General features: G+C 39.7%; 1 protein-coding gene and 1 pseudogene across 3 annotated transcripts; both read right to left on the reverse strand.

Moving 5' to 3' along the window:
* Positions 1-5660: 5660 nt before the first annotated feature.
* IDO2 (indoleamine 2,3-dioxygenase 2) lies at positions 5661-119147 on the reverse strand. Of its 3 annotated transcripts, none has more exons than XM_010592549.3 (10): positions 117430-119147; positions 76262-76357; positions 48743-48862; positions 38789-38907; positions 36576-36590; positions 35095-35194; positions 33576-33693; positions 23187-23238; positions 16148-16296; positions 5661-14285 (listed from the first exon to the last, which is right to left on the reverse strand). In XM_010592549.3, exons 1-10 carry the CDS (start codon positions 117526-117528, stop codon positions 13930-13932), a joined length of 1224 nt encoding a protein of 407 aa, XP_010590851.1. In that variant the 5' UTR covers positions 117529-119147; the 3' UTR covers positions 5661-13929. The 3 variants fall into 3 exon arrangements, with proteins under 3 accessions (XP_010590851.1, XP_064128861.1, XP_064128860.1); XM_064272791.1 differs by lacking the exon at positions 117430-119147 and adding an exon at positions 108781-112714; XM_064272790.1 differs by lacking the exon at positions 117430-119147 and adding an exon at positions 107999-112714.
* A 10580-nt stretch (positions 119148-129727) lies between these two features.
* LOC100671662 (serine/threonine-protein kinase PLK4-like) lies at positions 129728-132910 on the reverse strand (annotated as a pseudogene).
* Positions 132911-144179: the final 11269 nt, after the last annotated feature.

A 144179-nucleotide genomic window follows, 5' to 3' on the forward strand; every position in this document is an offset into this window, starting at 1 on the left:
TATATATAGTACTTTAAGTGAAAGTTTATAATTGAAGTCAGTTTCTCATACAAAAATTTATACACACATTGTTATGTGACCCTACTTGTTCTCCCTATAATGTGACAGCACACTCCTCCTCTCCACCCTGTATTTCCCGTGTCCATTCAACCAGCTCCTCTTCCCCTCTGCCTTCTCATCTTGCCTCTGGACAGGAGCTGCCCACATAGCCTCATGTGTCAACTTGAGCTGAGAAGAACACTCCTTATCCCAGTATCATTTTATGTCTTATAGTCTAGTCTAATCTTTGTCTGAAGAGTTGGCTTCGGGAATGTGTCTATGCATCTTGATTACATGTTTGATCAATTTCACATGGCAGAAGTTGGTAAATACATTCAATTTCTTCATCTTTGGCATGGTGGGTAAATTTAAATAATAGTCTGGTGGGTAAATTTGAATAATATAGTCTATTAACTGGTCTTTCTTTTAGGCATATGAATATTGTCCTATTACTGACAGTGTTATACTTCAGGATAGATCTTGAAAGGTTCTTTTCGACAATAAATGTGATACCACTCCGTTTCAATTTGTCATTCCCAGCATAGTAGACCATGTGATTGTCCAATTCAAAAAGACCAATACCACTCCATTTCAGCTCACTAATGCCTATGATATCGGTCTTTATGCAGTCCATTTCATTTTTGAAAACTTTCAATTTTCCTAGAATGGTACTTTGTACCTTCCATATTCTGATTATTAATGGATGTTTGAAGCTTTTTCTTCTCATTTTGAGTCATGCCACATCAACAAAAGAAGGTCCTGAAAGCTTTACTCCATTCATGTCCTTAAGGTTGACTCTACTTTGATGAGGCGGCTCTTCTTCAGTCATATTTTGAGTGGCTTCCAACCACAGGGGCTCATCTTCTGGCACCAGAACACCAGACAGTGTTCTGCTGCTATTTCTAAAGTTTTCACTGGCCAATTTTTTTCCTAGTCTGGAAACTCCATTGAAAACTACCTACCATGGGTGACCTGGCTGATATTTGGTATACTAGTGGCATAACTTCCAGCATCACGGCAACACACAAGTTACAGGTTTCAGTGAAAAAAAAAAAAATTGGCCAGTGAATACCTTGTGAACAGCAGCAGAACATCCCCACATGCCTGTCAGTTTGTCATACAGTACTGTAAATATTATAGCCTTGGCATCCCTCTGGGACATTTCTACTCTGTCCTGTAGGGTCACTATGAGTCGGAGTTGACTCAACAACAGCAAGTTTTGGTTGCTATCATGTCCTGGAAGGCAGATGTGAACGGCTGGAACTCTAGAAGCCGTCTCACATCACAAAGTAGAAGAAACCTCCTGAGGATGTCAGAGCAGAGAAAGAGAAACTTGAATCATTGATGCCACTATGGAGTCCCCATTCTAGCCCTGGATATTTTAAGACATCAGAAGGAAACAAACTTCTATCCTAGGTATGTTTTGATTACTATATGAAGTTCAACCTTGTCCTAACTGCTAGAAGAGATATCACTATATTGGAGAGTGGGCAGCACGTAAAGGAGAGGTTAAAATCGGAAAGCTCAACTTCCCATACTTTACAGATAGCCAATCCTGTCATGCAGTAGGATGTTATATTTTTTTATCCAGAAAATTAGCTTCCCCAGCCTGCCCCCATCCAATATGCTACTATGAGTCTTTAGCTTTGGGGATCCCAATTCTGGTTTTTCCATACTCTGTAGTAGCTTCATTTCTCTGAAAGAGTATTTTTAGGTCCCACAACAAAACTGATACTGTTTTAGTTTGATTTTAAAAATAGATATTTTACATAATTTAGAACTTTGGAGTAGGGTTGGAAAAGTTCTTGTAGAGTATATTGAACATGACAGTAATCAAATAGTGTTTAAAAAGCATCTCTCTAAAATGACCAGGATGCAATACGTTGGAAATGATTTCATTTTTTCCAAAGGTCTTCCCCTGGGGTTCTCCGGTCATAAATCCCCCCTTTCACATGAGGCCTGGGAGAAGAGAAATGTGTGGAACTCTTCTATGACTCCATGACTTGGGTTTCACAGAGCAACCTTTCTTTCCACTGTTCAACAGTGTGTCTAACAGTTGCTGGCTATTACTAATAGCAATAACAAGTGTAGCAAATAGTTATGTAATATTTACTCTAAATAGGTAGTGTTTTAAATGCTTTACATATATTAACTCATACAATCATCCTAACCCTATAATGTAAGTACTGTTACTACCCTAAAATTGACGTACAGAGATATTACAAACATATTAAATGGAAAAACTGCAATTTGTACTCAGGCAAATGACACAGAAAGGATGTTGTAAGCTGCAGAGTTCTGTGGGCTTCATTCTCTGTCTTGAAATCACTAATCCCAAATGTATGTTTATTATGTGGTTATGAGGGATTGAAATTCCCGTGGGTAGTACAAACAGTGAGTGGTCGATTACTCTCCTAAAGATTGGCTGTTCAAACCCACTCAGGGGCATTAAAAAAGAAAGGCCTGGTGATCTCTTTCCATTAAGACTATAGCCAAGAAAAACCTATGAAGCAACACAGCTATGTAACCCATGGGGTGCCTTGAATCGGAATAGACTGGAAGGCAGTGGGTTTGTTTTTTTTTTGTTTGTTTGTTTGTTTTTTTTTTGGTTTTATGGGGGATTAAGCAGTTTTTAAGCAGTGTAGAGTCTAGGTTTGATGTTTTCATTAGTTTCATAAGAGAACTTTTCATTCTCTGGCCAACATTCTTGTTAATCATTACATGTGAATGGCTAGGAGATCAGAAGGGATGATAAAATGAGGAGTCTTCAGGTTTGTTTTTTCTTATGCTTGTTTTGCATTTCAAAAGAAGGTTGGACTTGGTAACAAACGAGGAGATGAGCTAGATATCATGTTGCCTTCGTCCGCCCAGTGTCTTAGTCCCAGGCGTACTTTTCCTTGAGGTTAAGTTTCATTTCACCGATTGCCATATCGTGACATTTTTAGTGGACTGGCTATTTGCATGTGCGGACTGTACATCACTGGGCTCTTACGATGGTACAAATCCCACAGGAGCCACACGAGGCCACGTGCAACATGATTGGGGCGGGAGAGCCCTATTTCATTTCAGTAATGACATCTATCTCTTCTTGTAGGCAAAACCTCAACTAATCTCTTTCAAAGCCCGAGGCAGTGATTTGACTTTTCCTACTCATACTGTTTATGTGATCTTTATTTTCAAAGCTTAGTCCTAATACTAATCTTTTCCCAATTTGGATCCTTTTAAGCTTCCCTGACAGTAAAGGTTCTCAGATAACACTGATCACTGAGGTAGAGTGAAGAATTTCTCTCTATTTTTTTTTAATATTAAGTTTTTATTTTTTTAAAGAGTATCAAAAGAGGAATAAAAATTATCCAAACACCTGCTACCCAGAATGCCCCAATGAACTTTTACAAATAAATAAAAATATCATTTGTTTTTCAACCCAGAGAAACTTTTATCTGTGTGGATTGATTTAGCATGGTTCTGATGAGTCGGAATTTGACTAGACAGACATGGGTTGTTTTTTCATTTTTTTCCTGGTTGGCAACAGGGTCTTGGGTGTAATATCTTCACAAGGTGACTCCCAGCCCTACTATGACTATGGAGAAACAGGTATTTCTAACAAACTGGGGGAAAAAAACCCAAAATTTTGGCCCATGAGATCAGTTGGAAATCCACACCTTGCTTGGAGCTTGGTGCTGAGTAGTGTAGGTCGCTATTGCCCTCTGGCGGTAATTAATCAGACCTACAGGCAAAGTTTAAACTTTATTAAAAAAAAAATTTTTTTTTTTTTTTTTTAAAGCAAGGTTTAAACTTTTTATATGTGGCCATCCATCTGTGCTCGGTTAGAGTACAAAATGATGTCTGCACACCATACCTACCCATATTTAAAAGTTATAAATCAATATATAAAACTATTCAATAAAATATCCTCCTACCTTGAAAAATACACCCTCATAATGACCTAGAAGTCCAGGTTCAAATTAAAATTCTTAGATTTCTAGAATTTCTTGCCAAACATGGAGACATGGAGAGAGTCGGTCTCTGGCTCATCTGCAGTCTTCCCAGCCCCACTCTGGTGCATACCTCCACAGACTTCTCCAGCATGCATATGGACACCCCAGCCCACCTGGCTAAGCTCCATCCACATATCCACAAAGAGTCCCCTCCATCCCACACGCTCACTTTGGACCTAGAGAATGCATACTGTCCAAAGGCAGAGTCAGGAGTAAACCCAGGGAAGAAGACTATGCAGGTTCAGAAGCAGGCCTGGGATCATTTGGGCAAAGAATTCAGGGCTCTGGGTATATAAAGCGTCATCTACACGTTGGTGGGGAGTGACGTGGACTCTGGAAGGACCATTAGGGTGACCAACCCAGTTTGCCTAGCACTATCCTAGTTTTAAGACTGAAATTTCCACATCCTGACAAAGGCCTCATCAGGATGCTACAAGTCCCAGTTTTTGGCAATAAGTGCAAAAGTTTGGAGGAAAACGCAACACTCAAGTTATTGTCCAAAAAAACCATACCAAACCCGTGATTCCGACTCATAGCAACCTGATAGAACAGAGTAGCGTTGTCCCATAGGGTGTCTAAGGAGCACCTGGTGGATTTGAACTGCCAGCCTTTTGGTTAGCATCCGCAGCTCTTAACCACTGCCCCACCAGGTTTTCCCAAGTCATTGTAGCCTCCCAAAATAAGGGCTGGAAGTAACACTGTTTTTAGTGCCAAATGATATGGAATAGATTATCCGCCTCCCAGAGGCACTGTTACTGATTTTCTCTCTGAGCACTGATTTGTGTTTCACCATAACAGACCATCCATTCACTGTTACTCACTCGAGTGTTATGACTAAAGCGTGCAACTTAAGTGGTTGTAGCCTTGAGTATTAACAGTCTGTTATTCCACAGCTTTGCCTGTAGATTAACTCTTGTGCTTTTTTACTGAGATCTTCAGACCAGTTGCCAGTTATTGTGGGCTTGACTCTGGCTCATGGCGACCCCATGCCTGTCAGAGTAGAAATGTGCTCCATAGGGTTTTCAAAAAAAAAACCCATTGCTGTTGAGTCGACTCGAACTCATAGTGGCGCCATAGGACAGGGTAGAACTGCCCCAGAAAGTTTCCAAGGAGCAGCTGGTGAATTTGAACTGCCGACCTTTGGTTAACAGCTGACCCCTTAAACACCGAGCCACCGGGACCAATCATCTAAAAGTTTAAATAATTAAAAAGAGGACAACTGCATATTGTTTAATTTTTCCTTTTAATTAGTACTGATTGCCACTGGTAACTAGCTTACTGTTGTTTTGATTAAATAGCAGTTAAAAACCAAAAGGCCAAACCCAGTGCCGTCGAGTCGATCCCGACTCATAGCGACCCTATAGGACAGAGTAGCACTGCCCCATAGAGTTTCCAAGGAGTGCCTGGTGGATTTGAACTGCCGACCTTTTGGTTAGCAGCTGTAGCTCTTAGCCACTATGCCACCAGCATTTCCAAATAGCAGTTATGTAGCAAAAAAAAAAAAAAAAAAATACAGAATAGTATATAGTTTCAAATAAACATTTATTTTTTTAAATTTCTATATCATTATTATAACTATTATTATTGTTGTTGTTGTTTGTCCGGTGTGGTTGTGCCCCCAGTTAGCTGTCTAAAAATTTGGTTATCCTGACAGCGAATCCCTTTGGCCCCAAGACTCCTTGCTTTGTAAGGAGGGATATGGCCTGAGAAGGGCCAGAGTCGAAGAGCCTACTGCAAATTGGTTCCCACCGTAGACTGTAAGCAAATTCTCTGCATGATACCTTTAAGAAAGAACCAATTAAAAAAAGAAAGAAAGAAACTGTTCATGGACAATTAAAGGAAAACGCATAATAGAGTTTGGTTTGAAATCTATATAGTTGCCACAGAAGCATGTGGTCCAATAGATTTTGTTTACAAAGGAAATTACTTTGCAAAAAAAAAAAATCATTTATTTTTGATGATGCTTACACTCAAGAACTCATCTTTTAATGTTACTTGGAAGCAGATGTTACACTGCAAAAATTAACTAGAGATTGTATTTCAGAAAGCAGTGATATCCGACTTCTTTATTAAGTTTACTGTTAAGTGAACATGGAGAAAGAAGAGCGTTTCTTTCATTAGCAAAGCAAATAGGACATCTGTGCTCAAGAAAATGCAAGACAAAATTCGGTAAGGGAAATTCACTGTGTGGAAGGAAGAATTGGCTTACAGGTACAGAAGTTCGATATCCTGGATCTTAAATTAGGCAGGATCTCACAGGCTTTAAGAATTTCATGTGTTTCATGGTTTTTTGTTTGTTTTTGGTTAATTTTATTTTAATCTTAACCCTGTTTTGGAGCCAACAGAAAATGAGTATCAGGCTAACAACCAAGGAAGGAGAGCCTGTCTGAGCGTCAGTCTTGAGGTTCTACACTGAAAGTTGAGAGATCTCTGAGACCAGGTGTGAGGTGCCTTGCCCTTCCAGCCCTGGAGTCAGGATAGAATAGAGCCTGTGAGCACCGCAAGCATTACGTGTTAGCCACATTATCTAGCTGTTACTCCCTTTATGTTTTTTGTTTGTATTTAAAGTCATCCCTGAGCCCTTACTAAAGACTCAAACTAATCCTTGCTGGATGCAGGCACAATGTTAAAGAGGATTGAGCACCCGTTGTTATCAGCAATGGTCAGCAGTGAAGGGCAGCCAAGGGGAAGATGGACCTTACAGAAAAGGTTCAAGGCATTAAGGGCTTGTTAACCCTTCCCAGGTGAAGACTCTGCCTACATCCTCAACCTCAAAGCACTGAGCATTTTGCTTTTTTAAAAAATTATTACTAAGAGAGATTATGGTTCCATTAAGGAGCCCTCGTGGTGCAGTGGTTACAGCGTACAGTGGTTTGAACCCATCATCTCCTCCGGGGGAGAAAGATGTAGCAGTCTGCTTCTGTAAAGATTTACAGCCTTGGAAACCCTATGGAGCAGTTCTACTCTGTCCTATAGGGTCGCTATGAGTTGGAATCAACTCCACAGCAGTGTGGGTTTTGGTTTATGGCTCCACTCCACATGAATCACCTAACATAGAGAGCCTTTAGCTGTAAACTAAGCCAGGTTTGTCTGGGGCTGCATTCCTAGTTTCTCTCAGAGGCTCCTATCCAGTCCACTCCCACACCCCTTCCTGGCATCTCTTAGAGAATAGCTACACCCTACACATTTTTGACCTCTTCTCCATCATTAAAAAGGACTCTTCTTCAAGTCGAGAATGTAAGGAATTTACTCTTGTCAGGTATCATGATAACTTACTCTAACTCCAGGTTCTCCTCAACCAGACGCCAGTAAAGGAATCTCAAATGAAGGAAACATCTATGTGTGGGCATAAATTTGATGAACTTTCAAAATAATCACCTAAGTGATACTTACCCCATCTATTTGTAGGACTGGCCCTATACTGTAATCAAAGATGAAACTCCTTGAGATGTGGGAAGAAAACTTGCGTTTTCCTCTACCTCCCCTTGGCTCCTGGCAATAAGGTTGAGTGTCCCGAAGGAAACCATTTTCTGAAGGCAAGAATTTGTATGCCTCTTTCTGTTTTTCCTGATCCAATCTGGGTGTTTATTTATTCTGCAATTATTAAGAAACTACTATGTGCTAGACACTGCAACTGGTTTTGACTGTATCTGGAGAATTTAAAATACATGATTATGGCAATATTCTTCTTGGTTCTTACCATTGTCTTTAAGTGTCATCAAGTAGATTCTGACTCATAGCAACCCCACGTTACACAGTGGAGCATCCCATAGGGTTTTCTAAGCTGTAATCTTCATGGGAACAGGTCACTAGGTCTTTCTCCTGTGGAGTTGCTGGGTGGGTTTGAACCGCCAACTTTGCAGTTGCCAGCCAAGCACTTAACTGTTGCACCACGAGGGCTTCTTATCATTACCTGTTGCCCTGGAGTCAGTTCCGACTCATAGCAACCCTACATTGTTGTTGTTAGGTGCCTTGTAGTAGATTCTGACTTTACAGTGTCCCTATAAAAAAAACAAGAACCCATTGCCATCAAGTCAATTCTGACTCATAGAGACCCTGTAGAACAGAGTAGAACAGCCCCATAGGGCTTCCAAGGAGCGCCTGGTAGATTTGAACTGTTGACCTTTTGGTTAGCAGCCAATATCATTAGGAAACAAAAACTACAAATCCTGGAGATGAGTGTGTCTGTCCTGAAGTCTGACCCTGGGCTGACGAGGCTGCTTCTTTCTGCTTATTATACCTACATATATACACCTGATTAAAAAAAAAAAGGTTTCTGCAGAGTTTCCTGACTTCATGCGTTTCGGGCTTCCTTAGCATTCTCCTCAGAACTTAAAGGTGGGAAAGCACAAGATTCCTACTCCCCTTACTGTTTCATTTCCCTAGACTTGTTTTATTATCCAGATCAAGGAGCTCTTCAGGGAGCATACAGCATTATCACAGTACTGTCATTTACTCAGGAGCTGCTATACGACAATAGTAGCTTTACTTTGCACAAATGAATTGCAAGGTAGATATTACTATTCTCATTTACAAGTCTGATTACAGCGCAACTTGACCAAGGGAAGGTCATGGAAGCTCCGTAGACACATCCAAATTCCCTGAGGGACTGAATTACTGGGATGAGGGCTGTGGACCATGGTCTCAGGGGACATCTATCTAGGTCAATTGGAGTAGCATAGTTTATAAAGGAAACGTTCCACATCCTACTTTGGTGAGCAGCATCTAGGGTCTTAAAAGCTTGTGAGTGGCCTTCTAAGATCTACACTGGTCCCACCTCACCTGGAGCAAGGTTAGAACAAAGAAAACCAAAGACATAAGGGAAAGATTAGTCCAAAGGACAAACAGACCACAACTACCACAGCTCCACCAGACTGAGTCCAGCACAACTAGATCGTGCCCTGCTACCACAACTGACTGCTCTGACAGGGATCACAATAGAGAATCTCAGACAGAGTGGGAGGAAAAATGTAGAAAAAAATTCTAACTCGCAAAGGAAAAAAAAAAAAACAGACTTATTGGTCTGACAGAAACTGGAGAAACCCTAAGAGTATGGCTCAGACACCCTTTTAACTCAGTAGTGAAGTCACTCCTGAGATTCACCCTCCAGCCAAAGATTAGACAGGCCCATGAAACAAAGCAAGACAAAATGGGCACATCAGCTCGAGGGTAAGGACTAGAAGGCAGGAGGGGACAGGGGAGCTGGTAACAGGGAACACAAGTTCAAGAAAGGGAGACTGTTGACATATCATGGGGGCAATCAATGTCACAAAACAATATGTGTATTAATTGTTTAATAAAAAATTAATTTGCTCTATAAACCTTCGTCTAAAATACAGTGAAAAATAAATAAAAATCTGATTACTTTGACTTAGAAATAGTAAGCAAGTCAAATAAGCTTATATTATGAATAAATGGCAGAGAGGGGATTCCAACTTAAGTTTGTCCACTTTCTAAACCCACACTTTTGCCATTTCTTCAAGCTTAAAGTAATATTGCTATATCATCATAATCATAAAAATAATAATAATTATTTCTACCATTAAAAAACAAAAAACAGTTGCTGCCTGTTCCAGTTCACCATGACCCTACGTGTGTCAGAGTAGAACGACTCCATAGGGTTTTCAAGACTGTGACCTTTTGGAAAAAGATCATCAAACTTTTCTCCTGAGGTGCTTCTGGGTAGGTTCAAACTGCCAACCTTTTGGTTAGGAGTTGAATGTTTAACATTTGTGCCACCCGCGACTTCCATTTCTATCACTGATGTGAATATCATTTTTCCCTAGAAATCTCTAGAAAAATGTGTTCTCTTCTATACTGGGAGCTTTATTTTCACCACTGTTCCATAAAGCTAAAAATGGATCCCTCTCTTCCAAGGGGGCATGCCTTGGCACATGAGCTAGGATTTGATTCATCAACAACGAAAACAAAAGCTTTTGTTTGCATTTTCTTCATCCTGTGTATAAGACTTGATGATAACAAAGAGATACGCAAAACATACTCTAAAACTTTGAAAGGCGTAAGTTTGTAAACTTCGCTTCCTACCCCATTTACTATTTATTCCACTTGGTTTATTTGGTTTTACATTTAAAAAAAGACCATTGCCGTGGAGTCGATTCTGACTCATAGTAACTCTATAGGACAGAGTAGAACTGCCCCATAAGGTTTCCCAGAAGCGGCTGGTGGATTTGAACTGCTGACCTTTTGTTTAGCACCCAAATGCTTAACCACTACACCACTAGGACCCAGTTTTGCATTTATTCATCATTTATTGAAAGCTGGCTCTATGTTAGGCTCTGCAGAATTGGATCAGTTGAAAGTAAGCAACGTGAACTGATTCTGTGTTTGCTGTCACTCTAAGGGATGAATCAGGGCCCCATTTAGTCCAGGCCTAGATTCAAAACCTGAAGTGACTATAGCACCCTTTGTTCTAGGTCAAGGGCAGTTGACATTTCATAAGAAATCCAGGTTCTGTCTCACTTTGTGTGCTTCTTCTGGGGTCTTGTAATCCATTCTCTTCACCAAGTACAGGGAGAGAGATACCCAGTTCTGACTTCCCTTTCAGTTCCTAACCCTTAGACATGGTTCTCTCTCCAGTTCAAGGACACACACAGATGGAAGTCACAGTATAATAGCAAATATTTAGTTACCAGCTCCATATACTAGTTCCACATAGTAATTGTGAAGTTCCTTCTATGACGGGTAAACTGTGACTCTGAAAGATTAAACAACTTACTTGTCATAAAATAACTGGCAAAGCTGAAATTCAAACATAGGTTTTACTGATCTTTAAGGCCAGACGTTTATCACTTTCCACCCACTAGCATCCTCAAATGATAATGGTTCATTTTATCGCTATGCAGATGGCGTGGGCCCAGGAAGTTTAAGAAATACAGTATTCTCCCTCCAACTGATTTCTGCACTATGCTCTGGGCCTCACCTCACAACCAAATAACACTTTTATTGAACTTCTCTAGGTGTCAGGCACTATGTCGTCTGTTACTTATATCCACCGTAGGAAACGGATCTTATCATTGACCTTTTACAAGAAATAGGAAGTTAAGGATTAGTCATATTCAGAAATTGATCAAAGCTGCAGTGTTTAAAAAGTGACATAGTCTGAATTCAAACACAGGTAGGCCTTATTCTAAAGTTCACACTCTTACCACCTGAGAATGCAAGTGAGGCGGGATAATATTTTGAGCTACTATCTACTGTTTTTTATCCTTTTTTCCCCACCCAGTCCACTTCCTTGGATCGTGCACACACCCAGCCAGGCGGTTAAGATGGTCTGAGCTTATTGATCCCAAGGCAGGGAAGTTAGAAAGACAAAGCAAAGGGAAATAAATATATCCTTCCTCACTTTGTGAGTTTCAAAATAGATTTTTTAAATTCAGGACAAGGAGAGCAAGGGAAGAAAAAGGGATTTTGAGTAATGAGAGCCAAGGTCTTTTTTTTTTTAAATAATTTTTATTGTGCTTTAAGTGAAAGTTTACAAATCAAGTCAGTCTCTCACACAAAAACCCATATACACCTTGCCACACACTCCCAATTACTCTCCCCCTAATGAGACAGCCTGCTCTCTCCCTCCACTCTCTCTTTTCTGTCCTTTTCGCCAGCTTCTAACACCCTCCACCATCTCATCTCCCCTCCAGGCAGGAGATCCCAACATAGTCTCAAGTGTCCACCTGATCCAAGAAGCTCACTCCTCACCAGCATCCCTCCGCAACCCATTGTCCAGTCCAATCCCTGTCTGAAGAGTTGGCTTCGGGAATGGTTCCTGTCCTGGGGCAACAGAATGTCTGGGGGCCATGACCACCGGGGTCCTTCCAGTCTCAGTCCGACCATTAAGTCTGGTCTTATGAGAATTTGGGGTCTGCATCCCACTGCTCTCCTGCTCCCTCAGGGGTCCTCTGTTGTGTTCCCTGTCAGGGCAGTCATCGGCTGTAGCCGGCACCATCTAGTCCTTCTGCTCTCAGGATGATGTAGTCTCTGGTTCATGTGGCCCTTTCTGTCTCTTGGAGAGCCAAGGTCTTTTGAGTTGAGGCTTTGGCTTAAACCATAGAGAGAAAACTTGGTCCACCCAGACTAGAAAAAGATTTCCTCTCTTATGGTTAGAAGAAGAGGAACACAAACACAGAGAAGTGCACTGGTGAGAGTCTCTGAGAAGAAGCTCTTGGCCCTGTCATGCCCCACCTCCCCATCCTTCCCAGGCCAGGCCAAGCCCTAGGGAACATGGGGCAGTAGGAGTCTTCTACCACACTCCAAAGTAGTTTAAGGATTTGCAACAGGAGGAAGCTGGTTCAGGACTTCTTACCTGGAGCCCTGGGAGCTGACAAGAGTCCGGAATTCTCCTTCTCACCATGGCACTGGATATTGGCTGTCGTGGGGGCTGAACAGATGGCCCCCAGCCAGACTTGCAGTCCTCTAATTCCCCTAGGGGGATGCAGGAACTAGTCAAGTGTTTTTCCAAGTGACATTATAGGACCTCAGGGGCCGAAAAACTTGGAAGGTCTTTTAGACAAGATGAAAGATCCTGCAAGGTCCATTTGACCAGTATCCATATGGGGATGGGGGCTTCTTAGCAGATGCTAGAGCAGAGGCTGATCAATGGTCAGGTTCCACTCCCTAAAGCCATGACACTAGATAGGCCCTCTGGAATTCATGACTGTCTCAGATATGTGTGTGTGCATGGTGGGGGGAAGCCTTAAATTCATGGAGTTTTTTCTAAACTGGCAAGCTTCAGTGTTTTAGTTTTCTACTGGCAGGTGGAATAAGACCTTAAGATAGAAACTACGACAATAAAAACAGTTACATTTATTTGCGCACTGAGCATGTGGGTTTAAAATTTATTCCCACTACGCTTTTCTAGTGCAGTTATTTTGCTCATTTCCATCCAAAGCGTCAATTAATTCATTTTATAGATAGAAACTTCTAGTGTGAGGAGAATCATTCTTCTAAAAATAATGGATGAAAACAAAATAGAATTTTCAAATTATGCACTGTGTGGAAAAGTCTCATTCACCCCCATATCGTTAACTATTCCTTTTTGTACTGGTGACTTCCCAACCCTATTGTCAGTCTCCTCCTCCCTCCACTCGTCTATTTAATCATTTCAACCTCCTGCCAATGATCAACACACATGGAGGGAAAAGAGGTTTGGACTGAGTTCACAAAATCTCTGTTCTCACCCCTAAGCTAGTAAACCAAACCAAACCAAGCCAGCTGCCAATGAGTCACTTTTGACTCATGGCCACTTGATGTGTGTCAGAGCAGAACTTGGCTCCAAAGGGTTTTCAGTGGCTGAATTTTGGGAAGTAAATTGCCAGGCCTTTCTTCTGAGGTGCCTTTGGGTAGAACCTCCAACCTTTTGGTTAGCAGCCAAGTGCATTACCACTTGTGCCACCCAAAAGTCGTATGAAAGGCAAGCCAGAACTCAACAGGAACTTAATGAATTTTTAAATGAATGAATGAATGCACAAATATTTAATTCATTTTTTTAAAGAAATCTACAAGCCAATGCGTCCAAAGGCAATTTTATTTCCTACTTTTGAAAATTCAGTGGAGTTGATATTACTTTTGTAAACAGAACAAGGTACGCTCATTCCTTGGTGGGGTCCTGAATGAGGACGTGTCTAAAGCTTTTTGCTAATAAGTAGTGATCGGTCAGGGAAGGCAAGTTTTGGCACTGTAAATTCTCTTTGAAGACTAACAGGTCTCAACAAAGGAGAATACAATGCTCTAGAGACCAGAAACACAAATAGTGTTGAGATCACTTTTAGATTATTTCGAACAGAATCCTGACCCTCATTCGCCAGGACAACTGCCCTCCAATGGGGAAGAGGATGAGGGAAACCCCCTGTTCTGCATTGCCAGGGGAAAGGGCAGTCCCTTAAAGAGCTGGGTGGAGAATTGACTCTGAAGTCTTATCCCTAACAGTCTTCAGGAAGCTCAGTACTGTAGTTCCTCCTGTGCCTATTTTTTCTAAAGCCTGAGGTGGCCCCGGGAGATGGCTCGGCCTCCTGACCTTTGCTTTGGCTGCAGCTGTGTTGAGGTATTTGGTCACCACAGTGATGTGATAGGTGCGCAGCTCTGCCAGGGCCTCCGTACACTGGTTATAGGCTGTAAGAAGTTGGCAATTTCCTGAGGACAGGGTGTATTCTCTCAGCGAAGGAGCAGAGTGGATTTCTTCTATGAAGGCCTTGTGGGAAGGAGGCATGTAGTCCCTCATTCTGTGCAGAAAGTCACCTGAAAGAAGCAATTCAGAACAGCATCAGAGATCCAAATGGAAGTATAGGAAAGCCCTACTTGCATATCCAGACACTAATGCAGTCGAAACTGTAGCTGCTGTCCTAATGGACACTCCACCTTGCTGGCTTTTTACTCACAGGGTTCAAATACTCAAATGCATATTCTTGATTGTTGCTAGGAGCTGGGGAAGACAAAAAGAAGCGAGCACATCTCGAATAACTGAGTTGCAGCTAGATCTATGAACTAACCTATCCGTGTATATCACACACCTAATGTGAACATTTTTTTTTTAATGTGAACAAAGTCTCTTGCTAGCCTCTATAAAGAATATTCACAAACATAAGGCATAATCAATAAGATGATCTGTTCAAAGGCAATCTTGTTTCCTTTTGAAATCTCCATTGATTTGGGCAAAACTGCTGCAAAAGACTTCTTTGAAGTGTTAAAAAGCAAAGATGTCACCTTGAGGACTAAGGTGGGCCTGCCCCAAGCCATGGTATTTTCAATCATTTCATAAGCATGCAAAAGCTGGGCATGAATAAGGAAGACCAAAGAAGAATTGATGTGTTTGAATTATGGTGTTGGGTGGCATATTGAATAAACCATGGACTGCCAGAAGAATGAACAAATCTGTGTTGGAAGAAGTACAGCCAGAATGCTCCTTAGAAGCGAGGATGTTGAGCCTTCATCTCACTTACATTGGACATGTTATCAGGAGAGACCAGTTCCTGGGGAAGGACATCATGCTTGGTAAAGCAGAAGGCTAGTGAAAAAGAGGAAGACACTCAACGAGATGGATTGATACAGTGGTTGCAACGATGGGATCAAACATGGCAACGATTGTGAGAATGGTGTGGGACCGGGCTGTGTTTCATTCTGTCATGTATGGGGTCACTGTGAGTCGGCGCTGACTTGATAGAACTTAACAACAACAACAAACAGGATGGGGTACACTCATTTGTCTATGGGGTTCTGAATGAGAACCACTTAAGCTGATTAGCTAAATACTCTGGTAAATTCTGTTTCCTAAGTACTTAGATTTGGAAGGAGTGGTTAGAAAGAGGGAAGTTACAGAGTTTGTAAGGGCAAATAAGATAAAGACTAAGCAACTATTTTAGTAATGACCTCTAGAAGTCAAGTTTTTTTTAAAGTTCTATCAATAGATCCTAATAGGAAATCCATTATGTGTTAACATTATGCATGGTAAATCAGCTACTAACATTACCAAATGCAAAATTCCATGAAGAATCATATTCTGGAGAACTGCCTTTTATGGGTGAGACTGGCCTCTACGAGGCCAAGTTCTAGTCATTTTTAAAATTCTAATTCAGCTTGAAAACCCTAGCACGAAGTGTCTTTCTGCAGTTGTCAAATACTTGACTTGATGCTGGCAGGTAAGGAAATGAGCAATTTCAAGTTTCCAATAAGATAGATCTCCCTTCTGGTCTAACTTGATTTGGCTGAAAGTTGCACCATGTTTATGGGGAAGGACTTTAGTGGAGGAACTCATAGGCAGCACCAGCTGGCTACAGACTCATCAACATAATGCCATAGCCTTCGAACTCCAAAGATCTCCCCCTTTTAGAGAAAGGAAGCTACTGCCTCGGGATCCAAATCAAAATCATAGTGAACAGTTGGAAATAACACAAGGGGGTAAGATTTGAAAATGAAAACACAGCTCCTGCTGGGATCTGATATTAACTGACTTGACATGATAACCTATGACAGGTACACAGTTTATTGGTTGACTTGGGGAAATACAGACTTTGCAACGTTTCAATTTACACTTGGTTTTATTAATTCGTAGATATGTCTCTGCTTCAATCTCCCTATTAAAAAAGAAAAATAGCCAGGCTTACCGCTTTCCTTGCTATGGCGAATACCTAAGAATGCATCAAAAGCATGAAGCACTGTGCTCTGAGCAGCACTCCCTCCAGAGTACTTCAGGGGATCTTTTGAGACTCCTTCATATATCAGCCCCACTGGCATTGCTGGATTATCTTTCCATCTAAGGAAAAGTCAGGGAGAAGAAGGGGGTGCTAGGAATTAGTACATTTTCTGATAAGAAAATGGAGAGTGAGCAGAAATGTAAACATGATTTTGGTGGTAATTTTAGGACAGGAGACTGGATATCTTTGCAGGTTGTGTATGTATGTATTATGTTGATGCCAACGTCATGACTGGCCATATAACAAAAGACTACTCTTCCTCATTTAAAGGATTCTTCCAGAGAAGTAATGTTATGTGGAAGGGAATGCTTGGCAGTGGTCTCATGACATACTCTTTGGAGAAATTTAATTTTAAAGATGGTCTCAGCGCTGATGAACAGGAACAATGCAGGGGCTCTGGAACACTCTACTTGCTTCACTAATTTCAACTTTGATGACCTGATGCCTCCAACTCCACAAAAAGCCTCACATATACAACCATGCGAGTACGGGAGTGTGCACACATACACACACTCACGCACACATCCTTGCCTCTCTCCAAAACATTGATAACTATAATAGCTGTCACATTAAGACTTATACTTTCTAAATATTTGACTTTGTAGAAATGACTACCAAATCTTTTGATGAGACCAAAAGTTGCCATCGAGTTGATTCTGACTGACAGCAGCCGTACAGGACAGAGTAGAACTGCCCACAGGGTTTCCAAGGAGCAGCCAGAGGATTTGAACTGCCAACCTTTTGGTTAGCAGCCAAGCACTTAACCACTACACCACCAGGGCTCCTTGTTAATAGTAGGTATTAATAGTAAGAGTGGATAATAAGGGTGGCAACGAAGAGAACAGACTACAACCCTGCAGGTTGACAAAGGCTCATGTGGAAAGACCGAAACTGGGGTTGTTAGTCATGCTCACCTTGAGTAAGCTCTTCCCCTCCCCTCTCCTCTTGTCTCCTTTTTCCCTTCCCTCTCTTGTCTCCTGTCTCTCTGATTCCCTCCCTTCAGCCTTTCGTCTCTGTCTTCCTCTTTCTGCTTGCATTTACTTTACTCTTTTCCTAGTGTCTGACTTTTTACAGAGTCTTGAGCAGTCACGGAGTGTACGTGAGGGACACTATAATATGATAGTAACAATGGCAACAAGAAGAACAGGTTACATTTGTACTTACAATGCTTTATATTTTATATAGCACCTTCACATTTATTTTGCATTTGACCTCTTGTGAGTGGATCAGGGCAGGTCTTTTTCACCCCATTTTACAGATAAAGAAATGAAGACTCAGTGCAGTTAAGTCTCTAATGTCACGTAGCTAGAGAACGAGGAAACCAGAACATGAATCCCAAACTTGTCACTTCCTGTTTTCATTTTCTCAAGAAGCCCACATGTGAATTTCTACTATTACGAAGGAAAGGAATCTTTTCCTCTCATTGCTAGGGACAAGCTACTTTCTCTGTTATATAATTTAAATAATGGGCTTACATTGACGTTTCACCTTCTTCTTGTAATTCTGAAAGTCAGTTTGCTCCAGAGAAGGAAACCACACCACCACACACACACTTCTCTGCTTGCTACACATGCCCTTTTTCTGAGGTAGGAAATGCAACTGACTTGTCTTCGTTTTGAGTTCTTTCCCTCTGGTTTTCACTGGCTAAACAGCAGAGTGGCCTTTGTGGGGAAATAGCGCTCTGGAAAGACAGGAGGACAGAAAGCACAGCTGAGGAAACAAAGACGAAATGTAAAGAGAAGATCCCAATTGTTAAATCGCAGCAGGCCGCACTAGGTAGCTGTGAGGAGTGAGAGCTCTATTTCAGGCAGATAGGGAATTTAATCTCAGCTTCGCTCTTTGATAACTGTGGGCCTTGGATTAGTTCATTAGCCTCTCTGAGCTGCTAGCAGAATGAAAGGGGCTCCGGATATTATAGGACAGATTTTGTGACTTGTCAAAGTCAGGACACTGGTCCAATAAAATCGCTGAATGAATGTTACAGGGAAGAAACAATGAAGACGTGACTGCTATTGGGAAGTAAAGGGACCAAACACACACAGACATACTTGTTCATAGTTTTCTTGGTAATCTGGTTGATGATCTTATGAAGTCATTTCAGTCTCTTGCACCCGTTCCTTCCCATCTTGAGGACTTTAGAAGTTGGATGTTCGCAGAGGTCAACCTTTGGCCTTCTCTAACTACTTTCACTCCCTGAATGATCGTATCTAGTCTCATGGATTTAAAAGAACTAAATTCTGACCATTCGCAAGTTTATACCTATATTGTTGTTAGTTGGAAACCCTGGTGAAGTAGTGGTTAAGAGCTATGGCAGCTAACCAAAAGGTTGGCAGTTCGAATCTACCAGGTGCTCCTTGGAAACTCTATGGGGCAGTTCTACTCTGTCCTATAGGGTCGCTATGAGTCGGCATGGACTCAATGGCAATGGGTGGGTTTTGTTGTCAGTTGCCTTCTAGTTGATTCTGACTCAAGGCAGCCCCATGTGTGCAGAGGAGAGCTGCTCCATGAGGTTTTCAAGGTTGTGACCTTTTGAAAGCAGATCATCAGGCCTTTCTTCCAAGGTGCCTCTGGGTGGGTTCAAATTGGCAACGTTTCGGCTAGTAGTTGAGCACTTAACCATTTGTGTCGCTCGGGGATTCCTGTTTACACCTCCTGTTGAACCTTTCCCAATACTCCAGAGTCATATATCCAACTGTCTCTTTGATATCTCGACAGGAACCAAGGTGTTTCAAATTGATTTCCAGATATCTCCTACCCTTTGCCAAACTCATTTCTCCTTTAGGCTTCCCTGTCAGAGTCAACGGGAGCACCATTCTTCCAGGGAATTCGGCCAAAAGCCTTAGGATCACCTTTGACTGATCTTCTTCTTTTTCTTTCCACAGCTAATCAAATAGCAAGCCCTAGTCAAGTTTTCTTCAAAATATACCCCAGATCTGACCATCTCCTAACACCTCCACTCCTCCCACTCTAGTCTGAGCCCACCACTCTGGATTGTTATAACAACTCCTTAAATACTTTCCCTGCTTCCAACTCTGCTCTCAAATAATTTATTTTCCACATAGCAGATAGAGTGATGGTTTGGAACTGAAGGCAGATCACATCATACCTCTTCTCAAAACTTGTCAACTTTGTTTATCTCACTTAGAAAAGAAACCAGGAAGTTCTACATGATCTCATCCTCTACTATCACTCTGATCTCATCTTGTATCACTTACCCCATGCCAGCCTTGCTGGCCTCAGTGTGGCTGTCCTGCCATAACAAACTTGCTCCCACTGAGGGTCATTGCAATCGTTGTTTCTTTTGCTTGGAACAAGTATCTAGGTGGCTCACTCTCTTACATGTCTGCTCAAAACTCACCTTAATGGTATGCCATTCCTGGATCACACTAAATAAATTAGAAACCCCTAACATTCCCTAATACCCTGTATTCTACCTTACATTTCCCTATATTGCTTATTGGTGTACCGTGCATTGTGTGATATTCGATTTTATTGTATTAACTTGTTCATTTTATTCATTGTCTCCCATTATTAAGATGTAAACTCCACAAGGAATGAGTTGTTTAGTTTCACTATTCTCAACAACTACAACTGTGTCTGCCCTGTGGTAAACAGTCACTAAATATCTGATGAATGAATGACAGTCTAAAAATCTGTATTATATATTCATAATATGTAGACCCAAGTGTCATTTCTTGAAAGAATTTGGTCAGCTGAAAAAAACCACCAGACGTCTCAAATGGCCTAAGCAACACCAATCAATCTCCAGTCAGTTCCCCAACCTAAGCTATGTTGAAACTACATAGAAGTTGCTGGACAGAACACCAGGTTGTAAGTAAAACAAAACCAAAGAAGGGCATTATTTTCAAAACCTATATTCTCCAGCTATCATAAGATTAGTCTGAGGAAGGAAATCAGGTTTCTCTGAGCAGCCTGTGGATTGCTCCCATCCACTCTCAGGCCCAGACCACTGTGTGCTAAGGAAAGAAACTAGTTACTTTCAAATATTGTTAGGCAAGGTTATTTTTAGCTTTTTATGTAGTATATTTCAAGCAAGCCCAAGAAAAGGGGAAGTTTTAACAGAAAAAAAATACGACATGAGGTATTTTTCCACAGGGGTCAATAACTTCCTTGAATTGGTCAAGAAAATTTAATGTGAGTCAGAAATGAAGGGAATATGTTTCATCTACATAGTCTCTCAATTCTCCTAAGCAAAATGTTTTAAAAATATATAAACAAAATTACAGACCAAACATAGGGCAACCTTATTGAGAATTCTAAACAATGCTGATATTTTTGGCAAGCTATTTTTTTTTTTTTTTTTTATACTTATCAAGGAAACCCTGGTGGCGTCATGGTTAAGTGCTATGGCTGCTAACTGAAAGGTTGGCAGTTTGAATCCACCAGGCACTCCTTGGAAACTCTGTGAAGCAGTTCTACTCTGTCCTATAGGGTCGCTATGAGTCGGAATCAATACACTTTGGATTTAGTGCTGACAATTTAGTTTAGCTACATGGGGGATGTTTTTGAAGATCAGAAACAGAGAGGGGTCATTTATTCAGATTCCAGATAAAATATATCACTGATCTAGAACTTATTTTAATATAACAGTCACTATCTTGTGCCCTCCTGTTTTTGCTGCTGTTATTGGATACTGTTGAGTTGATTTGGACTCAGCAACCTCATGCAATAGAGTAGAACTGCCTCACAGGGTGTTCTAAGCTATAATCTTTATGGGAGCAGATCGCCAAGTCTTTCTCCTGTGGAGCCAGAGCCAATAGGTAGGTTGGAACCACCAACCTTTTAGTTAGTAGTTGAGTGCTTAACTATTATATTACCAGGGCTCCTTCTAGTTCTGAAAATTTCAGAATATGTAGTAGTAGGTCTTTATCAGTTGCCTCTGGTTTAAGGAAGAAGTAGAACTTATTTATTCCCTAGAGGCTATTGTGGGGTAGAATTCTAAAACTGCTCCCCATCCCCCATCCAAGATATCCCACTCGAATCCCCGGGATGTTAATATAAATGAGTTGTGATGTCCATGAATATGATATTTTCTAGGTAAAAGGAGCTTTTCAGATGTAATTAAGGTTACTAATCAGTTGACCTGAAGAGGGGACGTTATCTTGGATTATACAGGTGATTATAGTTTTTTTTGGGGGGGGGTATATCTAATTATACAGGTGGATTATATCTAATCACACGAGACCTTTAAAAACAGAGAGCTTTTCTTGGAGAGAGACAGAAGAAGTTGGAGAAATTTACTAGAAGCATTTGAAGCACCATTGCTGAGATGGAGAGAACACATAACAAGGAGTACAGGTGGACTCTAGAAGCTGACAGCAGCTCCTGACTAATAGCCGAAGAGGAAATAGAGATCTTCGTTCGACAACCTCAAGGAACAGGATTATGCCAGCAACATGAATGAGTTTGCAAGTAAATTCTTCCCTAGATTCTTCAGATAAGAGCCCAGCCCAGCAGACACTTTGGCTTAACTCTTGTGAGGCCCTAAGCAAAGTAACCAGCTGAGTTTGCCTGGGCTTCTGATCTACTGAACTGTAAGGTAATAAATGTGTGTTGTCTTAAGCTGCTAAATTTGTGATAATTTGTTATGCAAAAACAGAAAACTAATATAGATTTAAATATCAAAATAAAGCACAAAGAGATTTTTCTAGATTTGTGCTTCCTAAATCCCAGCCTATTTCTGCAGCTACTCTAAACATGGTATATGATAGCATGAACTTTAAAAAAAGAACAGCCTTGTTTTTCCCTCTTGTCTAACCCTACCAAAGTATATCTGCATGTCTTGCTTAATATTTGTTTCTAGATACTCTATTTTAGAATCAGATCTTCATCTTGAGCCTCACTACATGCAAAGAATACGGAGAACATGACATGGTCTATGGCACACATAACCTCTTTGGGAAAGGCTTCCAAAAGGAAGGGGTGCTGGTTTACATGGAAAGCCTAAATTTTGAGGCACACTCCCAACTCCATTTCTCCAATTTATTCTTTCTTACCTATCACTCTCAAAGAACTTTCTTGCTACTTTCTCCCTACAATAAAGATTTCCACCCAGGTTGGCCTCCCCTTACAGTATCACGCACTCCAAACCTACCCAACCTACAGAACATACTTAGTATATGTTTTTACTTCCTTTTTGCACCAATGGGATATGTCACTAATAGATTCTAGCATTTGGCATGCCCTTTGCTATTTCCAGAACAGCTTTAGAATCTTTCTCTTGATAGCATTTCAGGCATCTCCTAATTATCAAAATGGCACACTAGATGTTATCTATTTTTTGCAATTTTCACCTAACATATACACCATCTCCATATTTTACTTATCACCATTAAAACAAACAAACAAACATAGTTCTCTCAGTTAATGAATACGAAAGCAATCTGATTAAAACATGTCAAGGTAGGAATGTAGGAATGACTACTATATTTAAAAGAAGAAATGTATCTGAAAGAAGGGTTTTCTGTCTGGAGAAATGTCAGGCCTGTGACAAAAGAACATCTGCAAATATGAAAAACTGGTTTGGGGCAATTCTTCCAGGAGTATTAGCTAATGCTTTCATGCTATTGTCTATTCCTCCAATTCAACCCTCTAGATCAAAAGGGGAGAGAGAATGGGTACAAGCAATAACGCTATGTGGATGGCGTCTTGGGCTTTCTTTCCTTCTTTTGTTTTTTGCTGTCACCAAGTTGAGGTTCTAGAAAAGTGAATATAAATGGATCTAATATGATGGCCTAAAGAACAATCATTCAGAACAAAAATATTAACCTCCAATGTCATTCATCATCCAGAGGATATCCCACTTCTTTCATCCAAGAGTGGACGCAAGTAATTACTCTGCTAGCAAGGGTTACGTGGTGTGTTTCTTACTCCAGGAAGCTTCTGTCTGCTCTTTCCCCATGCAGAAAAACAGTTGAACTATACTTACCCAGAGAGAAAGATCCGGATGACTGCATAAAATATGTCTGGATCTACATAATCTGGAGAAGCAATCAAAATATGAACTTTACTACAAGCACAAAAAGGAATTGGTTCCACATGCAGGCCCTGCTGCTTTCCTGAGGCTGCCTCCTCTATCTGATCTGCACTCAGACCTTGGAATGAAAGCAGAAGCAAGAGGGGGCTGGAATGTTCCCTTCTGTAGTCCCCCTCACCGGTGCTTTCAGAACTTTTAAACTCTTCCATATGCTGCCCTTTTCTATTTGTAGAACTTCCCTTTTCTGTGCTTAACATCAACAAAAACAAAAAGATCAAGGCCATCTTTAAAAATGTAATATTTTAAACAGACATGATGTCTGAGAGAATGTGGGAAAGGAAGAGGAGAAAAGCAGTGAGAAAGCATCACGTCTTCCAAGGCTTTCCCAGGAGAGGGAAACTAAAGTCATCCATGCTCAAGTGAAGCTCTGTTTAGTCAACAAAGGAAGAAGGAATGAGTGTCCCTTGTCCCTTGTCCCGGGACGGCCACACCAGGTCAGGTATAGGCTCATTTAGCTCTATTCTTAGCTGCATTCATTAATCTGTGTGGCTTTTTTTCTTTTTTTGAATCTATGCCAATTCCTGGGTATAACTGATTCTACTAGATATTAGCTTGTTTATAAGGAAACATTCCTGTTCTTTTGTGCTAAACTTCTTAGTGACAAATTTGAAGGTTGTTCTCTCTTCTTCATATAATGAGAACCCTAAATATTCTGTGATCTGGTATATATTTATCTTACCTATATTCCTGCCTGTGTCCCTTTGCTTCTGATGGAAAAAGAAACGTCTTTTTATTGAGGCTTATAAATGCCATCTCCATACAATCATTTCCTTTTTCTCTACCACCACAACTAGCCTCCGGACCCCCATCTCTTCCTCCTGCTCCTCATTTTCTCTGAAGCCCTCTAGGCCCACTTGAATCATGTCTTCATTCAGCACCAGAACCAAAAAAAAAAAAAAAAACAAATCCATTGCCATCCAGTCGATTCCGACTCATAGCAGCCCTATAGTGACCTTATAGGACAGAGTAGAACCACCCCACAGAGCTCTCAGGAAGCAACTGGTGGATTCAAACTGCTGACCTTTTGGTTAGCAGCCAAACTCTTAACTGCTGTGTCACCAGAGCTCCTTGTTTAGCACCAGGGCTCCTTACTGACCCCACGTGGTACTCCAATCTCTCTGGTCTTCTGTGACAATGTCCCATGTGCTAGAGTTTTCTCTGGGCTCTACTTCTGGGCCCTTCCCATTTGGTGGTTTGTTCGTACAGAAACCGCTAAACATTCTTTACAAGTTTTGGCTGAAGCAGGAATGATTGGCAACACTTTAATAGTTTATCCAACTTAACAGTTTTAAGGAGAAAAAAATTAAATGATAATTTCAAGATATAAAACTAAAATTATAAAATTCAACACCCATTCATGATCAAAATAAACAAAATTTTAGCAAATTAAGAGTAAGATGAAACAGTCTTAAACTAATAAAGGGAATCTATAGAAATTCTATAGTACATATTGTACTTAAAAAAATTTTTTTTTTAATTGTACTTAGCAGTGAAATATTAAAACATTTCCTTTAAAACGTGGAACAAAATGAAGCAATAGCACTTCCATTCAGCATTGTGTTGGAGATCCCAGCCAAAAGGAAGAAGAAAGAAAGAAAAATTAAGACTATTGTAAATGAAGAAACAAAACAACATTATTTCCAAATTCTATCATTTCTATATAGAAAACCTAGGTAACTTACATATAATTATTAGACTTAATAACAGCATTTAGTAAGGTGTGGGATTCAAGATTAATACTCAAATATCAATTTCATTTCTATAAACCAGCATCAAACAACTAAAAAAAAAAAAAAAGAGGTAGTTAAATCGAAAGATACCATATACAACAGGAAGAAAACCATAAAGTAACTGCAAAAAAAACAAATGTGTGAGCCCCTTACGTATGTATGAAATTATAAAATAACCCTTGAAAGAAATTAAAGATGAGCTAATAAATGAAAAGGTATGTTCTCGTATACAATGCTCATGGACAAGGAAACTTATATCCAAATCTAAAACAAGAAATATACCTAAGAGAATGGTTCTCCATCTGGATAAATTTTAGCCCATGTGACAAAAGAATGCCTGGCAATATGAAGAAATAGTTTGGAGTAGTTTATCTCTTCCAAAAACCTTAGACTGATATTTTTATGCTGCTGTCTACCTCTTCACCTGCCTGATCATAAGAGGAAAAAATTAGCCATAATATCAAAATCATGTAATTTTTCTCCAAATGAATATACAGATTTAATGCAATTCAAGTAATATTCCCAAATGAGATATATTTCTTTTTGTTTTGTCTTGTTTTTCTGATGGAACTATCTGACAGCACTGTACTTCAGGATAGACATTGAAATTTTCTTTTTGACAATGAACATGATACCATTCCTCTTCAATTTATCCTTCCCAGAATACCATATGATTGTCTGATTCAAAATGGTCGATACCAGTCCATTTCAGCTCACTAATGTCTAGGTTATTGATCTTCAAGCCTTCCATTTCATTTCTTACAACTTCCAATTTTCCCAGATTCATGCCTTGTACATTCCACATTCCAAGTATTAATGGATATTTGCAAGTGTTTCTTCTCATTTTGAGTCATGCCACATCAGCAAATGAAGGTCCTGAAACTTTACTCCATCTACATCATTAAGGTTGACTCTACCCTAAAGAGGCAATTCTTCCCCAGTCATATTTTGAGTGCCTTCCAACCTGAGAGACACATCTTCCAGCACTATACCAGACAGTATTCTGCCACTATCATAAGGTTTTCACCGGCCAATTTTTTTTTCGGTAGTAGACTACCAGGTCATCTTTCCCAGTCTGTCTCAGTCTGGGAGCTCTGCTGAAACCTGTCTGCCATGGGTGACCCTGGTAGCATTTGAAATGCTAGTGGCACAGCTTTCAGCATCATGGTAATATGCAAGTCACCACAGTACAACAAACTGACAGACTAGTAGTGGAAATAAAAGCTAATGCCAAAAAAAAAAAAAAAAAAAAAAACCAAGTAAAGGAAAACATGGTATCAAATAAAATTAAATTAAAAATAAAATAGTCTGTGGTCAGATCATAATGGATCTTATAGAACAGGTTAAGTATTTTAGCCTTATCATTAGAATAATGAACAAATCAAATTCCTATTGGTCCAATAGGAATACCATGTGATCTACACATTTAGTATCAAATTTCTACTAGTGGAATTTCAAAAAGTAGGAAAAAACATAGATGCAATTAATAGCAATAATATATTTTATGTAACCCCAGATATCCAAATATTATCATTAGAGGTTTTTTTTTTTTTTTTTTGTAATACATCCTTGAAATTCTGTGTACACATTTAAACACTTAAAAATTTTATTTGACTAAGATACAACTATTGGTCTTTACTCGTCTCGAGCAAATAAGAAAGAAGGAAACCAAAGACTCAAAGAAGAAACTAGTTTATAGAACTAATAGTCTGTATAGTCTGTAATAAAGGGAATCTAGAGAAATCCTATAGTACATCTGGTACTTAGCTGTGAAAAACTAGATGGTACCCAGCTACCACTATCAACTGTTCTGATCAGGGCCACAATAATAGATGGATCCTGATAGAAGGGGAGAAAAATGTGGAACAGAACCTCAAATTCTTAAAAAGTTCTAGACTTACTGGACTGGCTGAGACTGGAGGACTCCCTGAGACTATTGCCCTGACATACTCTTTAAGCCTTTAACCGAAACCATCCCTTGAGATCACCTTTTAGCTAAATAATAGATTGGCTCACAAAATAAAGAATATTACCCATGAGTACAGTCCTCCTTAAAAAAACAAAAAACTGTATGAGACCAAATGTGAACAATTACTTTAAAACAAAGATGGGAAGGCAAGGGGGCAAGGAAACCAGATTAATGGAAACAGAACAATCAGGATAGAAATAATGAGAATGTTCACACATTGTGAAGAATGTCAACAATGTCACTGAACAATTTGTGTAGAAATTGTTGAATGGGAGCCTAAACTTCTGTGTAAACCTTTTCTGAAAACACACCAAAATATATATATTTTTAATTCTATTTTACACTTACAGCCTATTTCATTTAGGTGCTAAATTTTCAATAATTACATGAAATATACGCTTTTACTAAAACGATAAAGTTATATTTAGCAGAAAATTATTTTACTTACACTGATTCCATTTTTAAGTTTCAATTAATTAAAAATAACAGAAACTAAAAATTCAGTTCCTTAGTTGCAGCAGCCAAATTTCAAGTGTTCAACAGCCAGCCACATGTGACTAGAGGCTACTGTATTCGGCTGTGCCGGGAATAGTTGAAAAGCTTTAGGAGCGAAAGTGATGCAATATGATCTGCACATTTAAAAGTTTACCCCAGCTGCTGTGTAGAGAATGAATTAGACTAGGTTAAGAGCAGACAAAGCAGAGGATTTAGAAGACTACTGCAGAAGTTCAGGCAAGAGATGATGATACCAGGTCTAGATCAAGTGATGATGGAAACAGAGAGAGCAGAGACGCAAATAAAATTAACATTAAGGAAAGAGACTAGTTTGTGATAATGGAGTATTAACTGGAGCCCTGGTGGCACAGTGGCTAGAGAGCTTAGGCTGCTAGCCAAAAGGTCAGCAGTTTGAATCTACCAGCAGCTCCTTGGAAACCCTTAGGGTAGTTCTACTGTGCCCTGCCATTAACCATCACCATGGAGTCAATTCTAACTCATAGCGACCCTACAGGACAGAGTAGGACTGCCCCACTAGAGGGTCGCTATGAGTTGGAATCGACTCAACAGCAACGGGTATGCCTTTTTTTATACTCCCTTTGAAAAAAATTTTTTTAAAAAAACTGAATAAATTATGAAGATGTCTTCATAAAGACATCAAAAAGCAGAAACGGCAATAAGGAGCCACCAGGTAAAAACCTAAGGGAAAGCAAGAACCAGAAAAGAAGGCAGAAACTGGAGTGGCAAAGCTACTTTTTCCCTGAAGGCATTTTCCAATCCGGGGACACTCGGGTTCTGGCTTTATGGGTTTCTCCATATAATAAGAGCCAGAAATAAGGCACTGGACCCAGCTATGCCGAGGAATTTTACATGACACCATTCTCATATTAAGCTGGGAGCCCCAAAAGCGTATAATCTGATGGTCAGTGTGAATTAGAGATCCTCCCCTCCACGCCTGCCAGTCACCTCCAGAACAAATGAAGGTTACCTTAGTGCTGAGTGGAGCAGGGTTAAAAAAAAAATCTGTCCCTGAGAAGTTATGACCATTTTTGCACATTTCCTTCCAGGTTCCATTGCCTGATTGGCATATGGGTCCTCAGTTGCCTGATTAGTACACAGGATTTCACTTGGTGACTTAATTTAAGGTGGTTGAGGAAGGCCCTCAACAAGGTAGATTGACACAGTGGCTTCAACAATGGGCTCAAGCATAACAACGATTGTAAGGATGGCGCAGGACCGAGCAGTGTTTCATTCTGTTGTGCATAGGGTCGCTATGAGTCAGAACCGACTTGACGGCACCTAACAACATAACAACAATGTCCTCCAGAACCAGGAAGATTCAAATACAAATATTTCTTTTCCCTAATCCCTGAAGATTGCTTACAAATGATTTTTCAAGGGCAATAGGCATCAAGCAGTAAAAAATAAGACAAAAATAAAAAATAAATAAAGGAGAACAAGCAGTGAGAATCAGCAGGAAAAAAAAAAAAGGAAAGAACAGAAATAGAATTTTCAAAAATTTTAAAGAAGCATAATGAAGCCTAAGCAGAACTAACTGAACAATATGACAGAAAAAGAGGAAATCTTAAAAAGAGTCAAAGGGAAAAGATAGATTACCTTCAAAGACTGATAGATGGACAGATAACTTTTCAGTAGTGACGATGGGAAATGGAAGATATTCAACAGATGTCTTCAATATCTAAAGAATATGATTGCTGGCAAAGACATTCTTTAGGAATTAGAGTGAAATAAGGCAAGTTTTAGATGGAAGTATTCACTACCAGTAGACTCTCACTAGAGTAAATCCTAAAGGCAGCATAAATGAGTGAAAAGGAGTGAAGAACAAAGCAAGTTGATAATATACAGGTAAATTGAAGTCAACCTTAACTATGTAAAACAATAAGAATCACATCTTGTGGAACTTGAGATAGTTTTGATGCATGATATACAATTGATGGTCTTCTTTACATCTCTGAGGAATCTTCTGTAAGTGTTTATATTACTCTTCAGTGCTTCGAGTGTTGGTTTTATGTATGTATGTCTGTCTATGTGTTTCCATATTTGGTGTTTTGACATTATAAAAGTGGATTTAAAGTATGAGATGATAGCTCGAATGGTTTAGGTATATTCAGGCCAGGACCCTGGGTGGCACAAATAGTGTGTGCTCAACTACTAATGTAAATGTTGGCGGTTCAGACCCATCCACCAGTGCCACAGAAGAATGGCCTGGCAACCTGCTTCTATAAAGATTACAGCCAAGAAGACCCTATGGAGCGGTCCTACTTGTAACACACAGGGTCACCAGGAGCCATAATTGACTTGACAATAACCAGTGCCTGATTATAATTACAGATTACTGTGTGTAATAAATCCACAAGTGAAGACAACTTTAGAAATGTGAATGTGATTAATTATTGTCTGGAATTTAGTCGAGGAGAATTCCAGCATTAATTATTTTCCATTTGGGTTTAGACATAAGTTTCCAACCTAAGAAAGGAAAGTCCTCAGATAAAATTAAGTGAATTAATCAGAAGGAAATTGTAGCAAAATTCACACTTGTTTTAGCATCAATTTACTGATTAAGAAATACAATTTAAACACATACACCAAATTATTAGAAGAAAATATTTAGACTCCTCGTGACCATTAAAAGAAAAATTCTCATAACTACCAGTGGGTCAAGGAGAAAGTAGAAATTCTGTTGATTCAGGAAAAAAAAAAAAAAACACAAGGCAAAAATTTCCTTGTTTTTTCAGAGAAGAAAATCTCTCCACTTTTCTGGGGAGAAAATGAATTCTCAGATAACAGGGGCTATCAAGAAACATGCCAAAAAACATATCTGACAATTATTTAGATACTTGAAAATCTGAAAATAGTTTAGCCTCGCAACTGACCACAAAGCTCAGAACTGGCTAGGCTCTATGTAGACCATCAATTTAAAAGAAATGGTAGACCTGTACCCTGCAGGTACTCAGTGCTGACAAGCAAAAAAGCAATGGCAAGTTGAGATGGGGTATAGCTGGTGTTTTTAGTACTTCTACGGAGTTCTGCCTACAGGCAGTCAGACTGGGAAACACAGAGTAGTTTTATTCTGGAATCAGTAGTGAGACCTGTGTAAACTGTGAAGTGAGAATCATGGGTGGGCTGGGCAAAAGCTTAGTGACTTAGGTCACAGTATGTTGGTCCTTAGAAATGCCCATTGCAGCCTTAAAACAAGGGGTATCTTCTATACTGGCTTGAGCATACCTTCAGGCTTCCATGTCTGGAAAAGAGGCATCTAGGCAGATAGGGAATAGAGTTTATGATTCTTGCTAAAGATGGGCTCAAAGAAAAGGAAATGTTTGGCAAGATGTGTTCTTGGGAATGAAAGCTGAGGAAGAAGTCCAGCTGAACTTCTATTTATCATTCAGAGGGGAGTTAACAACTATAAACCAAAGACAATGACTAAAAAGTATGTGTGTTTCCTTAAACCTCAGTTTCTAGTATGTGTTCTTATTGTTATAACTATATTTATCTGGTTTCTATTGCTGCGTAACTAACCACTCCAAATTGAGTGGCATAAACAACAACTTTACTATGTTCTTGGATCCTGTGAGTCAATTTGGACAAGAGTCAGTAGGGATGGCTTGCCTCTGCTCCAGTGTCAGTGGCCTCAGTTGGGAAGCATTGGATTGAGGGTGACTTGAAGACTGGAGCGTAGAATCATCTGAAAGCCCATTTCCTCCCATGCCAAGTGCCAGTTGGAGAACACACAAATGGACTCTCCATGTGGTGTGGCTTTCTCACAAGATGGTGGCCTTGGGGCAAGTGAGCTTCTTCCATGGTGACTCAGTTACAAGATTAAAGCTCTATCACCTTTTCTAGCTTTGCCTCAGAAGTCATGTAATGTCAGTACACTGCATTCTATTGACCAGAAGCACGTCACAAGCCCAACCCACCTATGTCTGAGGGACATAGACTCCACCTCTTGATGACAGGGGTGTCAAGAACACACTGTAGAGGAGCAGGTATGCAGAAGATATTGCAACCATGTTTAGAAAATACAGTCTGATTTCAAAAGAAAAAAACACTGTTGGGTTCATTCCAACTCACGGCAACCCAGTGTTCCAGAGTAGAACTGTCCCTCAGGGTTTTCAAGGCTGTAATCTTTACAGAGGCAGATCACCAGGTATTTTTTTCCCGGCACTGCTGGGCGAGTTTGAGTGCAGTTTGCACCACCTAGGGACTTTAGAGATCTTTGGAAAATACAGTCTGATGCATTCATCATCTCAGTGTAATGACTGGCAGGAAAATCTTTAAAACAAATTATGTCTGTGTGGGAAAATTTGCCTTTGGGGGAAATAAGGAATGTGGCCCTAGAAAAATGGTCACCTTCTGTAATCAGGTATAAAGGGGGAAAAACATAAAGCAAAAGAGTGGAAAACAACCTCAGAGAGAATATCCAAGAGGGCATCAGGCAGTTGGCCTGGGCTTAAGAAGTGACTGAACATTCACAGTGGGAAAGCCTGGGGTAGGCAGACACAGGCTGGCCATCTTACTACATATCTGTGTGATGCAGTGGAAAGTCTTTCACAGCCTTCCCAAACTATCCACTTCTGCTCATTCACATGGTCTGAAGACATCTGGAATGTTCCTCTAATGGGCTTGATACTCTGAGTAATGAATTCAGAGCGTCTTAGCAAAGCAAAATGCATCTTTCTAAGTTTGGGGAGTGCTTGTTTGGCAGGAAACCTACAGATGTTATCAAAAACCCAAAACAAACCTGTCGCCCTCAGGTGGGTTCTGATTCATAGCCACCCTATAGGACAGAGTAGAGCTGCCCCATATGGTTTCAAAGGAGCGCCTGGTGGATTCAAACTGCCGACCTTTTTTGGTTAGCAGGCAAGCTCTTAGCCACTGCGCCACCAGGGCCCAATGATGTTATCCAAAACCAAAAACCAAACCCACCACTGCTGAGTCAATTCCAACTCATAGCGACCCTATAGGACAGAGTAGAACTACACCATAGAGTTTCCAAGGAGCGCCTGGCAGATTTGAACTGCCGACCTCTTGGTTAGCAGCCCTAGCACTTAACCGCTACGCCACCAGGGTTTCCAAATGATGTTATCAGAGGGGCTTAAAATTAAAATTCAAGGAAATGGAGTAAATGCACACGTAACAGGTAAAACAGGGACGTTGAATGGAAGTAATACATAACGTTGTGACCTCAGATGGATTTATATCAGCGTGGACACTCCGGGGTGAAAAGTCTATTTACTCTTTTAACACAAGGAAATAACGATCAGCATCACCTGGTTTCTTTCTCCTGCCCTCCTCCTCTGTTTGCTATAAACTTTCTCTTACCTAGAACCTCTCATTCTTTTGGTGAAGCAGGATGTGGGGAAATTGTTACACAGGGGCTTTTCCCCTATTAGCTGCTCTGCCACACCCTTCCTTAAGAAAAGCCTCAGCATATTTTTTAAGATTCCTCTGATAGAGGAAGTTGAAGAGCCTCTCAGATACTGGAGATGGAATGTGGTCACCAGAATAAAATGTAAACAATCCCCGTAAGTGTGGGCTTCTTTAACTGGCCACACCATTAACCACTCATCTTTTGCTGGCCAGAGAAAAAGAGAATTGGACGGCCCACCAGATAAGGCCTAAAGCCAAGGTCAGTCAGCTCACTACTTAACAGCAAGAAAAGTCAAAAGAGAGTCTCCTCTAAAGACAGGAGAGAGTTTAAAGACAAGCCCCATTATCTCCGTTCTGCCCTGGAGGATGGCAGATGGACGGTGTACAGCCCACGTTCTTGTGTACCTCCTCTTCAGTTTCATGCCAGATGCCAAAGAAATATCTGGCCAGCAATGAAAGGAAAAATGTAAGTTATCCTAACCACCAGAAAATGCCGAGGACAAACACGTGAAGCCATCTCTGCAAACTGAGAAATCATTCCTTAATAGCAAATGAGTTTACTTTAAAACAAAGGTAATGCATCAATGCCATCTGCTGGAGACAAGCATCATCATCACCCAGTTAGGCCTTTGCCCCACTGGGAGAGACTTCAGCCTCTGGGGAGCTTTCAGCCAACACAGGGAGTGTTCATTGTACCGTGCATTTGTTCCAAGGCTCTGGTGATGTCCTGAATGGAGACTCTCAGCTGCTGCAAGGCTTGGAGCAGGGAGTCCTGGCTGGGCTGTAGGATTGCATTCACTGCCTGAACAAGTGCCTGGGGGTGAGATCATTCACTCAGTTTGGTTGCATTCACTTAAAGCCCACTGAGATGGAGTGTGCCCCCAGAGTTGTGGGACCCAGTGGAGGGGAACTGACTCCTGGGCTATTTGTCAGAGCTCCTGGGAGCACCCCCAAACTAGATCCACTGTGGGATCTAAGAGCCTGAACCCATCCCCACTAAGCACCTCCCAGATAAACCCCTGGATAGGCTGTTCTGGATTTTTCCATTGACTGCCACTTTTTCTACTTCTTGGGGGCTGAACTTTTATTTTCTTCTGGGCTTATATATTATGAGCATTTCTACTTCTGCACCTTCAACCAGGGTTTTCTCACTCCCAAGCTCTGTCTTACAGATGGTTTCTTCAGAGTTCAGCTCAAGGGCCCCCTTCTCCATGAAGCATTCCCTGTCTCAAAGCAGTCTCTCCCTTATCTGAACTACATTTTGAAGGCCAGTGTTTTGTTCTGTATCTTTCAACATACTTAACACATGGTGGAGGACTAAAGTGACCATATAGTTTTACCTTTGAGAAAGAAAGAGGGTCCTGTTAATAATTACGTGAGGACCGGCCATCCTACTGAGAACGCTGAGAAGAGGCTTAGCAGGAAAGGTAATGAGGAAAAGTGTAAATCTAACTTAAATATCTTTAGGCAAGGCATGAAGTCTCTAGCTCATCACTTGTCCCTCTACTGTCTTTTGCTTTACACCTGGCCTTTCTGTTACCTGTCTGATCCCTGAAGGAATTTGTTTGCAAGCCCCAGGGCTAGATAATGTCAATGATGCATTCCAGCTCTAAATACTTGCATTTTCCTCTGAGCCTTTGCATAGTGCTTCTCCCTCCCTGGAATAGGCTTCTCTCCTCTCCTCTCATCTGTCTTCCCTTTTTCCCTTCCCTCCCCTCTTCTCCTCCTTTTCTCTCTCTCTCTGGATCTGATTCCCATACAACTCTTGGATTTTCATTTAGCTTCATTTCCCCTAGGGAGTTTTCCCTAATCCTCAAAACCTAGGTTAGGCTTTAGGTGTGCCTTTGTGAAACACTGCATTTTTTTTTTTTTAATTACCCTATACAACAACCCATCTTGGTCTACCAGATCGTGAGCTTCTGCGGGGGTCTGGGTGGTGTTTGTCTTTTTCTTCCTGATATCCCCATTGCCTAGAACAATGCCTGGCATTTGAATGGGTCAATGGTCAATTCCAAGTTTTACTGAAATTAAGGAGAGAGAGATACTGTTGCAGGCTAGAATTTAGGTCTCTCTTCTCAGGGTTGAAACAAATCAAACAAGGCCTATGTGTATCTGCATTGAGAAATCAAGTACAGAGAAAGAGACCAGGTAAGATGTCAAGTTCCAACTGATTTCCCATTAAAAAATGAAAAAGTGTTGTGGAGTGGGAAGATACCTTAATCCCAGGCACTGCTGCTCTCTCCACCAAAACAGTCACCAGTATAAAACCACGCAGGCTTTCTCCCCCAGGAAATGCAACGATGGTGTCCAGGTTCCTTGGAAAGGGAAGGATGATCTTGTTAGAGGTATAGAGCCTGCACTGTGAGTACTCACTGCCCGTACGTCCCCACCAAGTTGGACAAATGCAAAGTAAAATCTGTGGCCAACTTTTCGGTTCCATATGACAGCCCTGGGGATGAACATACACTTTGCTTAGGGAAGAAAGAGATTAAACCACGTCAAACTCAAGTTCACCTGCCCAAAGGAACTCCAAAGTCTAGCATGACCCTGATGGTCTCAGACCAAGGTGCATCCCACAAGGGGATGCCAGCTGAAGCACCATGTATAGTTGATTCTTCCAGGGCCAGTTCTATGGCCCATCACAATATTCTTATCAGGGGCCGCAGAGTCTTCCAGCTAGAATGATCCAGGCAACAGCATATTCCACACTTCCTTTTTACAGAGGAGAAACCAAGGCTCAGAGAAGGCAGGCAGATTGCCCAAGTTCATACAGCTGGTTAATCAGGACCAGGTGTGATATAAAGTTTCATGACTCATGCTAGTTCTCTTTCAATACATGACATTTTTGATGAAACACTGTATGATCAAGTGAGAGCTGAAAGACTGTCACAGAGGGACCATTTTTACATGACTTTTATGTAGCATGTGGATTTAAATATCCCAGATATAGATCAAATCTACGAACCCTAAAAGCTTAACTCTATAGATAAACCTCTGTCTCTAATACTTTAAACAGGAGAGGAAACGAAAAACAGCTACAACAAAAAGACAAACAGAGTTATTTTAGCGTTGAGAGTTATATCTCCCCCCTTTCATCCCCTCATCTCCTGAGCTACAGGTTTAATCCTGAACCCATTTAGTCAGCTAATGTTTTGTAATGGGAAAGGCAGCATCGACTTAGAAGCCAACTCTGTTCTCCAGGGAAAATGGAACCCAAAACCATCTGGACCAGACCTGCCCCACAAGGTCTCCAGATCTCTGTATTAACAGGATATGTCAAAAGGAGTCTTCTGTAGGTCGCTATAGCAACCACTGTCTGCAATTTGGCCTTTCAGAAAAGTTATGATGAGAAGAGAGATCTTTTTCAGACTGTGAGACGAAAAAAGAGTCACAGAGAATTAGCGACCTTCTTTATCACTATTTCCTTTTATTTGCTTTATTATACACAGATTGGACAATACAGTGAAGAAATCACATCCTGTAATCCCTACCAGACAGAAGTGGCCACTGTTAACGTTTGGATGGGTAATTTTGGGCACATTTTCTTCTGGTCTTTCTGTGTTTTTTCCATGCATTTTTCTATAGCTGATGTTGTACTAGAGATACCATTTGGTACGCTTTCTTTTCGCTGTTTGTTTGTAAGGTTCAAGAGTTAGCATGGCTTCCAAAGTGAGTAAAGGATTTCTGAGGACTTACCTGATTTCCAGGGGACTATTTTTTTTTTTTTAAGTCAAATCCCAGCCATCGGCAGCCACAAAGAGAAAAAGAAAATAAAACAACAATTCAGTTTGCAAACCAGATATACCTCCTAGGGTCACACGTACACGGCCATGCACGCTCACGTGCCACGCATTAGTCAATTCCAACTTATCCTGACCCCATGTGTGCCAGAGTAGAGCTACGCTCTATAGGATTTTCATCGCTGACCTTTCAGAAGTGGATCACCAAACGTTTCTGCAGAGATACCTCTGCGTGGACACAAACTTCCAACCCTTCAGTTAGCAGCCAAGAATGTTAATTGTTTGTACCACCCAGGGAGTGAGTTAAATCTCAAGTCACATAACAGCCCGAGAACATTTTGGCCTGTGGCTGTCTTGATAAATTACCTTATTCCTTTTTTTTGTTTTGTCTTTTAATTTTTGTAATTACCACAAACCCACGTTCTATACAAGAGCTATTACACTCCCACTCATCTTTCGGGACTCGCTCTCAGATCAAGTTCCACTCCCTCCCCAAGCTTGTTCCTGATATTTAAAGCCTGCATTGATGTCATTTCTCTGAAATCCCAAAGGACTCATTGTTTGACATTTGTCACTGTTTGACATTTGTCATGTATCGGTGTCTTGTTATTTAGCCACATTGGGTGTGCTTTCCTTCGATGTCTTTCATTTCTTCATTGCATTTACTTCTGTGCTAGGCATATTAAAAGCCTCCGAATAAGTAAATATCAAGAAGGACATCTGGCGAGACCAGGACTTTGTGTCTGCACCTTTGGGATTAAGCCAGCCTTGAAGCCCTGGTGCCACAGTGGTTAAGCACTCAGTTGCTAATTGAAGGGTTGGTGGTTCGAATCCACCAGTCTCTCCATGGGGAAAGATGTGGCAGTTTGCTTCCGTAAAGATTTACAGCCTTGGAAACCCTTTGGAGTGGTTCCACTCTGTCCAACAGGGCCACTATGAGTTGGAATCGACTCAATGTCAATGGGTTTGGGTTTTTGTTTGTGCTCCCTAGCCTCCCAATCCAGCTATTTTTCTTTTCAGCCTTCCCATTTCCTATCTTTCTCTTTGAATCAGAAATCCAGTTTATTCATCATTCAATGCTTTGACCAGAATACATTCATTAATTTCTTACCATCCAGATTCTGAGCCCTATTCAGCAGCTTCCCATGGGTATACTGGTCACTAATTTTGTTACTAAAGCAGAGTTAGTCAAAGGCCAGAGTTAATAGAAAACAGAAAATCCCAGCTCAGAGGTTCTTAAGAAAGATGAGCAGGCTCAATCTTCCTGCCTCCAAGCCTGTTGCTGTCAAGTCGATTCTGACTCATAGCCTCCAAGGAGTACATATTTAGTCCTAATCGGTCTACTGAGTGTTTAATTCTTTAAAGAATATTCCATCATCTTCTCTGGCAACCCCATGGTTACTCACAAACTATATTCTGGGGAAGTTCTTCACATCCAACTGAAACGTTTCTTTAGCTCTTTTGGTCACTAGAGTGTGAAATACATTTGGCTGTAAAAATGAAGTCCAATGGGAAATTCACCCTTTACCTCATCTGCTCCTTTCTGATTATCTGTTGGAATTCTGTTTGTTAAGACTCACATTCTTTCTTTTATAGACAGATGCCCCTGCTCCCAGCTCAGTTCTGAAGGGAACAGTGACAGCTAGGTGGAATAGATTTTTATTCACCGCATTCTCAATCCAACATCCCTAGGTGTTCATGCATTCATAGTCATGCATGGATACATTCTTTCATTATAAAATGATCACTTATTGCAGTCCTTGCTCCTAACTTGCCTTGAATGGAGGACGCATGGTCGGGAAGAGTAAACGGTTTGGTGAGAAAGAACAAGTGAAGCCTGACCATGCAGCAACTTAAACGTCGGGTTGAGAAATTCAGGCTGATGTGGCAGCAAACTAGGAAATGTGGTCAGGGTTAATATTCAGGGTGGATTGAGGGGTAACTTCCGGGGCCTATGATTTTTGAACTTGTATTCAAGTTCACCTCCTTCTTTGGAACTATAAGCAGACAGTAAATATGAACATTCCCAACCACAAAATAGCTGAAAAAGCCTGGTCTTTTGCACTGGTTTTTTTTTTTTTTTTTGCTGTGAGAAGAGCAAAATTTATAAGACTGCCCCCTTTCTGGCTTTTGGTTTACTTAGATCCAAAATATTCTCTCCTGTCTTACCCTTCTGGATTTCGTTTAGTCCAGTTGGTCAACACCAAGTCCGCGTGCACCAGGATAGGAGGGAGCCCTAAGTTCCGGGAGACTTCAACAAAGGGAAGGGCAAGGTTTCTCGGCAGAACCTTTTGGATATAAACCCAGACAATTAGCACATGCTAGAAAGACTGCAATGGAGGAAGTAACCTTGGCTGGCTTTTATTCCAGCAACTCTGTGGTAAAGAAATGACCTGGGGACAAAACTTGAATTATTTGCATGGTCCACGCACAGCCACCTCCCACATATCTTTCCTGTCAGCAAATCCGTGGAGGCAGCATTCATGGGTACGAGCTGCAATATGTGTGAAAATTTCAGAAAAATGAAACGCACATACACACGGTATAAAATAACCTCTGAAAACTTCCTAAGAAGAGAATTATTAAAAAGTTTAAGCATAAATTATAAGTTGGAGGCTGAGTTGGCTACCAGAAAGGTTAAATAAGTAAATAAATAAGTGTGTGTGTGTGTGTGTGTGTGTGTGTGTATCCTTGGGTGGTGCAAACGGTTAAGTGTTTAGCTGCAAATCGAAAATTTGGCAGTTTGACTCCATCCAGATGTGCCTCGGAAGAAAGGCCTGGTAATCTGCTTTGGAAAAATCACTTATTGGAAACCCTATGGGGCACAGTTCTACTCCGACACACATGAGGTTGCCATGACTAGGAGCTGACCCCAAAGCAACTGATTTTTGGTGAGATATATATACATATATAAATTATATGCATATATATACATCATACATATAATTATTATATACATCATACATATAATTATTATATACATATATATTATACACATACAAGTATAATATATTTATGTGTATCGTTGGGTACTGTCGGGTTAATTTTTGACCCGTAACGACCCCATGTGACAGAGTAGAACAGCCCCATAGGGTTTCCCAGGCTGTAATCTTTACCGAAGCAGATGGCCCAGGTCTATCTCCCATGGAGCAGCTGGATAAATTCAAACTGCCAACCATTCAATTAGCAGCTGAGCGCTTGACCATTGTGCAACCAGGGCTCCTTTTATATATTCATAAATATGTGAATCATTTGTCAATCAGGGAGAACAAAGCACCCTAGAGAAAAATGAGGAGGATCCTGTGTAGGGGACAGACTCTGTTGGTCACTTCATAAGTCAAACCCAGTAACAACAGCAGGAGCCACCTTAAGACAGGCCTCCCTGAACCTCTGAATTATCTGAGGAACAGTCCTTAGAACCTATCTGCCCACAGAGCTCCTCAGACCTATGGGGGCATCTCTCTGTAGAGAAGGCTAACCTTATCTAGATCCAAAAGAACATTCCTACGCTCTCCATTCCCCACCTCCTTTGTCATTTCCCCTAAAGAGAGAAATGCCTATTAAAGAAGCCTCTGCCTTTGATTTTCAGTACATTCTTAAACAGACTTCACACAGAACTGTTTCTTAGGCAGAAAACAATAAAGAGCTTTAAAGAATTTTCAAATTTGAACTTAAGGTAACCTTCCCCTCAGAGGCCAATGGAGAAGTGAGGTATTTACTTAGCTGAAAAGGCAAGGGAAGAAATACAAAGAAGCTCCCAGAGGATGGGGGCAGGGAGCGGAGACTCACAGATAGCCTGGAAGTACAGAAACAAGCCTGAAAGCTGCCCGATGCTCTCTCCCATCATCCTTCTCTACTCTCTGCCCAGTTTAGAGTGAGGGTGTGGGGAGAAGATGGGGCAGGCAGAGCCTTTATGAAGCTTTGTTATTACCTAGATTCTAAGCTCAGAAGTGTGATTGTTAAAAAATGAAATGGGGAGCGGGGCCAAGATGGCGGACTAGGTGGACGCTACTGCGGATCCCTCTTGCAACAAAGACTCGGAAAAACAAGGGAATCGATCACATACATAACAATCTACGAACTCTGAACCACAAGCACAGACTTAGAGACGGAAAACGAACAAATATGGGCAGACAGCGACCGTTTTCAGAACCAGGAGCCAGCGTACCAGGCAGGTGACCTTCGGAGCCCGATCTGGGGCAGAGCCCAGGGGGGCAGATGGCACAGAAGGGGGGCCCACCCCTTCCCCCCCAACCCATCCCGGGAGGAAGTCTAGCTGGTTGGCGCAGGCGGCTTAGAGGCGCAGCCGGAGGGAGAAGCACCCGGGAGGCAGTGACTGATCTGGGAGTGGGGAGAACAGCTCCCAGCGGGGGAGCCGTCCCGCTGGGAGTTAGGCGAGAAGCGGGCGGGGCGCGAGCGGGGGGGGTCAGCTATATTTCCCTAAAGTGACCCCGGGGCGGGGCCCACATGCTCGTGCGGGAGGACGCACACCCAGTCCGTGTGTGTGGCCTGGCACACCAGAGGGAGAAATACCCGGAAGTGACTGGTCTCGGAGCGGGGAAAGCAGCTTCCCAGAAGGGGAGCCATTCCGCTGGGATTTGGGGCGTGCGCACGGGCAGGGCGTGAGCGCTGGTCCATTTTTATTCCCCTGAATTGACCCAGGGGGCGGGCCCACCTGGCCGTGCGGGTGACGCCTACCTAGTTCGCGCGAGAGGTGTGGCGCACTGGAAGGAGAAGTCCCCGGGAGGAAGTGACTGGTCCCGGATTGGGGAAAACAGCGTCCCAGCCGGGAAGTCATCCCGCTGGGATTTGGGCACGTGCACGGGTGGGGCGTGACCGAGGGGCCCAATTATATTCGCCTGAATAGAGCCTGGGGGCGGGCCCAACCGTTCGTGCGGGAAATGCCCACCCAGTGCGCGCGAGCGGTGCCGCTCACCGGAGGCAGAAGTCCCCAGGAGGAAGTGACTGATCTCCGAGCAAGGAAAGCAGCATCATAGCCGGGGACGTGACCCGCCCAGATTTTGGCAGATGGGGGCGGAGCGTGAACGCGGTGTTCAGCTTTATATTCTGTGGTGCTACACTCCTAGCTCTCTGATCCCTCCCCCACCCTCCCCAGGCGGCCCCATTAACATCCGAATACCCGGAGCCAGAGGGAGAATTCAGATAGGGATCTGACTGCATTTTTTTTTAGCTGACTACCTGGAAAATCTAGTTTCCCAGTGATGGCTCGGAGATAGCAGTCCACATCAAACCACATAAAGAAGCAGACCATGACAGCTTCTCCAACCCCCCAAACAAAAGAATCAAAATCTTTCCCAAATGAAGATACAATCCTGGAATTATCAGATACAGAATATAAAAAACTAATTTACAGAATGCTTAAAGATATCACAAATGAAATTAGGATAAATGCAGAAAAGGCCAAGGAACACACTGATAAAACTGTTGAAGAACTCAAAAAGATTATTCAAGAACATAGTGGAAAAATTAACAAGTTGCAAGAATCCATAGAGAGACAGCATGTAGAAATCCAAAAGATTAACAATAAAATTACAGAATTAGACAACGCAATAGGAAGTCAGAGGAGCAGACTCGAGCAATTAGAATGTAGACTGGGACTTCTGGAGGACCGGGGAAACAACACCAACATAGCTGAAAAAAAATCAGATAAAAGAATTAAAAAAAATGAAGAAACCCTAAGAATCATGTGGGACTCTATCAAGAAGGATAACTTGCGAATGATTGGAGTCCCAGAACAGGGAGCGGGGACAGAAAAAAAAAGAGAAAATAGTTGAAGAAATTCTGACACAAAACTTCCCTGACATCATGAAAGACGAAAGGATATCTATCCAAGATGCTCATCGAACCCCATTTAAGATTGATCCAAAAAGAAAAACACCAAGACATATTATCATCAAACTTGCCAAAACCAAAGACAAACAGAAAATTTTAAAAGCAACCAGGGAGAAAAGAAAAGTTTCCTTCAAGGGAGAATCAGTAAGAATAAGTTCAGACTACTCAGCAGAAAACATGCAGGCAAGAAGGGCATGGGACGACATATACAGAGCACTGAACGAGAAAAACTGCCATCCAAGGATCATATATCCAGCAAAACTCTCTCTGAAATATGAAGGCGAAATTAAGATATTTACAGATAAACTCAAGTTTAGAGAATTTGCAAAAACTAAACCAAGACTGCAAGAAATGCTAAAGGAGACTGGCCGGATGACCAATAATATCAGGTACCAGCACAATACAAGGTCACAAAACAGAACGTCCTGATATCAACGCAACTCAAATAGGGAAAGCACAAAAACAAACAAATTAAGACTAATTCTAAAAAATAAATAAATAAACAAAATAATACACATAACAGGAAATCATGGAAATCAATAGATAAACGATCACAATAATCAAAAAGAGGGACTAAATATAGGAGGCATTGAACTGCCAGATGGAGAGTGATACAAGGCGATATAGAAGGATACAAGCTAGGTTTTTACTTAGAAAAATAGCAGTAAATAAAAAGGTAACCACAAAAAGGAATAACAATTCCATAACTCAAGAAAAAAAGCCAAGAAAAACGTAATGACTCAATAAACACAAAGTTAAACATTATGAAAATGAGGATCTCACAAGCTACTAAGAAAAACGTCTCAGCACAAAAAAGCATGTGGAAAAATGAAATGGCCAACAACACACATGAAAAGGCATCAAAATGACAGCACTAAAAACTTATTTATCTATAATTACGCTGAATGTAAATGGACTAAATGCACCAATAAAGAGACAGAGAGTCACGGACTGGATAAAGAAACACGATCCATCTCTATGCTGCCTACAAGAGACACACCTTAGACTTAGAGACACAAACAAACTAAAACTCAAAGGATGGAAAAAAATATATCAAGCAAACAATAAGCAAAAAAGAAGAGGAGTAGCAATATTAATTTCTGACAAAATAGACTTTAGACTTAAATCCACCGCAAAGGATAAAGAAGGACACTATATAATGATAAAAGGGACAATTGATCAGGAAGACATAACCATATTAAATATTTACGCACCTAATGACAGGGCTGCAAGATACATAAATCAAATTTTAACAGAATTGAAAAGTGAGATAGACACCTCCACATTTATAGTGGGAGACTTCAACACACCACTTTCGGAGAAGGACAGGACATCCAGTAAGAAGCTCAATAGAGACACAGAAGACCTACTTACAACAATCAACCAACTTGATCTCATTGACTTATACAGAACTCTCCACCCAACGGCTGCAAAATATACTTTTTTTTCTAGTGCACATGGAACATTCTCTAGAATAGACCACATATTAGGTCATAAAACAAATCTTTGCAGAATCCAAAACATCGAAATATTACAAAGCATCTTCTCAGACCACAAGGCAATGAAGCTAGAAATCAATAACAGAAAAACTAGGGAAAAGAAATCAAATACTTGGAAAATGAACAATACCCTCCTGAAAAAAGACTGGGTTATAGAAGACATCAAGGAGGGAATAAGGAAATTCATAGAAAGCAACGAGAATGAAAATACTTCCTATCAAAACCTCTGGGACACAGCAAAAACAGTGCTCAGAGGCCAATTTATATCGATAAATGCACACATACAAAAAGAAGAAAGAGCCAAAATCAGAGAACTGTCCCGACAACTTGAACAAATAGAAAGTGAGCAACAAAAGAACCCATCAGGCACCAGAAAAAAACAAATAATAAAAATTAGAGCTGAACTAAATGAATTAGAGAACAGAAAAACAATTGAAAGAATTAACAAAGCCAAAAGCTGGTTCTTTGAAAAAATTAACAAAATTGATAAACCATTGGCTAGACTGACTAAAGAAAAACAGGAAATGAAACAAATAACCCGAATAAGAAACGAGAAGGACCACATCACAACAGAACCAAATGAAATCAAAAGAATCATATCAGATTACTACATAAAATTGTACTCTAACGAATTTGAAAACCTAGAAGAAATGGATAAATTCTTGGAACAATACTACCTACCTAAACTAACACATTCAGAAGTAGAACAACTAAATAGACCCATAACAAAAAAAGAGATTGAAACGGTAATCAAAAAACTTCCAACAAAAAAAAGTCCTGGCCCAGACGGCTTCACTGCAGAGTTCTACCAAACCTTCAGAGAAGACTTAACACCACTACTACTGAAGGTATTTCAAAGCATAGAAAAAGACGGAATACTACCCAACTCATTCTATGAAGCTACCATCTCCCTGATACCAAAACCAGGTAAAGACATTACAAAAAAAGAAAATTTTAGACCTATATCCCTCATGAACATAGATGCAAAAATCCTCAACAAAATTCTAGCCAATATCACTCTAAATGGAGAGAACCTGAAAGCATTTCCCTTGAGAACGGGAACCAGACAAGGATGCCCTTTATCACCGCTCTTATTCAACATCGTACTTGAAGTCCTAGCCAGGGCAATTAGGCTAGACAAAGAAATAAAGGGTATCCAGATTGGTAAGGAGGAAGTAAAGCTATCACTATTTGCAGATGACATGATCGTATACATGGAAAACCCTAAGGAATCCTCCAGAAAACTACTGAAACTAATAGAAGAGTTTGGAAGAGTCTCAGGATATAAAATAAACATACAAAAATCACTTGGATTCCTCTACATCAACAAAAACACCGAAGAGGAATTAACCAAATCAATACCATTCACAGTAGCCCCCAAGAAGATAAAATACTTAGGAATAAATCTTACCAAGGATGTAAAAGACCTATACAAAGAAAACTATAAAACTCTGCTACAAGAAATTCAAAAGGACATACTTAAGTGGAAAAACATACCCTGCTCATGGATAGGAAGACTTAACATAGTAAAAATGTCTATTCTACCAAAAGCCATTTATACATATAACGCACTTCCAATCCAAATACCAATGTCATACTTTAAGGGGATAGAGAAACAAATCACTAATTTCATATGGAAAGGAAATAACCCCCGGATAAGCAAAACATTACTGAAAAAGAAGAAGAAAGTGGGAGGCCTCACCCTACCTGATTTCAGAACCTATTATACAGCTACAGTAGTCAAAACAGCCTGGTACTGGTACAACAACAGGCACATAGACCAATGGAACAGAATTGAGAACCCAGATATAAATCCATCCACGTATGAGCAGCTGATATTTGACAAAGGACCAGTGTCAGTCAATTGGGGAAATAATAGTCTTTTTAACAAATGGTGATGGCATACCTGGATATCCATTTGCAAAAGAATGAAACAGGACCCATACCTCACACCATGCACAAAAACTAACTCCAAGTGGATCAAAGACCTAAACATAAAGACTAAAACGATAAAAATCATGGAAGAAAAAATAGGATCTACCCTAGGAGCCCTAATACAGGGCATAAACAGAATACAAAACATTACCAAAAATGATGAAGAGAAACCCGATAACTGGGAGCTCCTAAAAATCAAACACCTATGCTCATCTAAAGACTTCACCAAAAGAGTAAAAAGACCACCTACAGACTGGGAAAGAATTTTCAGCTATGACATCTCAGACCAGCACCTGATCTCTAAAATCTACATGATTCTGTCAAAACTCAACCACAAAAAGACAAACAACCCAATCGAGAAGTGGGCAAAGGATATGAACACACATTTCACTAAGGAAGATATTCAGGCAGCCAACAGATACATGAGAAAATGCTCTCGATCATTAGCCATTAGAGAAATGCAAATTAAAACTACGATGAGATTCCATCTCACACCAACTAGACTGGCATTAATCCAAAAAACACAAAATAATAAATGTTGGAGAGGCTGCGGAGAGACTGGAACTCTCATACACTGCTGGTGGGATTGTAAAATGGTACAACCACTTTGGAAATCCATCTGGCGTTATCTTAAACAGTTAGAAATAGAACTACCATACAACCCAGAAATCCCACTCTTCAGAATATGCCCTAGAGGTACAAGAGCCTTCACACAAACAGACATATGCACACCCATGTTGATTGCAGCTCTGTTTACAATAGCAAAAAGCTGGAAGCAACCAAGATGTCCGTCAATGGACGAATGGGTAAATAAATTGTGGTATATTCACACAATGGAATACTACGCATCAATAAAGAACAGTGACGAATCTCTGAAACATTTCATAACATGGAGGAATCTGGAAGGCATTATGCTGAGCAAAATGAGTCAGTTGCAAAAGGACAAATATTGTATAAGACCACTATTATAAGATCTTGAGAAATAGAAAAAACGGAGAAGAACACACACTTATGTGGTTACAAAGGGGGGAGGGAGGGAGGGAGGGAGAGGGCTTTTTATTGATCAATCTATAGATAAGAACTGCTTTGGGTGAAGGGAAGGACAACACTCAATACAAGGAAGGTCAGCCTAATTGGACCGGATTAAAAGCAAAGAGGTTTCCGGGATAAAATGAAAGCTTCAAAGGTCAGCGGAGCAGGGGCTGGGGTCTGGGGAACTTGGTTTGAGGGGACTTCTAAGTCAATGGGCAAAATAATTCTATTATGAAAACACTCTGAATCACACTTTGAATTGTGGCGCCTGGGGTCCTAAATGCCAACAAGCGGCCATCAATTGGTCTCAACCCACATGGAGCAAAGGCAAAGGAAGAACACCAAGGTCACACGACAACTAGGAACCCAAGAGACAGAAAGGACCACATGAACCAGAGACCTACATTATCCTGAGACCAGAAGAACTAGTTGGTGCCCAGCCACAATCCATGTCTGCCCTGTCAGGGAGCATAACAGACAATTCCTGAGGGAGCAGGAGACCAATGGGATACAGACCCCAAATTCTCATTAAAAGACCACACCTAATGGTATGATTGCGACGAGAGGAATCCCAGAGACAATGCTCCCCAGAACTTCTGATGGCACAGGACAGGAACTATCCCCGAAGACAAATCATCAGGCATGAAAAGGACTGGTCAGTGGCGGGGAGAGAGATGCTGATGAAGAGTGAGCTAATTAAATCAGCTGGACACGGGAGAGTGTGTTGGCAACTCTTGACTGGAGGGGGGATGGGAAGATAGAGAGAGAGGGAAGATGGCAAAATTGGCACGAAACAAGAGACTGTGGGGGCTGACTCAATAGGGGGAGAGCAAGTGGGAGAAGGGAGTAAGATGTATGTAAACCTACATGTGACAGACTGATTGGAATGGTAAATGTTCACTTGAAGCTTAATAAAACAAAAAAAAAATGAAATGTACTGACACACAAATGTTTGAAGGAGCTGTAACACTTTGTTTTCTCTGTCTCCTGTGTTTACCTGACGATAAAAGAAAAGAGATAGGACCGACCAGGCACACAAAATGGGCATGGGCGTGGAGTTCTAGAACATGGGTAACTCCCTGATTTCTGGAAAAGGTACATTTATAAAAAGTGAAAGAAAGTAGTAATTTACACTGTGGAGAGCAGAATTCTGGGATTTCATATCCCAAGGTATGGATTAGGTTGAAACTATAAGGAATTACGCAAAGATTCAGAAGAGATTTAGATGATTTATTAAGAGACAGACCAATAATTTGCTAGGTAGAAAGCAGTACTAAAAAAAAGATGTAAAAAAGTGACTAGTGCTTTAAATGTCATTGTGTCCCTTCTCTGAGGAAAGAAAGCAACACTAGCGAAATCAGGAGACTTAAGTTCTGGTACCGGCTCTTCCACTAACTCGCTACGGAGCTTAGACAAGTATTTAACCTCTGTAGTCCTCAGCTGTCTATAAAATGTGCACAGTGCACCCTTATGGGAATATGAAAATTGATAATCAATGAATGTCTGAAAAGCTATATTTGAACCTTCTTTCAAATATAGCTCTTCAGGCATTCTTGGAAGAGGATGTCAGAGAAAATAGATTCAAAAGATTATAAAAGGGGGAACAGGCTACTGGTTTCCAAGAAAATTAGCTCCGTAATCTGGGCAAAAATAAGTCTTTCATTTAAAAAGGCCCTTCACTGTTCCTACAACTGACACCCAACAAATAGAACAAGGAAGGGCCTATTTTTCCAGGAAAACAGTGTCATACCAAGTAGAGAGCATATTCCAGGTGCAAGGGACCTGCCAGATATTTGACCCTTACCTGTTCAGGGTTTGTCTCTCCTTCCTGCCAGACGTATCCCATGGTAATAAAGCTCAGGACCAAGTGGGCCAGGCGCTGTTCCCGGTAACCCTTTAGGAAATGGCAGTTCAGGAGCGGCATCTGTTCAAGAGAAGTTCCAAAGATTCCCAGTTGAGGTGGTGGGTATGGGGATAAGGGTTCTGTGTTGTGAGGGTCTATTGGGGTAAGAGAAATAGTTAAATTTCAATGACCGAACTAACAACCTTTGTGCACACCCATTTTCCCTCAGATCCCAGGACACAGAAGTATAGGGGATGGTCCATATGGTGTTGCTTAAGAAGTAGCTAAATGCCCCACTGGAGCCTTCAAAATGTCCCTCCCCATGGTTGTGTTGGGCACTGATCTCCATCACTGAATCTACTACTTGGTCATAGTGTTGCAGAAAAATTGCCTCCCAAGACTGATATTATTTTATAAGAGTCTCCCATACAACATTCACAATACTGTCTTACCAAAGCACTTCTGCTTATTTGGTGTCATTTAACCCAAATAACAGCTCTGGTTGTGGGTGCGATGGTCTCCAGTTAATACATGAGTAAAACAAGATTCAATGGAGTTAGGAATTTGACCAAATCTCCATGGGCAGGTATCCAAGTGGGTCAAATGGTTGTTCCACCCTTGTTTGAATACGAACAGTGACCCCAATAGCATCACTAGGGGTGTACAGGGGCTGTGGACTGCTCCGGGTTGACACTGTTAGAGAGCATGACACCAAAATGACAGTCTATAAAAATATCCCTGTAGTTAGTTGTAACAACAAAAACATTTTTCCTAAGCCCAGCTTGTATGTATCAATATGCCTACAAAGCTAAAACTCCATGCTAATTTACTTTTTGAACCCTGGTGGCATAGCAGTTAAGAGCTACGGCTACTAACCAAAAAGTGGGCAGTTCAAATCCACCAGGCGCTCCTTGGAAACTGTATGGGGCAGTTCTACTGTGTCCTATAGGGTCACTATGAGTTAGAATCGACTGGACAGCAATGAATTTGGTTATTTTTAATGTGCTCTGGTGGTGTAGTGGTTAAGTGCTACGGCTGCTAACCAAGAGGTCAGCAGTTTGAATCTATCAAGGTTGGCATTTCGAATCCACCAGGCACTCCCTGGAAACCATATGGGGCAGTGCTGTTGTGTCCTATAGGGTCAACTATGAGTCGGAATCCACTCGATAGCACCAGGTTTTTTTTTTTTTTTTAACAAGCTCTGGTCAGTCAGAGCTCTCATTATTACCCAACGACAATGAGCTTTTGAATCACTTGGTTTAATCCGCATGCGCTACAAGAACACGCTGTTACTTTCGTGGCTGCCGCTGATGTCCAATTTCCTGGTGTTTTAGCTACAACATTGTGTGGTAATTAGTATCTGTGAAACTGTATCAGTAACTTTTTTGAGAATGAGGTAATAATTAAAAGAAGGAGTAACATGGAAATTACGATTTATAAGTAGTACAAAAAACATTACTAAGGATTCCGTATGGTCTGGTACAGGAGGAGGCCCATGGGGTGGGGGGCGATATCATAAGTTACTACAGGGGGTGACACAAATTCTAGTGATGCCACTGGGTGACCCAGGCTGTCTTAGTCATCTAGTGCTGCCATAACAAATACCACAAGTGGATGGTTTTAACTAAGAGAAATTTATTTCCTCATGGTAAAGTAGCCTAAAACTCCAAATTCAAGCAACAGCTCCAGGGGAAGACTTTCTCTCTCTGTTGGCCCTGGAAGAAGTTCTTAATCTCAATCTTTCCATGGTCGAGGAGCTTCTCAGGACCAGGGACCCTGGGTCCAAAGGACATGCTCTGCTCCTGGTGCTGCTTTCTTGGTGGTAGGAAGTCCCCAACTCTCTGCTTGCCTCTCTCTTTTATATCTCAAGAGATTGCCTCAAAAGACACAACCCAATCCTATAGACACAACCCAATGCCTTGCTAAGACAACTGCCGCCCATCCTCTCTCGTTAATATTATAGAAGCAGGATTTACAACATATAGGAAAATAACACAATACAGAGAATCATGGACGAGCCCAATTAATACACACATTTTTGTTGGGGCATAATTCAATTCATGACACTGTCTAAACCTTTTCACCTTTCCATGCCTGCTTCCTCATTGTCAAAATGGGGATAACAATAGCATCATTGTGAGGTTCAAAGGTGTTAATGTCATTGAAACCAATACCTTGTACAAAGGAGAGTTACCAGTGGAAGCTCTGCCCAAATAAATATCATCAGTTTCCCAATATTGCCTGGGTCTGCCCTGCCTATCTTGGTTGACAACAGCAACCTCTGAGCACCAGCTAAACCTGCTGAGGTAATTCTCCCCAGGGCCCACCCAAAACATCAGAAGGAGTGGTGGGGAACATCTTTGGTAACTGTTTAAGCTCCAGGCACCCAAGTGGTGGTGCGTTTGCTCTGCGACTCCCACCGCCCACTCCCAAAGTAGAGGTGGAGGTAGTTCGTGTTTGAGCAACAGCCTCTGGGTCAGAATCTCTCCTCTGTTATCCACCAAGGGGCAGCCTCTCTGCATCTGTCCACAGGGTGCCATGCTGTTTCTTCCTCCTTTTAAAAATTGGCTTTTGGAGTCCCACACTTAATGTGCCCTAGGCTTGTCTCTGTGGTTCTTGTCAGTGGTGGTGGAGAAGGTGGAAAGCGTATGCTGCTGATACATTGCATTTCAAAAGAAACCAACCTGATGGTTTTAACAGCAGTTATTAATTAAATAACTGTTATAAGATTTTTACTACAGAGTGCCCAAGTCACCATGCTAGAAACTTCCCATGAAGGATGGAATTGCATCTCCCTGAAAATTTAGAGTAAAAAACTGAGATTCAAAGATGTTAAGACGTTTGCCCAAGGTCACAGAGCCAGGAGAGATTGAGCCAGGGTGTTACTTCAGTTCTGCAGACCACAACCCTACTCTCCCCTTAAGGCAATTCTGTCCAGAAGAAATACAATGCTAGCCACATAGGTATCTTTTAATTTTCTAGTAGTTACATTCAAAAGGTAACTACTTTTAACCACTTAATTCAAACAAACAAAAAGGTGAAATTTTGTTTAATAATATATTTTATTTAACCCAGTATATCAAAGATATTGTCAACATGTAACCAAGATAAATAATAAGATATTTTAAGCCTCTTTTTCACACAGTCTTCGACATCCAGAATTTTACATCTCAATTCGTCCTAGCCACATTTGAACTGCTCCATAGCCACAGTAGTTATTGGCTACCCACAGAGGCCTACAGGCAGCTGTAAGGTAAAGGAATAAGTTCAAGGTGGGAATGTACCTCTTAGGAAGAAAGGTTTTTTCTGGAACCTTCCTGAACATTCCACAGTCCCTGATTTAACAACCAAAAGGATAAAAGAACATCTTTGCAATGGTCATTTTTTTTCATATTGGTTTGTTTGTTTTTCCTTACAAAAAGATGAAATAGTTTGGGAGAATGAGTCATGAAAATAATATTACCCATAATATCTGAAATCATAATAACAAATTGATTTCATATTTTTGTTTCGTAAAACATTGTTGGATGGAAAGTAAGAGCTTTGCAGAAGCAGTTTGGCGTGATTTAATCTTGACATAAAGAGATTTTCTTTTTGCATCTCACAATGGTGAGCTGGTGTAGCTCATGATTTTCTTAATATCAGTTATGATCTCCCTTTATGCCAATATGAAAGAAGCTGGATTGAGGATACTCTAGTAGTAACACAATTTGGCCTCAATAACGCTTTTTTAGCCACCATTGCCTAGCTGAGTGACTGCTGCTTTTGTCATGTGGACTTTGCTGGCACCAATATTATGGTATTTTAAAAGGGCCACAAATAACTTTTTCTACTGGTAAGTCAGGCTCTCCCACCAGACTGTGAGCTTTTGCAGAAGAAGAATAGTGTCTTTAAAGAAAAGAGGATATATTTATTTTTAAAAGTTAAAAAGGCAATAGGAGTTCACTGTAAAAAACAACAGATACAGTTATATATAAAGTAGAAAAGGGTGTCTACTGGCCTCAACATTACTTCCTAAAAGTAATCATCATTAAAACTTGATTTTTATAAATATGTTAAAATATATTTATATACATAAAATAAATACATATTTTTTAAATAATTATGGAATCACATTATCTATACAGTTTATGCTGTTATACACCTATTCCAATAAACACTGTAGCTGCATGGTCATTCATTTAACAGATCTATTTAAAAGGCTGTATTTTCTGCTTTTTTTTTCATTTTTGTTTATTTTGTTATTACAATTGCTGTAATATATGTCCTTGCTTATTCATCTTTGCCCTTTGGTACAAATATTTCTGCAAGATAAATTCCTAAAAATGGAATTGCTGGCTCCAGGCATAGGCATATTTAATTTTAATGGAGATTGCCAAATTGCTTGTCAGAAAGGTTGGACCAGTTTGCTCTCTTGCTCTTATATTACAAGTGTTTGTTTTTCCACATCAAAACCACCAAAAAAAAAAAACCCATTGTGGAAGGGTTGATTCTGACTCATAGTGACCCTATAGCGACCTTATCACACCATGTTAATTTTTTTTTATTTGTTGTCTGTCTGATAGCTTAACAACAGATATTTCATTGTTATAATTTATCCTTCAGATTCAGCACATTTGCATGTTTATTTTCCTTGACTTGATTATTCAAATCCTTTGTCCATTTTTTCCCGTTGATCATTCATCTTATAGATTTGGTGGGCTACATTTTGTACTATGGATTTGATCATTGTCTGATATGAATGTTCCAAATTATTTCTGTAATTTATCATTTGCTTTTAAATAATTTACTTTGACCATTAGCTAAAACATCATTTGTATTATGGTTAGATGTATCGTAAAACCAAAAAGCCAAACCCGTTGCCATGGAGTCGATTCCAACTCACAACAACCCTATAGGACAGTGTAGAGCTGCCCCACAGAGTTTCCAAGGAGTGCCTAGCAGATTCGAACTGCTGACCTTTTGGTTAGCAGCTGCAGCTCTTAACCACTATGCCACCAGGGTTTCCAGATGTATCATAAAGATACATTATTAGAGAAATATTAATACTTTTTTTTACATATGTGTACATATTCCCCCACGTGTCTGTCAGTTTGTCGTACTGTGGGGGCTTGTGTGTTGCTGTGATGCTGGAAGCTATGCCACCGGTATTCAGATACCAGCAGGGTCACCCATGGAGGACAGGTTTCAGCTGAGCTTCCAGACTAAGACAGACTAGGAAGAAGGACCCGACAGTCTACTTCTGAAAAGCATTAGCCAGTGAAAACCTTATGAATAGCAGCAGAACACTGTCTGATATAGTGCTGGAAAATGAGCCCCCCAGGTTGGAAGGCACTCAAAAGATGACTGGGGAAGAGCTGTCTCCTCAAAGTAGAGTCAACCTTAATGATGTGGATGGAGAAAAGCTTTTGGGACCTTCATTTGCTGATGTGGTACGACTCAAAATGAGAAGAAACAGCTGCAAACATCCATTAATAATCGGAACCTGGAATGTACGAAGTATGAATCTAGGAAAATTGGAAATCATCAAAAATGAAATGGAATGCATAAACATCCATATCGTAGGCATTAGTGAACTGAAATGGACTGGTATTGGCCACTTTGAATCAGACAATCATATACTCTACTATGCTGACAATGACAGCTTGAAGAGGAATGGTGTTGCATTCATTGTCAAAACGAACATTTCAAGATCTATCCTGAAGTATAGTGCTGTCAGTGATAGGATAATATCCATATGCCTACAAGGAAGACCAGTTAATACGACTATTATTCAAATTTACACACCAACCACTAGGGCCAAAGATGAAAAAATAGAAGATTTTTATCAGCTGCTACAGTCTGAAATTGATCGAACATGCAATCAAGATGCATTGATAATTACTGGCGATTGGAATGCAAAAGTTGGAAACAAAGAAGAAGGATCAGTAGTTGGAAAATATGGCCTTAGTGATAGAAACAATGCTGGAGATCAAATGATAGAATTTTGCAAGACCAATGACTTCTTCATTGCAAATACCTTCTTTCACCAACATGAACGGCGACTATACATATGGACCTCACCAGATGGAACACACAGAAATCAAATTGACTACATCTGTGGAAAGAAACGATGGAAAAGTTCAATATCATCGGTCAGAACAAGGCCAGGGCTGACTGTGGAACAGACCATCAATTGCTCATATGCAAGTTCAAGCTGAAACTGAAGAAAATCAGAGCAAGTCCACGAGAGCCAAAATATGACCTTGAGTATATCCCACCTGAATTTAGAGACCATCTCAAGAATAGATTTGACGCATTGAACACCAGTGACCGAAGACCAGATGAGTTGTGGAATGACATCAAGGGCATCATCCATGAAGAAAGCAAGAGGTCACCGAAAAGACAGGAAAGAAAGGAAAGGCCAAGGTGGATGACAGAGGAGACTCTGAAACTTGCTCTTGAGCGTTCGAGCAGCTAAAGCAAAAGGAAGACTTGATTACGTAAAAGAACTGAACAGAAGGTTTCAAAGAGCCTCTCGAGAAGACAAAATAAAGTATTATAGTGACATGTGCAAAGAGCTGGAGATGGAAAACCAAAAGGGAAGAACACGCTTGGCGTTTCTCAAGCTGAAACAACTGAAGAAAAAATTCAACCCTCGAGTTGCAGTGGTAAAGGATTTCATGAGGAAAATATTAAATGATGCAGGAAGCATCAAAAGAAGATGGAAGGAATACACAGAGTCATTATACCAAAAAGAATTAGTTGATATTCAACCATTTCAAGAGATGGCATATGATCAGGAACGGATGGTACTGAAGGAAGAAGTCCAAGGTGCTCTGAAGGCATTGGTGAAAAACAAGGCTCCAGGAATTGATGGAATATCAATTGAGATGTTTCAACAAACAGATGCAGCGTTGAAAGTGCTCACTTATCTATGCCAAGAAATATGGAAGACAGCTTCCTGGCCAACTGACTGAAGAAATGTGATCCAAGTGAGTGTGGAAATTATAGAACAATATCATTAATATCACACGCAAGCAAAATTTTGCTGAAGATCATTCAAAAGCAGCTGCAGCAGTATATCAACAGGGAACTGCCAGAAATTCAGGCTGGTCTCAGAAGAGGACGTGGAACCAGGGATATCATTGCTAATGTCAGATGGACCCTGGCTGAAAGCAGAGAATACCAGAAGGACGTTTACCTGTGTTTTATTGATTATGCAAAGGCATTTGACTGTGTGGATCATAACAAACTATGGATAACACTGCAAAGAATGGGAATTCCAGAACACTTAATTGTGCTCATGAGGAACCTTTACATAGATCAAGAGGCAGTTGTTCGGACAGAACAAGGGGATACTGATTGCTTTAAAGTCAGGAAAGGTGTGTGTCAGGGTTGTATTCTTTCACCATACCTATTTAATCTGTATGCTGAGCAAATAATCCGAGAAGCTGGACTATATGAAGAAAAACGGGGCATCAGGATTGGAAGAAGAGTCATTAACAACCTGTATTATGCAGATGACACAACCTTGCTTGTTGAAAGTGAAGAGGACTTGAAGCACTTATTAATGAAGATCAAAGACCACAGCCTTCAGTATGGATTACACCTCAACATAAAGAAAACAAAAATCCTCACAACTGGACCAGTGAGCAACATCATGATAAATGGAGAAAAGACTGAAGTTTGTCAAGGATTTCATTTTACTTGGATCCACAATCAACAGCCATGGAAGCAGCAGTCAAGAAATCAAAAGACACATTGCCTAGGGTAAATCTGCTGCAAAGGACCTCTTCAACGTGTTGAAGAGCAAAGATGTCACCCTGAAGACTAAGGTGTGCCTGACCCAAGCCGTGGTATTTTCAATTGCATCATATGCATGTGAAAGCTGGGCAATGAATAAGGAAGACCGAAGAAGAGTCGATGGCTTTGAATTGTGGTGTTGGCGAAGAATATTGAATATACCGTGGACTGCCAAAAGAACGAACAAATCTATCTTAGAAGAAGTACAACCAGAATGCTCTTTAGAAGCAAGGATGGCAAGACTGTGTCTTGCATACTTTGAACATGTTGTCAGGAGGGATGAGTCCCTGGATCAGGACATCATGCTTGCCAGAGTACAGGGTCAGCGGAAAAGAGGAAGACCCTCAACGAGGTGGATTGACACAGTGGCAAATGAGCTCAAGCATAACAATGATTGTAAGGATGGCACAGGACCGGGCAGTGTTTCGTTCTGTTGTGCATAGGGTCGCTATGAGTTGGAACCGACTAGACAGCACCTAACAACAACAACAAATGATTAACTACATCTTATTGCTAAACTGATTTTTCTGAATTTTGAATGATTTGGGAATATGAGCACATTATGACGGGTTTATTTCCAGCCAATGAATTAGTATAGCTAAGATTGTACTAAACACAGAACTACTAATTTCTGAGTTTCTATCACTACAGGGAACTACTTTGCCAATTGCACATTTTTTCTTTATTGATGATACTCAGCTAAAATTTTAACAGTTTCTGGCCTCAGATTGGTTTTCCCTCTGAGAGGAAAAATATTATTTGAGGAGCATCTAGAAACAACATGTACGTTTCTTTAGAATCTAGGGCATAATGTAAGGCAACATGTTTGCACTGTACATATTTTTCCATTGAACGTTTTGAAGTATATTTCATAATTTTCTAATCATTAAAAGTATTTATTTTATAAATTGTATTACACACATAGGAGCCCTGGTGGCACACTGGTTAAAGTGCTTGGTTTCTCACCAAAAGGTTGGTGATTCAAACCCACCAGCCACTTTGTGGGAGAAAGAGGTGGCAGTGTGCTTCTGTAAAGAATACAGCCTTGGAAGCCCTGTAGGGCAGTTCTACTCTGTCCTATAGGGTCACTGTTTTAGTCATCTAGTGCTGCTGTAACAGAAATACCACACAGGTGGATGGCTTTAACAAAGAGAAGTTCATTCTCTCACAGTCCAGTAGGCTAGAAGTCCAAATTCAGGGCACCCGCTCCAGGGGAAGGCTTTCTCTATCTGTCAGCTCTGGAGGAAGTTGCTTGTGATACATCAGTCTTCCCTTGGTCTGGGAGCATCTCAGTGCGGGAACCTCAGGTCCAAAGGAAGCGCTCTGCTCCCAGCACTGGATTCTTGGTGGTATGAGGTCCCCAACTCTGCTTCCTTCCCTTTTCTTTTATCTCTTGAGAGATAAAAGGTGGTGCAGGCCACACCCCAGAGAAACTCCCTTTACATTGGATCATCAATGTGACCTGGTTAGGGTGTTACAATCCCACCCTAATCCTCTTTAACATAAAATTACAATCACAAAATGGAGGACAACCACAGAATACCGGGAATCATGGCCTAACCAAGCTAATACACACATTTTTGTGGGGACATAATTCAATCCATGACAGTTATTATGAGTCAGAATCAACTCGAAGGCAGTGGGTTTGGTTTTGGTTTATCACACACCTACTAAGTACATAAATATAATGTCTATTTATAACTTAAGGAATATAAATATTCCACTCCTAGGTATATACACAAGGAACTTGAAAGCAGTGACCCAAGCAGACAACTGCACATCAGTGTTCACTGCAGCACTATTCACAACAGCCCAGAGGTGGAAACAACCTAAATGTCCATCAAGAGATGAATGAATAAGCAAAATGTGGTATATACATGCAATGGAATTTTACTGAGCCATAAAGAGATACAAAGTCCTGATACATGCTACAGTGTGGATGAACTTTGAAAACACTATGCTGAGTGAAGTGATTACAAAGGGACAGCTATCATAGGACCCCACTTACATGAAATATCAAGAAAAGGTAAATGTATAGACACCAAAGGAAATCCTGGTGGCTTAGTGATTAAGAGCTAAGGTTGCTAACCAAAAAGGTCATCAGTTTGAATCCATGAGACACTCCTTAGAAACTCTATGGGGCAGTTCTACTCTGCTATGAGTCAGGATCAATTGGACAGCAATTTTTTTTTTTTTTGTAGACACCAAAGTTTATTGGTGGTTATCAGGGGTGGGAGGGAGGGAGGAAGACAGAGTGGTTGTTCTGGAAGCATTGAGTATCTGTTAATGGTGTTGGAAAACTTGGCAATCAATACTGGGGATGGTTGCACAACCTGATTAAAGTAATTGGTTTCACTGTATTGTACACATAAAAATATCAGATGGGTGAATGTTGCGTTGCATTTATTTTTTTACAACAGTGAAAGATAATATAAACAAACCAACATGTATTCATCCATTGCCCAGCTTCAGAAATGAAATTTTACCCAAAAGCTTTGCATTCCCCCATATGCCTCTCCCTGATTTTATTTTCCTGCTGGCTCCCCATGAGTATCAGTTTCCTAAATTTTGGAGTTGACTTTGTCTGGCTATTTATGTGGCTTTTAAAATCCAGGTGTATGCAATCACTAAATAAGGCATTGTTTAGTTTTTGTGTTTTTAAACTTGCTATACATCATACTGAATATATTCTTCTATGATCTGCTTTTCTCATTACAACGTTATGGCATTGAGATTCACACACACTGCTGTATACAGGGGTAGTTTGTTCATTTTTATAATTGTTTTGCATTTTTTCCTATGACAAGCAATATTTTTAAACATTTCAGGGTATACTCATGTCCAAGAATCTCCAAGGTATTTATAGAATACCTCATAGCAACCCTATGGAGCAGAATAGAACTGCTCCATAGTGTTTCCAAGAAGCAGCTGGTAGATTCAAACTGCTGACCTTTTGGTTAGCAGCCAAACACTTAACCACTGAGCTACCCAGGCCCCATAGACCTTAGAGAATGGAATTCTTGGGTCACAAGAATGTTTATCTTCAACATTATCAGATTATGCCAGATAGTTTTTCAAAGAGGTTACGTCCACTCACAGTGCGTAAAAGAGCCAAGAGATTTATATTTTTGCCAATACCTGGCAGTATCAGGCATTTAAATTTTTTTTTTTTACAGTGCTGTGAGTGTAAAATGTTATTTGCATTTTCCAGGTTATTAATGAAGTTGAGAATCTTTCCTATTTCTATTGATCATCCAAGTTGTCCATTCCACAAAATGTCTGTTCATGCCTATTGCCAGCTTTTCTATTTGGTCATTTTTTTTTTTTTTTTTATTGAATTTTAGGACTTCATGTACCCTGGGGGAAACCCTAGTGGCATAGTGGTTAAGTGCTACAGCTGCTACCCAAGAGTTTGGCCGTTCAAACCTGCCAGGCGCTTCTTGGAAACTCTGTGAGGCAGTTCTACTCTGTCCTATAGGGTCGCTATGAGTCGGAACTGGCTCGACAGCAGTGGGTTTGGTTTTTCTTGGTTTATGTATCCTGGGTACAAAATTTTTTCAGTTATGTGTATGCCAGGATCTCCCAGTTTCTGGCTTAGCATTTAATTTTCTTTATGACCTGTTTTAATAAACAGTGTCCTATTTTAACAAAATCAAGTTGATCATTAAAAAAAAAATCCCAATTTTATGTCTTGTTTAGGAAATTATTTCTTAGTCCAAGTAAATGAATATTTTCTCCAAAATTTTCTTCTAAAATGTTTACATTTTTGTCCTTTAGATATAAGTTCATAATCCATCTGGAGTTAATTTGTTTTTGTTTATGGTGAAAAAAGCAGATTCCATTACTTTCTTTTTTGTTAAACGTATGGATAATCAGATGACCTAGCATCAATTACTAACTAGTCAATATGTTCTCCATTAATCTAGCATCTCACCTCTGTCATATAGTATGTTTCCAGATAAACATTGGTCTTCATTTGTTGATGTAGCACAATAAAAAGTGAGAAGAAACAGCTGCAAATATCCATTAATAATCAGAGTGGGGAAATTACGAAGTATGCATCTATGAAAATTGCTAGCTGCCGAAAATGAAACGGCACACTTAAGATAAATATCCTGGGCATTAGTGAGCTGAAATGGACTGGTTTTGGCCCTTCTGAGTCCGATAATCATATGGCCTGCTATGACAGGAATGACAAATTGAAGAGGAATGGCCCCACATTCTTTGTCAAAAAGAAAATTTCGAGATCTATCTGGAAGTACAACGCTGTTCAAACCATAGTATGACAAACTGACAGAGGCGTGGTGGAGGGTTAAGAACCAAAAACCAAACCCACTGCCGTCGAGTTGATTATGACTCATAGTGGCCCTACAGGGCAGAGTAGAACTGCCCCATAGTTTCCAAGGAGTACCTGGTGGATTCGAACTGACAACATTTTTGGTTAGCGGTGGTAGCTCTTAACCACTATGCCACCAGGATTTTCACAACTCTTTCAGTGATAGGATAATATCCATACACCTACAAGGAAGACCAATTAATCGGACTATTATTCAAATTTACACATCAAACATTAACACTAAAGATGAAGAAATTGAAGATTTTTACTAATTCTTCAGAATGAAATTGATCAAACATGCAATCAAGATGCACTGATAATTACTGGTGATTGGAGTGCAAAAGTTGGGAACAAAGGAGAATCTGCTGTTGGAAAATATGACCTTGTTGATAGAAAGGACTCTGGAGATCACATGATAGAATTTTGCAAGACCAATGATATTTTCATGGGAAATACCATTTTTCAACAACATAAATGGAAACTGTACACGTGGTCCTTGCTGAATGAAATACACAAGAATCAAATCAACCACATCTGTGGAAAGAGATGACAGAGAACCTCAATATTGATAGTCAGAACAAGGCCAGGGGCTGACCGTGGAACAGGACCATTAATTGCTCATACACAAGTTCAAGTTAAAGGTGAGGAAAATTAAAACAAGTACATGAGACCCAAAGTGTAACCTTAAGTATATCCTACCTGAATTTAGAGACCATCTCAAGAATAGATCTGACACATTAACACTAATGACTAAAGACCAGATGAGTTGTGCAATGACATCAAGGACATCATACATGAAGAAAGGAAAAGGTTGTTACGAAAGAAAAGACCAAAATGAGGACCAGAGGAGACTCTGAAACTTGCTCTTGAACATAAAGTAGCTAAAGGAAATGGAAGAAATGATGAAGTAAGGAGAAGAACAGAAGATTTCAAAGGGTGGCTCAAAAAGACAAAGTAAAGTATTACAGTGAAATGTGCAAAGACCTGGAGCTAGAAAGTTAAAAGGGAAGAACATACTCAGCATTTCTCAAGCTGAAACAACTGAGAAAAATTTCAAGTCTCAAGCTGCGATATTGAAAGATTCTATGGGCAAAATATTGAATGATGCCGGAACCATCAAAAGAAGGTGGAAGGAATTCAGAGTCACTGTACCAAAAAGAATTGGTCGATGTTCAGCCATTTCAGGAGGTAGCATATGATCAAGAACTGATGGTACTGAATGAAGAAGTCCAAGCTGAACCGAAGGCATTGGTGAAAAACAAGACTCCAGGAATAGACAGAATGTCAATTGAGTTGTTTCAGCAAACAAGTGGCATGCTGGAAGCACTCACTCGTCTACGCTGAGAAATTTGAAAGACAGCCACCCGGCCAGTTGACTGGAAGAGATCTATTTTGGGGCCCATTCCAAAGAAAGGTGATCCAATGGAATGTGTAGATTATCGTACAGTATCATTAATATCTTCACTTTTTTATCATTAATATCACACACAAGTCAAATTTTGCTGAGGATCATTCAAAATGGGTTGTTGTGGCAGCATACTGACAGGAAACTGCCAGAAACTCAAGCTGGATTCAGAAGGCCACAAGGAACACTTTTAGGGATATTATTGCTGAAGTCAGATGGATCTGGGCTAAAAGCAGAGAATACCAGAAAGTTGTTTACCTCTGTTTTATTGACTCTGCAAAGGCATTCGACTGTGGATTATAACAAACTGCAGATAATATTGCAAAGAATAGGAATCCCAGAACACTTGATTGTGCGCATGCGAAACCTGTACATAGACCAAGAGGCAGCCATTTGAACAGAACAAGGGAATACTGTGTGGTTTAAAATCAGGAAAGGTCTGAGTCAGGGTTGTATCCTTTCACCATACTTATTCCATCTGTTTGTTGAGCAAATAATCCTAGAATCTGGGCTAAATGAAGAACAGGGCATCAGGATTAGAGGAAGACTCATTAACAACCTGCAATATATAGATGACACAACTTTACTTGCTGAAAGCAAAGAGGACTTGTAGCACTTACTGATGAAGATCAAAGATACAGCCTTCAGTATGTATTACACGTCAACATAAAGAAAACTAAAATCCTCACACCTGGACCAATAAGCAACATCACAATAAACGGAGAAAAGATTGAAGTTATCAAGGATTTCCTTTTACTCGGATCCACAATCAAGGCTCATGAGATCAGCAATCAAGAAATCAAATGACATATTGCACTGGGCAAATCTGCTGCAAAAGACCTCTTTAAAGTGTTAAAAAATAAAGATGTCACTTTAAGTCTGACCCACATCATGGTATTTTTAATTGCCTCATACACATGCGAAAGCTGGACAGTGAATAAGGAAGACTGAAGAAGAATTGATGTCTTTGAACTGTGGTGTTGGTGAAGAATATTGAAAGGACTGCTGGAAAACTCTGACTCGTGGTTGCAGTGAGCTGGCAAATCCCAAGATCTGCAGGGCACATGGCAGGCTGCTGACTCATGTCCCAAGAACTGGAGGTCTGAGGATGACAAGTTGAGTCAGAGGCACAATCCAGAGAGAGCTCTACCATAATATGCATATATTAAGGCATACCTTGGAGATATTATGGGTTTGGTTCCAGACCACCACAGTAAAATGAATATGGCAATAAAGTGAGTCACACGAAGTTTTTGGTTTCCCAGTGCACATAAAAGTTATGCTTATACTGTATTGTGTGTGCAATAGCATTATGTGTAAAAAACAATGTACATACCTTAATTAAAAAATACTGTATTGCTAAAAAAATTCTAACCATCATCTGAGCCTTCAGCAAGCCGCAATCTTTTGGCTGGTGGAGAGTCTTATCTCTATGTTAATGGCTGCTGACTGACCAGGGTGGTGGTTGCTGAAGTTTGGTGTGGCTGTGGCAATTTCTTAATGTAAGACAACAGTGAAGTTGGCTGCATAGATAGACTCTTCCTTTCATGAAAGATTTCTCTGTGTCATGCGATGCTGTTTGATAGCAGTTTACCCACAGTAGAACTTCTTTCAAAATTGGAGTCAGTCCTCTCAAAACCTGCCACTGCTTTATCATGGAATATTATAAATCATTTGTTGTCATTTCAACAATTTTCACAGCATCTTCACCAGGAGTAGATTCCATCTCAAGAAACCATTTCCTTTGCTCATGCATAAGAAGCAGCTCCATATCTGTTAATGTTTTATCAAGAGACTGCAGCAATCCAGTCACACATTCAGTCTCCACTTCTAATTCTAGTGTTCTTGCTATTTCCATCGCATCTGCAGTTACTTCCTCCACTGAAGTCTTGAGCCCCTCAAAGTCATCCATGATGGTTGGAATCAACTTCTTCCAAGCTCTTGTTAATGTTGATATTTCGATCTCCTCCCTTATTCATGAATGTTCTTAATGGCACCTAGAATAGTGAATCCTTTCCAGAAGGTTTCAATTTGCTTTGCCTAGATCCATCAGGGAAATCACATTCTCTGGCAGCTATAGCCTTGCAAAAGGTAATTCTTAAATAATAAGACTTCAAAGTTGAAATTACTCCTTGATACATGGGCTGCAGCATGGAGTTTTGTTAGCAGATATGAAAACAACATTAATCTACTTGTACACCTCCATCAGAGCTCTTGGGTGACCAGACACATTGTCGATGAGCAGTGATATTTTCAAAGGAATCTTTTTTTCTGAGCAATAGGTTTCAACAGTGGGCTTAAAATATTCAGTAAACCATGTTGTAAGCAGATATGCTGTCATCCAGGCTTTGTTGTTTCATTTATAGAGCACAGGTAGAGTAGATTTAGAATAATTCTTAAAGGCCCTGGGATTTTCAGAATGGTAAATGACCATTGGCTTCAATTTAAAGTCACCAGCTGCATTAGCCCCTAGCAAGAAAGCCAGCCTGTCCTTTGAAGCTTTGAAGCCAGGCATTGACTTCTCCTCTGTAGCTATGAAAATCCTAGATGGTGTCTTCTTCCAATAGAAGGCTGTTTCATCTACATTAAAAATCTGTTGTTTAGTGTAGCCAGCTCCATCAATTATCTTAGCTAGATCTTCTGGATAAATTGCTGTAGCTTCTACAACAGCGCTTGCTACTTCATCCTGCACTTTCATGTTATGGAGATGGCTTCTTTCCTTAAATCTCATGAACCAGCCTCTGCTGGCTTCAAACTTTTCTTCTGCAGCTTCCTCACCTCTCTCAGACTTCACAGAATTTAAAAGAATTAGGCCCTTGCTCTGGATTAGGTTTAGGCTTAAAGAAATATTGTGGCTGGTTTGATCTTCTATCCAGACCACTCAAACTTTCTCTAATCAGCAATAAAACTATTTCAGTTTCTTGTCATTCATGTGTTCACTGGAGTAGCACTTTTAATTTCCTTCAACAACGTTTACTTTGTGTTCACAACTTGGCTAACTGTTTGGTGCAAGAGGCCTAGCTTTCAGCCTATCTTGGCTTTCAACATGCCTTCCTCACTAAGCTTCATCATTTCTAGCTTTTGATTTAAAGCGAGAGACATGTGACTCTTCCTTTTGCTTGAACAATTAGAGGCCATCTTAGGGTTATTCATCGGCCTCATTTCAATATTATTGTGTTTTAGGGGTTAGGAAGGCCCAAGGAGAGGGAGAGACAGAGGAAAGGTCAGTTGGTGGAGCAGTAAGAACACACACAACGTTTATTCATTAAGTTCCCTGTCTTATATGGGCATGGTTCCTGGTACCCCGAAACAATTACAATAGTAACACCAATGTTCACTAATCACAAATCACCATAACGGATACAATAATAATGAAAAATTTGAGATATTGTCAGGATTAACAAAATGTGACGCAAAGACATGAACTGAGCTCATGCTGTTGAAAAAATGGTGCCGATAGTGTTGCTTGATGTAGGTTTGCCACAAACCTTCAATTTGTAAAAAAAAAAACGGTATCTGTGAAATGCGATAAACTGAAGCACAATAAACCAAAGTATGCCCGTATATTGGATGCAGGCCACACCTTCAAGGAAACTGATTCTTTTTCAACTGATTGGCTCCTCCCATCAGATTACAAAATGGAGGATGATTGCATAATACTTGCCAAACCACTGAGAAACATGGCCTAGCCAAGTTGACACATAACTTCAACCATCACACTGGAAGATGTGAGTGGATGGATATAATTTAATGATCAAGTTTTCTTCCAGGACATGGGTAGGTAGATTGGGGCTAAGAGAAGGTCCTTGGCCTGGAAGTACTCTATGATGAAAGCTTTAAATGAACTTATTTTGTTGTCTTTGCCAAGTAAAGGACTCTGGAAGACAAATGCTTTATTCTATGGGTGATTCTGGAAGCCATTATATTTACTTTTCACCACTAATTTCCAGTAGATTCACTGATTCAGTCTTTGGTAGTGAAGTCCAAAGGTTGTTGTATCTACTTAGATGTTTTATAAGTAATTAGAAGTAAGGAGAGAAGCCAAGAGTGTCAAGATGTTGATTTCACTGCTGTGCCATTTCTCCAATGCCCATCTGTTCAGGGGCCAGAAGTTATCCGGAACACTCCTTGTATTGTCTCATTGATATCTAATATATGAGAATTCCCAATTCAACAAATTCTTCACTTCACTTACGGCAGTTTAATAAAATGAAGCCTGGGGGAAATCTAGTGCAAAGACCCATGATGAAACCAGGGTAAACCTACTCAGAGGCAGAGGAACACTGATCATGTGACATGGAATGACTATTCTGAGAATTTTCATGTTGGTTCTTCCCCAGAGAGATCTTCCTGTCAAGAGTCACAAACTGAACACTAAATGTCCTTCTTCCAACTGTCCCAACTCCCTCTAGCTATTATTCCTTGTTATTCACGGAAGTCTTCTTTTGTTTTGGTTGAATGCTTGACGTAGGCACTATAGACCTAGTTGTAGGTCTGTTACGATTTGGTCAATATGGTCCAAAAATCAGAGCCCTGGTGGCACAGTGGTTAAGAGCTATGGCTGCTAACCAAAAGGTCAGCAGTTCAAATCCATCAGCTGTGCTTTGGAAATTCTGTGGGGTTGTTCTACTCTGTCCCATAGAGTCTCTACAAGTTGGAATCGACTCAATGGCAATGAGTTTTGGTGGCCCAAAAATTATTAAAGTTTTTAATACCCTTGTTGGCACTGTCCCTGTTTTCCTACACTTACAGATGTTTAAAAAAAATTTTTTTCTTCTACTTTTTAGGTTTCTTTGATCATGTCAGTGAGACATTTTATGCAGCAGGAAAGAAAATTGTTGAGCTTAGTTTGCCATCTTCATAAACATTAAAGAGTCTCTTATTCATATTTTATACTATGTCTAATCTTTATTTTTACAGGTAGTAGGCATTCAATAAATACTTCTAAATAAATTTGTACTTGTAGATATTAAACAAGAATAAGTTAGAGAAGGAGAATTTTCGAGGGTGAAAAATCTTCTTCTACCTCTGAAATCACATGCCACTCCAAATTTTTGAAGTTGAGACAGAGAAGAAAATAGAAGGAAGTAATAAACATATACTAAATGCTGTCATAGAGCAAGAGCAAAATATGTGATTAATATGTGTCAGGCGTTGTCTTGTGGAGTATCTGGAAAGTTTAGGGAAACAAAGTTTAGGGAAATAAGAATGGCTCATTTCAGAAGTCATCTAGTCCTCACAACAACTCTATAAGGATAGAATTTCTCCCATCTTACAAATAAAGAAAGAGGAATTCAGGAGATTAAGTAACCTTCTCAAGATTCTACAGGTACTAAGTGATAAAACCAAGATTCAAATCCAGGTCTTCCTGAATCAAAATCTTTGTTAGTCCCGTAACACCTTATTATTCCTTGTGGGGACAATGGCAGTTCTTCCAGAGCCAGGAAGTTTCACCATTAGTTACTATTCTTGGGGGAAAGTGCTCGTCTTTTTTACAGGGTTATCAAATTTTCGTGCAGAACCCATGGCTAACCCTGAGTTTGATTCAATTGCTGTAGGAGGCCCATGCTATAACCAGGGTAAACCCACTCAGAGGCAGAGGAGCACTAATCATGGAACTACTACCCTGAGAATTTTCATGCTTGTTCTTCCCCAAATAGATCTTCCCGTGAGCCTGCCTACTATTTCCAGCCAGATTGTTTTCCTCGTATAAACAAACATTTGCTGAGTGGCTAATACGTGCCAGATATTTTTTTGTGTAGTCTCCGGAAACTTTGAGGGAAATATTTGTACCTTATCAGGGTGGAGTCATTTTGCTATTCAGGTAGGGTGAGATAGATTTGTTGATAAGTTAAGAGGAATGACAAGTTTATCTAGGCTCGTTGACTCACTTCTCCAATACTGAGAAAGAAAAGTGGTGTAAGGATGAAAAAAGCATGATGAGAGGGGGCAAAAGATTTCCAGTGTGGCATGTAAAGAGCTTGGAAGTCACTGTTACCATCCTCACAACAAGAAAAAAGAGTTAAAAACTGAAAATAAACAACTCTTGTTTTTTTCTTAGATCCATCCAGAGAACTGAGGGCACAGGCCAAACCACTGCCTGAAAATTGGAGAGACAGATAGGCTGGTACAGAATTATTACTTCCCAGCTGCCACTGGACCCAGCATCAGGTAGGAAAACTTAAAGAGTAATTGACTAACCCCTGGAGACTTAGTATGCACTAGCTTCAGAAATTAAAAACTCCTGGAGACCCAGCCTTAGGGTGGGGTCCCCACATTTTTATGAGTTTTACTTCCAGGGCCCGCACCAGGATCTTTGTGTGAAATCTGAAGAAAAATCCCTTCATGCTTCTGGCAGGAATAGGGGAAAAATAACCATTGAAATAGTGCTCTGTTCTTAACAACATCCTGCCTTCAAGGGAAACTACTTTGTTGCTTTACCAGAGCTAAAACCAAAAAACCAAACCCATTGCCCTGGAGCTGATTGTGACTCATAGTTACCCTGTAAGACAGAGTAGAAATGCCCCATAGAGTTTCCTAGGAGTATCTGGTGGATTCAAACTGCTGACCTTGTGGTTAGCAGCTGTAGTATTTAACCATTATACCACCAGGGCTTTCTACCAGAGTTGGGCATTGTAAATCACACACACACACACACACAAAACAAACCCTTTGCCATCCAGTCAATTCTGACTAGCCAGTGTGAAAGAAGGGAAATATCCAACTCCAGCCTCCTCTAGACTTCCTTTTCAACCTAAGGGGTTAAAATATTAAAAAGCTGAGAAGTATTTGTGGAAGTCATAAACAAGAAGAGCAGGCTCACTAAAAAACTAAGACCTAATCATAACGATTATACACCACCTCCCCTCTTCCTATATTTTACCACTATATTAATATTAACAGGGCTTTGAAGGGTATTACAATTGAAAGAACCTCAGTTCCTTTTACTGCATACATCATATCCAGCTTTTAAAACAAAAAAATTGCTAGGCGTAGTAAAAGGCAAAAAAAAAAAAAAAAAAAAACTTGGTGTGAACATACAGGGCAAGTGTTAGAACCAAATTCAGATGTATCAGAGGTTTTTCAATTATCAGACCAGGAACTTAAAATAACTGATTAATATGCTAAGGGTTCTAATGGAAAAAGTAGACAGCGTGCAGAAACAAATGGGTAATATAAGCAGAAAGAGAGAAACTCTAAGAAATAATCAAAATAAAATGCTAGAAATCAAAAAGACTGTAACAAAAATGAAAAATGAGCTTTTCAGTAGACTGGACATGGTCAAGGAAAGAATCAGTGATTTTGAAGATATGTCAATAGAAACTTCTCAAAATGAAAAGAAAAAAGACTGAAGAAAAAATAGAAGACAGAATATCCAAGACTCTGGGACAATTACAAAAGGTGTAAAGTATACAAAATGGGAATACTAGAAGGAGAAGAAAGAGGAAGGAACAGAAGAAATATTTGAAGAAATAGTGGCTAAGAACTTTTCAAAATTAATGACAGACAGCAAACTACAGATCCTTGAAGCTTAGGGAACAACAACCAGGAAAAAAAAAAAAAAAACCAGGATAAATACTAAAATATCTACACCTAGTCATATCATCCCCAGGCATCTGGAAGTTTGTCGTACTTTGATGGCTTGCTTGTTGCTGGAAGCTATGCTACTGGTATTTCAAATACCAGCAGGGCCACCCATGGTGGACAGGTTTCAGCTGAGCTTTCGGACTAAGACAGACTAGGAAGAAGGACCTGGTGTTCTACTTCTGAAAAAAATTCGCCAGTAAAAACATTATGAATAGCAGCAAAACATTATCTGATACAGTGCCAGAAGATGAGCCTTTCAGGTTGGAAGGTACTCAAGGAGAGTCGATCTTAATGACATGCATGGAGTAAAGTTATCATGATCTTCATTATTGATGTAGTACAACTGGAAATGAGAAGAAAGAAATTATATTATAATTTCATTATTATATTATATTATAACATCATTAAATTATAACATCATTATTATATTAATGCCTGCAAGCATCCATTAATAATTGGAATGTGGACTCTACGAAGTATGAATCTAAGAAAACTGGAAGTGGTAAAGATGAAATGGAAAACTTGAAGATAGATATCCTAGGTATTAGTAAGCTGAAATGAACTGGTATTGGCCATTTCGAAATGGACAATCATATGGTCTACTAAGCCAGGAATGACAACTTGAGGGGGAACAGTATCACATTCATTGTCAGAAAGAATATTTCTAAATCTATCCTGAAGTACAATGCTGTCAGTGATAGGATAATACTCATACCCCAACAAGGAAGAAAAAGTAATACTACTATTATTCAAATTGACACACTAGCCCCTAATGTCAAAGATGAAGAAATCGAAGTTTTTTTTTTTAATTGTACTTTAGATGAAGGTTTACAGAACAAACTAGTTTTTCATCAAACAGTTAGTATACACATTGTTTTATGACATTGGCTAACAACCCCACAACATGTCAACACTCTCCCTTCTAAACCTTAGGTTCCCTATTACCAGCTTTCTAGCCTTCTAGCCTTGCCCCCTTTAGTCTTGTTTTGTTTTATGGGCCTGTCCACTCTTTGGCTGAAGGGTGAACCTCAAGAGTGACTTCGTTACTGAGCTGACAGGGTGTCCTAGGGCCATACTCTCAGGGTTTCTCCAGTCTCTGTCAGGCCAGAAAGTCTGGTCTTTCTTTCTGAGCTAGAATTTTGTTCTACATTTTTCTCCAGCTCTGTCTTGGACCCTCCATTGTGATCCCTTTCGAGTAGTCAGTGGTGGTAGCCGGTCACCATCTCGTTGTACCGGACTCAGTCTGGTGGAGGCCGTGGCAGATGTAGTCCGTTAGTCCTTTGGACTAATCTTTCCCTTGTATCTTTAGTTTTCTTCATTCTTCCTTGCTCTTGAAGGGGCGAGACCAGTGGCACATCTTAGATGGCCACTCACAAGCTTTTAAGACCCCAGACACTACTTACCAAAGTAGAATGTAGAACATTTTCTTTATAAACTATGTTATGCCAATTGAGCTACATGTTCCTCCAGACCACAGTCCCCACAGCCCTCAGCCCAGCAATTTGGTCCTTCAGGGAGTTTGGATGTATCTTTGGAGCTTCCATGACCTTAGCTTGTACAAGTTGTGCTGGCTTCCCCCGTATTGTGTACTGTCTTACTGTTCACCAAAGCTACCACTTATCTATTGCGTATTTAGTGTTTTTCCATCCCCACCCCTCCCATCCCTCATAACCATGAAAGATTGTTTCTTTTTGTGTGTAAATCTTTTCATGAGCTTTTAAGGTAGTGGTCTTATGCAATATTTGTCCTTTTGTGATTGACTTATTTCACTCAGCATAATGCCCTCCAGATTCATCCATGTTACAAGATGTTTCAAAAATTGAAGATTTTTACCAACTACAGCAGTCTGAAATGGATCAAAAATGTCATTAAGAGGCATTGATAGTTACTGGTAATTAGAATGCAAAAGTTGGAAACAAAGAAGCAGGAAAAGCAGTTGGAAAATACAGCCTTGGTGATAGAAATGATGCTGGAGGTAGTATAATAAAATTTTGCAAAACCAATGGCTTCTTCATTGCAAATATCTTTTTTTGATAACATAACAGCGACTATACACATGGACCTCACCAGATGGAATACACAGGAATCAAATAGACCATATCTGTGTAAAGAGACATTGGAGAAGTTCAATATCATCAGTAGAACAAGGCCAGGGGCTGACTATGGAACAGATCATCAATTGCTCATATGCAAGTTCAAGTTGACTGAAGAAAATTAGAACAAGTCCATGAGAGCCAAAGTATGATCTTGATTATACTCAACCTGAATTTAGAGACCAACTCAAGAACAGATTTGACAAATTGAACACTAATTACCAAAGACCAGACCAGTTGTGGAATGACATCAAGGACATCAGACATCAAAAAAAGCAAGAAGTCATTAAAAAGAAAGGAAAGAAAGAAAAGATGAAAATGCATGTGAGAAGACACTCTGAAACTGCTCTTGAACATAGAGTAGCTAAAAAAAATGGAACACACGAAGAACTAAAAGAGCTGAACAGAAGATTTCGAAGGGTGGCTCCAGAAGACAAAGTAAACAATTATAATGAAATGTGCTAAGACCTGAAGTTAGAAAACCAAAACGGAAGAACATGCTCAGCATTTCTCAAGCTGAACAAAATGAAGAAAAAATTCAAACCTCGAGTTGCAATATTGAATAATTTTATTAAACAATTCAGGAAGCATTAAAAAAAAAAAAAATGAAGGAATATGCAGAGTCACTGTACCAAAAACAATTGGTCAATGTTCAACATTTCAGTAGGTAGTACATAATCAAGAACCGATGGTACTGAAGGAAGAAGTCCAAGCTGCACTGCAGGCATTGGTAAAAAACAAGGCTACAGGAATTGACAAACACCAATTGATATGTTTCAACAAACAGATGCAGCACTGGAAGTGCTCATTCTTCTATGACAAGAAATTTGGAAGACAGCTACTTGGCCAACTGAATGGAAGAGATCCATATTTACGCCTACCCCAAGAAAACTGATCCAACAGAATGTGGAAATTATTGAGCAATAACATCAATATCCCACACAAGTAAAATTTTGCTGAAGATCATTCAAAAGTAATTGCAGCAGTACCTCAGTAGGAAACTGCCAGAAATTCAAGCTGGTTTCAGAAGTGGATGTGGAATGAGGGATATCATTGCTCATGTCAGATGAATCTTGGCTGAAAGCAGGGAATGCCAGAAAGATGTTTACCTGTGTTTTTGTGACTATGCAAAGGAATTCTTCTGTGTGGGTCATAACAAGTTGTGGATAATATTGAGAAGAATGGGACTTCCAGAACACTTAACTGTGCTCATGAGGAACCTGTACATAGATAATGAGGCAGTTGTTCAGACACAACAACGGGATACTGATTGGTTTAAAGTCAGGAAAGATGTATGTCAGGGTTGTATACTTTCACCATACTTATTCAGTCTTTATGCTGAGCAAATAATCTGAGAATCTGGACTATATGAAGAATAACAGGACATCAGAATTGGAGAAAGGCTCATTAACAACCTGTGTTATGCAGATGACACAACTTTGCTTGCTGAAAGTGAGGGTGAATTGAAGCACTTACTGATGAAGACCAAAGACCATAGCCTTGAGTATGTACACACTTCAACATAAAGAAAACAAAAATCCTCAAAACTGGATCATTAAGCAACATCATGACATCAAGGATTTCACTTTTCTTGGATTTGCAATTAATGCCCATGGAAGCAGCAGTCAAGAAATCAAAGGATGCATTGCATTGGGCAAATCTGATGTCAAAGACCTCTTTAAAGTATTAAAAAGCAAAGATGTTACTTTAAGGACTAAGGTGTGCCTGACCCAAGACATGGAGTTTTTAATCACCTCATATGCATGCAAAAGCTGGGCAATGAAAAAGGAAGATCAAAGAAGAGTTGATATTTTTCAGTTGTGGTGTTGGCGAAGAATATTGTACATACCATGGACTTCCGGAAGAATGAACAGATCTATCCTGAAGAAGTACAGTTAGAATGCTCATTAGAAGAAGCAAGGATGGTGAGACTTCATCTCATGGTCTTTGGACTTGTCTTCAGAAGGGACCAGTCCCTGGAGAAGGACATCATGCTTGGTAAAGTAGAGGGTCAGCAAAAAAGCGAAAGGCCCTTTGTGAGATTAATTGATGCAGTGGCTGCAACAGTGGGCTCAAACATAACAGTGATTGTGAGGATGGGCAGGACCGGGCGGTGTTTTGTTCCGTTGTACATAGGGCTGCTATCAGTTGAAACAGACTCAGTGGAACCTAACAACAACAGTCATTTCATGTTCAATCTGTAGTAAATCGAAGACAAAGATTAAGTCTTGAAAGAAGCTGGGATGGGAAGGGAGGGGAGACATCTTACCTATAAAGGAAGAATGATAAGAATTAAGTTAGATATCTCTTCAGAAGCCATGGGAACAAGTGAGTAAAGTGAAATGCTTAAAGTGTTGAAGAAAAGAGAAAAAAAAAAAAAACCTAAAATTCAGTACACATCAAAATTATCCTTCTAAAGTGAAGAAGAAATAAAGCCCTCCTCAAAAAAAAAAAGTGAAGAAGAAATAAAGCCCTCCTCAGAAGAGCAAAAATTTAGAGAATCTGTCTTCACTAGACTATCCTTGCAAGGAAGGTTAAAAGAAGTTCTTTAGAGAGCAGAAAAATGGTACAGGTCAGAAGCTTACATCTGTGTAAAGAAAGGAAGAGAATTCAAAACGGAATAAATGAAGGTAACATACAATCTTTTATTTTTTTCTTATTCTTAACAAGTGATCCCAGGGCACTGAAAGGATAAAAAAGGAATTACCATGAACAACTCTATGCCTACAAATTTGATAAGTTAAATGAAACAAACCAATTCCTTGAAAGACACAACTTACTAAAACCTACTTGAGGAAAAATGGATACTCTGAATAGGCCTGTACCTATTTAAAACATTGAATCAACAATTAATAATCTTCCAAAACCCAAAGCTCCAAGCCCAAATGATTTCTTGGGTGAATTCTACCAAACATTTATACAAGAATTAACATCAATCTTTCTCAAACTCTTCTATGCGGCCAGTGTTACCCTAATAGCAAAACCAAAGACATATCTAGGAAGCAAACGTACAAACTAATATGTCTCATGAATGTAAATGCAAAGTCCTCAGATAAATATTAATGAATCAAATCCAACAAAGTAGAAAAAAACTATACACTATGACCCAATGTAATTTGTTCAGGTACGCAATTCTGGTTTAATTTTCACAAAGCATTGATGTAATTCATCATACCAACAGACTAAAGAAGAAAAGTTATACGATCATATCAATAGATGCAGAAAAAGTGTTTGAAAAAATTCAACACCTATTCATGATAAAAATTCTCAGAAACCAGGAATAGTGGGGAAATTTCTCAAATTCATAAAGCACATCTACAAAAAACCTACAACTAATATCGTATTTAATGGGGAGAAACTACATATTTTCCTCCTAAGATTGGAACAAGACAAGAATGACCCCTCTCACCACTCCTATTCAACATCATACTGGAAGTCCTAACTAATGCAATTAGGTAATAAAAGCAAATAAAATATTTACAAATTGGGAAGGAAGAAGTAAAACTGCTTTTGTTCACAGTTGTTATGACTGTCTATGTAGAAAAATACCAAAGTATTGGCAAAAAAAACTACTGGAACTAATAAGTGATCACGACAAGATTGTAGCATAAAAAGCATACTAGGTTAATATACAATAATCAATTGATTTCCTATATACCAGCAATAAACAGTTGGAATTTGAAAGTAAAAACCCAATATGATTTACATTAAAGAACTCACTACTCACTGCCATCGAGTCGATTCCTACTCATAGGAATACTTATTAAATACTTAGATATAAATCTAACAAAATATATACAAGATATATTTAAGGAAAACTACAAAACTCTGATGAAGGAAATTAAAGATCTAAATAAATTTTTTTATGGATAACAAGACTTACTATTAAGATGTCAGTTTTTCCCGGCTTGATCTATATACATCCAATGCAATCTCAATCAAAATCCCAGCAAGTTATTTTTTGGATATCAACAAGCTGATTATAAAGTTTATATGGAAAGGCCAAAGATTTATACTAGCCAACATAATACTGAAGAAGAACGGAGCTGGAGGGCCGACACAACCCAACTTATTAAAAATCAAACCCATGGCCATAGAGTCAATTCCAACTCATAGTGGCCCTATAAGACAGAGTAGAACTGCCCCAGAGGGTTTCCAAGGAGCAGCTGGCAGATTGGAACTGTCAACCTTTTGGTTAGCAGCTGAATTCTTAACCGCTACACCACCAGAGTTTCCAATTATGTATACAGATATATATGTTTTTAAAGATATACCTTGTTCACATGAGCTCGAAGCTGACGACTCTCAATCAAGTGAGGAAGTTTGTTGGCAATTTCCATCCAAGGCTTATAATGATCTGGAAGTTCTTTCTGCATTTGAAATAGAAACATATCAGTATTTTAAGCCTCTCTAGGAAAATGGCTACAGAGAGAAGCTGCTTTCAGATTTCAGTTTTCAGACAGAATTCAAGTCAATTCAGTTCTACAAACATTAACCGAGAATTCGTTATATGGTAGGCACTGCAGATACACAGATTAGTAAAATATAGTCCTTGTCCTAAAGGAGAGGGAGAAACATGTAGTCAGACATATTCCAATGCAGTATAATATGTTCAATTACTGATGTGTGTGTGCACTAAGAATTTGTAAAGAGGAAGAAGTGGTTAATTGTGTTAGCTGTTGTGGGGGAATTGAAGGAATGATGGCGTAGCGGTTAAGAGCTACGGCTGCTAGCCAGCCCGAAAGTTGGCAGTTTGAATTCACCAGGCACTCCTTGGAAACTCTATCGGGCAGTTCTATTCCATCCTATAGGGTTGCTATGAGTCAGAATCAACTCTACAACAACTGGTTTTGCTTTTTTTTTTTTTTTATTATTCATAGGAAGATGACAGTTCAGCTTGGTTTCAGACTCTGAAAATGGCTTTCTAGGTGGAAAGTTGAAGAAGGAAATGCAATAAAGGCAGAGGCAATAAACGGCAGGTTTAAACAGAGGCAAGTGTGTTTCTTGGGGCTACGAATGGATCAGTGCACTAGTATCTAAAGCTCAGTAGAAAGCATGATGGACAATAAGGCTAGGACGTTAGCATTCAGATCAAAATATGCTTTGTATAGAATAAAAAGACTTTCCATTTTATGGAAGTTGGTGACATGGTTTGATTTGAATTTTAAGAAGATAATTTTGGCTGTAGAATTTTAGGGTATTGAGTTAGATTCTGAAGCCTTTGAAATAGTGTTCATGGCCTAAATTTGGGAAATGGCAGTGAATACGGAGAGGAGTGAGCATGTATTCAGAGCTATTTGGAAAGTAGAATAGAAATGATGGCATGATTAAATCTTGGGGAGGAAGAGTTCAGGCAAGATGATTTCTACCCTAAATGATGCCTTTTGTGTGCCCACGCTGAGCTGATGCAGCCCCTTGGTTTAGCCAAGTAGAACGTAGGCTGAATTTCAGAAACTCCAGCATCATTCCCATTGGCTGGCAAACTACACCTGCTTTTTTAAAGTTTCATTGGAATACAGCCACACTTACTTGTTTACACATTTTCTATGGCTGCTTTTGTGCTACAATGGCAGAGTTGAGTAGTTATATCATAGACACCATATGGACTACAAAGCTTAAAGTATTTACTGTCTGGGCCTTTACAGAAAAAAATCTTCCATCCCCTGACTCCTTATTTAGTGTGCAACCTGCACCAATGAATGTTGTGCCACCCAGACTTATGGATTAGATGACAGGATGAATCAGAGGGAATACAAACTGAAACAGAAATGCTGGTTGTAGGCAAAAAGTGGGTTTCAAGATAATGAATTTATTTTTAAATGTATCGAGCTTAAAATATCTGTGGAATGTTGGTGAGTAGTGTCTGGGGTCTTAAAAGCCTGTGAGTGGCCATGTAGGATACTCCACTGGCCTCACTCTGTCAGGAACAAGGAGGAATGAAGAAAACTAAAGATACAAGGAAAAGATTAGTCCAAAGTACATCTACCATGGCCTGCACCAGACTGAGTCCAGTACAACAAGATGGTGCCCAGCTACCACTACAGACTACTCTGAAAGGGCTCACAATAGAGGGTCCAGGACAGAGCTGGAGAAAAATGAAGAACAAAATTCTAACTCAAAAAGAAAGACCAGACATGATAGCCTGACGGAGACTGGAGAAACCCCAAGAGTATGGCCCCCAGACACCCTTTTTGGCTCAGTAATGAAGTCACTCCTGAGGCTCACCCTTCAGCCAAAGATTGGACAGGCTCATAAAACAAAATGAGGCTGAAGAGGCATACTAGTAGTCCAAGGGCAAGGACTAGAAGGCAGGAGGGAACAGAAAAGATGGCAATGGGGAACCCAAGGTTGAGAACGGAGAGTGTTGGCATGTTGTGGGGTTGTTAACTAATGTCATAAAACAATGTGTGTACTACCAGTTTGTTCTATAAACTTTCATCTGAAGTACAGTTAAAGAAAAATACCTGTGGAACGTAAAGATATGGCTGTGTACTGGACAGTTGGATACACAGGTTGAAGGTCAGGAGAGAATTCAGATTAGAAATATGTAACTGGGAAGTATAACTGTAGTGAAAAGCCCCACGTTGTGGTTAAAATCACAACAGTGCATGAGGTCATTCAGAAGAATAAGTGAAGCAAAACGAGAAGAAAGTCTAGATTGGGACACTGGGGAATATTTATAAGGAAGACAGAGGCATTGAAACCAGCAATACAGATCAGAAAGGCATTTGCAGAAGTTCAAATAACAAAAAGAGACTGATCTCATAGAAGGATTTCACAGAAGTAAGGAATCATCAGAAGGTGAAATGCATCATTAGATTGTCCCCTTTCAAAGAAAGAAGTAGAAAGTCACTACAATACATCAGTTTCTTCTATATACATAGCTTAAAATTTTAGGTCAAGGTCATGGAATCAAGGCTCAAATTCAAGTGTGTTGAGGAAGAAAACGGGAACAGAAAATGTAATGACATCTTTTTTTTCCCCCAAAGTTTTTTTACAAGGGAAGTTGAGCCATAAGGTTTTAGTAAAGCAAGAACTTGCATTTGGGAGCTCTCTGCATTTAAGAACGAGAAACCTGAGCAGTTTATGGTTTGTTATTGCAAGAGACATTGAGAGAGAGAGAGAGACTGAAAATAAAGGAGAGAAAGGAGTAATTGATGTCAACAGGTCATGGAGGAACGAAAAGAAGACCGTTAAGAACCCAAGGAAGGGTCTGGTCTTGAAGTGGTAGAAGGAGAATATGGATTTGTAGAGAGTTCTCTTTTCATGGTCTCAATTTCTCAGCAAACGTGAGTAAAGATCAGGTTTATGACTTGAGGAAAGTGATACTTGTTGAAATAATGATAGAGCAGAAAGGAACAGGAAATGCGCCATAAACAAAGAAAAATAACGTGAGGACCCAGGGAAGTTTGAAAACCATAAATTTGGAGAGGTATAAATCTACAAGTTACCCTAAGTCATTTGTTGGAGGCCCTCTATCCCTCAGAATCTAAGACAAATGTGGGGTCAAGCTGCTAATTAGTTCGTAATATGGGTCCACCCAACATCCCATTCACAATTTCTGAAAATTACAGGCTTTGTTTAATCTTATCTTTTCTTTGACCCTGAATCATTTAAAAAAAAATTTTTTTTTTCACACCCTTTACTAGCTTTTGCAGAAATTCTGGTGGCATAATGGTTAAGAGTTACATCTCCTAACCAAAAGGTTGGCAGTTTGAATTCATCAGGAGCTCCTGGGAAACTCTATGGAGCAGTTCTAATCTGTCTATAGGGTCCCTATAAGTCAGCACTGACTCAATAGCAAGGGGTTGGGTTTTTTTGGGGGGGGGCGGGGGTACTAGCTTTTATAACAAACCAAATTATACCAACCAGATCATATTTTTGGATTTTTACTACAGATTTGAGTGTTGATAGGAAGGTAATCACATCACGTAGTCTTCCTCATTTATTCCACAGGTTCAGGAGAGAGAGCCTACATCTCTGTTCCCACTGTTTTTCTCTCAGGAAGGTCATTTTGCCTTCTGGGGAAAACATTTTTAAACATGGTAGTGTGATTTTCCTCAGCAATGTTTGGCTGTAGGTACAGAATGGAAGAAAACTCATAACTAAATGGATCTAAATTTAGGTATTTACAGAGTGGTGGCAGAGTTGAAAGGAGCCCTGGTGACACAATGGTCAAGTGCTTAGCTGCTAACCAAAAGGTCAGTGACTTGAACTCACTAATGGCTCAGAGGAAGAAAGATGTGACTAATGGCTCAAAGGAAGAAAGATGTGACCATCTGCTTCTGTAAAGATTACAGCCCTGGGAACCCTGTGGGGCAGTTCTACTCTGTCCAGTAGGGTTGCTAGGAGTCAGAACTGATTCACAGGCAGTGAGTTTTTACGGGCAGAGTTGAGGGTGCTAGCAAGAAGAAAAGTAGAGAGATTTACAGTAAACTGACTTGTTTTTTGCCTCATACATGTGATCCATATTTTTTATGAACAAAAATTGAATGCAGTTATATGGATAATGGAATAGAACATTCGAAATTAGTTGTGTAACCGAGAATCAAGGATCCGTATCCACAGTATACCAAAAGTCCCTTTAAAGTGGGTTTTGAGAAAAGCAGTTTTAATTCAGTCATTTCCTTGCCTTCCCTCTGTGATGCCTAGAATTAAATGAGAATCATCTTGAATTTCTGTGTCCTGGCTTACATAAAAAAAAAAAAAAGGCTTACATGGAAATCCTTAAATACTGTATTTTACTTCAATCTATGTTACTGTGGAAACTCTGGTGGCTTAGTGGTTAAGTGCTATGGCTGCTAACCAAAGGGTCAGCAGTTCAAATCCACCAGGCACTCCTTGGAAACTCTATGGGGCAGTTCTACTCTGTCCTATAGGGTTGCTATGGGTCGGAATCGACTCGACGACACTGGGTTTGGTTTGATTTGGGGTTATGTTACTGTATTCTTTAATATCTACTTTTTCTTTTCCCTCAGACTCTTCTATCCTTTTCCCTCTCCCCGCCCCGACCCCCACCCCTTCACCCTTTCCCTTTTTAAAGGAGTTCTAATGTTTGGACTACTGTATCATCCAAACAAAAACAAGAAAACCATAAACTTTGAAGTCCTCTGGGCTCTCACAGTCTGGTCCCCCACTCCAGCTGCAACAGTATCCCTTGGGAAGCTGTTAGAAATGCAAATTCTCAGGCTGCACCTGGGCTGATGGAACTAGAATTTCTGGGATGGGGCCCAGCAGTCTGTTTTTTTTTTTTTTTTCCTTTTCGTGAAATGCCTATTCAAGTCCTTTGCCCTTTTTTTTTTTTTGTAGAAATATAGATAACAACATTTACCAATTTGATATTTTTCATGTATAAAAATTCAGTGAGATAAATTATGTCAATCATGTTATCCCAACATCACCAATTGCCAAATTTTCCATCACCAAAAACAGAAACTCACTGCTTCCTAAACAATGACTTCCCCATTCACCTCTTCCTCCCACCCAATATAACCACTGTCAAACTATGATCTCTGTATATTTGCCTATTCTAGGTATTTCATATTAGTGAAATCATACAATATTTGTCCTTTTGTTAATTAGCTCGCTGATGATGTACTTGTTTGTTTCTAAATGGTGCTTCAGTGAACACATTGTGTGTATGTGTGTGTTCATTTCTATTAGCAGTTGTGTTAGATAATGTTATAGATTGAATTGTGCCCCCCCCCGCCAGAATACGTGTTGTGAATCCTAACCCCTCTACTTGTGTTTATAATCCCATTTGTGAATGGGTTTTTTGTTACGTTAATGAGACCACATTAGTGTAGGGTGTGTTTTGAGTCAATCTCTTTTGAGATATAAAAGGAAGAGGGCATAAGCAGTCTTTTTCCACTCCTGCCAATCTTAATATACTATCATGTTTTTAGGTATATCTATTAGGGAAGTTGAATGACTTTTCAAGTGTTTATTGGCTATGTGTGAATAGTGTCTTCTGATTCTTTGACCATTTTTGCAACATTTTTAACAGGAAAGTTACCAGAAAACTGGCTAGGGGGCCAAACCACTTTCATTGGAATCCGGGCTCTGGATCAATGAGAAAGTATAACCCCAGCAGGCTTTGTTGTAACAAGCCCCCCAGGTGACACTGATGCGCCCTAAATCTTGAGAATCCCATAGACGTGGGGACCTTGCAAGTGATCAAGGAGAGAAAGGATTTTAAAGATGTTTGAAAATGCATTAAAAAGTCTACTCTTCCTTTTGCCTTTTCCTCTAGAGGCTGAAGAAAGTACTGAACTGTGTTGCTTGCATTTTTGATTGTAGGTCTTTTAAAGCTACAGTGTGGGAGACAGGTTCAGCCAATTGGGTTTTCACTAAACAGCATCCCTTTTTGTGTCATGATTTATGTATCTATCAGGTCTGTTTTAAAACCTGCCTAGTATTCCAATTATCTATTGATAAATATTACCTATTGCTTATAAATTTTAACTATAATTAACAAATATGAAACAGTAATCCTTATACATGTATTTTTAGACATTTTCAGATTCCTTCCTCAGGACAAATTTCTAAACGTAGATTTGCTGAATTAACAATCCCACACATTTAAAAGTTATGTTTTGCTTTCCCTCAGGAAAAGAAAAAAAAAAATTACATCTTAATAATGACACACTATGTGGTATACAAAGGGAGTACCAGTTCATCTAGGCTTCTGGGACACTGAACATTACCAAACTTTTTTGTTTTGTTATGTTTTTAAAATATAATTTGTATTGCATTATTTGCACTAAAATTCAACTGTTATTTTAGTATTTACTAAGCTTCTTAAAATAATTCTCTAATAAAAAGGCATTTCTCAAATACGATTTATTAAAAAATTGAACAAAAGCTTAGGGCAAGACCTTCAAAAAGCACAAAAAAGTCTCCTAATTCTCATCGTCCCATCTAGCAGTAACCGCCCTCAAAAATTTCTTATGTGTTTTTCCAGAAATTTTATATGGCATATGTATCACATGTGCCATTATTAATTTGATATTATTCTAGAAATTAAATTTACATTTTGGTGCTTATTAATGAGTTTGAAAATCTTTTTAAATGGTTTGATCATTGTAGTGTGTGTGTATATGTGTGCATGTGCGTGTACGTACATGTGGGTGCATGTGTGCTCGCAAAATGTCCATTCATAACAGTGTAGCCAAATGAAACAATATTTTTACTTATGCTTCTGGCCTTCAAATCATGTGTAGAAAGATCTACGCATACCAACATCATTCCTTTTAGAATATTTCTGGTTTTATTGCTGTTTCTTAAATCTGTAATCCATCTGCATTTGTTTTTTATATGACTTAAGGTATGTTATCTCATTCTTTCCCTTTTAAAGCAGAGGAAGTTAAAGTCCAGAGGCTAGATGACTTTCCTGAGGTTACACGTGTGGTCAGTGGCAAGGCCAATTCTCTCATGATTTAGTGTCCTTTCCAAGACCTCATCAAAGTAAACACAAGAAAACGCAGGCAGGGATGGGGGATGGAGGGTTAGTGCAAGAGAACAGAAAATTGAAACAAACTTTGAATGTTTTTCTTCCCCTCATTCCAAAAATCAGAAGATCCAAAAGTTGGATGGCCAGAAATAATAAAATCTTTGGCTTCCTTTTCTTTATTAAAAAAAATTAATTTTTTAGACTTTTATATTTATTAAAGTATGATTTTCAAAAAGTTAAAAATATGACTTATACAAGTATAGGATGTGTGTCAAAAATATATCTGACTCAATGAGGAAACAAGCAGGATGGTAAAGTTGGTCACAGAACATTTCATACCACATTTTCATAGGGTTTTGAAAAAAAGAATGTTGAAATAAAATTGCTAGGTTAAATTCACAATTGGTTAATTTTCTATAGAACAGTGGAACCATAACCTTTGGGGTTATATTTTCTACTCAGCAGGAATCATTTGATTCTGTTCTGCACAAAACTCTACCAATTCACATGTCACTTCAGAGTCTGGGTCCTAATCGATAATCAATAGGAAGTCAGACAAAGAGACACTTCCCTGGGTCACTGAATGAATAATCCTAGAACAAGCCTGTTAGAAAATGCTCCAAGTTAATATTGAAAGAACACAGGCATAATTCTTTTCAACACATTTATAACCCAAAGAAAATAGACTTTTTAAAATAATTTATAGAAATGATAAACTATTTGTTACTTTAACTCTTTGATTGTTTAACTAAAATTTCTGGTTACGAAAATAACACCAAAATCACCGCCCCCAAGAAAAAACCATTATCCTTTAGTCAATTCCAATTCATGGCAACCCCATGTGTTACAGAGTAGAACTTCTCCAAAGGGTTTTCTTGGCTGTAATATTTAAGGAAGCAGGTTGCCAGGGCTTTCATAGAGCCAGTGTGTGTGTGTGAACTGGCACCGTTTTCGTTGGTAGTCAAGTGCAAACCATTTACACCACCCAGGGACCTTGCATAAATTAACATAGAAAGGTTAAAAAATAAAAGATTGAGTAAAAATAAACCAGACAAACCATCAGCAAAGAAAAGTTGGATGAAAATATTAATATTATTCTTACAGAGTCCAGTTCTACACAGACACACATGGGTCACTATGAGTCAGAATTTACTGGATGGCAACTGATTTTTTTATTTATAAATACAAAAACATAGTTCTTCAAGAAAACATTATCAAATTCAATTTGATAGTATATTAAAATAATCAACTATGGTCATCTCTATGCAGATATTTTAATATTAGAGAACTGTTATTATTCATGAAATCAGAAAAACCTAGAAGAAGTATAGAAAACATTTGGAAAGAATATTTTGATGAGCTACTGAGGTAGAGGATATGAGAAACTACCAATAAATGATTGTCAAAATGCATTTTAAGGCATTTCTCTCCTTTTCTTTTTCCCAGAGGGGTAGAAAAGTAGATCTGGGTTTAAAGCTGAGTAACTATGGATAGAGCTGTGAATAGAGAAAGGAGTCCTCGTGGCGCAATACTTAAGCACTAGGCTGTTAACTGTAAGGTCGGAAGTTTGAATGCGTCTAGTGGCTCCATGGGAGAAAAGACTTGGTTATCTGCTTGCATAAAGATTACAGTCTAGGAAACCTTATTGGGAAGTTCTACTCTGTTCTACAGGGTCACTAGGGACAGAATCAACTGGATGGCACACAACAACAATAACATGGACAGAGAGTAAGCCATCTTCTCTGGCCCCAATCTCTACCTAGAATGAGAACTCAGTCATTTCTTGAAATAAACACTGGGAAAATATCAAAGACTATAACTTTTAATTGCCACCAGATTATTAATTCATCTAGGGTGCCTAAATATTTCACTGTGGTCATCATCCTCTCTATTAAACTTTTCTTTCCTACCTTGAAGGTCAAGGTAGCAGCAGTCAAGAAATCAAGCAACGAATTACATTGGGAAAATCTGTTCCAAAAGACCTCTTTAAAGTGTTAAGAAGCAAAGATGTTACTTTGAGGACTAAGGTGCGCCTGACCCAAGCCAGGATATTTTCAATCCCCTCATATGCATATGAAACCTGGTCAATGAACAAGGAAGACCAAAGAAGAATTTATGCCTTTGAATTATGGTATTGGCAAAGAATATTGAATATACCATGGACTGCCAGAAGAATGAACAAATCTGTCTTGGGAGAAGCATAGCTGGAATGCTCCTTAGAAGAGAGAATGGCTAGATTTTGTCTCATGTACTTTGGACATGTTTTCAAGAGGGACCAGTCCCTGGAGAAGGATATCATGCTTGGTAAAGTAGAGGGCCAGTGAAAAAGAGGAGGACCCTCAATGAGATGGATTGACCCAGTGTCTGCAACAATGGGCTCAAACATAGCAATGATTGTGAGAATGAAGCAAGACTGGGTAGTGTTTTGTTCTGTTGTACATAGGGTCACTATGAGTCAGAACCAACTCAACAGCATCTAACAACAAGAGCAACCTTGAAGGTAAGGGCTCAGATTAAACTGACTGGCGCACTGACACAGAGGAACTACAGAATTGGTGGATTAAACAGGGAACTCTCACCCATGAGAAAGAGATACATTGAACTCAGGCAGTCAGGCAGAACCAAAAAAAAAAAAAAAAGGTGCAGAATCCCTGAGATCTGAAATGCCAGTAGTTGGGGACTAGAATGTAAAGTCTAGGACTATGGAGTTGACATTTGTCTTCTTATTTACATCTGTGTCCTAAGCACCTACTTAAGTGCCCTTAAAAATAGCAAGTGGTGAATAAATATTTACTAAATTGAAACAATAAATAAAACACCAGGGGACAGTAACTAGTTTGAAGCTAGCAAAACAGAGCAAGTGGTACCCAGAACCCAGTGCTGTCGAGTCGATTCCAACTCAGAGAAAGCCAAGTGGTAAGAGGTTACAATAGAGGGTGGAAAATGGTGCTAAACAATTGCCCTCAAAATTAGATAGTGGTCACAGGTTACTTTTAGGGACAAGCTGAGGAATGTTTGTGGGAATGGTTTGATTTAAATTAAAATGTAAATGTTGGAATAGACACAAAAATTTTATGTATCATTTTTATGTAAAGGAAAGGATGTTGAAAATACACAACGTGTCTAGTGTTATGTTAAGTAAATGTGGTATGATGCAATCATCAAAGTTATGTTAATAAGCACTAATTGATTACAGGGAACAGTTTATCATATAGTGTTAAGTAAAAAGCTAGACAAAACAGAATGTACACTTGTATACGCAATAGAAGTACAACTTTGCAAACACACACTCATAGACACAGACACATAAACCTGTAGGTAAATACCCCAACATTAAAAGCAATTCTGTAGTCGCATTATGAATAATAATTTTTGTACTTTTTTTTATTTTCCAGTTTTTATTTAATATACTTTTAACAAATTAATAATAAAAGAGTCACATTTAAAATATCTTTCGCAAAAATAGTGTAGTTAATAATAAGCTACTTGGGTAGTCTCCAAATTTCTAAAGAATAGTAATAAAATAATTAATCAGGTTCAATAATCGTAAATAAAATTTCAAACAGAGGATTACCAATTTATAGGACTCATTAACCTGAGGAGACATGCAGTTGAAAGAATTTTATCATCAACAGAACTGTAACATGCTATCAATTGAGACATATTGTAATTATCATACGTTCCAAATCCAAAGTAAGACATACGGTTTGTTAAAAATTGGCATAGTTACGGTATGGAAAAGGATAATATATTTAAAATTGATTATAACTTGGAATATCTGGAGTTTATGATTCTAACTTATCCTGGTGACAATAAGACCTAGGGCTGGACTGGCCCAGTATTGAGCCCCAGACCCACATCACAGAATGTCAGAACTGTAATGAACTTTACATAGTTGCAATATATAATCTATATGAAGTTCTTTCTTTGATGATCTCATTCAATCCTCATAGTATGCCTATGAAATATTATCATCACATAGGGAAAATAATGCTCAAAGATATTAAATAGGACTTGTCAATTTTAAGCTGGAGTCCTGGTAGCATAGTGGTTAAGAGCTATGGCTCCTAACCAAAATGTCGCATTTGGAATCCACCAGCCGCTCCTTGGAAGCTCTACCGGGGCAGTTCTACTCTGCTCTGTAGGGTCACTATGAGCAGGAATCGACTCAACAGCACTGGGTTTGGTTTTTGTTGAATAGACTTAGCTGGAATTCAAACTCAAATCAGTGTGATAACTATTTTAGTTGGATTTATCTTCTGCTTATCTAACCTTTCTCTCCACTACATGTCTGGCAGTTTGTCATACCATGGTGGCTTGCAGGTTGCTGTGGTACTGGAAGCTTTGCCACCCATATTTCAAACATCAGCAAGGCTCAAGCATGATGTGATTTTGAGGATGGCACAGGACGGGGCAGGTTTTATTGTATAAAGGGTTGCTATGAGTCAGAATCGACCTGACTGCACCTAACAAACAACAACAAAAACATTTCTCTCTCTCTGACAGAAGGTTGAGTAAACCACTAAAGACTGCTGATTGAAACAAACAGGCAACAAAACTACCTCAGAGAAAGTCCCTCCTTCCCCTACTCATGTGTGTAATATGACAAGATTGGTTTTAAATCCAGAGACAAAGTTGTCCCACTTTGGAGAAGGGTAAATGGACCACACTTTCAATCACAACTGATGCAAAATACCCTAACAGGAACCTGGTCCAAGATGACATTTGACAAGTGGATCTTTATTCCAAAGACAGTTATTTCAGTGACTAGCATGACAACTATTTTAATCAGAATTTGTCATATGGATTGTCATGGATTGAACTGTGTCCTCCAAAAATATCTGTCAACTTGGCTAGGTCATGATTCCCAGTGTTGTACGATTGTCTACCATTTTGTCATCCGATGTGATTTCCCTATGTGTTGTAAATCCTATCACTATGATGTAATGAGATGGATTAGTGGCAGTTATATTGATGAGCTCTACAAGATTAGATAGTGTCTTAAGCCAGTCTCTCTTGAGATATAAAAGAGAAGCGAGCAGAGAGACATGGGACCTCATACCACCAAGAAAGCTGTACCAGGAGCAGAGTGTGTCCTTTGGACCCAGAGAAGCTCCTAGTCCAGGGGAAGTCTGATGAGAAGAACTTCCCTCCAGAGCTGGCAGAGAAAGAAAGCCTTTCCTGGAGCTGGCACCCTGAATTTGGACTTCTAGCCTACTAGACTGTGAGAAAATAAACTTCTCTTTGTTAAAGCCATCCACTTGTGGTATTTCTGTTATAGCAGCACTAGATAATTAAGACATGGATTATCTAACATTTCTCAACCAGAGTAATGTTTAGAATCTTCTTAAAGGAAAATTTCTTATGAATTCCACAAAATTATTTCCAAAGGATCTACAGGCTTTAGTCTGAAAAAACAAAGGAAAAAAAAAACTTACTTATGAGAATGTGTACCAATTATAAATTATCACTGCATCATAAAAGAAACACATAATTACATTTCTTCGTATTAACGTACTCTGGAGAGTTTCTTCTTTTTCCTCTCTGCACTCCACAGGCCCTGGTTTCAGAAACGTGATTCTAGTTTATACTTTTAAACTTATACAAGAGAGAAAACTACCTTCCAAGAATACATAATTTCTTATTAGCAAAGCAGAAGCTTGAACTCAAGTGCACTAATTTGCTTGATGGCCCATTGGCCGTATTGTGTTTTCTCATGTGTTGCCTGTCCTCTGAATTTAAAGCTCCTATTTTCCAGAATATGTTGTGATTTTTTTCTTCAGGATATCTAGGTCATACTGGTGAATATGAGTTAACATTATGCTGACGAGGCCTATGAATGGCATTGAACTGTGTCCACCTGCCTCCTTGATCATTTTATATTTTGCATTCTCACTTACATTGTCTTTTACTTTCCATGCCTTTACAGTGAGGCTTGGGAATCTCAAGACAAGACAATCCTTTAGCTCTAATTTCCCAGGTTCCTTCCTTCCCCTAGCCCTTTACCTTTTTTCCTCACTCCCTGTGGTGGGTTGAAAAAAATATGCTCATCTAAAAATATGTGAATGTGAACTTAGTTGGAAAAAAGGTCTTTGCAGATATAAGTGAGCGTTCTAAGATGAGATCATCCAGCATTAGGGCAGGCCTTAAATCCAACGGCAAGTATCCTTATAGGAGGGGAGAAGACAGCAGGAGGAGAGAAGAAACCCAGAAAGCGAAAAACCATTAGAAGACAAAGGCCGAGATTGGAGTTGTGCAACCACAAGGCAAAGAATGCCTAGAGCTACCAGAATCTGGAAGAGACGAGGCAGGATTCTCTTCTAGAGCCTTTGGAGGGAGTCTGACCATGTTGGTGCCTTGATTTCAGACCTTTGACCTCCAGACCTGTGAGGGAATACATTTCCGTGGTTGTAAGCCAACAAGTTTGGGAAAATTTGTTACTGCAGCCTTGGGAAACTGCTACACTCCCTGAGCCTCTGTTGACAGAACCCAGGTGTGGGTTTTCCTATGCCCTTCTTTTTCATCCCTTCAGAGAATCTATTCACTCACCTCTCCTGGGTTGTCTTAAGTTTCTTCCCAGTTTGGAGATCCTATGTCTGAAAACTCTCAGATACTTCATTGTTTAAAATTCTACTTTCCATGGACTTTCTTCGCAGTCCCTGCACCCATTCCCTAATCTTGCCTGTCCACTTCCCCTTTGACTCTATCCATCTTACATGTTCCTTAATTCTGGGCCAAAAGCCCATACTCTAAATGTTATATCTTCCACCATCCCAAACACATTTCTATTAACATATTGGTCTAAAGTTGATTGATTAACTATTATGAAATCTGAAATCTCTTCATATCTACTTGTATCAATCATAGTGCTATCATTGACTCACGTCTCCATTCAACCTCATCAGAAATGCCCCAGAAAATAGCAGAGAATAATTTGTCAGGGAAATATCTAAATTCTTCCCTTCTACATCTTCTATCCAGAATTATAACCTATTGTGACAATTTTTCTACTTTTCCTTTTAAGCAGCTGGAGTCTTCTGTTTCTATCAAGTGCTTTTAATTTCTACGGGGCAGTATATATGTATTTATTTTTTTTCTTCATGATTGTTTGATCCAAATAAAGAATCACATCCCCAAGTCCCCATGACCATTTGAACCAGTCCTCTTGCGCTCCAGTGACACATTTAAAATTTTCCCTTTTCTTTGTTATTGCATTTATACTACTACCAGCCCCTCTCAGTGTTTCTCATAGTAATGACAGTCAGGCCCTTAAGTACAGGCCCTCATCTCTCAGCTGGTCATGTCTAGTCTCTTGTGCTCTTCTCTGTTCATCCTGTGGTTTTCAAATTCTGAGGCCAGTTAGGCTAGAGAGTGTCACTTAATTGTTCTCTGGGGCCCTGGCATCTGTTTTTTGAAGCTCTGGTGAGGTAGTAGTTAAGAGCTTGGGTTCTAACCAAAAGATTGGCAGTTCAAATCCACCTGGCACTCCTTGGAACCCTATGGGGCAGTACTACTCTGTCCTATAGGGTCGCTCTGAGTCAGATTTGACTCTATTGAGACAGGTTGGGTTTGCTTTTTTTTAAGTGAATTTTAGTTTCACTTTAAGAGCGCTGAGCTAACCCAGTCTGTACTTAACAGTCTTCTAGAAACATATTCAAATGCCATTTGAATAACATCATTTCCCAGATGTGTTAAATCCAAATTCCTGAGCCTAACATCCAAGGTCTCTCAGTTCTGCTCCTCTCTGGTTACCTACCTACTATAATCTACCTTGACTCTCCTCGCTTCCTGTGTTAGTCATCTAGTGTTGCTATAACAGAAATACTATTGGTGGGTAGCTTTTACAAACAGAAGTTTATTCTCTCACAGTCTAGGAGGCTAAAAGTCCGAAATCAGGGTGCCGATTCCAGGGGAAGACTTTCTCTCCCTGTTGCCGCTGGTGGAAGTTCCTTGTCATCAATCTTTCCTTGGTCTAGGAGCTTCTCAGCACAGGGATCTCAGGTACAAAGGACGTGTTCTCCTCCTGGCACTACTTTCTTGGTAGTGTGAGGTCCCCCTTTGGTGAGCATTCACATGAGACTCAAATATCTTCAATTCTTTGGCCCATTCAGAGAGGTCTATCCTCATGCCTCTTCCCCATACCTCCTTACGTCCAATTTTCCAGTCATGTTCCTTCCAATTTCATGACCAACCAGCCAAATCATTGGCTACAGTCCATGAATCAGTATACACCTGCACATCTTGCCATTTCCCCTTCCAAAAAACGTCAACAACCAAGCTTTGAAGATCCCAGATGCTACGCACCAAAGTAGAATGTAGAACATTTTCTTTATAAACTGTTACGCCAATTGAGATAGATGTTCCCCGAGAACATGGTCTCCACAGCCCTCAGTCATTTCTTATTTGGGTTATTTGTGTCCTTGCATGTTTTTCTTTTGTCCATGTGGGCAATGGTTTGTCAATTTTGTTGATCCATTGAAAGAGTCAACTTTTGATTTTATTCTTTCTTTCTATTGTTTTTCTCTTCTCTATTTCATTTATTTCTGCTCTCATCTTTTTTGTTTCCTCTCTTCTGGTGGATGTGGGCTTCTTCTGCTGTTCTCTTTCTACTTGTTTGAGTTGTATAGCTAATGTTTTGATTTTTTTCCTTTCTTCCTTTTTGATGTGTGCATGTGTTGCTATAAATTGACCTCTGAGCACTGCCTTTGCTATGTCCCAAGTGATTTCACATGATGTGTTTTCATTCTCATTTGACTCTAAGAATTTTTTAATTACATCTTCAATTTATTCTATTGCACAGTGATTTTTAAGCAAGGTGTTATTCAGTTTCCATGTACTTGATTTTTTTTTTTTTTCCTTGCTCTTTCTGTTATTAATTTCTACTTTTATGGCATTGTGATCAGAGAAGGTACTTTGTATTATCTCAATGCTTTGGATTTTGTTGAGGGTTGCTCTGTGGCCTAAGACGTGGTCCATTCTGAGGAGCATTCAATTTGCATTGGAAAAGAATGTGTACTTTGCAACTGTTGGGTGGCGTGTTCGGTATACGTCTCTGATGTCAAGTTGGTTGATTGGGAACTTTAGATCTTATGTACCTTTTTTGAATTTCTTTCCAGATGTTCTGTCATTCACCAAGAGTGGAGTGTTGAAGTCTCCTACTATTATTGTGGAACTGTCAATTTCTCTTTTCAGTGCTGTTAGAGCTTTTTGTTTTGTTTTGTTTTTTTTTAATGTATTTTGGAGTCCTGTCATTGGGTGCATAGGTATTTATTATGGTTATGTCCTTGTGTTGAATTGTCCCTTTAATCATTATATAATGTGCTTCCTGTTTTTAATGGTGGATTTTGTTTTAAAGTCTATTTTACCTGAGATTAGTATTATCATTTTGGCTCTTTTTTTGGTTGCTCTTTGCTTGGTACATTTTTTTCCATCTTTTTATTTTTAATATATTTATGTCTTTGTTTCTAAGGTGTGTCTCTCATACACAGTATATTGATAGGTCCTGACTTTTTATCCATTCTGTAGCTCTCTGTCTCTTTATGGGTGCATTTAATCCATTTACATTCAGTGTGATTATTGATAGGTGGCATAGTGGTTAAGTGCCACAGCTGCTAACCAAAAGGCCAACAGTTCAAACCCACTAGGCACTCCTTGGAAACTTTGTGAAGCAGTTCTGCTCTGTCCTCTAGCATTGCTATGAGTCAGAATCAGCTCGACGGCAACGGGTTTGGGTTTTTTTTTGGAAGTTTATTGCTGTCATTTTGTAGTGGTTGTGTGTGTGTGTGTGTGTGTGTGTGTGTAGTGCTGACATTTTCTTCATTGAAATTCTTTTGTGCATGGTTTTTTTCCCCATTTTTTCTTTGTAGATTTTGTATCTACTGAGGCTTTAAGTTTAAGTTTAGTTTTTATTCTTTATTTTGATGAGTAAAGTTTCTTTGTTGTTACCTTGAAATTTACCCTTGTCTTTCTAAGTTTGGACCGGTCTTTTATTACTTGGTATCGCCTTGACTTCCTCTCCATTTGAAAGTTCTATACTTACACCATTTATTCCCTCTTTTATTTTTCTGGCATTGTGGTCATTTACAGATTGACTTCTCTGGTTCCCTGCTGTAAATGTTTTAGTTTTGCTTTATCCTTGAGAGTTCATTACCCAGGTTGGTATCTGGCTGATGTTGTCCTGTGTCCTAGATTCAGGTTGTTTGATGTTGTTTAACTGGCCATGCTTTGTTACTTGCTCATCTGTGGACCCAATACTTCTCACCACCTTGTCCAGGTAGGCAGGGCTGGCTGCTCAGCTATGATGCAGCAGAGCAGGTTCAGCAGAGGAGGCGGGTATGGATGGGTTGTTTGTGGCATGTACTGGGGCTGAAGGGGCAGGGTCCAGGAGGCAGTGCAGGGAAGGGTCTGGTGGTCTGTGCCAGTGTGGCTTGGGGCACAGTACTCCACACACTGTGCAGATAGGCAGCAGGGAAGAAAGAAGATGTGATATGTTGAATTAAGTGGGTGAGAAAAAGAAGATAGAGAAAGGAAGAAAGAAAAACAATACGTAAAAAAAATGGTGGCGCTTTAGGACTTGGCAGGTAGGGGCAGGCAGGCCTGGTGGAGCCACCTGCTAGTGGCTCTCTAGCCAAGCAGTGCAGCTCAGCCTGTTGAGAAGGGGTATGAGAAGTGCACGGGGCTAGGTTGGAGGGCAAAATGAAAGGAAAGAAGTGGAAGAAAGAAGAAACAACAAACAACAACAATAAAAATGGTGCTGGGGAAGCTGGCCATTGGGGATGGGACGGAATTGGGGTGTCAGCAAGCTGATATCTCTCACTGAGCAGTGTGGGACAGCCCATCAGAAAGGGGCAAAGGCAGCAGAGGGCCTAGATGGGAGGAAGAAGGAAAAGAGAAAAGGAGAAAGATAAAGAAAAAAAATATGACACTGAGGGAACTGGCCTGTGGGGAACTGGCCAGGGAGTCCATCCACTTTGTAGTTGAGCAGTATAGCACAACCTGTCAAGAAGGCGGGGGGTGGGGGTGTTGTACAGGGCTAGGTGGCTGGGAGAAAGGAGAGACAGGAAGGGAGAGAGAGAGAGAAGAAACATCAACAACAACAAAAAAAGAAAAACAAACAAAAAGAAAAAAAATGGTGCTGAGGGAGCCTGCATGTGGCATGAACCCTGGGAGGCCTTGTGTTGGTGGCTCTCTAGCTGAACGGTGTGGCACAGCCCATCAGGAAGGGGCAGACACAGCACATGGGGCTAACTAGATAGGAGAAAGGAATGGAAGGAAGGGAGAGACAGAGAAGAAACAAACAACAACAAAAAAATGGTGCTGAAGGAGCCTATCAGTGGGAAAGGCTTGCAGTCTATGTGCCAGTTGGACTCTAGCCGAGCAGTGTGGCACAGCCCATCAAGAAGGGACAGGGCCAGCACACAGGGCTAGCTGGGCAGGAGAAAAGAAAGGAAGGAAGAGAGAAAGAGAAGAAACAAACAAACAAAAAAAAATGGCATTGAAGAAGCTGACCGGTGGGGGTGGGGGGCAAGAGGCGGACCTAGAAGGCAGACAGCTGGTGTCTCCCTGGCTGAGTGACTATAACCCACTGGAAAGTGATGGAGCCAAGTAGAGGGAAAAAGGGTAGGAGTGGGAAAGCATGTATCCCTAGTTGAGAGCTCTGTGAAATTGCCTTCAACTCCCCCTCTGCCATTCTTTGTGGCTGAGGTTCAAGATGGTGAAAGGTTCAAGATGGTGAATCTTTGCCAGGTCAGCTAGTAGAGGACCCCCAGTCTGTAGCTCTCCTCATTCTCTGTTCTATGTCAGTTTCTTATTCCCTTCGGCTCTTGATTGAGTTCTTTATCCCTTCATTTGATGCTTAAGTTTCCAGGATTGACAGTTGTACCTGTTTTACTTGGTTTTTCTGGTCTTTGCTGTAGAGGGACTGCATGGTGCTTCTGTCTATAGCTCCATGTTGGCTCCTTTTCCTCCATAGGTTTAATTTGCTGTTTAAGTATGACTAAAGTGGTTTAGAAATCAAGGAGCTTTGAGCAAATTTCTATGCTGAATTGTGTTTTCTTATGACTGTTATTGGAGGGATACTAATGAAGATAAGATTTATTCCCTGCTCTCAAAAATTCTCTGTAGACAGTTAGTTGTGAAACCTAGTAACTTGAACATTAAAAGCAATGACACACACACCTCAGTTGCTTTTGGATCGACTCTGACTCGTGATGATCCCCTGTATGTCAGAGGGCAAAAGTGCACCACAAGGTTTTCAGTGTCTGATTTTTTGGAAGTAGATTGTCAGTCCTTTCTTCTGAGGCACTTATAGGTTCACTCAATCCTCTAAACTTCTCTTTAACAGTTGAGCATTTTAACAGTTTGCAACACCCAGGGACAAAGTAATGACAACAGGGTGAGAATTTCTACTCTGAATCTTGTTTTCTTGGAGGGATGCGAATGAAGATAAGATCAACCCTACACAGAGTAGGGTTGTTAAAGAGTCATGAACCGTGTGCTAATACTGCCACTGCCACCAGGGTGATCAAGCATCCATGTTTGCTAGGGATTGAAGGGGAGCCTGAGACATGGGATTTTCAGTACTGAACCAGGAAAGTGCTGGGCAAACCAGAATGATCTAATCAACCTAACTGACATTTACTAGGTCTTGAGACCTTGAGTGAATCATAAAGGTCTCCTGACCCTCAGTTTTCACATCCATTGAAACGAAAGCTTCCACATCCCCACTGGATTGTCTTGAAGCATGAATGTGAAAGCACTTTGGTAAATTCCATGTAAGAATAAGAAGCCAGTTCTCCTCATCTTCAGCCCAGTGTTCTTAGAGAGCCCCATTCTGTGCATATAATTTAATTCAGGAATATTTCCATCCTCCTTAGTTCACAAGGAAGAAAAGGTCAATAGGTCTACATAGTTTTATTGGGATTAAACATGTATACTGAGCTGAGGAAAAATACTACTTAAAATCAGTAACATTGGGTAGGTCTATAATTGCAGACTTCCTCTCTTTGTTGTTTCCTTTTTCGTACTCAGGGAAACCAAATGAGAAGCAATGGCATCAGGTGCTTTTGTCATACTGCCAGATTAAATGTGCATTATGATTGCATTATTGCATGTCCCTTAGAAGAAATTTCTACTGCCACCTTCTATAAAAAATCCATGGTGAGCTGGTTCTACTTTATCATGGTAATATTTTCCAGGTCTTTCAAAATGTAATTCCTTGTTTAAACAGTTTTAGTTTTCTTTCATTGGTGTGAGAATTGTAAATGTCTCCATTTCTGAGAAGAGGCAAGGGAAGAAAGCTTTCATCAGAATTGGCCCCAGATTGCTCCATAAATCAAGGAGGCTCAGTGACCAACATGACGAGGCTACCGTTTTGCAACTGATCATGAGTTAGATAGAGGGCATCAAAACAGGTTCCTTCCAGTTAGAACCCATGCTCAGATTTTGAATCTCCACCCAGATATGCTCAATCAGAATCTACGTTTTAACAATATTCCTAGTTGATTCTCATGCATAATACATTTTGAGAACCATTGCTCTACTGGAAAGTCTGGTGGCGTAGTGGTCAAGTGCTATGGCTGCTATTCAAAAGGTCGGCTCTACTAGTGGTTCTCAGAATTGGTTCCTAACCAGCAGCATTAGCATTCCCTGGGAATTTATTAGAAATACAAATTCTCAGCAAGAGTTCAGTTGGGAACTAATCAGTTCAAGGCCCTGGTTAGGAAATACCAATCACTCGACTTGGGGTTTTTGGTTTGACTTGCAGGCACAGGACAACAACAACACCTCTCTGCTTAAGAACATGACCATGCCTTGTATTCCTTCAGTTTAAATGCCAGAGAGGAGGGAAGGCTGCTCCTTCCCGACAGTTGGCCCCAAAGATGCTCTTTCTGAAAGTTTTGTTGCTTCCTATAAATATCAGGATTAGATTAACCAGTAAGCAAGGTTCACACAGCTTTACATTAAGCAAGGTAAACAAGGGCTTACTTGCACTTATTGTGGTGAAAAACAGGTGAAATTGTGAACTAAAGATTAGTAAGTAAGCAAAAGTAAGCCCGTGTGTACTTTGCATATTGGGTGATCTGTCCCAATAAGTAAAATAGTTACTTACTGTAAAGTCTTTCTGAAGAAAAACATAGTCAAGTAATGAATAAGTAAACAGTGAGGTATTTGAGTGGGTGCTGACTTGGTTTCAAAATTCTATCTTAATCTACTTGATGGCAATGTGTTATATGGTCTCCACTCCTGTCATATTACCTTCCATCTCTCAGCCTGCACCTATGGCCTCTTGGGGAGAAAACTTGTGCCTGGTTTACAGATAGTTCTGCACAATATACAGACTCCACTCGAGGTGGGCAATGAGAGAACTACAGCCCAGTTCTAGGACCTTCCTGAAGGACAGTGATGAAGGGAAATTCTCCCAGCGGGCAGAGCCTCAACCAGGTGCAAGTTGTTCACTTTGCTTAGAAGGAGAAATGGCCAGATGTGTGATTGTATACTGATTCCTGGGCTGTGGTTAATGGTTTGGCGGGACGGTCAGGGAATTGAAGGAACATGACTGGAAAATTGGACATAAGGAGGTATGGGGAAGAGGTATGAGGGTAGACGTCTCTGAAGGGGCCAAAGAAGTAAAGATATTTGTATCTCATATGAATGCTCACCAAAGAAGGACAACATACCACCAAGAAAGTAGTGACAGGAGCAGAGCATGTCCTTTGTACCTGAGATTCCTGCACTGAGAAGCTCCTAGACCAAGAAAAGATTGATGACAAAGATCTTCCACTGGAGGCCATAGGAATAGAAAACCTTCCCCTGGAACTGGTACCCTGAATTCAGACTTCTAGCCTCCTAGGCTGTGAGAGAATAAACTTCTGCTGTTTGTAAAAGCTACCCACTAGTGGGATTTCTGTTATAGCAGCACTAGCTGACTAAGACAGAAGGTGAGGAAGGTCAAGGTAGATTATAGTAGGTGACCAGAGAGAAGCAGAACTGAGAGACCTTGAATGTTAGGCTCAGGGATTTGGATTTAACACATCTAGGAAATGACACAATTCAAATGGCATTTGAATACGCTTCTAGAAGAATAAGTTTAGAGTGGGTTAGCTCAGTGCTTTTGAAGAGAAATTACAATCCCTTAAAAAAAAAAAAAAAGTAAACCAAACCCAACTCCATAGAGTCGAATCCGACCCATAATGACCCCATAGGGCAAGGTAGAACTGCTCCATAAGGTTTCTAAGGAGCAATTGCTGAATTCGAACTGCCAACCTTTTGGTTAGCCACCAAGCTCTTAACTACTACATTACCAGAGCTTCAGAAAACACCTATGTCAGAGCTCCAGAGAACAATTAAGTGAGACGCTCTAGCCTAATTGGCCTCAGAATTTGAAAACCACAGGATGACTATAGAAGAGCACAGGAGACTAGACATGACCAGGTGAGAGATGAGGGCCTGTACTTAAGGGGTTGTTATTCCTATGAGAGACACTGAGAAGGGCTGGTAGTAGTGTAAATGCAATAACAAAGGAAAGGGAAAATTTTAAATGTGTCACTGGAGCACAAGAGGACTGGTTCAAATGGTCATGGGGATTTGGGGACATGATTCTTTATTCAGATCAAACAACCATGAAGAAGAAGAAAAAAAAAACAATACGTACTGCCCTATAGAAATCAAAAGCACTTGACAGAAACAGAAGACTCCAGCTGCTTAGAAGGAAAAGTAGAAAAATTGTCACAATATGTTATAATTCTGGACAGAAGATGTAGGAGGGAAAAATTTAGATATTTCTCTGATAAATTATTCTCTGCTATTTCCTGGGGCATTTCTGATGAGATCAAATGGAGTTTTGAGGCAATGATGGTAATATAATACAAGTAGATAAAAAGAGATTTCAGATCAATCAATTAACTTTAGATCAATACGTAAAGAAAAATGTCTTTGGGGTGGTGGAGGATATAATGTTTAGTGTATGGCCTTTGTGCCAGGATTATAGAACCATGAAAAGTGGATAGAGCCAAAGGGGAAGCAGACAGGCAGGAATAGGGAGCTGGTATAAGAACTGCCAAGAAAGTGCATGGAAAGTAGAATTTTAAATAACGAAGTATCTCAGAGTTTTCAGACATAAAATCTCCAAACTGGAAAGAAACTTAACACAACTTAGGAGAGGTGAGTGAATAGATTCTATGAAGGGACGAAAAAGAAGGGCATAGGAAAACCCACACCTGGGTTAGTCAACAGAGGCTCAGGGAGTGTAGCAGTTTCCCAAGGCTGCCATAACAAATTTTCACAAACTTGGCCTCTTACAACCACAGAAATGTATTCCCTCACAGGTCTGGAGGTCAAAGGTCTGAAATCAAGGCACCAACATGGTCAGACTCCCTCCAAAGGCTCTAGAAGAGAATCCTGCCTCGTCTCTTCCAGAATCTGGTAGCTCTAGGCATTCTTTGCCTTGTGGTTGCACAACTCCAATCTCGGCCTTTGTCTTCTAATGGTTTTTCCCTTTCTGGGTTTCTTCTTTCCTCCTGCTGTGTCTTCTCTCTTATAAGGATATTTGCCATTGGATTTAGGGCTTGCCCTAATCCTGTATGATCTCATTTTACAACCCTTTACTTAATTACATCAGGAAGGAATTTTTTTCCAAATAATGTTTTGAGTTATAGGTTTCAGGTGAACATATCTGTTTGCAGGGTTGCTTTCAACCCAACACAAGGACTAAGGAAAAAGGACGAAGGACTAGGGGAAGGACAGAACCTGATGACTACAACTGAAAGGATTGTCTTGTCCTGCAATTCCCAAGCCTGACCGTATGGGCATGGGACCGTGAAAGACTGAAAATGCAAATGCAAAATATAAAATAATCAAGGCAACATGAGGACATAGGTCAACGTCAGCATAAAGTTAACTCATGTTCACCAGTGTGACCTAGATATTCTGAAGAAAAAAATTACACCCTGTTCTGTAAAATTGTGCCTTAAGTTCAGAGGACAGGCAAAACATGAGAAAACACAATAGGGGCAAAGGGCAGTCAACTGAATTAGTGCACCTGACTGAGTTCAAGCTTCAGTTTGCTATTAAAACATTCTGCGACCTTCGGAGGTAGTTTTCTCTTTTGCATAAATTTGAAAGTATAAACTAAAATCGTGTTTCTGAAACGGGTTACTGTGGAGTGCAGAGATGAAAAAGAAGGAACACATATTCTTGAGAGTACATAAATACTAAGAAATGTAATTTTTTGCTTTTTTTTTTTATCCTTTGGCCAGCTATACAAGCAAAACTTTTGTGACACATTTAGTTGGAATACATTCTCATAAATAAGACTACTTTTTTCCTTCATTTTTTTTCAAATTGAAGTCTCTAGATCCTTTGGAAATAATTTTGTAGAATTCATGAGAAATTTTCCTTTAAGAAAGTTCCATACATTACTCTGGTTGAGAAATATTAGCTAATTCATATGACAAATTCTGACTAAAATAGTAGTCAGACCAGTCACTGAAATAATTGCCTAACCGTAAGGCCTGGTTTTCATAGGCTACTTCTTTGGAATAAAGATCCACTTGTCAAATTTCGTCATGGACCAGGCTCCTGTTAGGGTATTTCAGACCAAATATGACTGAAGGTTTGGTCTACTTCTCCTTTTCCAAAGCAGAACAACTTTGCCTCAGGGTTTAAAGCCAATCTTGTCATATTACACGTACGTGAAGGGAAGGCAAGATTTTCTCTGAGGTGGTTTTGTTTGCCTGTTTTTTTTTTTTTCAACCAGCAATCATTAATTGTTTATTCAGCCTTGTGTCAGAGAAAGTTCAAGACACTCTGTAATTCCACCTCAGGGCAAAGTTCTGCCACACTACAGAGACACTGCACAACTAACAGACGCTGTGTCGAAGCTCCATTAACCTAGATATTTGATGCATTCAGGCCTGTTTCCTTTCAGTACAGCTTCAGTGCAGATACTGCCAACAAAATAATAAAAATAATAATAATAATTTTTTTTTTTGAGCCTCAAAATCAGAATTTGTAAGCAATACTGCCATTGTCTTTAGAAAGATTTCACATTTCTGAAGACTATGGCTTTCTTCCCCCAAAACCTCAGGTAAGGATATAAAGCCTTGGCCCAGAGAGAATAAGTTTCTTCAGATGCTGGTTTATATTATTCTTTTCTGTTTTTTGTTTTAAATATATATGGTTGTTAAGAGAGATGTAAAAAAATTATCAAGTCATGAACCTGGGAAAGAAGCATAGTGTAATTGCCAAATAAAAAGAAGCGACAGCTATGGCAGACGATAGTTCAACTGGGATGTTTCAATGTCAGTTTCTTTGAATAGATTGTAGGCCAGAAACCCTATAAGCAAATTTGTATTTATCAAGCGAAAGACAGAAATTAGATTTAGATAACTGATGTGGGCAAATACAGAACCCTAAGTATAACAGCATGGAATTTGCAAGGTATTAAATCTTCCCACATGATGTAAGGTACTAGCAAGGTCCCCCAACCTTGAATAAACTTAATTCCTCTGTTACAGAGTCAATGTTTTGCATTAGTTACATGTTTGGAATGGAAATGCCTGTTTACTGCTAAACTGTTCAGGGTGTTACCGCTGATAATCTTGACTTGAACTAGTTCATCTCGACTTGCTAATTGGAGAGAAAAGAGAACAGGAGGGACCTTAGGTGCCTTGGGGACTAGTGAGACTGATTAAAGGGTCATAGAAATTGCTGAGAAGAGGAACAAACCCTTGAGAAAAAAAAAAAAAAAACAGGACTTATCTCTTACCTTTCCTTAGTTCTCAACCTATAATGCAAGTCTGTTTTGTCAGTTAACACTTATCAACCACTGTTCCTGTTTTTTTCTTCTTCTTCTGTGAATGTGGCCTGCAGCCGAGAGTGGTAAAACTGGGAGAGTTCTTAGAAACCACCTGGTCTCAGGCCCTTCCTTTAACCCTAGAACTCGGTGGCTTTGAAGAAGAGACTTGCCCAAAGTCATTTTAGCAGCCAAAGCAGAGCAAGAACTCTGATCTTGACATCTTTTTAATACTGCATCATAAATAAGGGCCAAGACCACTCAGTTAAAATTCTAAGGATCCGATGTTTGGTGTCATTAGGGTAATTCATTAGAACCAATCATTTTTTTCCACAAGACACTTTTTGTTTGTTTATTTGTTTTGCAGTCTGTTGTTGGGTGCTGACTCATAGCAATCCTATAGGACAAAGTAGAATTGCCCCCATAGGGTTTCCAAGGTTGAAATTTTTTTTTTTTTAATTTTTCATCGTGCTTTAGGTGAAAGTTTATAGGGCAAACTAGTTTCTCATTAAACAATAAATACACATTGTTTTGTGAAATTGGTTGCCTACCCCATGACATGTCAACACTCTCCTCTTTTCGACCTTGAGTTCCTCATTCCTGTCCCCCACTGCCTTCTTGTCCTTGCTCCTGAGCTGGTGTGTCCATTTAGTCTTGTTTTGTCTTATGGGCCTGTCTAATCTTTGGCTAAAAGGTGTTGGGAGTGATTTCAGTACCCAGTTAAAAGAATGTCTGGGGGCCATCCTCTCAGGGTTTATCCAGTCTCTGTCTGACCAGTAAGTTTGGTCATTTTGGGAAGTTAGAATTTTAATCTACATTTTTCTCCAGCTCTGTCCAGATCCCTGTCAGAGCGGTTGGTGGTGCTAGTCTGACACTATCTTGTTTTGCTGGGCTCAGTCTGGTGGACGCTGTGGTAGTTGTGGTTCTTTAGTCCTTTGGTTTTCTTCATTCTGCCTTGCTCCAGATGAACTGAGACCTGTGGAGTATCTTTGATGGCCAGTCACAAGTTTTTAAGACCCCAGATACTACTCACCAAAGTAGAACGCAGAACATTTTCTTTATAAACTGTGTTAGGCCAATTGATCTAAACGTTCCCCAAGATCATGATGCGCACAGCCTTCAGTCATCTCTTATTTGGGTTATTTGCATCCTCTCCTGGTTTTCTTTTCCAGTTTGGCCAATGGCTTTTCAATCCTTTCAAAGAGCCAACTTTTCATTTTATTCATTCCTTGTATTGTTTTTCTCATCTCTTTTTCATTTATTTCTGCTCTCATCTTTATTATTTTCTTTCTTCTGGTGGATGTGGTCTTCTTTTGCCGTTTTCTTTCTGTATGTTCGAGTTGTATAGCTAATGTTTTGATTTTTTTCCTTTCTTCTTTTTTGATGTGTGCATCTCCTTGCCATAAATTGACCTCTGAGCACTGCATTTGCTGTGTCCCAAAGGATTTGGCATGATGTGTTTTCGCTCTAATTTGATGCAGGAATTTTTTATTTTTTCTGTTACCCAGTGGTTTTTAAGCAAGGTGTTACTCAATCGCTATGTATTTGATTTTTTTGCCTTGCTCCTTCTGTTAGTAATTTCTACTTTTATGGCATTGTGATCGAAGGATACATTTTCTATAATCTCCATGTTTTGAATATTTGTGAGGGTTGCTTTGTAGCCTAAGACATGGTCTATTCTGGAGAACATTCTATTTGCATTGGAAAGGATGCGCACTTTGCAGCTGTTGGGTGGAGCGTTCGATACATGTCTCTGAGGTCAAGTTGGTTGATTGTGGCCTTTAGATCTTCTGTATCTTTGTTGAGTTCCTTTCTAGATGTTCTGTCATCTAGAGAGTGGTTCGTTGAAGACTCCCACTATTATTGTGGAACTGTCAATTTCTCTTTTCGGTGCTCTTAGGCTTTTTTCTTTTGTGTATTTTGGAGTCCTGTCATTGGCTACGTAGATATTTACTATGGTTATGTCCTCATGTTGAATTGCTCCTTTAATCATTGTATAATGTCCTTCCCTTGTCTTTTATGGTGGATTTTGTTTTAAAGTCTATTTTATCTGAGATTAGTATTACCACTTCTGCTCTTTTTCGGTTGCCCTTTGCTTGGTATATTTTTTGATCCTTCTATTTTTATTATTTTTTGTCTTTGTCTCTAAGGTGTGTCTCTCATACACAGTACATTGATCGATCCTGACTTTTATCCGTTCTGTCACTCTGTCTCTTTATGGGTACATTTAACCCATTTACATCCAGCGTGATTATTGATAGGTGTGAGTTTATCCCCGTCATTTTGTAGTGCTTTTTTTTTTGTAGTGCTAACATTTTCTTTGTTCCTTGTAGTCTCCTGTGCTAAGATTCTTTTGTTTATGGTTTCCTTTTCATTTCTTTTGTTTTTGTAGATTTTGTGTTTACTGAGACTTTAGGTTTTTCTTCTTTATTTTGATGATTTGGTTTGTTAACTTTCTTTGTTGTTACCTTAAAATTTACTCCTATCTTCCTAAGTTTGAAGCAGTCTTTTATTACTTGGTATCACCTTGACTTCATCTCCATTTGAAAGTTCTATGTCTACACTGTTTATTCCCTCTTTTATTGTTCTGATATTGTTGCCATTTATGGATTGACCTTTCTGGTTTCCTGTTGTAAATCTTCTAGTTTTCTTTCATCCTTGAGAGATCATTACCTAGATTGGTATCTGGCTGATGTTGTTCTGTGTCTTAGACTCAGGTTGTTGTCTGATGTTATTGGTTCTCTAACCATTGGACTCCCTTTAGCTGGACATGCACTGTTGCTTGTTTGTGGGCACAATACTTCTCACCATCTTGTCCAGGTAGACAGGGCCAGTCACTCAGCTGTGGTGCAGCTTGGGTTGTTTGCAGCACCTACTTGGGCTGACAGGATTGGGTGGAGGGGCAGTGCAGGGCAGAGTCCAGTGGTCCACACTGGTGCCACTCAGGGGCACAGCACTTGGCGTGTGGTACAGTTAGGCGGAAGGAAGGTAGAAGATGTGATATATGGAGCTAAGTGGGTGCAGAGATTAAGAAAAAGAAGAGAGAAAAACAGAAGGGGAAAAACTAAAGGAAAAAAGTAAATAAAATGGCTTAGGATTTGGCAGGTGGGGGCGGACCAGACCCAGGTGAGGCCATGTGCTGGTGGCTGTCTATCTGAGCAGTGCAGCTTGGCCTGTCAAGAAAGGATGTGGAAGGCTCACAGGGCTAGGTGGGGAGGCAAAAGGAAAGGACAGAAGTGAAAGAAAGAGAAGAATCAACGGACAAATGGAAAAAAAAACAACAACAACAAAATAAATAAATATGGTGCTGGGGGAACCAGCCATTGAGGGTGGGGTGGAATTAGAGTGGTGGCGAGCTGATGTATCTCTTACCAGGCAGCACAACACGGCCTGCCAGGAGGGGATGGAGGCAGTGCAGGGCCTAGATGGATGGAAGACAGAAACGGGAAAAAGAAAAATAAAAAATGTATGATGCTGAGGAAGCCAGCCTGTGGGGGTAGTGCAGACCCCGGGAGGCTGTGTGCCAGAAGATCTCTAGTCAAGTGGTGCAGCACAGTTTGTCAAGAAGAGGGGGTACATGGGGCTAGGTGGGTGGGAGAAAGGAAAGGAAGGAGGGGGGAGAGAGAGAGAGAGAAGAAACCACAACAACAACAACAGAAAAATTAAAAAAGGTAAAAACAAAACAAAATAAAAATTAAAAAAAATGTCACTGAGGGAGCTTACCAGTGGGGGTGGCATGGACCCAGGGATACTGTGTGCTGGTGGCTCTCTAGCCTAGAAGTGTGGCACGGCCCATCAAGAAGGGGTGGGGCCAACGCACAAGGTTAGATAGATGGGAGAAAGGGAAGGAAGAAAGGGAGATACAGAGAAGAAACTGAAAAAATAAATGTCACTGAGGGAGCCCTTTGGTAGGGTGGGTGAGGATCCGGGGAGTCCGTGTGCCAGTTAGACTCTGGAGAAGTAGTGTAGCACAGCCCTTCAAGAAGGGACAGGGCCAGCACATGGGGCTGGTTGTACAAAATTCTAACTCACACACAAAAAAATGAAAAGATCAGAGTTACTGGTCTGACAGAGACTGGACAAACCCCAAGAGTATGGCCCCCAGACACCCCTTGTAGTTCAGTAATAAAGTCACTCCTAAAGTATACCTTTCAATCAAAGATTAGACAGGCCCATAAAACAAAATGAGATTGAATAGGCACATGAGCCCAGGGGCAAGGATGAGAAGGCAGGAGGGGACAGGAAAACTGACAATGGGAACCCCAAGGTCAAAGAAGGGAGAGTGCCGACTTTTTGTGTGGTTGGCAACCGATTTAACAAAACAATATGTGTATTAATTGTTTCATGAGAAACTAGTTTGCTCTGTAAAACGTCACCTGAAGTATGACTTTAAAAAAAAAAAAATCTGGGGAAAAAAAGAAATAAAATGGGAACATTACAACAGACCCAAATGAAGTAAAATGGATCATAACAGAATACTATGAGAAACTATACTCCAATAAATTTGAATACCTGGAGGAAATGGACAAATTTCTAGAAACACACTACCTACCTAAACTAACACAAATTGAGGTCGAAAATCTGAACCTACACATAACAAAGGAAGAGGTTGAAAAGGTAATAAAAGAAGAAAAAATAGGGTCAACCCTATAAAAGAAGAAAAAATAGGGTCAACTCTAGAGGCCCTAATATATGGTATAAATAGGACACAAACCATAAGTAACAATACACAAACAAACATCAGAAGATAAGCTGGATAACAGGATCTTCTAAAAGACATATAATCCAATTTAAAAATGGGCAAAGGATATGAACAAATGCTTCACCAAAGAAGACATTCAGGTGCCTAACAGACACATGAGAAAATGCTCGAGATCCCTAGCCATTAGAGAAATGCAGATCAAAACTACAATGAGATACCATCTCACCCTGACATTACTGGCACAAACCAAAAAAAAAAAAAAAAAAAGAAAAGGATATATGTTGGAGAGGCTGTGAGGAGATTAGAACTCTTATGCATTGCTGGTGGGAATGCAAAATGCTCCAACCTTTTTGGAAAACAACATGGTGCTTCCTTAAAAAGCTAGAAGTAGAAATACCACACCAGCTAACCCACTTCTAGGAATATACCCTAGAGAAATAAGAGCCGTCACACGGATAGACATATGCACACCCACGTTCATTGCAGCATCATTCACAATAGCAAAAAGTTGGCAACAACCTAGATGCCCATCAACAGATGAATGGATGAACAAACTGTGCTGCATGCGAACAATGGACTACTATGCAATGATAGAAAACAATAATGAATCTGCGATATATTTCACAACATGGATGAATCTGGAGGGCATTATTCTGAGTGAAATAAGATAATCACGAAAGGACAAATACAGTATGAGATCACTATTGTAAAAACTCATGAAACATAAAGAAACAATCTTTGATGGCTCTGAAGAAGGGAAGGGGTGGAAAGGGAAAAACACTAGACAATAGACGAGTAGTAACTTTGGCGAAGGGTAAAGACAGTACACGATACTGGAGAAGTCAGCACAAATTGACTAAGGCAAAGCCATGGAAGATTCATGAACACATCCAAACTCCCTGAGGGACCAAATGACTGAGCTGAGGGCTGGGCACCATGGGGGATATCTAGCTCAATTGGTGTAACATTGTATCTTAGACTGGGCTCTCTAGAAAAGCAAAACCAGCAAAGTGTATAAATATACATATATATAGAGAGAGATTTATATCAAGGAAATGTCTCACATGGTTGTAGAGGCTGGAATGTTCCAAGTCTGTGGATCAAGATAGAAGCTTCTCCAGATTCATGTAGCTGCAGGGGCTAGAGAACCCAAGGCCAGCAGGTTGGAGAACAGAGCTCTTGCTCACAGGGTGCAAAGATTGATGAACCCCAAGATTGGCAGTCAAGACCTCAGGCAAGCTGCTAGCTCAAGTCCGGAGAACTGAAGATTAGATGAATAGGAGCCAGCTGCAGGATAAAGAATGAGCAAAAGCCCTCAGCCCATGCCAGAACATCTGCTTATATTCGGATGCAGACGACATGCCCAAGGATATTTCCTTTCACCTGATTGGCTACTCACAGCAGATCCCATCATGGGAGTGATCACATATCAAATCTCAACATTATATGACCATCAAAACAGGGAGAATCATGGCCCAGCCAAGCTGACACACAATCTTAACCATCAAACACAGTTTATAAAGAAAATGTTCTATAGATGACTTTGATGAGTAGTGTCTGGGGTCTTTTTTAAGACTGCTTGTGAGGGCCATTTAAGACAATACACTGGTCCCACCCCTCACAGAGCAAGAGAAAATGAAGAAAAACAAAGACACAAGGAAAAGATTAGTCCAAATGACTAATAGACTACAACTACCACAGCCTCCACCAGAAGAGTCCAACACAACTAGATGGTACCCAGCTACCACCACCGACTGCTCTGGTGGGGATCACAACACAGGGTCCCAGAAAGAGCTGGAGAAAAATGTAGATCAAAATTCTAACTCCCCCAAATGACCAGACTTACCGGTCCAACAGAAACTGGAGAAACTCTGAGAGTAAGGACCCCAGACACTCTTTTAACTCAGTACAGAAGTCATTCCTGAGGTTCACCCTTCAGCCAAAGCTTAGGCCTATAAAACAAAATGAGACTAAATAATCTCCAGCTCAGGGGCAAGGATGAGAAGGCAGTAGGGGACAGGAAAGCTGATTATGGGGAGCCCAAGGTCAAGAAGGGATGAGTGTTGACACATCGTGGGGTTGGCAACCAAGGTTACAAAACAATCTGTGTATTAATTGTTTACGAGAAACTAGTTTGCCCTGTAAATCTTCATCTAAAGCACAAAAAAATTAAAAAAGTTTTGGGGTTTGGAAGCAATATGATGCAGTTCTAGTCTGTCTTGAAGGATTGCCAGGAGTCAGAATTGACTCAAGAACAGTCAACAACAGATTGCCAAAAAAAAAAAAATTTTTTTCCTGTGGAAAAAATAGTCGTTTCTAACAAGTTATCGTAATGACTCCAAATATCAGATCCTTAGAATTTTTACTGAGTGGTCTTGGCCCTTATTTATGACGCAGTAGAAAAAAGATGTCAAGATCAGAGTTCTTGCTCAAATGACTTTGGGCAAGTCTCTTCTTCAAAGCCACCGAGTTCTAGTGTTAAAGGAAGGGCCTGACACCAGATGGTTTCTAAGAACTCTCCCAGTTTTACCACTCTCGGCTGCAGGCCACATTCACAGAAGAAGAAGAAAAAAACAGGAACAGTGGTTGATAAGTGTTAACTGACAAAACAGACTTGCATTATAGGTTGAGAACTAAGGAAAGGTAAGAGATAAGTCCTGTTTTTTTTTTTTTTTTTTTTTTCCTCAAGGGTTTGTTCCTCTTCTCAGCAACTTCTATGACCCTTTAATCAGTCTCACTAGTCCCCAAGGCACCTAAGGTCCCTCCTGTTCTCTTTTCTCTCCAATTAGCAAGTCGAGATGAACTAGTTCAAGTCAAGATTATCAGCGGTAACACCCTGAACAGTTTAGCAGTAAACAGGCATTTCCATTCCAAACATGTAACTAATGCAAAACATTGACTCTGTAACAGAGGAATTAAGTTTATTCAAGGTTGGGGGACCTTGCTAGTACCTTACATCATGTGGGAAGATTTAATACCTTGCAAATTCCATGCTGTTATACTTAGGGTTCTGTATTTGCCCACATCAGTTATCTAAATCTAATTTCTGTCTTTCGCTTGATAAATACAAATTTGCTTATAGGGTTTCTGGCCTACAATCTATTCAAAGAAACTGACATTGAAACATCCCAGTTGAACTATCGTCTGCCATAGCTGTCGCTTCTTTTTATTTGGCAATTACACTATGCTTCTTTCCCAGGTTCATGACTTGATAATTTTTTTACATCTCTCTTAACAACCATATATATTTAAAACAAAAAAAAGGAAAGAATAATATAAACCAGCATCTGAAGAAACCTATTCTCTCTGGGCCAAGGCTTTATATCCTTACCTGAGGTTTTGGGGGAAGAAAGCCATCATCTTCAGAAATGTGAAATCTTTCTAAAGACAATGGCAGTATTGCTTACAAATTCTGGTTTTGAGGCTCAAAAAAAAAAAATTATTATTACTATTTTTATTATTTTGTTGGCAGTATCTGCACTGAAGCTGTACTGAAAGGAAACAGGCCTGAATGCATCAAATATCTAGGTTAATGGAGCTTTGACACAGCGTCTGTTAGTTGTGCAGTGTCTCTGTAGTGTGGCAGAACTTTGCCCTGAGGTGGAATTACAGAGTGTCTTGAACTTTCTCTGACACAAGGCTGAATAAACAATTAATGATTGCTGATTGAAAAAAAAAAACAGGCAAACAAAACCACCTCAGAGAAAATCTCGCCTTCCCTTCACGTACATGTAATATGACAAGATTGGCTTTAAACCCTGAGGCAGAGTTGTTCCGCTTTGGAAAAGGAGAAGTAGACCAAACCTTCAATCATATTTGATCTGAAATACCCTAACAGGAGCCTGGTCCATGACGAAATTTGACAAGTGGATCTTTATTCCAAAGAAGTAGCCTATGAAAACCAGGCCTTACGGTTAGACAGTTATTTCAGTGACTGGTCTGACTACTATTTTAGTCAGAATTTGTTGTATGGATTAGCTAATATTTCTCAACCAGAGTAATGTATAAAATCTTCTTAATGGAAAATTTCTCATAAATTCTACAAAATTATTTCCAAAGGATCTAGAGACTTCACTTTGAAAAAATGAAGGAAAAAAGTAGTCTTATTATGAGAATATATTCCAAGTTATGACTGCAACATAAATATAGTTTTGCTTTTATAGCTGGCCAAAGGATAAACAGCAGAAAATTACGTTTCTTGGTATTTATGTACTTTCAATAGTATGTGCTGCTTCTTTTCCCTCTCTGTACTCCACAGGACCCAGTTTCAGAAACATGATTCTTGTTTATACTTTCGAACTTACATAAAAGAAAAAACTACCTTCTAAGGTCACCTGATGTCTTAATAGCAAACTGAAGCTTGTACTCAGGTGCACTAATTCAGTTGACGGCCCCTTGCCCAAATTGTATTTTCTCATGTTTTGCCTGTCCTCTGAACTTAAAGCTCCAATTTTACAGAATGGGGTGTGATTTTTTTCTTCAGGATATTTAGGTCACACTGGTGAGCATGAGTTAACATTATGCTGACGTGACCTGTGTTCTCATGTCTCCTTGATCATTTTATGTTTTGCATTCTTACTTTCAGTGTCTTTCAGGGTCCCATGCCCATACAATCAGGCTTGGGAATCTCAGGAAAAGACAATCCTTTAGTTGTATATTGCCCAGGTTCGTTCCTCCTCCTAGTCCTTTATCTTTCCTCCTCACTCCCTGTAGTGGGTTGCAAGTAACTCTGCAAACTGATAGGTTCATCTGATTTGAAAAAAATGTCTTTGCAGATGTAATTATTTAAAGGGTTGTAAACTGATATCATCCAGGATCAGGGCAAGTATCCTTATAGGAGAGGAGAAGACAGCAGGAGGAGAGAGGAAACCCAGAAAGGGAAAAACCATTAGAAGACAAAGGCCGAGACTGGAGTTGTGCAACCACAAGGCAAAGAACGCCTAGAGCTACCAGAATCTGGAAGAGACGAGGCAGGATTCTCTTCTAGAGCCTTTGGAGGGAGTCTGACCATGTTGGTGCCTTGATTTCAGGCCTTTGACCTCCAGACCTGTGAGGGAATACATTTCTGTGGTTGTAAGCTGCCAAGTTTGTGAAAATTTGTTGCTGCAGCCTTGGAAAACTGCTACACTCCCTGAACCTGTGTTGACTGAACCCAGGTGTGGGTTTTCCTATGCCCTTCAAAAAAAAAAAAATTTTTTTTTTTCTTTTTCGTCCCTTCATAGAATCTATTCACTCACCTCTCCTAGGTTGTCTTAAGTTTCTTCCCAGTTTGGAGATCCTATGTCTGAAAACTCTAAGATATTTCATTATTTAAAATTCTACTTTCCATGCACTTTCTTGGCAGTTCCTACACCCACTCCCTATTCCTGCCTGTCCACTTCCCCCTTGACTCTATCCATCTTTCACGGTTCCTTAATCCTGGCACAAAAGCCCATGCCGTAAGTGTTATATCCTCCACCACCCAAAACACATTTTTCCTTACTTACTGACCTAAAGTTGATCAACTTATTAACTGTCATGAAATCTGAAATCTCTTCATACCTACTTGCATTATGTTATCACTGTTGTCTCCATTCAACCTCCTGAGAAATGCCCCATAAAATAGCAGAGATGAGAATAATTTATCAGGGAAATACCTAAATTCTTCCTACTTACTTTTTTATACCTTTTATCTAGAACTGCAGCCTATTGTGGTAATTTTTCTACTTTTCCTTCTAAGCAGCTGGGATCTTCTGTTTCTCTTAATATAAAACAACCAAACCAGTTGCTGTTGAATCGATTCTGACTCATAGCGACCCTATAAAAAAAAAAAAAACCAAGCCAAACCCAGTGCCGTAGAGTCGATTCCAACTCATAGTGGCCCTATAGGACAGGGTAAAACTGTCCCATAGGGTTTCCAAGGAGTGGCTGGTGGATTCAAACTGCTGACCTTTTGGTTAGCAGCTGTAGCTCTTATCCACTGTGCCACCAGGGCTCCCTGGTTCTGTCAAGTGCTGTTAATTTCTACAGGGCAGTACGTACGTATTTTTTTTCTTCATTGTTGTTTGATGACTACAAAGAATCATGTCCCCAAAATCCCCATGACCATTTGAACCAGTGCTCTTGTGCTCCAGTAACACATTTTAAATTTTCGCTTTCCTTTGTTATTGCATTTACACTACTACCAGCCGTTCTCAGTGTCTCTCATAGGAATAACAACCCCTTAAGTACAGGCCCTCATCTTTCCCCTGGTCATGTCTAGTCTCCTGTGCTCTTCTATAGTCATCCTGTGGTTTTCAAATTCTGAGGCCAATTAGGCTAGAGAGTCTCATTTAAGTGTTCTCTGGGGCTCTGGCATCAGTATTTTTTTAGGCTTCTTAAGTTTGGGAAACCCTGGTGGCATAGTGGTTAAGAGCTACATCTGCTAATCTAAAGGTACCCAGACCAGATCAAACCCAGTGCCGTCAAGTCAATTTCGACTCATAGCGACCCTATAGGACAGAGTAGAACTGCCCCATTAGAGGTTCCAAGGAGCGCCTGGCGGATTCAAACTTCCAACTCTTTTTTTTTCCACTACGCCACCAGGGTTTCCGTTTAAAGAGTTCTAATCCACCAGGTGCTCCTTGAAAACCCTATGGGGCAGCTCTAGTCCACCTAGCCCATCTAGGGTTGCTACAACTTACAATCGACTCAACGGCAATTTTGTTTTTTAAGGTCATTTTAGTTTGCACTTTAAAAGCACTGAACTAACCTACTCTGCCCTGAACATTCTTCTAGAAACATTTGAATACCTTTGGAATTATGTCATTTCCCAGATATGTTAAATCCAAATTCCTGAGCCTAACATTCAAGGTCTCACAGTTCTGCTCCTCTCTGCCCCTGTATGATCTACCTTGACCCTCCTCAATGCCCAAGCTCATTTCCCTGTATTCTTTGTGTCTAAAGAGAAATCCTCCCCTCTCCAACACACACACACACACACACAGGATTTATAAGGAATTTTTTGTGGCATATTTATGAATGTGAGTCTGGGTGGTACTGTATACATTCTTTCACACTGAAATATCAGAACTTGTGGATGTCTGACAATTTGTAGGAACAGTAGGATAGAATTTTGAAAGCCAGTCAGCACCCACTCAAAAGCCACACTATTTGCTTATTCATTACTTGACTATGTTTTTCTACAGAGACTTTACAGTAACCATTTTATGTATTTGGATATATTACCCAATAAGCAACGTACGCACAGGTTTACTCCTGCTTATTTATTTATCTGTGCAGAATTACAACTGTTTCTCACCACAGTAAGTGGAAGTAAGCTCACGTGTACCTTGCTTAATGTAAGATTGTATAAACTTTGCTTATTGGTTAATCTGACCCTGATGTTCACAGGAAGCAACCAAGCTTGCAGAAAGCGCATCTTTGGGGCCAATTGCCAGGAAGAAAATCACCTTCCTTGCACTCTGACATTTATAGTAAGGAATGCAAGGCATGGTTGGGCTCTTAAGCAGAGAATTGTTGTTGTTGTGTGCCTGCAGGTCAAAGGATTGATACTTCCTACCAGAGCTTTGAACTGGTCAGTTTTGGATCGAACCCCTCTTGAGAATTTGTAGTTCTTATAAGTTCCCAGGTGTTGCTTATGTTGCTGGTTAGGAACCAATTCTGAGGACCACTAATAGAGTAGTGGTTCTCAAAATATACCTATGCATAAGAATTACCTTTGAGATCTTGTTAAAATAAAGATTCTAATTCAGTATATCTGGGGTGGAAATTAAATTCTCAGCATGGGTTCTAACCCTAATGAATTGCTTCAAAGCCCTCTTCCTAACCCATGATCAATTGCAAAACTGGAGTCTGGTGATGTTGGTCACTGAGCCTTTCCTGATCTGTGGATAAATCTGGGGCAGATTCTGATGAGAACTTTCTTCCTCCACCTCTTCCCAGAAATGGAGGCATTTAAAATTCTCAGAGCAATGGGAGAAAATTAAAACTGAAACAAGGAATTACATTTTGAAGGATCTGGAAAATATTACCATGATAAACTAGAGCCAGTTTGCCATGGAATTTTTGTTTCATTTTGTTTATTAATAGAAAAAAAAATTTTTTTTTTTAGAAGGCAGAGATAAAAAATTTCTTTCCTAAGATACCCAATAATGAAAACACAAGGCACAGTTGTCAAAAACAATTGCTGCTATTATTTCTCATTTGCCATTGTTCCCTAATTATGAAAAAGGAAACAAGAAAGAGAGGAAATCTGCAATTGTAGCCCTATCCAATGTTTACTATCTTTTCAAGTAATATTTTTTTCTCAGCTCAGTACACATATTTAATGCCAATAAACTATGTTGACTTATTGGCCTTTTCTTCCTTGTGAACAAAGGAGGATGGGAATGTTCCTGAATTAAATTGTACACACATAATGGGCTTCTCTAAGAACACTAGACTAAGGGTTAGGAAAACTGGCATCTCACCCTTACCACCACAAACCACCCAGTGCCCAACTCACACAGGATTTATCAAAGTGCTTTCACACTCACGCTCCAAGACACTCTGGTGAGGATGTGGTAGCTCTCATTTCAGTGGATGTGAAAACAGAATCAGGTGGCCTTTGTGATTCACTCAAGTTCTCAAGAGCTAGTACTTGCCGGTTAGAAAGACTGACTCATTCTGGTTTGCCCAGGACTTTCCTGATTCAGCACTGAAAACCCCATGTCTCAGGAATCCCTTCAATCCCTAGGAAACAGGGAGGATGCGTCACTCTAGTCACAGAGTCAGTATTAGCACACAGTCCAGGACCCTTTAACAACCGCATTCCGTGTAACACCCTCGCATTCCGTGTAACACCCTGTTGTCATTAATTTGTCTCTGGGTGTCACAAAATGTTAACATGCTCAGCTGCTAAACAGAAGGTTGGAGGATTGAGTGAACCCAAAAGTGCCTCAGAAGAAGGGACTGGAAATCTCCTTCCTAAAAAATTCAGACATTGAAAACTCTATGGAGTACAGCTCTCCTCTGACATACATGGAATCGCCATGAGACAAGTAACTGATGTGTTTTTATGTGTGTGAGAGTCATTAATTTTAATGTCTAAGTTACCAGGTATCACAATTAATAGCCTACAGAGAACTTCTGAGAGCAGGGAATAAATCTTATCTTCATTTGTATCCTTCCAATAACAATCACAAGAAAACAAGATTCAGAGTAGCTATTTGATCAGACCTCATCCGTTTTCTGACCATTCTTTAATCACAGTTAAATGGTGAATTATAACCCGTTGCCATCAAGTTGATTTCTGCTCATAGTGACCCTGCTCATAGTGCCATCAAGTCGATTTCTGCTCATAGTGACCCATAGGACAGAGTGGAACTACCGCACAGTGTTACCAAGGAGTGCCTGGCAGATTTAAACTACTGACGTTTTGGTTAGCAGCTGAAATCTTAACCCCTATGTCACCAGAGTTTCCAATGGCAAATTAGACCTGTGGAAAAATAGCTGGTTTTAGTAAGCTATTGTAATGACTCTAAACATGGAATCCTTAGATTTTTAACTGAGTGATCTTGGCCCTTATTTAAGATGCAGTAGAAAAAAGATGTCAAGATCAGGGTTCTAGCTCTGCTTTTGTCACTAAAATGACTTTGGACAAGTCACTTGTTTGGGACTTCACCTGGCTCTAGTGTAAAGGGAGGGGCCTGGGACCATATGGTTTCTAAAGACTCTTACAGTTTTACCATTCTAGGCCTCAGATCACATTCAAAGAAAAACAAAAACATGTTGATAAGTGTTAACTGATAAACCCGGGTTAAAACAGAGTTTGAAAAATAAGGAAAATTAAGAAATAAGTACTGTTGGTTCTTGAAGGTTTGTTCCTCTTCTCAGCAATTTCTGTGACCCTTTAATCAGTCTTACCAACCCCCAAGGCACCTAAAGTCCTCCATGATCTCTTTTCTCTCCAACTAGCAAGTCAAGTTAAACTAATTCACATCAAGATTATCAGCAGTAATGACCCGGAACAGTTTATGAGTAAGCTCTCCCATGGGTATTGCCATTCCAAACATGTACCCAAAGCAAAATGTTGAATCTGTAAGAGAGAAGTTAAATTTATTGAATGTTGGGGGAACTTGCTAGCACCTTACATCATGTGGTAAGATTTTATATCTTGAAAACACCATGCTGCTATACTTAGGGTTCTGTATTTGCCCACATCAGTTAACTATATCTACTTTCTGTCTTTTTCTGGATAAATACAAATAGGTTTCCTGGCCTGAAGTCTATTCAGAGACACTGACTTTAAAACATTCCACTTGAACTATCCACTGCTGTAGCTGTCGCTTCTTTTTATTTGGTAATTACACAATGCTTCATTTGTAGCATCATTCCCAGATTAATGACTTGATATTTTTATTGCATCTCTCTTAAAAACTATATAAATTAAAAAAAGAAAAAAAAACGGAAAGAGTAATATAGACCAGCATCTGAAGAAACATACTGTATCTGGTCCAAAGCTTTATATACTTACCAGAGGATTCGGGAGAAGAAAGCCATAATCTTCAGAAATGTGAAATCTTCCTAAAGACAAGGGCAGTGTTGTCTTCAAATTCTGTTTTTGAGGCTCCATTATTTTGTTGGAAGTATCTGCACTGAAGCTGTACTGAAAGGAAACAGGCCTGAATATATCAAATATCCAGGTTAAGGGAGCTTCGACACAGCGTCTGTTAGTTGTGCAGTGTCTCTGCAGTGTGGCAGAACTTTGCCCTGAGGTGGAATTCCAGACTGCCTTGGACTTTCTCTGACACAAGGTTAAAAACAATCAATGGCTGCTGATTAAAATAAACAGGCAAACAAAATTACCTCAGAAAAATCCCTACTTCCCCTTCACATACGGGTATTATGGTTAGATTGGTTTTAAGTCCAGAAACAAAGTTGTTCCACTTTGGTAAAGGGGAAGTGGACGATACCTTTGATCATGACTGATTCCAAGTACCCTTACAGGAATCTGACTGATGATGAAATTTGAGAAGAAGGTCTTTATTCCAAAAAAATAGCCCATGAAAACCATAAATTACTATTAAATTGTTATTTCAGTGATTGGTGGTAGTTAGTGTTGGGAGGATGACTGTAAAGGCATGTTGGAACCTGTATGTAGTTTGAAAAAAAAATACTCCAAAATTATGAAAGGTTTTATTATTTAAAAAAAATAAAATTTACTTCTTTTTGAATACCCTCATCACATTCAAGGAAAATATTAAAAAAAAAAAACAAACCCATTGCTGTCGAGTCAATTCTGACTCATAGCTACCCACAGGACAGAGTAGAACTGCCCCGTAGGGTTTCCGGGGAGTGCCTGGTGGATTTGAACTGCCATCCTTTTGGTTATCAGCTGTATCTCTTAACTACTATGCCACCAGGGCTTCCAAAGAAAGATACAGTATTTTTTATTTTAACAAATGAGACTGCATGGTACTAACAAACTTAAGAATAGCATGAACAGATAATTTGATTTAACCCTGTTATCAAGCAACTTTTAAGGACCTACCACAAAGATAAGTGATTTTCCTTTTTCTATGAAGTCGTTATTACCAACTCCATTTAAAAAATTTGTAAACTGAGGCATATAAGTACGAATAAAATTGTCCAATGTCACACCACTAATTATTACCAAAACCAGGACTAGAAATAAGTTATCCTGAATTCCAAGTCTCTTCACTAGATGGCCAGGGTGCCTGTCCAGTGTACCACCAGGATTTGAATTCACCCTAATGTTCAGTCCAGCATAATAAATACCGGACCATACACCTGCATTGTGGAAATTTTTAAGACTGCCTTTTGCCCAATGCAGCCTGAACTTAGGTCATAACGTTGTAAGCAGATCTATTTTTAAGGTAGTTTAGCCAGCACATGTCTCCTTCCCCCATTACTCTAAGATAAATATAAAAGCAGGAAGTGTCCAGACATTTAACAGTTCCGTATGAGTTGGAATCGACCTGATGGCAGTGGGTTTCGTTTTGGTTTGAGGGAGGTTTCAGCTTTGAAGGCTGTGCACCAAAAGCAGCCTAATTGATTTATAGGTTAACAGGAGGTACCTAAAAGCTGTGCTTAGCTGTCTACTTCCCTTCAGTCCAATATCCAGTCAGTCTCAAAGTTCAGTTTCTTATGCCTCCTAAACGCAATCTTTCAAACACTGTATGTTTGGTCATCCTCCAGTTCTTCCCTTCCTTTCATCTCAGCTGAGAAGATGACTCCAGTTTCGGTTTTGTTTTATGCCATGCCTTTAAAGAATTTACTGCAACATCATAAAATCCCAGAACCATCGCATCATAAAATACTAAAACTGACATTATAGGATGTTATCTAGCTCAACACTCGGATTAAATACAAAGGAAATCTGAGATTTATGGGAGTGAAATGACATACCACATGTCACCCTGAGCGTTGGCATCAGAATTGGACTAGAATTCTGACTTGTTTCTTCTCAGTCCATGACTTCCATTGTCAACTTCAGCTACCCCTACCTGAGCGTGAATCTCAACCATCTATTAGGTATACAGCCTTGGACAAGTGGCCTGAATTCTGAGTCTCTATTTCCACATTTGCAGAAAACAGCAATTGTTTATTCCAGTGAAACGTTGTGATGAATAAATGAGAAACCTTAAGTGAAACACCTAGAATATAACAGTAAATGTTGTTTTTCTCATGTTCTTCTTTCCTCCTCCTGGGAACTCTTTCTTAGTATCATACATTTCTGGTTTTCTTTCCTATCATTCGGGCTCTATCTTTTATGTTTTAGTCACTGACGCTTTTGTCTATCTCAGTTCCAAACATATATTTACAGAATTATTGTGACCATTTCTTTATCTATACTCTCTCCCTCAATGTTCACATCTATTTCCATGTAATCTTTTTCTTAATTTACTTTTTATTTTTGTAAAGACATATATATGTATATATGTATTATATATATTATATATATTATATATATATAATATATATATATATATATAACACGACATTTGCCAATTCAAAATTTTTGGGGTGACATCAATTATATTAATCATGTTTTGTAACCATCTCCCATAACCGTTGCCAAATTTCCCATCAAGATAAACAGAAACTCACTGCTTCCTAAAAAATGGCTCCCTCTTTTCCCCCTCCCTCCTATCCCTGGTAAAAAAAAAAAACTGGTGCCTTTTTTTTTAGCCACTAATAAACATGGATCTCTACACATTTGAGTATTCTTGTTATTTTATATAAGGGAAATCATACGATACTTGTCCTTTTGTGATTGACTTATTTCACCTTCCATAAGGGGTTCATCCAAGTCCTAGCATGGATCAGGACTTCGTTTCTCTTTATGGCTGAATAGTATTCCATTGTATGTATGTACCCCATTTGTTTATCCAGTCCACTTTTGATGAACACTTAGGTTGTTTCCATTTTTTGGCTACTGTGGATAGTGCTGTAATGAACATTAGTACGCATACATCTGTTTGTGTGGCTGTTTTCAAGTCTCTTGAATATATACCTAGGAGTGGAATTGCTGGTTCATACAGTAGTTCTATGTTTAACTTTTTGAAGAACTGCCAAACTGTTTCCATGTAATCTTAACTATAGGGTTGCTTTGAGTCAGAATTTATTCGACGGCAATGCTTTTGGGTTTTGTTTTTTATCAAATTTATATCCAGGTTTCCAAGACTGTGAACTCAGTCTTGACCTTTCTTGATCCCAGGATCCAGGCCAATGTTACTCATGGATCAGTGAGCATCTCAGGTCCTGCCACAAAAACCTTCAAGAGCACCTAAGTGAAAATAAACCGAAATTCAAGTTCCTTCACCTGGCATTCAAGGATGCCCATCATCTAAGTACGTTTCTAGCTGTACATGAGACCTCTGCTCAAGCCCCCCAGAATAACTTGCTGCCCCTAAATGACTAGCATTTTGCTACATTTGTCTCTTTATTCACAATATTTCCTCTTTCCAAAATACTTTCTTGACTATCTTCGCATATCTAAATGACACTTACCTTTTAAGACACATCTCAGATACTAATACTTCCATGATCCTTTTTCAGAATTGCCCTGAAAATGACCTCTCTCTTGCTGCAAAATTCTACAATCACCTTGTACTTCTTTCATGTCACATTTCAAGTTCTATATTGTTTGACCGTCCCTAATACCTCATCTTTCCTATTAGATTGTTGAGAACAGAACCCATATCTAACTCAACTTTGTATTTTCTTTAGCAGCTAGTCCACTGGATGGTGATTATGGTGATTAGTAAGTGTTAAATGAATGATCTCTCAGAATCTCCTTGTGGACCACACGTTTTTAGAACTAAGGTCTTGATATCATCAGAGAGAACCCTGTATTGCTTTCTGTTGCAACACTCAAGGCCCAGCACCAGGAATAAAACTACCACTGTAATCAGGAACACAGAGACCACACCCTCCAGGAAACACTGCCTGGAATCTTTCGTATTTATCAGGATATCATTATACACAGGAACTTTCTCTCCTAACAACCAAAAACAAACCAAACCCGTTGCCGTCAAGCTGATTCCAACTCATAGCGACTATAGCAGGGCTGGGGATTTCTGAGTCCTGGGCTCTATAATCACCTTTTCCATGAATGAAATAGTACCAGCACACAATGAGAGTTCATTTTGTCTTAGATTGGGTTTGTTATTGTTATTTGCCAACAAGTTGGCTCCGACTCTTGGTGGTCTTATGTATAACAGAACAAAATGTTGCCCTCCTGATCCTGAACCATCTTCATGATCATTGAGTCCATTGTTGCAGCCATCTGGGATACTAGGGTCTTATGGAAATGGATAGAGTGTTGATAAGAGGAATAAAGAATTTCCCACAATTGAAATTTTTATGGCATTACTTATACATTTACTGGGAGCAATATGACACACATTTATTTTCTGTTTCAAAATTGCTAGCATCCTAAATTTAAGTGGTCAAAAACAATGAGCCCAAACAATACCAGCACATTGAGATTGTTCTTGTCCAGCTCATTAATTACCTTTTTGCATCTAAATTTAATGGGAACTTTCTTGTCTTTTCCTTGATTGATTATTCAGGCATTTAGCATTGCAGCCTACATCTCCTTTTTTTTTTTAACTCTCTTCTTGACATCTTCTATGACTTCTATTTCTCCTGGTTTTATTGTATGTAAAAATTTATAGCTAACATTCACTGATTATTTTTTCTGTGCCAAGCCTTATGTAAGCATCTTCCAGGGAGTATCTCATTTAGCTCTCACAAAAATCCTAGAAGTTAAGTGGTATTGTTATTCCCATAATTCAGTTGAGGAAACTGAAGCTTAGAAAATTTAAGCAAAAGCCTAAGGTCACACTTTTTGTAAGTGATAGAGCCAGGACCAGAACACAGACCATCTGACTTTAGAGCTAGCACCTCTAATGATTAAAGGCATAACCTTCCTTCTTTTGTTATTCTTTCCCAGTTTTCTTGTTAGAGTTTAATGTAGGCCATCTCCATAGTTCAGGTCTTAACTCTTGACTCCCTTCGTTTCTCACTAGGCACCCTCTCCCTGGGTGATCTCATCCATTTAAAGACTTCAGCCGTCTTCTCTAGGCTGATGGCTCCCAACATTTTGGTTCTAGTCAGATCTCTCTTGATCTCTAGACCCATATATGCTACTATCTATTGGAACATCTTCAGCTGACTGCTCTCTAGAGGCTTCACGTGAAACATCATAGTTCTTCAAATATTTAACAGGTGCCTAACCCTGGTGGTGTAGTGGTTAAGAGCTATGGCTACTAACCAAAAGGTCAGCTGTTCAAATCCACCAGGCACTCCTTGGAATCCCTATGGAGCAGTTCTACTCTGTCCTATAGGGTCGCTATGAATCGGAATTGATTCAACGGCAACAGATTTGGTTTTTGGTTTCCCTTAAGTAGGTTCCTGGGTGGTGCAAACGGTTTACACTAGATTATTAATCGACTGGTTAGAAGATCAAATCCACCCAGCAGCACCATGTAAGAAAGGTCTGGTGCTCTACTTCGATAAGATTATAGCCATTGAAAACTCTATGGGGCCATTTCTCCTCTGATACACATGGGGTTGCCATGAGTCAGAATTGACTTGACGACTATGGGTTTGTTCGGTTTTCCGTTGAGGTAGGGTAAAAGCTTTTTTCATTCTTATATCCCCAGTAACTAACTCAAGGCCTTGCTCTAATCCCTCATTGCGTAGTGACAGGTTTAACCTTTATATATCCTTTATTCTCTTACAGCAACAAGGGCAAAGCTTGTCTTCCTGTTATATGCTATATCTTGGTGAATGTTACTTCTCAGGACCAGTAACACAATTTGATGGGCTCAGTGAAAAATGAAAATGTTAGGGTTTGTTCAAAATTATTAAGAATTTCAAGACATTGACAGAGAGTATTAAACTAAGCATGGAGCCTTTCTGAATACAAGGCCCTGTTTAAACACCCGGGTTGAACCCCCATGAAGCTGGCCCTAGTACCTCTATTCTCATAGTTGACCAAGTAAGAGACCTGGAAGTCACTCTAGGATCATGTCCAACAGAACACCTATCTTGTCAGTCCTGTTGCCTTAATATTTTTCATGTGTCCCTTTATCCCCAGGCCCACAGCCACTACTTTCAGCTCCTTGCCATTTACTATTAGAATACTATATCATAATAACCTCCTAACCGGTCTCTCTGCCTCAGATCTAATCCTGTTATTCTTTACCATCATTTCATACTGGATTACTTTTGTAGTCTCCTACCTAGTCATCCTGCCTTTAATATTACTTCCCACATTATCCCACTTTGAATTTTTTCTTTCCAACTGCTGCCTGGGTGATCATTTAAGTACGTAAATTTAATAAAGTCATTTCTCTGCTTAAAGTCTTTCTCTTTGTTTTCAAGATAAATTAAAACTACTTCATTGCATGGCCCTTGAAGCCAATCAGTTTGGACCCTACTTTCCTCTCCAATGCTACTTCTCACCATGCTACTCACACTTTTTATTCATTTATGCTTCAGCCGTATTGAGCTATGTGCACTTTCTCCAGGAGATCACACTTCTACTTCTGTGCTTTTCACCCTCTTATTTCTCTGCCAGGACTTTTATAGCCTTTCATTTTCACTTGCACATACAGGAATTCTTCTTTAAACCTCAGTTCATATGTTAGCTTATCTAGGAAGACTTATTCTTGCCACATATCCTTTCCAGCTGTCTGCCCCTCCAACTCCATTTTCTCCTTAAAGAGCTCCATTCTCCCTCTACTCTTCCCTACTCTTCATTAGAAGCTACCATTCTTTATGCCTATCTCCTCTGTTTACTTTTATATTAACTTACTCCATTGTGTTGAAATAATCCATTTGGCCATTTCACCACTAGCTCCTTGAGTGTAAGGTTGGTGCCTTTCATCTTTTTATCTCTACTATCTAGCTCAGGAACTGGCACACTACGTTTGTCTATTAAATGGTTGTTGAACAATTGAGTGATTAGGGTAGAGATCCTGATACTATCCTAATTAAAGAAGCAAGTCTCTGAGCCAAAGTAGTATTCATCTATTCAATTTTAACAGTCAATATTTTAAATACACTGCAAAGTGCTGTGATAATGTAAAAGTGAAAAAAACATGGTCCCTATCAATAGGGAACCGAGAATTAACAAGTGAGATAAGACATATACACAAATGCACATGCACACATACAAACGCACACACACACTAGCTATAATAAGTTTAAGAACAAAAGCAACATGTATTGAAAGAGAGTAAAAAAAGAAAAATCTACTGGAACAGAGTTAAGAGAGGATGTTCTACAAATTAATTCTTCAATTTAGGTGAAGCGATGGTATAGAATAGTTCTTATAAATTGGAATGGATAGGTGGGAGGTAGTTGTATTAGCATGAACATTGGAGCTCTTCCCAGAGCCGTTGAGGCCTTGACTATCTTTTGTTGCTAGGTATCTCATAGAGACCCTATGTAAAACAGGCCTAAGCACTGCCTGGTCTGGTGCCATTCTCACAATCATTGCTATGTTTGAGCCCATTGTTGCAGCAACTGTGTCAATCCACCTTGTCAAGGGTCTTCCTCTTTTTTGCTGGCCCTGTGCCTTACCAAGCATAATGTCCTGCTCCAGGGACTGGTCCCTCCTGATAACATGTCCAAAATATACAAGACAAAGGAGCACTCTGGCTGAACTTCTTATAAGACAGATTTCTTCATTCTTTTGGAAGTCTATGGTGTATTCAATATTCTTTGCCAACATCATAATTCAAATTCATCAGTTGTTCTTCGGTCTTCCTTATTTATTGTCTGGCTTTGGCAGGCATATGAGGCTACTCAAAATATCAATGTTTGGGTCAAGTGAACTTTAGTCCTCGAAGTGACATTTTTGCTTTTTAACACTTTTAAGAGATCTTTTGCAGCAGATTTGCCCAATGCAATGTGTCCTTTGATTTTTTGACAGCTGCTTCCATGGGCTTTGATTGTGGATCTAAGTAAAATGAAATCCTAGGCAATTTCAAACTTTTCTCTGTTTATCGTGATGTTACTTATTGGCCTATTTGTGAGAATTTTTTTTTTTTTTATGTTGAAGTGTAATCCATACAGAAGACTTTGACCTTTATCAGTAAGTGCTTCTAGTCTGAAGTTGTGTCAACTGCATATTGCAGGTTGTTAACGAGTCTTCTTCCAATCCTGATGCCACATTCTCCTTCATATACTACAGCTTCTCCGATTATTTGCTCAGCGTAGAGATTGAATACGTATCGTGAAAGAATACAACTTGACGCACCCTTCTCTGAATTTTAAAACACACAGAATCCCCTTGTTCTGCTTGAACACCTGTCTCTTGGTTTATGTACAGGTTCCACATGAGCACGATTAAGTGTTCTGGAATTCCCATTCTTTGCAATGTTATCCATAATTTGATACAATTCACCTAGTTGAATGCTTTTGCATAGTCAATAAAATACAGGTAAATATCTTTCTGGAACTCTCTGCTTTCAGCCAAGATCCATCTGACATCAATCAGCAATGATATCTCTCATTCCACATCCATTTCTGAATCCAGGTTGAATTTTTGGCAGTTCCTTCTTCAGGTACTGCTACAGGAACTTTTGAATTACATTCAGCAAAATTTTACTTGTGTGTGATATGAACGATATTGTTACATAATTTAGACACACTGTTGGATCACCTTTCTTTGGAATGGGCACAAATATGGATCTCTTTCAGTTGGTAGGCCAGGTAGTTTTCTTCCAAATTTTTTGGCACAGACAAATGAGCATCTCCGGCACTGCATACATTTGTGGAAACATTTCAGTTGGTATTCCATCAATTCCTGGAGCCTTGTTTTTCTTCAATGCATTCAGTACAGCTTGGACTTCTTTCTTTAGTACCATTGGTTCTTAGTCATATCCCATCTCCTGAAATGGTTGAATGTCAACCAATTCTTTTTGGTACAATGATTCTCTGTCTTCCTTCCATCTTCTTTTGACACTTCCTTCTCTGTATTCCTTCCACCTTCTTTTGATGCTTACTGCTTCGTTCAATATTTTGCCCAGAACCCTTGAATATTGCAACTCAAGGCTTGAATTTTTTCTGCAGTTCTTTCAGCTTAAGAAATGCGGAGCGTGTTCTTCCCTTTTGGTTTTCTATCTCCAAATCTTTGTAGATTTCCTTATAATACTTTGTCTTCTTGAGCTGCCTTTTGAAATCTTCCGTTCAGCTCTTTTACTTCATCATTTCTTCCTTTCCCTTTAGCTACACCATGTTCAAAAGTAAGTTTCAGAGTCTTTTCTGACATCCATTTTGTCTTTTCTTTCTTTCTTGTCTTTTTAATGACCTCTTACTTTCTTCATGTATGATGTCCACAATGTCATCCCACAGCCTGTCTGGTCTTCAGTCATTAGCTTTCAATGCATTAAATCTATTCTTGAGATGGTTTCTAAATTCAGGTAGGATATACTCAAGGTTGTATCTTTGCTCTCATGGACTTGTTTTCATTTTCTTCAGCTTTGACTTGAACTTGCATATGAGCGATTAATTGATGATCTGTTCCATAGTCAGCCCCTGGTGTTGTTCTGACTGATGATACTGAGCTTTTCAATATTCTCTTTCCAGAGATGTAGTCTATCTGATGCCTGTGTTTTCCATCTGGTGAGGTTCATGCGTATGGTTGCAGTCTATGTTGTTAAAAAAGGTATTTACCATGAATAAGTTGTTGGTCTTGCAAAACTCTATCATGTGATCTCTGGGGTCATTTCTATCAGCAAGGCCATATCTTCCAACTACAGATTGTTCTTTGTTTCTGACTCTCACATCCCAATCACTAGTAATTATTAGTGCATCTTGACTGCATGTATGATCAATTTCAGACTACAGAATTTGGTAAAAATCCTCAATTTCCTCATCTTTGGCCTCAGTGGTTGGTGTGTAAACTTGAATAATAGTCGTATTAATTGGTCTTCCTTGGAGGTGTATGGATATCATCCTATCACTGACAGCATTGTACTTCAGGACAGATCTCGAAATGTTCTTTAATTTGTCACTCCTGGCATAGTAGACCATATGATTGTCTGATTCAAAATAGCCAATACCGATCCATTTCATTTCAGTAATGCCTAGAGTATCGGGTTTTATGTGTTTCATTTCAAGTTTTCTTATGATTTTTTTCTCATTAGGCTATGGCTGCTATGGTATGGATTGAAATTCTTTTATGCAGAATGGCTTTCCGAAGTAAAAAGTTGTATAAAATGAAAAAAGTTACTTCATTTGAGCACCAATGAAAAATTATTTATTAAAATTTTATAACAAAATGAAATGTTGATCAATGAAAACTAAAGTCTGAATTAGGAACATCAACATGATGGAAGAAAGACACCGTAATTTTTGTGTGATGAATAATAGTAATTTTTCATTTTCTTCAGAACTAGCTATTTGACCTTTTGGTGTTTTATAACTGATAGAAGATACTTCTGCTTGCAGACCAACTGAGATTCATCATTAAAGTGAACCTACACAGATATACTAGTTTACTGTGTAGTCCAATCATCATTTTTCAGAAAAATAGATTTCAAGAGCTGTGCTGATTTTGGAATATAATCTTTTAGATTACTAGAACTGATGGTAGTCCTGAAGTTGTAGCTGTGAGGCCAGATCCTTCATAATATAACAACTGAAGGATTAAATATTAGTAACTGTTTTGATGCAATGATGGAAGCAGTAACTCATCTAAGCCAAGAAATTTGGAAGACAGCTACCTGGCCAACCAACTAGAAGAGCTCCATATTTGCACCCATTCCAAACAAAGGTGATCCAACAGAATGTGGAAATTATCAAACAACATCATTAATATCATACACAAGTAAAATTTTGCTGAAGATCACTCAAAAGCAGTTGCAATAGTACATAGGCAGGGAATTGCCAGAAATTCAAGGAGAATTCAGAAGAGGACATGAAACAAAGGATACCAGTGCTGATCCCAGATGGGTCTTGGATGAGAGCAGAGAATGCCAGAAAGACATTAACTTATGTTTTATTGACTACGCAAAGGCATTCGACTGGGAGGATCATAACAAATTATGGATAACATTTCGAAGAATGGAAATTCCAAAACACTTACTTGTGCTCATGAGGAACCTGTACTTAGACCAAGAGGCAGTAGTTCAAGCAGAACAAGGGCATACTGCATGGCTTAAAGTCAGAAAACGTGTACGTCAGGGTTTTATCCTTTACCATACCTATTCAATCCGTATGCTGACCAAGTAATCCGAGAAGTTGGCCTATATGAAGAAGAGCACTGCATCAAAAAAACACTGCATCAGGACTGGAGAAAGACTCATTAACAATCTGCAATATGCAGATGACACAACCTTGCTTGCTGAAAGTGAAGAGGACTTGAAGCACTTACTGACGAAGACCAAAGAGTACAGTCTTCAGTATGGAGTACACCTCAACATGAAGAAAACAAAAATCCTCACAAATGAACCAATAAGCAGCATAGTGATAAACAGAGAAAAGATTGAAATTGTCAAGAATTTCATTTTACTTGGATCCGTAACCAACGCCGTGGAAGTAGCAGTCAAGAATTTAAAGGATGTATTGCAATGGACATATTTGATGCAAAAGACCTCTCTAAAGTGTTAAAAAGAAAAGATGCCCCTTTTTTTGAGGACTAAGATGCACCTGACCCAACCCATGGTATTTTCAATCACCTTATTTGCATGCAAAAGCTGGAAAATGAAAAAGGAAAACCAAAGAAAAATTGATGCATTTAAATTATGGCCTTGGTGAGGAATATTGACTATACCATGGACTGTCAGAAGAACAAACACATCTGCCTTGAAAGAAGTATATGTGATACGTTTCTTAGAAATGAGGATGGCAAGATCTGTCTTTCGTATTTTGAGGATGTTATCAGGAGGGACCAGTCCCTGGAGAAGAGCATCATGCTAGGTTAAGTAAAGCATCAGTGAAAAAGATTAAGGTCCTCTACGAGCTGGATTGACCCAGTGACTGTAACAATGGGCTCAAACATAATAATGATTGTGAGAATGGCACAGGACTCGGCAGTGTTTCGTTCTATTGTACAGAGTGGCTATGAGTTAAAACTGACTCGATGGCACTTAATCACAACAATCTGTCTTGAAGAAATGAAACTATTTATGTTAGATGCCATGTCTCTCATTAAGAAGTTTGAAACCACAAAATTAGGAGGCGATAACATCTTAAGTAAGCTAATATTACCAGGTTTTCTTTCTACAGTTATTAGAAAAATGGGAACACTTCCACTTTTATACTCCCCTTCCATAATTTTTTTTTTCCATAATTATGGGTTCCAGTGTTAAACAACTAGATGATCCTCATCATGGACCATCCATTTTTCTATTTCTTTTTTCAAGATATTATCTTTCCTTTCTTCTTTCAAGGTGTAAGGTGTCTTCTGTATCTTTTTAATCACTTGAATTAAATCTTCTGTTTTCAATATTTTGGTACCATCATAAACCCGAATCTCAAACTCAGCCCTTTGGAAATTCTCCATCAAAATGCATTTAGTGTACATTGTATAATAGTTGCCTTCGGAGAATTAAATCTTATAAGCTGAACAAATCTGGAAGTGTGTTCATATTTCCTCTAGTACTTTTCAAATAAATTGTAGAAGTTGTACTTACTGTTGTCTATCAGCAAGAGGAAACCTCTTCCATCATATTGCCGTCTGTAGATATTTGAAGAACAACTTTCACATATTTTTGAGATGGGTACTCTTCACTCTTTTAGAAGTCTCACAGTTGCCTCCTCTGAATCGAGTATGTTCACCACTGCCCTTTTGGTGTTTGGTCTGATTGATTTTAACCTGTGAACAGTTATAAGATATATAATGCTTCGTAATCTACATTTTTGATAACCAGTGTTAGCTCCATGCCCCTGGTCTTGCTTTGTTCAAAAAGAGCGTCTAGCCAAAAACAGGTGTTTGTTGAATTATCTCAGGTTTACTGTGAAGTGTATTTCATGGTATTCAGCTGTTTTACAGAGTGCACATTACCAGAGCTCCTTTTAGCTCTTATATGAGCCAGGAATTTCTTGAATTGTGCTGCAAATCTGGATGGTTCTACAATCTCTATCTAGGCCAACGCTGTTGTGCTCAGTAGGTTCTCCTACGTAATCATTTATTTACAGATTCTCAAATCACTGTTGTACCACTTCAGTCCAGGATGTTTGGCAGACTTTGAGCTTTATCTGATCTTTCAAAACATTGAGAACTATTGGATGTCTTTTCTTTAGGTAAGTGAAAAATATTAACCGTGTGGTTTGTAGATGAGTATGACTCCTCATTTTCATCCACTCCTGATCCTTTGGACTTGGAAAGAATTTCTGGTGAGTGGCTTCATTCTATTTTATGCATTTCTTGCTCAAGATTTACTATTGGAAGTGCCAGATGTATCAGAGAAATGGGTTCTACAAAAGAATTGAGAGTGCAGCCTTTTCTTCTGCATCTTGTATTACTTTTCCCCTTCCACTATCACTAGTTTCTTGCTTTTTATTTCTCCAATGAGTAGAAAACCTGTTTTCATCTCCTGAAGAAGAAAAATTACGTGGACTTGTATTCTTTGAAAATACTGTCATTTTATTTAGGAATAGTTGACCAATCGAAATACTTCTCCTGTGAAATAAACTACCTCTTATGCTGGTACTGGAAAAAGCCATCATTGTAGTAGGAGCTGCTGCATGTCCATTGTAGATTAAGTCTTCTAGAAATCAAGTACTTCATTTTCATTGAAGAACTTTGGTACATAAAAGAATAGTCTAATACTGAAGTCATATTGGAAACCCTGGTGGCATAGAGGTTAAGTGCTACAGCTGCTAACCAAAAGGTAGGCAGTTCAAATCCGCCAGGCGCTCCTTGGAAACTCTAGGGGGCAGTTCTACTCTGTCCTATAGGGTCGCTATGGGTCAGAATCAGCTAGATGACAATGGTTTTTTTTTTTTTTTTTGGAAGTCAGATTTAAACAATTTGCTGGATTTTTACGAAGCCACTGATAAATGAGGTCCTTGACTTCTTTTGTCAAAAAAAGTTGGTATTTAATAATCTGCCAGTACTACTTTACCTAATGTATTATTCAGTGTGAAAATGTCAAAGGGCAGTTTCCCAATAAGTAGCATATAAAACATACATCACAAGTACCAAATGTTAGATTCAAGGTAATGTGCACTTTGAGTTGTAATTTCTAGGGAAATGCAATTAGGAGTTCCACATAACGCATAGTGCTTTTTTTTTTTTTAATTTAATTTTTTGTGAAAACACACAGAGCAAAGGATACACCATTTCAACAAATTCTGCACATAAAATTCAGTGTCATCATCTACATTGTTCAAGTTGTGTAAATGTTCTGGCTCTCATTTTCCAAATTATACCGCTATCATTAATTTAAAGTCACTGCCCTTTAAGTTCCTCATCTAACCTTTCTAGATGATGTTGTCAATGTGATTCCACAGAGATAAATATTTGAGAGAGCACAAATGCTCAAGGCAGATATACTTTACTAATTTGACTAAACTGTTGATTGATTCAAAGTTGACTTCCTGGAAAACTTTTAGGTGTTCATCTAGCCTCAATGGCTCAAGAAGTTTTGAATTCCATTAAGTGTAGTTTTTTTTTTAATGAAATTTTCAGTTGAGTTGCTAGCTCAAAATTGACAATCTCAATGTTCACAGTATGGGCACATAAGAAGTTAGAAAGTATGAGTTCCCGGTGTATTATACCATGACAATGAACATATTACATTCTTGTGAGGATCTGGTGCATCAAGTGTCAAGTTTCATTTTCTGAGTTGGGTTTCTTTACGTCCTTCAGATACCTATTTGTTTCCTTCATTAGCTGGTGTCCAGCTACAACTGATGACTGCCCTGACAGGAAACATAACAGAGAATTCCTGATGGAGCAGGAGAGGAGTGGGATGCAGTCCTCAAATTATTGTAAAAACACCAGACTTTATGGTCTGACTGAGACTGGAAGGACCCCAGAGGTCATGGTCCTCAGACCTTCTGTTAGCCCAAGACTGGAACCATTCCCAAAGCCAACTCTTCAGACAGGGATTGAACTGGACTATAAGATAGAAAATGATGCTGGTGAGGTGTGAGCTTCTTGGCTCAAGTAGACACATGAGACTACTTGGGCAGTTCCTGTCTGGAGGGGAGATGAGAAGGCACAGGGGGACAGAAGCTGGCTGAATGGACACAGGGAATACAGGGTGGAGAGAAGGGGTATGCTGTCTCATTAGTTGGAGAGCAACTAGGAGAACATAGCAAAGTGTATATAAATTTTTGTATGAGAAACTAACTTGATTTGTAAACTTTCACTTAAAGCACATTAAAAAAAAAGCAAAAACTTATCTCTCTGATACTGGTACCCTTATTTCCAGGCCCTGACCTCTGTTCCCATTAAGTTCAGCTCCCTGGGCTGCAGCACCCAGGACAAAGGCGCTGCCACCAAAAGATCTCCAAGGCATCTTCCATTGTTAAAGAGATGCTTCTGAGCTGTCATTTTGGAAAAAAATCCAGCTGATTTTCAAACCACATAGCAGTAACTGGGGCAAAAATACATATTCTTACCCCCTCCAACTCTCTTTTTACTACCTACAACATAATTAAAAAATCATACTTGAGTTGGAAATTTTTTGGGTCAACCCATGCAATCAAGTACTCAATAGCAAAGGTAAAAAAGAACAGAGTTTCCTTGTGAGGAAAATCCTTCCTTAAGGTTAAGGCTGTACTATACGGTAGATTCTCCAGGCAGCACAGTGTGAGCTTGGCTACTAACTGAAAAGTTGGCAGTTCGAATCCAACCAGCAGCACCAGTGAAAAAAGGTCTAACAATCTACTTCTATAAGATTACAGCAACTGAAAACCCTATGGCATGCAGTTCTACTCCGACACACATAAAAATTAAAAATACATAGGGTCACCATAAGTTGTACTCAACACCAACAGGTGATGGCCTTGGTACTGTGTAGTGATTTGACATAATCTGGAGTCAGATTGTTGTAGTTGTTAGAGGCCGTCAAGTCGGATCCCTACTCTTGCTGACTTCATGCATGGTAGGATCAGACCACTGTCATCCATAAGGTATTCATTGGCTGATATTTGGAAATAGATCTCCAGGCCTTTCTTCCTAGTCTGTCTTAGTCTGGAAGCTCTGCTGAAACCTCTTCAGCATCCTAGCAACATGCAAGCCTCCAATGACAGACAGGTAGTGGCTGTGCTTGAGGTGCATTGGCTGGGAACCAAACCTAGTTCTCCCACACAGAAGGGGAGAATTCTACCACTGAATCACCACTGCTGCCCAAAGTCAGATTACCTGGTTTCAGACTTTTCTTTTGCCATATATTACCTGTGTAACTTTTAAAGGCAACTGACCTCCACTGGGTCTCAATTTTCTTACATGAAAAAGTGGCTAATAACAGTACCTATACGACTGTTGAGGAAACTCTGGTGGCTTAGTGGTTAAGTGCTATGGCTGCTAACCGAGAGGCTGGCAGTTCAAATCTGCCAGGCGCTCCTTGGAAACTCTGTGGGACAGTTCTACTCTGTCCTATAGGGTCGCTATGAGTCGGAATCCACTCGACGGCAATGGGTTGGGTTGGGTATAAGATTATTGCAATGATTAAATTTGAAACTTTTAGAATAGTGACAGGTACATGGATGTTTTAACTATCGACTTACAGATATTTAGAAAAGTACTGATGCTCCTTTGCAGAATTCATATCATTTCTGTTTATTTCTTGAATTGTAGGACACTTCATTGCTAAGCAAAGTAAGACTGCTCAAGTTATGTATGCTTGTGTATTTAGTGATGGAAATTCAGGAGAAAATTTCCAGTTAAGCTGTAACAATTCATTTTACTTTAAGGTAAGAATCAAATTACCTCTTGTATAAAATTTTCTTCAAACCTCCCAAGCATAACGAATCATCTTCCTTTCTATGCTGCCATAATACTCATTAGTCTAACAATAAGAAACACAATATGGTATCTTATCTGTTGGACTACAAGCTGATTGAGATTGTTGTTGTTGTTGTTGTTAGATGCCATCGAGTCAGTTCCAACTCGTAGTGACCTCCCACTGCCTGGTCCTGTGCCATCCTCACAATCATTGCTATGTTTGAGCCCATTGTTACAGACACTGTTTCAATCTATCTCGTTCAGGGCTTTCCTCTTTTTTGCTGACCCTCTACTTTACCAAACATGTTGTCCTTCTCTAGAGACTGGTCCCTGATAACATGCCCCAAATGCCCAAAGTACATGAGAAGAACGAAGTGTTGCCATCCTCGATTCTAAGGAGCATTCTGGCTGTACTTCTCCCAAGACAGATTTGTTTGTTCTTCTGGCAGTCCCTGGTATATTCAATATTCTTTGCCAACACCATAATTCAAAGGCATCATTTCTTCAGTATTCCTCATTCATTGTTCAGCTTTTGCATGCATGTGAGGTGATTGAAAATACCATGGCTTGGGTCTGGAGCACCTTAGTCCTCTGAGTGATGTCTTTGTTTTTAACACTTTTTATAAGGGGCTTTTTGCAGTAAATTTGCCCAATGCAATGCATCCTTTCATTTTTTTTTTTAATTGTGCTTTAGGTGAAAGTTTACAGCTCCAGTTAATTTCTCATACAAAAATTTATATATATTTTGTTATGTGACACTAGTTGCAATCCTTATAATGTGACAGCACACTCCCCCTTTCCACTCCAGGTTTCCCATGTCCATCAAACCAGCTCCTGTCCCTTCCTGCCTTCTCACCCTGCCTCTGGAAAGAAGCAGTCCATTTGATCTCATGTAGCTGCTTGAACTAAGAAACACACTTTTCATGAGTACTATTTTATGTTTTATAGTCCAGTCTAATCTTTGTCTGAAGAATAGGCTTTGGAAATGGTTTTAATTCTAGGTTAACAGAGCATCCAGGGAACATGGCTTGACGATTCCTCCAGTCTCAGACAGACCATTTAGTTCAGTCTTTTTACATGAATTTGAGTTCTGCTCCACACTTTTCCCCTGCTCCACCAGGGACTTTCTGTTGTGTTCCCTAGCAGGGCAGTCATTGCTGGTAGCCAGACACTATCTCATTCTTCTGGTCTCAGGCTGATGGAGTCTCTGGTTTATGTGGTCTTTATGTCTCTTGGGTCAATATTTTTCTTGTATCTTGGGTGTTCTTCATTCTCCTTTGCTCCAAGTGGGTTGGGAGCAAGTGATGCATCTTAGATGGTCACTGGCAAGCTTTTAAGGCTCCAGACACCACTCTCCAAAGTGGGATGCAGAACATTTTCTTAATAAACTTTGTTATGCCAATTGACCTAGAAGTCCACCAAAACCATGGTCCCCTGACCCCAGCCCCAGTCCCTCAAAGTATTTGGTTGTGTTCAGGAAACTTCTTACCTTTTGGCTTAGTCCAGTTGTGCTGGCTTCCCCTGTATTGTGTGGTGTCATTCCTTTCACCTTAGATGATTCATTTCCACTACCTAATTAGTAAATTCTCCTTTTCCCCCCTCCCTACCCTTGTAAATATCAAAGAATGTTTTCCTGTGTGTTTAAATCTTTTCTTGGGTTCTTTTAATAGTGGTCTCATACAATATTTGTCCTTTTGTGACTGACTAATTTCACTCAGCGTAATGTCTTGTAGATTCATCCATGTTGTGAGATGTTTTGAGGATTCATCATTGGTCTTTACCAATGTGTAGTGTTCCATTGTGTGTGTGTACAATAACTTGTTTATCCATTCGTCTATTGATGATCACCTAGGTTGCTTCCGTCTTTTTGCTATTGTGGACAGTGCTGCAATGAATATGGGTGTGCATATATCTATTCATGTGATGGCTCTTACTTGTCTAGCATATATTACAAGTAGTGGAACTGCTGAATTGTATGGTACTTCTATTTCTAGCTTTTTAAGGAAACACCAAATCGATTTCCGAAGTGGTTGTACCATTTTACATTCCTATCAGCAGTGCGTAAGTGTTCCAGTCTCTCCACAACCTACTTCCTTTGATTTCTAGACTGCTACTTCCATGAGCATTGAAGTGAAATCCTTAACAACTTCTGTCTTTTCTCCTTTTATCATGATGATGCTAATGGGTCCAGTTGTGAGGATTTTTGTTTGCTTTATGCACACTGAAGGCTGCAGTCTTTGATTGAGAATAGTGAACGTATTTTATCAGTTTTTAAATCTCAAGTGACTAGAGCAGTACCTATGCAAAAATGAGTCAAGTTTCATGTATATTAGTGAATTTGTCTTCTCTAGAGGTATTTCTGCAGAAGCTGGATAAATTTCTTCCTAAATAATTTGGAGCCAGACTGTCTGGGTTTATATGCTGGTTTGCCTTTTACGTAGTGTGTGTACTTGAACAAATTTCTTGACTTCTTTGCATCTCAATTTCTTAATCTGTAAAATGAGGAGAATAATAATACCTACTTCATCAAGTTACTTTGAGAAGTAAATGAATTATTATGTAAAACTGCTTGGGGCCATAACAGGTGGAGTCAGCTCTAAGTAAATGCTTGCTAATAAAAAAAAAAAAAAAAAAATTTTTTTTTTTAATATTGCTAGGAACATTGGAGAATTTATGCATTGTGTATGATAATATTTGCACCCAGAGTTGGGAAGGACCTCAGATCACCAGGTAGATGTTTACTTGAAAAGTCTTTGACCCATCTGAACTTATACATTTTCAATTGTTCATTGTCATGTAAAACAGTTTTTTGGAAATCAGTAAATTTCTATTTCTAGCTCGTGACAAGGGTGTGACTGCTTACAGTACCTCTTCTATACAGGGTGAGGAGCAGCTCAGCGTGGGGTGAATTGACCACACTACCTGTACCATGCAATATTATATTTAGTGTATTAGAGTGGGAAAAACAGTATAGAAATATTACCTAGAGAACTTTAGTCATCTAATGTATAAAAGTTCATTCTAAAAGCCAAGGGCTAAAGAATACTTAAATCTGAATCCTGGATATGAAAAAGATACGTATTTTAAGCTAAGGTCTTCCTACTCATAGAAAACACCATGTGGAGGGATATGCCCCTAGGAACTTCTGATTTTATGGGGACAAATATTGGGATGCAATTATCATTCATTCGTTTTAAATAAGATCTATGTTATTAAGAATTTATCACACCTAGCTAAAATCTTCTTCTGTTGTAGGACACCACCTTCTTCCCCAATAGCTCCCAACAAAGGGGGCTCAGGTTCTGAGCACTCACTGTAATTAGCAGACATTACATTGGCATGGAATGGGTGAGTAGCAGGGCTTCTTTAGAAGATAACCAGCATTTTGTCGTGCCTTTCCAAGCTCAGACATTAGTTAATTGGAGGAAAAGCAGCAATCTTAATAGAGAAGACTAGACTCTGTGGAGCAAGTGTCTGACCCCTCTGTAGCAAAACTTTAAGTCCAGTTTCTGTTCTTCTATAACCCACAAACTACACTGTCAGGAAACCCCATCCCCGGGGGTCAGAATAGGTGTGATATTCTAACAGAAGGTATGAGTACAGGAGACTTGCTGAGGGGAAAAAAAGATGCTCTGCATCTCAGCTGATTAAATAAGAATTACTCCCCTTGCTCTTGAGTGGATTCAGACTCATAGGGACCCTATAGGACAGAGTAGAACTGCCCCACAGGGTTTCCAAGGAATGGCTGGTGGATTCAAACTGTTGACCTTTTTGCTTAGCAGCCTAGCTCTTAACCACTGCACCACAAGGGCCATCTCTGGGGGAGAGAAACTCTTGAAGTGTAACCTTACTACACCTATGGGGCCAAAGAGATCAGTGTGATAGGCACAACACAGGTTGGAAAGAATCTTGTTGTGAAGCCAACAAATGATTCTCAGCAATTTACTTACTTATATTCAAGTAGTCCTTTATAGTTTCCTGAACATGTTAGCACCAGGAGCCCCTGGGTGGTGCAAATGATTAATAGTACTCGGCTGCTAACCAAAAAGTTGCAAGTTTGAGATGACCCAGAGGCATCATGGAAGAAATAACTTGGTGATCTACTTCCAAAAAATCAGCCATTGAAAACTCTTTAGAGGACAGTTATGCTCTGATATACAAGGGGTCGCGATGAGTCGGAATCAACTCCATGGCAACTGGTTAAACATTTAGCACTTGTATTTCATTCAGCCTTTAGCGTAATCGTTGAGTGAGGCAAGGCAATTATTATTGCGCTCATTTTACAGACTTGTCTAAGGTCACAAAGCTGGTAAATGTCAGAAATGGATCCCACGTCTCCATTTCCTGACTCCATTTAGTGCTTTTTGTATGCATCAAACTCTAAGCACATGAGTCTTTCCAGTCATCCCTTAAGAATTACACACTTGGAGGAGGAGCCAAGATGGCGGAGTAGACAGACGCTTTCAGCGATCCCTTTTTACAACATCAACTCAAAAAACAAGTGAAATGAGTATATTTATGACAAGCTAGGACCCCTGGACATCAAAGGCAAACTTAGAAAACAAACTGAGGGGCAGGGGATGGAAGAGATGGTTCAGAAGCAGAGGGGAGTTACAGGACCTGAATCATGGGGAGCCCTCAGGCACCATTTCTGGCAGCAGCGGCAGTAGGCTGCTACAAGCATTCAGTCGTAGTTTCTTCACGAAGGAGCAGCCAGCCACACAGCCTATTCACACCTCTGAAACCAGAGAAAAATGGAGATCTCAGCAAAAGCTAAGTACTTGTGTATACTTTACCACACCCCCCACCCCACCCTGAAGCTGGCTTCAGTGGCTGATTTCCCTGGGCCTGAGCTAGGCCCTGTTGAGCACCTAGAGCCATCCTCCTGGCCTTGGAGAAGGAACAAATTTGCAATTGGGGGAAAAGATAATTCACCAGCTCCACTAACCAGGGGAGCTCAGGACAGAAACTGCTCCTGTGCAGGCATAAATGGTCCATGGACTTTGAGTGCCTTTCCCCTCTGCATGGACCTGTGTGGGCCTATTTCAGGAGAATAGGCCCCTGTTGGCAGGCTCCAACCATTTCAGCTGTGCAGTAGAGCGGTGGGTGTTTGATGTTTGACATTGCTTTGCCTATTAAACAAGGTCCTCACCTACCCATATCAGGGGCCTAAGGACTGATGGCTCCACCCAGGTCATCCAGGCACCCATGACAGGGGTCCAAGGATAGCCGATACCTCCCAGTCCTTACAAACAAAAATACTGGGTGCCCATGGTCCATTTGCAGAACCCACCCGTCTGTATGCTCTAGGGAACAAGGACACGCTTTCCTCAGAGACACATGGGGGACGATTCTGAGCCCCCTGCCTTGTTCAGAGTGTGACGCCCTGCTGCAGCCAGATACTGGTACCTACACCAATCAACCCTGCCCTTCTAAGACTGTAGGACAGAGCCTGTACCACATAGTTGAAGATCAGCTACCTGGACACCTGAGCTGACTTCATACAAGAATAGCGAATGGACTCCTAGACTGATATACCTGATAACAGCTTTATCCATCTGGAGACAGGACGTCAGAGCTCCAAAAGTGAAAGAAATCAATCTAGCTCAGTCAAGCAACCCATTTGGGTATATCAAAACAAAACAAAGCAAGAAGCTACGACACAGTAAGGCAACATAAAATAAACTAATACAATAACTTATAGATGGCTCGGGGACAACAGTCAATATTGAGTCATGTAAAGAAACAGACCATGATCACGTCAACAGGCTCTCAAAACAAAGAATCCAGGGATCTTCTAGATGAAAGTGCATTACTGGAATTAGCAGAAGCAGAATAAAAAAGATTAATATACAGAACCCTTCAAGACATCAGGAAGGAAATGAGGCAACACTCAGAATGAGTTAAGGAACACACAGATAAAGCAAATGAAGAAATTAGAAAGATTATTCAGGAACAAAATGAAAAATTCAATAAGCTGGAAAAATCCATAGACAGACAGCAATCAGAGATTCAGAAGATTAACAATAAATTACAGAAGTAGACAACTCAATAGAAAGTCAGAGAAACAGATTTGACCAAGTAGAAGGCAGAATTTCTGAACGTGAAGATAAAGCATTTGGCACTAATATATTTGAAAAAAAAAACAGAGAAAAGAATTTAAAAAAACTGAAGAAAACTTAAGAATCATGTGGGGCTCTATCAAGAGAAATAACCTATGAGTGACTGGAGTACCAGGACAGGTAGGGATAGCAGAAAATACAGAGAGAATTGTTGAAGATTTGTTGGCAGAAAACTTCCCTGATGTCATGAAAGATGAGAGGATATCTATCCAAGATGTTCATCGAACTCCATATAAGGTAGATGTTAAAAGAAAGTCACCAAGACATATTATAATCAAACTTGCCAAAACCAAAGATAAAAAGAGAGAATTTTAAGAGCAGCTAGGGATAAACAAAAAGTCTCCTACAGAGGAGAGCCAATAAGAATAAGCTCGGTCTACTCGGCAGAAACCATGCAGGAAAGAAAGCAACAGGATGACTTATAAACAAAACTGAAGGAAAAAAATTTCCAGCCAAGAATCATATATCCAGCAAAACTGTCTCTCAAATACGAAGGTGAAATTAGGACATTGTCAGATAAATGGAAGTTTAGGGAATTCATAAAAACCAAACCAAAGCTACAAGAAATACTAAAGGGAGTTTTTTGGTTAGAAAATCAACAATATCAGGTATCAACCCAAGACTAGAACACTGGGCAGAGCAATCAGAAGTCAACCCAGACAGGGAAATCAAAAAAAATCAAGATTAAAAAAAACACTCAAGAAGGTGGAGCCAAGATGGCGAAATAGACAGGCTCTTCTGGCGAGCCCTCTTTACAACAAAGACCAAAAAAACAAGTGAAATGAGTATATTTGTGACAAGCTGGGAGCCCTGAGCATCAAAGGCGAGCTTAGACAATGAACTGAGGGGCAGGGGGAAGAAGAGACTGCTCAGAAGTGGAGAGGAGTTACAGGACCTTAATCATGGGGAGCCCTCAGGCAACATTCTCGGAGCGGCGGTGGTAGCGTGCTGCTGCTAGCATTCAGCTGCAGTTTCCTCAGGGAGAAGCAGCCAGCCATACAGCCTACTCACACCTCAGGACCCTGACAAGAACAGCGCTCTCAGCAAAAGCTGAGTACTTGCATATGTTTTACCGCACCCACCCCACCCCTAAGCCGGCTTCAGTGGTGGAATCCCTGGGCCTGAGATGGGCCCTGTTGAGCACCTTGAGCCATCCTCCCAGCCTTGGGGAAGGAAAAAATTTGCAGCTGGGGGAAAAGATAATTTGCGAGCTCCATTTTATTAACCAGGGAAGATGAGAACAGAAGCCGCTCCCGTCCAGGCATAAACCGTCCATGGATCTTGAGCACCTTTCCCTTCTGCATGGACCTGTGTGGGCTTATTTCAGGAGACTAGGCCCTTGTTAACTCCAACCATTTCAGCTGTGCGGTGGAGAGGTGGGTGTTTGACATTGCTTTACCTATTAAACGAGGTCCTCACCTGCCCACCTCAGGGACCTAAGGACTGGTAGTTTCACTCAGGTCACCAAGCCACCCACGACAGAGGTCCAAATATAACTGGTACCTCCCAGTCCTTACAACCAAAAATGTTGGGTACCCCTGGTCTCTCTGCACAACCCACCCACCAGCACATTCTAGGGAACAGGGAGGCTTTTTCCTCAGAGGCACTCAGGGGTCGGTTCTCAGCCCCCACCTTGTTCAGAGCATGACCCCCCGCTGCAATCAGATACTGGTATATACGCCAATCACCCCTGCCCCTCTAAGACTGTAGGACAGAGCCTGTACCACACACTTGATGATCAGCTACCTGGAAACCTCAGCTGAATTCATACAAGAAAACTGAATGGACTCCTAGACTGATATACCTAAAAACAGCTCTAACCAGCTGGGGACAGGACGCCAGAGCTCCAAAGGTGAAATTAATCAAGCTAGCTCACAGCAACCCATAGGGTTATAACAAAACATAACAAAGCAAGCAGCTATGACACAGTAAGCAAGCATAAACTAATACAATAACTTATAAATGGCTCGGAGAGAACAGTCAATATCAAGTCACATAAAGAAAGAGAACATGATCATCTCAACAGGCTCTCAAAACAAAGAATCCAGGGATCTTCTAGATGAAAGTGCATTTCTGGAATTACCAGATGCAGAATACAAAAGGTTAATATACAGAACCCTTCAAGACATCAGGAAGGAAAAGAGGCAATACACTGAACAAGCCAAGGAACACACACATAAAGCAATTGAAGAAATTAGAAAGATTATTCAGGAAGAAAATGAAAAGTTTAATAAGCTGTAAAAATCCATAGACAGACAGCAATCAGAAATTCAGAAGATTAACAACAAAATTACAAAATTAGGCAACAAAATAGAAAGTCAGAGGAGCAGAACTGAGCAAGTAGAAGCTAGGATTTCTGAACTCAAAGATAAATAACTTGGCACTAATATATATGAAGAAAAATCAGATAAAAGAATTTAAAAAAGTGAAGAAATCTTAAGAATTAGGTAGGACTCTATAAAGAGAAATAACCTACAAGTGGTTGGAGTACCAGAATAGGAGGGATAACAAAAAATACAGAGAAAATTGTTGAAGATTTGTTGGCAGAAAACATCCCTGATATTGTGAAAAATGAGAAGATATCTATCCAAGATGTTCATCGAACTCCACATAAGGTAGATGTTAAAAGAAAGTCACCAAGACATAATTAAACTTGTGAAAACCAAAGATAAACAAAGAATTATAAGAGCAGCAAGGGATAAACAAAAGGTCACCTACAGAGGAGAGCCAATAAGAATATGCTTGGACTACTCGGCAGAAACCATGCAGGCAAGAAGGCAAAGGGATGACATATTTAAAAAATTGCCTGCCAGGAATCATATATCCAGCAAAACTGTCTCCAAATATGAAGGTGAAATTAAGACATTTTCAGATAAACACGAGTTGAGAGAATTTGTAAAAACCAAACTGAAATTGCAAGAAACACTAAAGGAAGTTATTTGGTTAGAAAAATCAATAATATCAGGCATCAACCCAAGACTACAACACTGGGCAAAGCAACCAGAAGTTAATCCAGACAGGGAAATCCAAAAAAAATGCAAGATTATAGAAAAAAAAAAGTTCAAAACAGGGTAACAGCGATGTTATTATATGAAAGAAGACAACATTAAAATAATAAAGAGGGACTAAGAAAAGTAATCATACAACTTCCATATGGAGAGAAAGATATGGTGATACAAAGAAATAAAAGTTAGTTTTAAATTTAGAAAAACAGGGGTAAATAATAAGGTAACCACAAAGGAGACAAACTAACGTACTCATCAAAATAAAATAGAAGGGAAAAATACAGACTCAGCAGAAACAAAGTCAACAACAACACATATGAGGAAAGCACAATATATAAAGAAAATTTACTTAGCACATAAAAGTAACTAGGAAAAAGAAACTGTTAACAACACGCAAAAAAAGACATCAAAATGATAGCACTAAATTCATACCTATCCATAATTACCCTGAATGTAAATGGATTAAATGCACCAATAAAGAGACAGAGAGTGGCAGAATGGATTAAAAAACAAGATCCGTCTATATGCTGCCTAGAGGAGACACACCTTAGACTTAGACACACAAACAAACTAAAACTCAAAGGATGGAAAAAATATATATCAAGCAAAAAACAATCAAAAAGAGCAGGAGTGGCAATATTAATTTCTGACAAAAAAGACTTTAAAGTTAAATACATCATAAAGGATAAGGAAGGACACTATATAATGATTA

Source organism: Loxodonta africana, chromosome 19 (assembly GCF_030014295.1).
Source record: "Loxodonta africana isolate mLoxAfr1 chromosome 19, mLoxAfr1.hap2, whole genome shotgun sequence".
NCBI lineage: Eukaryota > Metazoa > Chordata > Mammalia > Proboscidea > Elephantidae > Loxodonta > Loxodonta africana.

Coding starts and splice junctions, on each gene's coding strand:
- IDO2 (XM_010592549.3), bottom strand. CDS start 117,528: ATGGAGCCTCAAAAACAGAATTTGAAGACAACACTGCCCTTGTCTTTA. Junction 76,358..117,429: donor TTCTTCTCCCGAATCCTCTG/GTAAGTATATAA, acceptor TTTCAAATGCAG/AAAGAACTTCCAGATCATTA. Junction 16,297..23,186: donor ATCCGGATCTTTCTCTCTGG/GTAAGTATAGTT, acceptor ACTTTTCCTTAG/ATGGAAAGATAATCCAGCAA.